The 144,179-nt window shown below is 38.6% G+C and overlaps 2 protein-coding genes across 2 annotated transcripts; both read left to right on the forward strand.

Annotated features, from left to right (window-relative positions):
- Positions 1 to 13,937: 13,937 nt before the first annotated feature.
- LOC140226705 (CD209 antigen-like protein A) lies at positions 13,938 to 55,953 on the forward strand. Its single transcript, XM_072307145.1, has 2 exons — positions 13,938 to 14,070; positions 55,520 to 55,953. The coding sequence occupies exons 1-2, from the start codon at positions 13,938 to 13,940 to the stop codon at positions 55,951 to 55,953; spliced, it is 567 nt and encodes a 188-aa protein (XP_072163246.1).
- A 2,956-nt stretch (positions 55,954 to 58,909) lies between these two features.
- LOC140226706 (CD209 antigen-like protein D) lies at positions 58,910 to 59,401 on the forward strand. Its single transcript, XM_072307146.1, has one exon. The coding sequence runs from the start codon at positions 58,910 to 58,912 to the stop codon at positions 59,399 to 59,401; it is 492 nt and encodes a 163-aa protein (XP_072163247.1).
- Positions 59,402 to 144,179: the final 84,778 nt, after the last annotated feature.

Raw genomic sequence — 144,179 nt, forward strand, 5'->3', positions numbered from 1 at the left:
GTACATTTTCAAAAACCATTTCCAGGTTCTCTTTAAAAAACCCATGTAATGACAGATTTTCAACAAACTAGGCAAGTAGCATCCCAAGGATGATGTTTTTCTCTTCCAGGGCACAAAAGTAAAAATTGCAAACCTGAAGAAGTTGTCATTCATGCGTATGTGCTCTTCCACAGAACAATAAGAAGAAACAACAAATTTCACACACACACAAAAAAAGGATGAATTAAGTTGCAAATATATACCTTTGATCTCAATCATATCTTCAAAGCCCAAAAGACCAATGAAGGCTTAAAATAATGGAGGAAAATAAAACATGTTATGTCATATTTAGATTCAAATGAAATAAGAGAAGAAGTAATAACTTACAAAAATGGTAGAAATCTGAGATTCTCTTTTTAAAATCAGGAATCTGTAAATAATTTTTGGTCCTTGAAATATCACAGGGATTATTATATTGAAAAAAATAAACAGAAATTCTGCTCATTTAATCATCTTTATGCTTATTATTCCCTATGCCAATTCATGTTTGAAGTACCAAATAAAACATCACTTGGAAAAAAAAATATGTATATATATATATATATATATATATATATATACCCTGTTCCATACTGAATTCTTAAATCTCCATTAACTTAATACACAGCTAACCAGGTTCCCGTAGAGAACGGGTTATATATATATATATATATATATATATATATATATATATATATATATAGTACAATATAGTACAATCTACTTACGTATATATATATATGTGTATATATATAATATATATATATATATTTATATATATATTCATGATTATATATGTGTGTGTGTATGTGTGTGTTTTCAGCAGTTTTTCCTTAACTTTTTTGTACGGTATAAGTGTGATCAGGAATATCTTACAGATTCCTTTTAATTTCTTGAAAGCTCTTTGCACACCCTTCACTTTCAACTCTACCAACACAATTTACACTTTTCCAGAATGTGTGCTTTCTTTGCAATACTTAGATAGGTTAGGATATTACATTTGAATTATGTTATGCATCATTATAATGATCTTTCTGAATCTGCTCTTAACAGGAAACCCATGTCTGGCGACTTTTTGTTGGTTTTGTAGCGCAAGGTCACATTTATTGTCCTTATATGTGTGTTCAACATTTTTGCGTTTAAAACATGAACGTATCTTTGTTTGAGAGATACACAAGTGGAACGAAATGACATAACAACAAATCGGCAGAAAAAGAAAGATGGAAGGGGCAATGGTCTCTTCAGCGGGAAGAATATTCAGGGAAAATGGGTACCAATGTACATATGTGCACAACAGTGACGCGTTCTGTCGAAATGAGTCAAAAGGTGCAGGAAATGAATTGAAGACCTGAATATAAGAACGACCCAAGTCCAATTTTTTGCCAAATTCAGTTTGACATGGGAAATTGTAGCTTAAATATGCATGACTTTTCTTGTGTATAAATGATAAATCTTAATTACCTCCGGAAGTGCCTGAAATGACTGAGTTAAATCTTATATTAATGTAAGGATGAATGACTTGGGTCATTCTTACATTTATATTATAGCGCCCTCTCTCATCCGTCTCTCATCTCTATAGCAAAATATCATGTATATGAATCAAAGAACGACCCAAGTCCATATGATTCAAAGAACGACCCAAGTCTATCACACAAAATGGCCTCTACACAATTAATGTAAATGTTAATTGTCATAATAATATATGTTTTAATTTGTATGTACAATGTTGCCTTTCCATCACAGTTAAATAGAATATCATTGGACAAATTTAAAAAAAAATGAAGTTTTTTAAAGTTTACTCGAAATGGTCTTCCATGGACTTGGGTCGTTCTTATATTCAGGTGCTCAAATGTTAGTTATGCCTACATGTGAATTTCACAGATTATTAGCTTTGCAATGATAATGCAGCCTAATTCCACGCCCCTATCTGCCTATACACATTAAAAACGAATACATTGTATTAATGATGTCAGTCTACTTTCTCAAAAACTGAGAAAATCGCTCTCAAAGTCCCAATGTTCAATCTCACAATCTGTTTCTTTCCCTGGACGAAACACTAGAGCAGTGCTGATTAGCGGCGCTATACCATAAGTTAACGCCATAGGTGTGGGAGACAATTATTCAATCAAAAGGCTGGTCTATCATCAATGATTCCATTAATACAGCAGCCGGAATGTAAACTTCGGGGAGTTTGTGTCCGTGCCGCTGTATGAATGAGTCGGTACGCGTTGAGTGTCGGCTGCGTTGTAATTTGCCGCAAGTATTTAACGCACCAAGAATATAGGAAATACATTGTAGGGGAAAAAAGGCATGCCTGCGCAATACGAAAAGCCTGTTTTACCGACGGCGTTGATCATTTGCATTTTATACCCATTTTCTTTTTCATTTCTTTTTGTTTTACTGTCGGAAAAAAAAAAAGAATTGTAACCAAATGATTTCCCCTCCAATGTAAAAAGCCGTTTTGCTGAACGTGAGACAGGAAGAAGCTTCAGCTTTGAGATGGACATGATTATGCTGTCGGAAAGATCTCACCAACTACACCAAGTGGTTCCCGCATGCGTCATTGCATGGCCTCGTGATGGTTGTCTTGTTCTTCATTAAAAACAAACAAACAAACAAACAAACATTGGCTTCATCCTATAAGAGACGTCGATTCATTGGCTGCTAGAACGTGACTCTTTTTTCTTCACCACTCATAAGATCGGGGCCTGGGAACTGGGAGGGGGGGGGGGGATCAGAGTGAGCGGAGAGGATTGAGGAGACGGAATTCGAAAGACGGAAATCGTCTGGTCAGCAAGTTGTCTCTCTTTCACCAGCAAATTGTTAGCACCATCGAATGTCGAATCATTTGATCCCTTTCCTGCATCTCGCGTGGCTGAGAAGAGAATTCTCCACTCTTGAGCAGTTTAGATGCAAATGGTAAGACAGTACTGGAAAAAAATATCAAATTATTGAAATGGTTTGTATTCAAATCTGATTTCGTGAGATTCGTATACAGATCATTGAAACGTTTTAAGTAAAATTATTAAATTTCGTGATGTTCGTTGTCACCTTGACCTTCATTTATTTAAAAAAAAAAAACTAATGAATTTCGTCGAAATTCATTAGTTATATAAAATCAAACGCGTTTGTATTTGTAAGGTTCGTTGGTATCATTTTCTGATTCCGTTAAATTCGTTCAGTGCATTTACGATTCCGCAAAGATCGTAAGAACCGTTGGATGTTCTGGGTAGAATTCGTTAGATTCGTTACGTTCGTGGAAAGAGTTGGGAGTTTCGTTGCAAGCGTTGTCGGGCTCGTTTCTGGAACATTATTAACGGAATTCTAACGGAATTCCGTCGGATGTTTTCACTCGGGCGTGTACCGTATTGTAAAGGTGACAGTTACTGCTGTATCAGTGACCATCTTTTAATTTTTAAACCAGTGTGTCTTTAATCTTACGTTTCCCAGTTTATATTGGATTGTGTGTGGCCAATTACTGATAATAGGCAATTGAAATTGACTGTGAGCTGGCTGGAGAAGGACAAGTTGTTGACCTTTATACTACTACCCCATTTGACGAGATTTATTGTGTTCAATACACAACACGCTTACCACGGTAGGAATTTGGCAGCATGGATAGATGATATAGAAAGAAAGAAAAAAAGGGAGAAGACACTTCACAGAAAGAGAACAGGGAAGCAGATCGAGACAGGAGAGATGTAACAGAGTGGTAGTGAAAATTTAAAGAAAGGGTTTAGAAAGTTTGTCACGTCTACCTTAGCGATGTCTAATAAATAATAATTTTCGTCATGTCGAGCGTTAAGCCCAGCACAAGATACTACTATGCATGGCACATACTACAGTTGATATTATAGTGATGTACATGTATGTACAAATGGTATGAGTAAAGCAACGTGGAATCGAAATAACAAGTACAGTTGCACAAAAAAGAGAGAATACAGTACTTATATTTTCACGCTGTCTATACGTTTATCAACGATAGGCATTTCTCTTTATTCAAGCGTATGGCACGAATGTACCTGATGGTTGATACAGTTTGCTGACTATTTTAGTCACTTTGGGCGAACTACAAGGGGCCGGCATCATTCGCCCGTTTTCTTGTGTAGGTGGGTAGGGGGATCACTTAACCGGGTTAGCACCATGCTCTTTGCGATGAATGGGATCGAGTGGGATCCTTAATGCGCGCGAGTTGTGGTAAACTCACCCCACGGGATCTCCATTTAAAAGAGAATGATACCCCAAAATACATTTTGATTGAATGAATGGAGCAATTTTAGAAGGATACATTAGTGAAAGTTTTAGGAAAATCATGGAAACCGTTCAAAAGTTATGAATTTTTGATGTTTTGGTGATGAGGCCGCTGGATTAGAAGACTACTATACGGATCATGGCATCACATAATGTACTACGATATAAAGAAAATATTTTAAAAGATTCAACATTTTTCCACCTTTCTAATGAAAGCAGGGGGTATGTTACTACACTTGACCTATGTCAGTAACAAGTCCCGGGAATGTGTACTTTTCACATGAGATGATATTTTGCGGAATTTTCTTTATATTTTCTTTATATCGTAGTCCATATGTGATGTCACGATCTGCAGTAGTCTTCTGATCCAGCGGTCCCGTCATCAAATTTCAGGAAATCATAACTTTTGGACGGATTGTCCGATTTTCTTCTAACTTTCTCCTGATTTTGTGTTCTATCGTACTAATATTGCTGAATTCACTCAATCTACATGTCTATTTGGGGCCAATTTCCCTTTAATGTCCTATCCAAGGGACAGAGTGTTTTGCCTCTTTACTAGAGGGGATGAAATGGTTACACACAGCATTGCTCAGTGAGACTCGGGAATCAAACCCGGTACCCTTGGATTGGACGGTAGACTCTCTGCGACTGAGCCATATCACCGCCATTAGCACTTGCCTAGTCTAAACTGCATGAATTCGCACTACAGAACTCTTAGTCTTAGAACATTTTGCTAACATAAGAGCATGGGAACTGCAAATTAAACTCCGTTCGCACGGCATAAAGGCAGTCATTTCAGTCACTCAATTAAAATACTAAAATAGAAATTTAGATGAGAGATGAAGTACAACAGAGACAGCATGGTCTGTGTGGAAATTGGATCTTATGTAAAACGAATACCACCATTAATTCAACCATATAGCATTATATGACAGTGCAAGACCTGGGTAACAAGTGGTGACGAGATTTCAATGTCCTTAGTACACATCAACATGCGACACAACTTCATGTAGGATATTCTATGCAGCACTATATCCGGTTATGGCAACTTTGTACAGATACAGGGCAGACGGCGTCCCTTCTCTTCATCAAAAGGTTATACACTCTTCAAACCTTGGAGCCTAACCTTTTAGTAACACCGGCATGTACAAATTGTATACAACTTATCAACTCGTCTAAAGGGACACTGTGATTGCATTCACTTGACAAATCCAACTACAAATACATCTGTGATCCGTGTGTTTCGTTCGTTTGTCTGTGCGACTATTTAATATTCTCTTGGGATAAAGCTACAAATGAAGAGCTCAATTCCAAAAGGCGCTAATCCATTTTCTCAAAAGTGAGAACTCTTGACAATAAGGTTCTTTGTTAACTCTGGTATATGATTAGCCGTAGAGCTAGTTGTCATTCGTTTAGGACAACTGCAAAAAAAAAAAAAAAAAAAAAAAAAATGGATGGCAATTTTATGTTTTATTAACTACTATGCACACCCGGTTGAATTTGAGCGGTTGCGTTTTTTTTTTTTTTTTTTTTTTTTTTTTTTCCAAATTGAATACTATTGATAGTATGGATCTTCTTGAGGTAAGTTCAATGCGGAGTGCAAGTAACAGGGAGAAATTGTTATCTGGAGAATCTTATAAGGTTTTACACCAATGATTTGATGACGAGCTATAGCAGCTAAACCTGCTTATAACTTAGGCATATTAGGCCAAAAGTATTAGTTTTAACGTGGATATTTCCGGTAACAAGCTGACTTTTTTTTTTTTTTCAGGATAGTGCCATGATTGTGTCAAAAATAACAATACCTATAGTCCTCACAAATCCTCTTTGAGCGTTTTCTGCAATCCGAGATGACGTCCAAAATGGCCTCCATTTTCTGAAATTCTTAAAGTAAGAGAATTTCAACCAGGTATCTTAAATACAAAATCTAAATGTGTGAATATATGTTTTGAAGCATGAAGAATTCAAAGAAAATTCACTAATACAAATTAAGATTGTTGAAGCACGCAAGTACCGCAATCCAAGATGGTGTCCAAAATGGCCGCCATTTCCTTTTACTTTTCTCACAACTTTAAAAGTAGATTTCACCTTCAATGTTGAAATATGCGTTTTGAGTCACGAGGAACCAAATAAAATACTTTTTCAGAGATTTTGGTAGACACATAGAGCGTTTAAGCACTTTCAGGAATACAAAATTGTGTCCAAAATGACCGCCATTTCCTGTTTTTCTCGTAACCGTGCAACTAAGTAAGCCTGATACACGCTTAAATGTCTGGATATATTATATTTTGAAACATAAGTAACCTAATGAAATACGTATCAAAAGCTCATGAGGTACCTAAGTACCAATAAAACCACGCGAATTCTTACCGAAAAATAAAAAAAGTGCCCCAAATGGCCGCCATTTTGTTTTATCAACACATTGCTGTTGTTTTTTTATTGTTTCAAAAGGCAAATAAAATATTTAACAATGCCAGAAATTCAAAAACTCAGGTCGAGCGGAATCTTTACCTTAAAGGAGATGGCTAGTAACTGATCAGTGGGAATCAGTGGGAATGCTGGGGGATATAAGAGTACATTATACGTCTAAGGTTGGGTGAAAATTATTTGCTTCAGAGTGGTCTCATATTCAAGCAATGTGCAGTTTAATGCCCCGTCAATGTACAGGCATGCTAACCTGGACACATTAAACTGTACATTACTTGAATATGAGACCATTCTGAAGCAAATAATTTTCTCCCAACAATAGATATATGTGACCGTGCATCACAAAACGAACAAAAAGTCGTACACACTGATTTTGCGTGAGGACTGAAAATAAGTGAAATGGGTCAACCTAGCCGATCTTGACTTTTTCATATTTTCTGACATAGCAAGTCTTCTTTTACATTATGCTAAAATTTGGTATCATAAAACGGGCGGAAAAGTGTGTTTTTTAGCAGTTTATCTCGAACATTTTTTGGTAAAATACACACTCTTCACTTTCAACTCTAATAACTTTTGAAAGAATCTTGCTACTGGCTTGAAAGTTGGCATGAATTATGGACAGAATGTGGTGATGAGGCATGGTCAATTTCAGTTTGATCTGATAATCTCTTCATTATTGTTACTCGGGTTGTTTACTTCCTGTTTTTGTCTCATTCATCGCACAGCCAGCACAGTTTGGTAAAAATTAAGCACTTGAATAGACACTGTACTTCAGAGTATCTTTTCTCAGTTCACACTTTTCCTGAGTTTGTACTTTATTTCCAATATTTAGATAGGTTAGGAGAGTCCATATGATTTGAGTTATACACCATCTTAAAGCTTAAAGTGTGTCTTTTAGAATATGGTTTAACTCAAAAGTCATGTCCGGCGACTTTTTGTTTGTTTCGTGGTGCAGGGTCACATATAATGAACTCTTAAATGAATCCCACAAGAATTGGAACAATCATCTCCCAGAATTCCCACTGATTCCCACTGATCAGTTACCAGCCATCCCCTTTAAATGTGCACAACATGGGTATGGGTTGAGTTGCATTTATTCCCCATCCCAACCCCCAACCCCTCCCCCCCCCCCCCCCCCGCTCTTGGGGGAAGGGAGAAGGTGGCCTATACAATAATTATTGTCCAAATATTCAATCTGAAGTATTTTGCAGTTTATCGCTGAATTGCAATCATAAAAATGTAAAACGTCCATCGCTCGGCCCATTTCCATAAACTTTGCACACTTTTGAGATTTGAAAAATTTCCGAATATGCCATTAAAAAGTGTGCACCAGATCTTTCACTTCCAAAATTCTAAAGTTCTCTCACATTGGAGGGTGATATGCCCTTCCTAACCCTTCCTCTGGTCGGTTCCCCGATATGAATCAAGTACCCCTTTGATGAGCAATTCCCAGTAGTCCATGATGAATGTAAATTATGTAAATATTTTTATTTCAAATCAAGTGTAAAAGCTCCTTCGTGTTAAAGGGATTGGGAATACTGTGAATATGAATTATCTACTCTTTGGGGATGGACAATTTTCTCAATATAACACCGAGTGTGCACTAGGCCGTTTAATGACGATCATAAGAATGCAAGAACTCACTCCAGTGGAAAGGCGTTTTCCTCTCCCACATTTTCCACCAGCTCATTGCCTTGAATGTACTAGTCTTTATTCTAAAAGTAAGTAATAGTAATAATTCTACTTTAATAAAAACAAAAGTTTAGTATTTTGTCAACAATGTGCACCATAAAACCCGAGATTTACAGGTCTGAAAAAAAAAAAAAAACTCCCTCTTGTGGGAGGGGCAATCGCCTCCTACACCCCCTCATATTTCCATAAATATATATTTTCTTACTCTTTGATGAAAACAAGTAACAAATATCAATTTATCAAGAGTGCGCTAAATCTATGAGTTTCAAAGTGGACAATGACAAAATCTCCATCGTATCGAGAGGAATATTTTCCGTCCACACTCCCCCCTCCCCGACACTATCCTGAACATATATTTTCCCTTTTTTCCTCTTTTTTTACAGAAAACAAATTCTGAATATTTCACCAAAAGGGTGCTCGAGATCTCTGTATTTCAAGTCTGAAAATACAAAAATCTCTGTGTAGGAGGGGGCAACCCAACCACCGCACACTTCCATGAATATATAGTATTATATATATATATATATATTTTTTTTTATTTTTTTTTTGCACTAAATTTTCATCTCATGTGCTTGAGGTGACGAAAATAGACAATGTGGTAAAAAAATATCGCCTTCAAGTAGGTTGTTTGTTGGGCAACAAAACTAATGATAAAATGTTTCTCTCGTATTAACAAGGACACACTCCTTGATTTAACATTCCAATCTTTTAATTTGTATACTTTACTCATAAGAACTATTCTTAATTAAGAGGTTCTTGAATATTTTTCAGATGAAAAATCACATATTAAACATATATTATACTGATATGAGAGAGAGAGGGGAATGGCATCTGAGGGAGGCCAGACCGTACCCAGCGACAGGGACATACAGTTTAATCTAGGACTGGTGGTCTGTGTGAAGAGCTAAGTGAAGGTGGGGCAGCAGGCAGCCGGATCACTCGGCTCATAGCCAAGGCAGTGGATACTGCGCTTAAAGCTGCACTACCCCAAATAGTGTGGGTGGTCAAGGAGGCCTGTCTCAACACCATCAAGGAGGCCATCAATCCACACATGCTGCGCATACAATTCCAGCAAGTCGAGATTCAACAGGAGCTGAGAAGGGGCAACCTTCAGCTGACTGGGATCCCTGAGGCTGAGGAGGAGACGGAGGAACAGCAAGCTGAAAATGTTGCTAAAGTGGCCAGGGAAGCTGGTGTGGAGATACGTTCTGAGGACATTATCTTCTTGTCACCGCCTTGGAAAGAAGAGCGAAGGTCCCGAGGGAAAAGCAAGCAAACTTTTGCCCGCTTCACAGCAAGGAGGAAAAGAGACAATAATTTGTATGCTGTCCGTTTCGGACTCGAAGGGAAGGACAACATGAAGGGGGTATACATCAATGAAGACTTGACGGTAATGCTTTACTCCATCATCATAAAGGTAAAGACGGCCCCAAATATTAAGTCAACGACAAGCAAGTACAGATAAGTATCTTGCAGACTCCATAGTGCAGAGACGAAGATCATCAAGAACCCGGATGATCTGTTTGGTCTGGGCTTTGACGATGTCTCATTTAGCGACTTTAAACTTCACTTTCTGGTATATCCTGTGGCTTTGTTAACCCTAACTTAAACTAAACACCAACTCTCATCAGTAATGATAGGAAATGTGGTCAATACTTGGGAAGTTCTTGACTGCAAATGATGTCCTTGTGATTTTGATAATGAAATACATAGATTAAATAATAACTCTCTTAGTATGACTCATGTCAATGTTAGGTCTTTGAATAGAAATATTAGTGGACTGCAATTATAGTATGGTCACAGCTTAAATTCAAACTTTATAATTATTATTGCACTTTCTGAAGTTTGGAACGTTAGTGCATGTGATATTAACACGTTATCATACAGGATATATTACAGGATTATGTTTTCGAGGGCAATTGCCCCCAGGGAAATGAGAGGGGTGGAAGAGTCGGAGCTAATATTCATGAGATGTTGAACTACGTTACACTCAATTATAATGTTAAACACACGGAAAGTCTTTGGTTGAGGATAAATCAGAATTGTTTCGATAAAATTGTTATAGGAATAATTAATGTATATAGATGAATTATATTGTGTTCTGCATGATTCAAAACATATGTATTTAGACACTTTAAATTTGTACTGCTTTGCCTGGTTGAGAGATAATAAATATATTCAGGAAATGACTGCAATTTTGGACGCCGTCTTGGATTACGGAACTTGTGTGAGTCAACATCTCTTAACTCTTTATGTGCCAGGGTGAAAACCCCCTGAGTGCCACGTTATTCTGAGACACGAAGGTATTGTCATGCTTTTTCCAATTTGTATAACTTTTATAAATTTCTATTAAGCTGGACATTTTAGTGAGCAAAGTTAAAGAGGAATGCCCAACTTTGCTTCTATATACAATGTATAACCATTCTATTTTCAATATTTCTTTTGCATTACCAGTTGCTACATTACTATAAAGGCATGACTTTTGCACATAAAGTAGTGACAGAAACTTAGAAGGTACACGCAAATCTAGTTGGGAACAGCACTTGATAGTCAATCACCGATAGAATGCAAGCCGTATGTGAGAGGAACCAAAGCGCGAGAAACGCTTTGATTGTACCGCGGGATTAGCGATTTATCGATCGGTTTTGTCGGCTCTGTTTGTTGAGCAGAATATGCGAAGTTGGCACGGCGTCGACTGAGCCGGACGTGCGAACGTGGCACATAAAGAGTTAATATGTATCTTATTATGTTCTGCATGCTTCAAAACATAATATCTTTAGACACTTAAATTTTGTACTCCGTTGCCTGGTTGAAAGGTAATACATACGTTCTGGAAATGGCTGCCATTTTGGACGCCGTCTTGAATTACAGAACTTGTGGGAGTCAACATCTCTTGATATGTGTTTTATTGAGTTCTTCATGCTTCAAAACAAAATATTTAGACTTTTCAACGTTACATTTGGGTTCCCTAGTTGAAAAGTTATGATGGCGGCCATTTTGGACGTCATATTGGATTGCGCAAAACGCTCAAGGAGTATTTATGATTCTTTTCAGTATGATAATAAAATCCAGCGACAATAAAGGTTGAAACGTGAAGTTTTCGTTCGCTTGTGTCTCTTTCGCTTCTCTCTAGTGAAATACATTTGTATAGACAAAGCAGAAAGTGGACCAAGTGATTTATTAGCCAAAATGTCCATAGACGGAATGAAAGATAGACTAAATGGAATTTAGACGAACAATAGACCAAATATGACCCTGCACCACAAAACCTACAAAAAGTCGCCAGACTTGGCTTTTCAGTTAAGAGCAGATTCTGAAAAAGCAGACTTTAAGCTTTTAAATGATGCATAACTCTATTCAAATGGACTCTCCTCCTTAAACCTACCTTAATGTTGGAAAGAAAGCACTCATGCTTGAAAGTGTGAACTGAGAAAAGAGGTTTTGAAGTATAGAGTCTATCAAAACGCTTAATCTTCACCAAGCAGTGCTAACTGTGGAACAAAAAAACAAAACAAAACAAAACAAACAGGACGTAAACCAACCTATCAACAACAATGAAGGGATTAACAGATTAAACTGAAATTGAGCATGATTCATTAATATTTTGTATTTTACATTTATTTTTATTTGTATTAAAAACAACAACAACAACGTAAACATCAGTAAGTTAAGTTTTTACTCTGGTATCAGATGCAGACTTACACTGTCTATGTATCATTATTGTGCTACGGGAAAGCAGCCAGCCATGGCATGTCATCATTTGCGTCGCAGATTCTACAAAGGATTTCTACCCAGTGAGGGATCCATCAAAAGAAATATGATTCTTGACTATGCCCATTACCACCTACAGAGGATAATGCATGGGAGACCACGGGAGACCTGGTCTGAATGTGCCAGGGCCAACATAAAGATACACAGTCTGACCAGCAGTGACCAGCCAGAAATGGTTGCACAGAGGGCAGGTGGTAGACATTTTAGCTGCGTGCTGCCTACACCAGAACTTGGAATACCCACAGCAAGATACTCAACTCAAATACTAAATTCAGAATGAAGTCAATTCAAGTCAAGTCAAGTGTGTCATAGTACAAAATTTGCATTTTTAAAGAACATTATACTTTTTTATTTTTGTTTATGTTTATATCATCTTTGAAACTATGACTCCGAATGGGAAAGATGTTGAATTCTGCTCAACTACTCTCTACGTGTAGTAGAAAATCTTAACTGTAACCCTTTCATTTTTTGTGGGTTTTTTTTTTCTTCAAAATATGTCGAGACTATCAAGGTATAAAGCTTGCTTGGAAGTTGTCATTCATGCACAATGAAATAATGGAAAACAATCATTACATGTTCACATTATCTCTTCCATTTAGGTATTTACTCATTTCTGCTGAGTGGCAGGAGGTAAAAATCAATGGCATGTGGATGAAGTGATTTTGGTCTGGTCCTCGCTGAGCAGTTAAAGGAATATCATTCTGTGCTGTGAAATGGGAATTCAACACAATGTATACATGATTATTACACATGCATGTGTGTGTATGATACTGATAAATTGATTGCATGGATGTGGTTGATAGACATTTATGTCTCATTTAGTACAATAAGTGAGAAAGGGCATGCATACCCTGGATGATCTGTCATCATGCTAATTCCAAAAGGCGCTATATCCGTACAATTTATTATTTTCAAATAATATTTTCAAAAAAAAAGAATGGAATAACAGGAGTTCTTTGAATGGCATTTTAATGGTGTGTGATGATGTATCTTCCATTATGTGAAAAGGTCTTGAGGTGAAAAAGAACCGAACATGATGGAATAAAACAAAAACAACTTGATTTACGCGAACTTTAGACCAAAAGTAGATTTAACGCCTTTCGGAATTAAGCTCTTCAAATGCACTTGAAATGTGATACACCATCCTTGTTGTTTTTGATCGCCAAAGGGAAATAAAAATCCAAGTGTATCTAGGACTTCAGTGAAACCGAAATTATAAATAGTCATCAATAAGGCTTACTACCACTGGAAGGCACTGATTTTAGACATGCAGAGGAGTCGTAGCACGACGGTACTTTCAGAATTTCAGAATGAATTCCCCATGCAGGTTTACAATAATGGCATCTGATCACTCAGTGGTGGAATTTTGAAATCAGTGACATCATTAAGACGTGTTGAATGATTGCTATTGAAATGTTCGATGAGACCCTTATTACATATCTTCTATATACTCCTTTCGTAGCAACGCCAATGTAGACAAGAAAACATTTGTGTGAAATAAATCGCCTATCGTGGAGGACCTACTCAATGCTTTCCATAACATATTGCATACAGTATACTGCGCAATGGGATGGCAAATAAGATTCGAGGTAAAGGAAGGATAGAAATGTGGATATCGGTAATCGGGTATTGATCATAACGGCGCTGAGTTTGATCAGGGCAACACTTGGGTTTAACGATTTGCCAACCAGGTGCAATGAACAGGAACTGAAGGTCTGATCCACTCTGTAGTAATTGTCACTATTGTGTACGTGCTTAATGTTTATCGCAGATAAAAGATGGCTCGTCCTTCCTGCTGCCTTTTTGTAGTTGCCCTGCTGGTGTGTGTCAATAGCACCATCTCCCAAACCGAGGTGTCCAACGAGGACAGAGATCATGCATTATACACCCTTGCTGAGACCTGCCCTTACGGTAAGTGAAGTCAGTCATTACCAAACACATCTGAACCCCATAGGACGTTGTTGAGACTCGTTTGTTCTTATTTGTTTGTTTGTTTGTTGTGCTTTGCTTTGGTTTGGTTTAACATTTACAGTAAGCTACACACATAAAGTCCTAGGCATTTTTTTTTGGGGGGGGGGGGAAGAGAAATAGTAGTTTTGTTCTTTTCTCTTTATTTCCGACTTTTTCTACGGTTTGTTAGCATAGTAACAATTACAGATTTTCTTTTTGTCTACAAGAAAACTATTGTCACCTAAAAGTGTTACCTTACTCTCTAAAAAAAAAAAAATCGAGTGAAAATTTTCACTCTAAAAAGAGTGAATACAAAAAAGAGTGAATTTCGAGTGAAATTGGAGTGAATTTTGAGTGAAAATGCTCATTTTCACTCATTTTGGAGTGACGTCATGGATCACTCGAAGATTTTGGAGTGATCCCTGACGTCACTCCAAAATTCACTCCAATTTCACTCGAAATTCACTCTTTTTTGTATTCACTCTTTTAAGAGTGAATATTTTCACTCGATTTTTTTAGAGAGTATATCCCCCTCCCGCTGTTTCTACTTTCTATCTGTTTCTATGTGGATCAGAAACATGAAGTGTTTTTACTCAAAATCATTTTTCATAGTCTTGCTGTCATTGCCGCTGTTTTTGTAGATGACTACTATTTATGCTGACTAAATGGGAGAGGACGATAGTTAAACACCGTATACAAGTAGGAACAACTTTGACCTTGATGAACAAGAAAAAGAACGTCGTGATACCCCGTTACCAAAAACAGTCAGTCAACATCACACATGTATAGACCTACACTGCACAACGTTTCATTTATAATTGTACTTGTTTACCTTGATCTATCTGGGACCGAAAGTGTATGCCGCAATATCCGCCAAGATCATACTGGAGACAATAGTTACTCAATGCTAAAAATAAACAAACAAACAAACAACTGTTCAACTGTGAATCTTTTTTTTATAACTCATTCTTGAAAAGACAGTGTTACAGCTCTTCCTTTTCTTTCCATTTCTCCCTCTCTCTCTCTCTCTCTCTTCTGCCGCTTCCTCTCTCATATCTCACCTTCTCCCTCTCAAGGAAGGATTCCGGGATGCACATACTGTATCAGTTACTTTCACGTACATATATTTTCGCAAATGAGGAAAGTCACAGACATTTTCACGAGACGTTGTTTTCGCGAACTGACACTGAGGCTATCGCAAGTGCACCATTACCCGAGCGCATGGCGATATTTTCGCTTGTTCTGAAATTCGCGGTCCAACGGTTTCGGCGAAATTGGAGAAAATTAAACGCTCGCGAAAATAACAACTTACACAGTACGTGTTATGCTCAAACGCAAGACAAAATATGAAAAGCTGAAAAGTACCCTTACCTTTTTGAATGTACGAAGGAAATTGTTTTGTTTTGTAGCATTGTTATTTTGTGAGACGCACAAATAATGTGAGCCAGACTGTTCTCTTCCGCAATGCGATGCGTCGCGAACTTGAATCCGATGTCGTAAGACCCTCACTTCTACGATACGGTGTACGGTGTATGATCGCTGCTAGCGAGCGGAGCTGCTCGGACCCATAGCTCCCCTTGTTTGTTGTCCGCATTTTGTCAGTGAACATTTCTTATGACTATCGAAAATGTTAAGATGGACCACATCTGACGGTTTAATGAAATTTCAAAACCAATTACGGAAGAAAAGTGTATTTGTTTCAAAAGTACGCCAATAGCATGCTGTGTCGATGTAGCATGATTTACCACCGATTATATAGATAGATAAGCTCTAACAATCATAATCAATCGTTGTAGTCTGTGAAACAGCAGCTTGTTCGGTTTTTAACCACAAGTTAGTGTAGTTAGGGGAGGGATTAAATGAGAAGATGTTTTGGAATATTTTGGATTTTAAAAGGTGGGCATGGTTCCGGGCAACTTCGTCCTTTGGTACGGGTTTGTTTTTCAGATATATTTCGGATATTCTTAACAATGAGTAATACAGACGTATCTGGAAAAGAGTTTATTGATTGTAAGATATGAAGAGTTTGTTCGCAAAAACCGATAAGTCCATATTTGCCCAGTGGAGATATTTGCGATTACAGGTAAAGTAAAAAATAAAGAGAATAACAAGAAAAGATTTGCTTCTTTTCACCGTAACTTTAAAAATGTACCTTTACGTGTAGTGCCCAATATATCATTTAAACGGTAATATTTTGTACTTTATGACAGAGACCGTGATTCAACTCTTCAAATGTGGACTTATCGGTTATTGTGAGCAAACTCTTCATATGTTCACTTAATGTTAAGGAAATTAGAGACAGGGCGAAAAGGGTAGACATTTTTTTTTTTTTTTTTTTTTTTTTTGGTGGTGTAAAGAAAGGTGCAGATATTGTGCTTTCACAGAAAGTATTTAGTACCAGATGCTGGTCAGTGTGGGAAGGCCCCCGTTATTTTAGTCATGGTTCTAATCACAGTAGAGGGGTGCTTGTGTTAAAACTTCCCAATGGGGAACTTTGATGTGTTTCAGGTTTTTTCAGGACAGTGAAGGTAGATATATGTTCATAGATTGTAAGATACAAGGCATTCGACTGGTATTAGGTAATGTTTATTACCCTACAAAAGATCATAAAAGTGATCAATTGATATTTTGGCAAAAGGTTTGTAAAACGCTTTCTAAAATTGACAAGAAAGGGCATCCGGTTATAGTAGGCGGAGATTTTAATAATTACGGATATTCTGTTGATAGGACTTCAAATAGAATTAATCAAGTAATTGAGGAATTTATGTCAGAAAAGCATTTATTTTTTGATATTTCGAGAATTAGGCATCCTTTGAAAAGTCAATTTACTTATACTGAAAAAAAATCCCTTTATGCAAAGTAAATTGGATTAGTGAATAATACCCGAAAGTTTGGATGAAGTAAGTATAACATGTGAAATAAAAAATTCCAGCGATTCTTCCGGATCATTATGCAATATTTTTGCATTTATATGATAAAACAGGAAGTAAATTGGAAAAAAAAAAGAGAGGATCATATTGGAAATGTAATAGTAGTCTTTGTGAAAGTCAAGTATATGTAGCAGAGATTAAAAATTGAATTATTAAACTAAACAATGAATTCAGTCTTGAAATACAAGATAAGAGGTTGTTATGGAATTTTATTAATATGAAGTTACATAGTTTTACACAAAAATTTTGTAAAAGATTGGCAACAGAAAAGGGAATGTTAAGAAAGAAATTGGAAAAAGAAGTAAGGGATTTAGAACAGATGCTTGTGAATGGTATGAGTGAGGAGATTTTGGAAAAATTGGAAAACAAACCAAAAAAAAAAAAAAGGAATTAAGGGAATATTATAATTGAGTGTCTGAATATAAGAACGACCCAAGCCATGGAAGATCATTTCGAGTAAACTTAAAAAAAAAAAGTCATATCTTTTTTATTTGTCCCATAAGATTCTATTTAGCTGTGATGGGAAGGCAACATTGTATATACAAATTAGAGCATTTATTATTATGACAATTACATTAATTGTGGAGAGGCCATTCTGTGTGATGGACTTGGGTCGTTCTTTGAATCATATGGACTTGGGTCGTTCTTTGAATCATTATACATGATATTCTGCTATAGAGCCTATAGAGATGAGAAAAGGATGAGAGAGGGCGCTATGATATGAATGTAAGAATTACCCAAGTCCTTCATTCTTACACTCATATAAGATTTAACTCATTCATTTCAGGCACTTTCGGGGGTAATTAGGATATATCATTTATACACAAGATGAGTCCATGCATAAGCTACAAACTGAATTTGGCCAAAAATTTGACTTTGGTCGTTCTTATATTCAGGTCTTCAATTATGCAAATGAAGGAATAAAGATTCGATCGCGAATTAAAGTGGAGAAAAGGATTCACGATATTTTAATCAGTTTGTTTGTTTGTTTGTTTTTATTTCAGCATTCAATCAGAAACAATTTGAATACAAATTTCAAAAAGTACAAAGACAAATAATATCAAGTGCAGTGAAATAAGTGGATAACAGTACACAACAGATAAACATAGGTGATTGCATTGAGCAATGTAGATACACAGAAACATAAAATGAAATGAAGAGTTTGTTTGCAAAAACCGATAAGTCCATTTTTGAAGATTTTGAAGTACGGTCTCTGTCATAAAGTACAAAATAATACCTTTTAAATGATATATTGGTCACCACATATAAAGGTATATTTTTGAAGTTATGATCAAAATAAGCAAAAATTTTCTTATTATTCTCTTTATTTTTCTTGACCTTTAATCGCAAATATCTCCATTTGACAAATATGGACTTATCGGTTTTTGCAAACAAAGTCTTCAAATATACAGTATTTTTCAGTAAACAACAGAGATTACAGTTAATGCAAAGGAATGAAAATAGAAGTATTATTAAGAAATTGAAGATATTGGATGGTGTTATTTGAAGTGATGAAGAATTTAAAGCAGAAGAAATTAGGAATTTTTATGTAGATTGTATAGTAAATTAGATAGAAAGGATATAGAAGATTGGGATTCATTTTTTTTTTTTAAGATTTAAAGAAATTAAAGGAGGAGGGTTTGTGAAGGTTTGATAAGTAATGAAGAGTGTATACAGATATTGAAAGACTTGAAATCAAATAAATCGCCGGAAAATGATGGTCTGACAACTGAATTTTATAACACATTTTGGCCGGAGATTGGAGGAGTAATAAGAGCAGCCTTAAATGAGGCATACAAATTAGGGGAAATGTCATCGTTACAGAATCAAACAGTAATCAAGTTAATTGTTAAGGATGGCAAATATTCTTTTTTTATTGTTATTATAGACCAATATCTCTCCTTAATGTAGATAATAAGATTTTAACAAAGATTTTATCAAAAAGTTTTAAATGAAGTTACTTTGGGAGATTAAGTAGGTTATATTGAGGGAAGAAATATTGGGGAAGCTATTCGAATTATAGAAGATAATGATATCGCATACATCTTATTGCAATTTACCAGGGTTTTTATTGGATATAAATTTTGAAAAAGCTTTTCATTCTATTTCCCATCATTTTTTTTTCAAAAGGTTTTGCTTTCTTTTGGATTTGGACCGTCATCTCAAAAGTGGGTAAAAGTATTGTATACAAATGCTTTGAGTTGTGTTTTGAATAAGGGGGTTTCTACCGGTTACTTTAAAGTGGAGAGAGGCGCTCGACAGGGTGACTCGTTGTCTCCTTATTTATTCATTGTATGTATGGAAGTAATGACACACAGATTACGAATACATAATTTTGTAGAAGGAATAAAGTTTGGAGACGAGGAAATTAAATCAATTTTATATGCAGACGTAATGACTATTTCTATACATAATGAGAAATCAATTTATAGGTTAAAGGTGTTGTTTGAAGAGTTTGAAAAAAAAAATCAGGATTAAAAGTAAATATGGACAAGACCAAAGTATTGCGATTTGGATTAAGCATTTGTAATTGGATATTAATTTTGGAGAAACAGTTGATTTTGTGAAGATACTTGGGGTTTTCTTTTCTTTAGATGAGGGAACGAAGGAAACTATGAATTATAAAGAAATTTTGAGTAAGATAGAATCTCTTGTTAAATTTATGGAAGCGAAGAGATTTAACTTTGATGGGAAAGATTCAATTACTGAAAGTACTTCTCTCACTCCAGTTCCCAGATGGGTTTTTGATTCATTAGATAAATTAGTTTTTGATTTTATATGGAGAGGAAAAAGAGATGAAATTAGAAAAAAAAATACAATTTTTCAACATTACAAACAAGGCGGGTAAAAATGATGAATTTTGTTGATTTAGATAAATCACATTGAGTTATGTGGTTTCAGAAACTTCTTAATAAAGATTGAAATATGACATGGAAGCAATATTTTAATTTTGTTACCAGAGACGTGGGCAGAGAATTTATATTTTTGTGTAATTATTTACCAGACATTGAGTGTTTTTGAAAGTGAAAGCTCCACAATTTCATAGGGATTTATTAGAAGTGTAAGTAAATACGAGAAATACGAGAAATATGAGAGAAAAAGAAAAAAAGATATTTTGGAAAATGATTTTATTATAGGAGTTAAAATAATTGACATTAGTAGTTTAAGATTAAAACAAATGTATTTGCAATTTCTTGAGGAAAAAAGAAAGTGCAGTGCAGAAATTATGGGTTTTCTGTCAAGGAGATAGAAAATATATTTTTAAGGCTAGGACAATGTACTTTAAATAGCAGATTACGAGAATTTCAATTTAAACTCGTGCATGGTATTGTCTATACAAATCCTCATATTTTCTGATTCGATTTTGGTGAAAGTAACTTACAATATGCTCTTTTTGTGAAAAAGAAGATGAAATATACAAAACATTTATTTTACACTTGTTAGCATGTGAAATTAATCTGGAAATTTTGTGAGAGAATGATAGATGAAGTTGACTTTAAAGATTGTGCTTGGGAAGAAATTCTTTTCAGGAGGAAGGAGGGAAATATGGGAAAACACCAATTATTGTTATATCATAATATTATTTTAAGTTTGGTTAAATCTTTGATTTAAAAAAAAAACAAAACTAAAGAATATGGAAAACCGCCGTCATGAAATGAAATGAATATATATATATATATATATATATATATATATATATATATATAGGTTCTAGGAACAGTACCCCCTGGAAAACCACCCTCCGGATAACTACCACCCGGATAATCACCCCCCAGGAAAATTCCCCCCTAGGGCAACTACCCCCCGGACAGCTACCCTCCAAGGGCAATTACCCTCCAGGGTAATTACCCCCTAGGACAACTACCCCCCGGACAACTACCCTCCTAGGGCAATCACCCCCCAGGGCTATTCCCCCTTAGGAAAAGTACCCCCTGGATAACTACCCCTCGGATAACTACCCCTGGATAACTACCCCCTCGGATAACTACCCCCTGTATAACTACCCCCCGGAGAACTACCCCCTGGGTAACTACCCCTCGGAGAACTACCCTCTGGATAACTACCCCCCGGAGTACTACCCCCTGGGTAACTACCCCCCGGAGAACTACCCCACTGGGTAACTACCCCCCGGATAACTACCCCCCGGATAACTACCCCCCGGATAACTACCCCCGGATAATACATTACCCCCCGGATAATTAAACAATGGCCGCAAGCGAGTAACACGTCACTTTATCATCTCTCCCGAATTTCTTTTGGATATTAATCTTTGGATACTGTTTTCGACATCTCCTGCTGTACTAAAACATCATAATGAGTACCCAGACAAGGAAGGTGCCGCCAAGGAAGGTAAAACAAGACAGGAAATGTGATTCTAGGGTGGAAAACCGTGGCGCCACTCTCCCTTCTCCGAAGAATTCTACGCCGCCACCAAGAAGACGGCCTTCCGCAGCTCAACCCGCCAGCCCACCCCGGGTAAAGCACCACCTCGAGACCACTTCAACAGCAGCGGCCGCAGCACCCATGCCATCCGATACCCACGACATGCCCGACATGTCAAGAGATCTCCATGACAAAAGGGATGACGTAACTTCACCTGAAGGAATTGCCCGCTACTTCCATGAAGCAACAGAAAAGTTCGAACGGATGATAAAGAAAGCGGTGGATTCCTTGATTGAAAACATCAAACAGGTGGAGACTCATCTGGGACAGGCTATCGAGTTTGAAAGCAGGAGAGTAACGGCGGTCGAGAACAGGAATCTGCAGCTGGAGAAAAGAATGGGCGAGCTGGAAAGAGAGGTCAGTGCGCTGCGATCAGAAGTGGAGAGGCACAACTCAGCCATCAACAAGAGTGAAAGGTTCTCGCGGAGGAACAACATTCGCATCGTGGGTATACCCGAATCCACCAATGCCGACGAGGATTGCACAGCTCTCGTCGAGAAAATCACGAAGGAGAAGTTTGGCCTTGACATCAAGGTAGAGAGAGCGCACCGCGATGGAAAAGCCTCAAAGGATCGACCCAGACACATCCTCTTCAAAACCCTGTCATACCGCGAGAAAGTCGACATCATGAAGAATCAGCGCCTGAAGCTCGCGAAGGAAGCGTACTTCATGACAGACGATCTCACAGCTGACGATCTGGCTGAGAAGAGGAAATGGTCCACAGCCGTTCAGGAGCTGTACAAGAACGGTGTGAAGCTTCGCTTCTTTGCCGGGAAATGGAGGAACCGAACTGGAGTCCCGCACAACTTCCTTTCCTCCAGTTAGGTCACTACAGTCTCCTGCGTGTATGTACTATAATAATGATTCTCTATATCTCTTGTTTAATTCAATACGTCACAACCATGTTTCTTTATGTCTATTTCTCTTTTTCTCCGATCATCCTCCTCTCTGCCTTTCTTTCTCTAACGACCTCTAAGTCTGCACCACGGCAAATATGAATATCCATGTGTACTTATGTAATCAAATATCATGCTGTGTACAGGCTTACCAATGTAAATAGAATATTTCCAAAGATATTTTGACTTTATATGTATGTACAGGGAGAGTTGATGTAGCAATGTGACATCTCACCTGTGCGATGCGGCCACTACTCTTGGCAGTACTTCGTAAACAATTTACACTCTGTATGACTTGCTATTTTCCTTCCTTCTCTTCTTGTCTGCTTTCGGCAACTTTTAAACAAATGCTGATGGTAACGTTATGGTCTATATATTGTCCTCCTTTGAAGTATGGATGACTTTAATCCATGTTTACATAAAAATGTCCAGTGTCGATATTATTTGCCTGATGAGTTCAATTCAGAATTTATTAATAATGAGCATTCTTTCAGTTTATTACATGTCAATGCCCGCAGTCTGTTAAGAAATTATGAAAATATGAAATTATTATTGTCTACGATAAATATGAAATTCTCCGCTATTGGCATCACAGAAACATGGCTTAACGACAAATCTCCCCCTTTATATAACATTGATGGGTATTCTGTTGTCCGTTCTGATAGAAAATGCGGAAGGGGAGGTGGAGTCGCCCTGTTCCTATCACACATATTATCGTATAAAGAAAGGCCTGATTTGACATACAATGGAAATGAATTTGATTGCACATGTGTTGAAATCAATATGTATAATAGAAAAAAACATAATACTTTGTGTAATATACAGGCCCCCTCATACAGATAGCAATTCATTTTTAGATAATTTTGATGTTTTATTAGAGCTGATCAATCAAGAAAACAAAGATGTATATATTATGGGTGACTTTAACATTGATCTTTTGAAAGAGGAGCACATTCTTAGAAATAGATTTTGCAATATCTTGCAAGCAAATTTTTGTAATATCACAATTGATAAGCCTTCGAGAATTACTGTCAATTCATCAACGTTGATCGATAATATTTTTACGAATATTGACACAGATTATTCGAAATCTGGTCTTTTGTATAGTGATATCTCTGACCATTTACCTATATTTTTCATTTGTGGTGACACACAGAATTCTTATGTTAAGCAGAAAGAACGTAAAAAGAAGCGGAAATTCACACTAGAAAATATATCATTACTCAACGATGATTTAATCACGGAAACGTGGGATGATGTATTAATTTCTGCAGACCCAAACATTGCTTATGACACCTTTTGGAATATATTCCTTTCTTATTTTAACAAACATATCCCCACAATTGCAAAGAAAAACAATAAAAAAATCAAAAATCCATGGATAACAAAGGGAATTTTTCGTTCCATTAAGAAAAGAAATGTTTTATATAAAAACAGTTTACGGCATCCTGATAATGATAATGTTAATAGATATGAATTATACAGAAATAAACTTACACAGATTATCAGGCTTTCCCGCAGAATGTATTATACGGAAGCTTTTGAAAATGCTACTGGAAATATGTCAGCCACTTGGAAGGTTATTAACGACGTCATCGGTAAGCAAAAGAAGGTGTCAACATCTCAAATTACGAATAATGGACAAACGTTTTGTGATCCTAAAGATGTAGCATGTTGTTTTAATGAGTACTTTGTTAATGTAGGTCCTAGTCAAGCTTCTAAGATTGATCATACACAGACAGATTTCTCGCAGTACTTGGGCACGTCAAACGATAATTCATTATTTTTCAAACCAACAGATTTTAATGAGATCCTTGATATTGTGCATTCTATAAAATCTAGTCATACATGTGGTCGTGATGAAATGAGCACGTCTTTTTTAAGACAGATTGTTGGGAGTATATTGACACCTTTAGTACATATCTGTAATTTGTCGTTGTCAACTGGTGTATTTCCGAACGCATGTAAAATTGCAAAAGTTATTCCAATATACAAAAAAGATGACTCTTCTTTTGTCTCGAATTACCGACCTATCTCGTAATTCTTCCTAGTCTTTCTAAAGTCATAGAAAGACTTGTTTATAACAGACTGTATGATTTTTTATTACAAAATGATATACTGAACCAAGACCAATATGGTTTCAGGAAATTTTACTCTACTGATATGGCACTAGCCCAGTTGTATGACAGAGTGTCGACTGCCTTAGCTGAACAAAAACATGTCATTGGTGTGTTCATGGACCTAAGCAAGGCATTCGACACTCTTGACCACACTATCCTTTTACGCAAACTACATTGTTATGGAATTCGTGGCATTCCACTGGAATGGTTTGAAGATTATTTATCAAACAGACAGCAATACGTATACTATGAATCGGTAAACTCTGAAGTTTTACCCATACATTGTGGCGTCCCACAAGGATCCATATTGGGACCATTACTATTTCTAGTGTATATAAATGATATTACAAATTCCTCTAAGTTACTGCAATATATCCTGTTCGCCGATGACACCAATGTATTTTGTTCCAATTCTGATTTTCAGTCGCTTTTAAGAACTCTTAATACTGAATTGCCGAAATTATCTACATGGTTCAAGAGCAATAGATTGTCACTCAACTTAAAAAAGACAAATCTTATTTATTTTCATAATAAGAAGCATAAAAATGAAATGCGCCAATTGAATATAATGGTGGATGGTATATTATTGGAGCAAAAAGAAAGTGTCAAATTCCTTGGAATATATATCAGTGAAAATATGAAATGGAATGCTCATGTGCAATACATCTCAGATAAAGTGTCTCGTAACGTTGGTATACTCTGTAAGCTTAAGTATTATGTCCCAAAGAATATTCTATTCATGCTTTATAATTCGTTGATATTGTCGAATATCTCATATTGTAACATTGTTTGGGCAACTGCGAAAAGTCACATTGACAGTATATTGCTCCTACAAAAGAAAGCTATACGTATATGTACCAATTCAGGTCATTGGGACCATTCAGATCCTTTGTTCGTAGAATTAAATACACTGAAGGTAAATGATATTAATTTTTTGCAAAATTCACTTTTTATGTTTCGTCTGTATAACGGTCAGTTGCCATCTTCTTTCTTCTCATTATTTCAGCTAAACAAGGATATACATTCTTATCCCACAAGGCAATCTGATAAATTTCATCTACAAAATCCTAAAACCGTGATGGCTCTGAAATCTATCAGACACACTGGACCTGATATTTGGAACTCTCTTCCTTCAGAAATTCGAATTTTAAAGTCTATGTATTCTTTCAAGAAAGCTGTAAAGACAATGCTGCTCTCTGTATATCAGTGATCTTATAATGTCATTGCAATTGTATTGTATGTGAAATTCCCTCGTTATTGCGTAATGTTATGTAACCGACCATGACCTGTAACTGTTCACCTGTACTCGGTGAGAAAATACTTTGCCATGCTTTACTATTCAGCGATCCAGGTGATCTCACTTTGTGTATTAGCGAAAGCAGACAGACCTCTCCTCTCTCCTTTCTCCTATCCTATCTCTATGCAAGTCATCCCTCCCCTTATTTTCCCATATGTTATGTATTATGTACGAGGGCTGCATGCAAATCAAGCAGTGCTTAAGCTGTAGCCCTTCTGCGTTATTCATTGCATCACTGATAATTATGTTCTGTTGTACATTGTAAAGGCAATGAAGAAACTGTATTGCTGTACATTCTAAAGGTAATGAAAAAACTTACCTTGTTAGCAATTAATGTTTATGTATATCCATTTGTATGTATGGTAGCATCAATGTATATGATATATGTGTATCTGCATGAGCAATGATATAATGCAGGAACCAATAAAATCAAATCAAATCAAATCAAATCAAATAATTACCCTCCGGATAACTACCCCCCAGATGATTACCACCAGTGTAATTATCCCCAGGTTAACTACCCCTTCCTCCGATAACTAGACCCCATATAACTTCCACCCGATAACTACCCCCTCCGATAACATCCCGTGAATGATTACCCCGGATAAATAGGCCTATAACTCCCCCTCCCCTATATAACTATCAAAAGGAAAATTAACCCCAGGACAGTGCACCAATCAATTACCCCCTGGATAACTACCTGGCGGGTCATTGCCCCCCCCCAACTTTTACTTTTGATAAAAAGAATATTATTACTACAGGAAACGAAGTTCTTTGTATCATTTGCCAGGAATCACGGAGATGCCATACTGATACTTCATCTTATGAAAACAACATCTTAAGGATTTACGATATGTATCGTTTGCATTTAGGACAATTTATGTACAAGCTTAATTCCTCCCTTCTGTATTTTGACTCTATGTTCATCAAAAACGAAACTGTCCCTGCATATCCTACCCGGTAATCCAGTAAATGTCAATGCCTTTAACCAAAACTATTTTCGCTAAATCTGTATTTTCTTTTACTGTTCCGAAATTTCGGATTTCTCTTGATAGTAGTATAAAAGAAGTTTTAAGTTTGAATGCCTTTGCCATTGAACTAAAGACATTTTGAAGAAATGTTACACTTCACTTTTAGCATTTGTTTTTTAACCACAATCGTCTATCGTTTACCACAACTCCATGTAACACTTCTTTACTTTGAGGAGCTTATATCTCATGCCTCACGTGCCCTGGTTTTGACCCATCATCTTCCTCTTCCCTCTCGCTTTTCTCTGTCCATGTACCGTGAGGGTAGTCTATTCCTGTCATTCATTACTCACCTTTTCTCTTTCTCTCATTACAAGGGATTTATCTCGTGTGTGTTCATGTGCAGTGCACTCCCGTTAGGACGAAATGCCCAGGACCGACCGTCTGTTGTTTGTTTGTTTTGTTTGTTTGGTTTTTTTTTTTCGTTTTAGCGAAATATCGTTGTAATAATATGCAATGTATAACGAAAAGAAGGAAACCACGCATAAAAATAAATTTCTGTTTGTTGAATCCTCATCATACGCTGGAAAGCTATGTGAAATGGGAGAGTACTTTTTTAATTCCGTTTAAATGTTACATTTCAAAAAGAGCATAAAGTTGTTTGTGTTGTCACACATGTGTAGAAAATGACGATGTAGGATTTGGTTACAGTTCGATATTCCAAACGTTATTTTTTTTTTTTTAATTAACTACGTTACTCCGAAGGCTCCTTATTCCGAAGTTTTGCCATTCCCGGGATTCCGATGGTTTGTTTATCTGAAGGTTCGCATTTCCGAAGAATCATTATTCCGAAAGTTCATAATTTAAGTTAAAATAATATATTGTTCATTTTCCGAAGGTTCGTTGATCTGAAAATGAAATGAGGTTCGTCATTCTGAAGGTTAACTGTAAATCAAAAAAAAAAAAAAAAAATGAGAAAGGTTCACTATTCAGAAAGTTCGTTGTTCCGAAGGCTTTTTCATCCGAAATGAAATAAGGTTCGTTATTCCGAAGAAAGTTTGTTAATGAAAAAAAAAATAGACAGGTTAGTTATTTCGAAGATTTATCTATCTTAAGACGATTATAAGGATTGCAATTCTTAAGTTTTGTTAGTGTACTCACCTTTTTCCACCATGGATTAACGATTCTTTTTGTAATGTTCCGATTAACGAACGTTTTGAATTCCTATCATTTTCGGACTAACGAACCGTATAAGAATAAGAACCATATTTTATCATGGGATTGACGAAAATTGGAATAACGCCAAAATGTGCTTAATATTTCATTTCCGAACTATTACGGACATTTAGTTGTATCAAAATCTGTGTGTTTTGTATCAAAGGACTTCGGAACAATGAAACACACCTTATCTGAATTCAGATTATTGTATTACAATAACGCAAGTTCCCCTCGGAAACTGTGCGTGATACACGGAGTGAACATACAATGATGTGAAGCGTTCGCTCATGCATGCAGAGACGCTATAAAAATGCTTGTTCCACTACGCATTTTCGAATGCGATCCGCATTTCGTTGTAAAGGAGCACATTTCTTTTGTTTTTCTTTGTCAGTGGCGCTCAGAAAAGACTGCGTGGTAACGAAAATTTTGTTATAACCGTCTTCGTTATAAGCGAATTTTGTACCATAGACTTTAATGGCGATAATTTTGGGACCAGAAGTTTTGCTTCGTTATAACGAAATTTCGTTATAACCGTGTTCGTTGTAACGGGAGTTCACTGTATCTTTATTTGTGTACTTCGTCTCTGTCTTAATTTGCTTTCTTTGCATTGTTTCATCAATTTTGTAACTATTTTACTGTTATACCGTTAACACTCATTTCAGAATTGCCCTACTGCATCATTGGGCATTAACTAGTACTTATCAAGGATGTGGGAAGAGATTGTCACCTCCTTGGTATGATCACCGCGGAGCATAATACCTCCCTTGACAATTACTCCTTATTAAAATTAGGCTCCAACCAATCACCCCTCTTACAGTAACTCTCCCCCAGAAAATTACGTCTCTTATTTTTATTTTCGAACAACGTTTGCTATTTGAATTGGAAAAAAAAAAAAAAAAAAAAACATTTTTTCATATCGTCTGGTTTTAGTCGAGACCTAACTTCAGGTTTTAAACATCTTTTGGGTGAGATGATTAGAAACCCCTTACGAAATATTAAAGAGCATGTTATTCCAAGAAGGTTTCAAATTTTTGTGAAAAAAAAAATACTCTTGAAATGGCCGGGATAAAACAGAGCAGCCCTATAATGCAAAAAGGATTCTGTCAACTACAACTCTCTATAGTGGGGGGCGCAAGGGATTTTTGGTTCAAAATTTTCCAAAAGCACCAAAATTTGGCACACATGTAGCCAAAACCATACTATTTCGATTTTTGATGGGCGCCAAGAAGGGCGCCCTCTGGGGCGGCCATATTGGCAAAATCCAATATGGTCGCCATATAGGTTTAAAGGTCACTTGGATTTGAAAACATAACAGGGTTACAATCATTTAAAAAGTCAGGATAAGAGGTTTTCTGGGTCAAGGAAATCGAATCTGAAGTTGTTTTTATGGTCTGAAGTTAAATTTTCCTTATAAGGTCACCTTAAGGTCATTTAGGGGTCAAGCCATTGTATTCATTACAGTTTATTGAAAAAAATGGCTTGCCCATGGTCAATATTCCAGGAATGCCAGTCTTAGTAGTAGAATTGCAGTTGTCGACGGCTGAAAAAGGCGTATTTCTTGTGAAGGGCGCCCTCTGGGGCGGCATATTTGCAAAATCCAATATGGCTGCCACCTACGTTTAAAGGCCAGTATAACAATTAAAAACCTTTAAAGTGTTACAATAATTTGAAAAGTCGGCTTTAGAGGTTTTATGGGTCAAGGAATTCGATTCTGAAGTTGCTTTTATGGTCTGATGTCAACTTTTCCTTATAAGGTCTCCCTAAATAGGGGCGGATCCAGGAATTCTGTAAAGGGGAGCGGGCGTGACTAATATTTCTGGCGCCACTTCCGGGTTTTATTTCAATTTTTTCTTTTTATTTCTTTTGTTTTTAACGAAAAATAAAGGGGACGCGCGCCGGTTTCGCCCCCCTCTGGATCCGCCACTGCTAAAGCTCATTTGGGGTCAAACCATTATATTCACAATAGGTAATTTAGAAAATGGCTTGCCTATAGTCAATATAGGAGGAATGCCAGCCCTGCTAATATAATTGCAGTTGTTGAGGGCTGTAGGAGAGGAGAGGTGGGCTTTCTCACGAGTAACATCAATATATCTGCTTTCGTGTTAAGATTTCAAACACTAGGTATACACTCATGAATTATAATAAGAACCCCTTTCTGAGAGTAATTAGGTTTAAGGGATCTTACTCAGATCCTTATTTCACAATTAAATTTGAAGACTTGGTAACCCTTCAATTTCATTTTTAATGGTTACTTACGGTAATTTTTTTCTGCATCATTTCAATTTTAACATGGCTACACAAGCTTTTAAGTGAGGTTCTGTCCAAAGATATGGAATATCATAGTTCATGTCACAATCATTCCATTAATCATTTTTACATTACAAGCGCTAAGAGGAAATGTTCCCCCCGACTGGTCATATTTGTGGAATTCAATATATTTGCGTTTGCTTTAATGACAGCCAAAAGAGCTAGTTAGAATTATGGGTAATGCCCTTTCAAAGAGTTTTCAAGATTTAATTATTGGATTATCATTTTCATCTTTATCTGCAAGGAATGCAATAAAAACATACAAATATGAGAACTAGAATCCTATTGCTACCTAATAGATTAATACTTTAGCATGGGGGGGGGGGGGGGGGGCTACTCTCTATATTACCAGCGTCCTTGATGTTGCCACTAAAAAGAGAAGTGTTTTTCTTTCTTTGTTGCAGTTCAGGATCCTCAATCACAATAGACATTCATAATTCAGATTTAAATTCAATGGAATAATGATTATGAAGATCACTCCTAATCTGTGTGAACAACGAAAAAAATCTGTCGTGTTTAAGAGAGTTTTTAGTACATCAGGTTGGCATCAATTTGCTGTTTTCGAACTTGTGTAAGAAAGTTCGATTCTGAAGTCCTTATAGGAAATTGTATGTGCCTCCACAGCTAAATATGCCGTTCAAGGAACATGACGGTCCTGGTGACGCCATGTAGGGAACAAGCATATTTCACAGGTGCCACAGTGACACCATTAACAGGGTACAGATTAGATATGCTATAATACAACTTTCATGACACCTTCTAGGGTCTATTAAGATTCTATCCAAAGTGCTAGGACGCAAATTGGTATGATATCACAAGACTTTATAAGTTGGTATCTCGTTGGTATGAAGACTATAGGTTGCAACTCTACTCTCCGCAACATCTCTACGACGCACGTCTCCTGGAGGCGATTTTTTTTTCCGTAACCCTAACGCGTCGAAATTGCCAATTGTGGCACTTGAGCAAAGACTATCAGAGTACTAGTTGGTTGCGATACTTGTGTTGCTTTCTTGTATACAGTACCATGGTCCTCTGCCAACCACAGAATCAGATTAGAATGTGAGAATGGCACGCCGCCTTGTGAACTGTCATAACAACGGCTTTGTGTGTGTGTGTGTGTGTGTGTGTGTGTGTGTGTGTGTGTGTGTGTGTTCTGTATATGTGCGTGTTTCCATTTCGCCATCGGCATCGCGTTCTGCTTTGCCGTCTGCTGGTATTCCTGTGGTTTTGTTCGCCGTCTGCTGACACTTTCCCTTTTGTCTCGCAAGACTTGCGTTGTTAATGATAATAATAAATATCATTTATAAAGCGCTTATTACAATGTTTCTAAGCTCTGAGCGTCTCGATGAAACATTAGAAAAGAGAAATTTAGTCATGGAGTACAAGATGCAAACTCGAAGTTTTCATCAATATCTTGCAAAAGTAAATTGGAAATCTAAGCTTGGAATGAATTATGATATAAGTATTATATAGGCCTATGTAGGCGTACAACTGCAGCAATTGCTATTGTTAACTTTGATCATGTTTATTAAGCCACGCAGAATCAGATTCGAAGTGGGCATTATGTCTAATTGGGTAACATGAATACACTACTTGGTTAATTTGGGTTTATACTTCTCCAACCTCACGATGATTGTGCTTTAAAAAGAAATGATTCAGAAAGGCGTAGTATAGGCTCCTTTTTAGTTCAGGTTCATGTAGATCAAGATATGATTAAATTCTCATGCACTAACATCCAAGATGAAGATGGGGGGGGGAAGAGAAGCTGGGGGAGAGTAATCATTGATTTCGATCGATAAAATCTCTATATTGATATATTAATTAAATCAGCTTTATAAAGGCATTTTGAAACAGCATTTATAAAGCAAACAGCAACTCATTTTCGTTTAAAATTCTAGTATCACGTACGGTTTGAATTGATCTATCAATATAAATATATAGGTCTATATTTTTGGATGTTCACTTTATCATTGCCAACCCTATAGTTCTCCTCATCAAGTGCCTCGTTACCTCTACCACAACGACCATCAGTGAAGGAAACCCAAACCCAAAGAGAAATGTGGATTGAGTGAATGCACATCAGTGACAGTTAAAGGAAAATCGCACAATATTGTAAAAGATGCAAAAGTTATGCATTTTTAACGTTTTGATGTTGGTACAACTGGATAAGGGGATACTTGAGTTCATGATATTATGTGTGGACAACAACATAAAGAAAATATAAAGAAAATCATAAAACATGTTTTCACTTTTCTTGCGTAATGAAAGAACATTTGACTATAAAAACCGCTTTCAGAAAGTAGGGGGAATGATTACTGCCTTTAACATAACTTATGTCAGTATCAGTTAAGTTGCTGGAATGTGTAATTTTCATGAAAAATGATTTCTTTGTAGAATTCTCTTCATGTTTTCTTTACATTGCTGTCCACACATGACGTCATGGACTCTAGTAGTCTCCTTATCCAGTGATTACAACACCAAAACTAGAAAAATGAATAATTTTTGCATCGGTTGTCGGATTTTCCTCAAACTTTTACTAATGTTGCTGCGTTCACTCAATCCATATTTCTCTTTTGGGTTTTGGTTTCCTTTAATATCAAGCAATCATCACGACCATCATTGCTTCAATTAGATTATAAAACTGAGGGATCGATCACAGAAAAGAGTTCTGTGGGATCGACCATAAACATCATTACTATCATTTCACAACTGGATATCATCTTATCATCATCATCATCACCATGATTGCTACTCGTATTACCATCGCATACATATTTCCACAAGCAATTATATCCTCCACCATATTGCACTATCAATATTTTTTTTTTTCATGTCACCAATCCATCAACAACTTCACGAAATCTCTTGCATATTTTCAGCTTCATCATTATCATCAGTCTAAAAAGCATTGCGACTATCAATATATCCTACTCGATCCCTCCCTTTAGTGCCCACATGGCCTACCACCCTTATTGTAAGTCGATTCAATGAAATGATGAAGATAATTCATGATTGAATATTAAAACACTGATTTGTTTGTTTGTTTGTTTGTAAGAACACTAACCGCATTCACACGTGTTAGCTGGTTACCGAGCGCGCTCCAAAACTCGAGTTCTTGTTATACTCGTAACTTTTTATGAAACTTCATGATCTTATTATAGAAACAATCAACTGGCATTAACTGGTATCAGATTCCCATGTGCAGGTGGGTTCATGAGTTTATGAGTAATAATACACATTTGTGGAAGCGACTTGAAATGATCGTTTTATAATGTGTTGTTATTTGGCACAAAATTAATTAATTTCATTTATTCTAATGGTGAAGGATAACCAAAAGAAAATTAATCTACACGATATTAGCCAAATTTAAGGTCTTTTCATTAAGCTGGAACATCAAGCATCTGTTCATAGAGTCACAGACGCTACTTACGCGTTTTTATGATATGCATTTATAGGAAACTGATATACGTTAAACGATGATAGCCATCATATTATGGTCACCTATATAGCTCCATACCAAGCCTGGACAAAAGTACGGAATCTATCAGCAATGTTGCAATGTGTGTGTGTGTGTGTGTGTGTGTGTGTGTGTTTTCTTTGCACCGAACACTCGAGGGCGGGCGCCTGAAAGTGCAATGATTGCACCTTCCATGCACTTTGTGTGTGTGAGTCTTTGTGTGTATGTGCGAGTGCGTGCAATGTGTGTTTGTGTGTTTATGTGTCAGAGCTACCAAGTCTCACGCATTCTGCGTGAGACTCAAGCATTTAGGGCCTGTCTCACGATCTCACGCAGGGCACCCATTTTTCTCACGCATCGGGTGAAGTCTGCAATTTGTGCCAAAAATAAGGAGTATAGCTCAAAGGATTCAAGTGATAGTTGCAATTGAAGGTATATTTCCCTTTTGTCTTTCAAAATTAGTAAAAAATAGTCACTTAAGTATGCACCAGATCGCATCATTAAGAGCTAAAAATTCAAAAAAGCTCCCTACCATGGGAGGGGTGACACCCTCCTCGTTTGCGCGCGCATGCGCGCGAGCGCCAAAACGCCGAGTCATGAAAATCTCACTCATAAAAGTTTTTTGAACTTGGCATCTCTGATGTGTTTGTGTGGGTGTGGTGTGCAGTATATCGTTTATCGTTACTGACTTGCAAAGTTTTGTGTATGCTAACGTAAAAAACGTATGATAATCAAGAGTTATTCTGAAAGAAATTGAAATCGAGGTCACAGCTGGTCGTTGTTCACGTCTGAAAAAGTAAACATTCTGGTCATAATCATTAAAGTGTCAGAAATTGTGCACTCTATTGTTAAAAAATGTTTGTTATTCAAACTTCAGCGTGTTTTATGAACACATATTTATATATTTCAAGATTGAGCCTGCTGTGACCTAGTTTAGTAACCATGTCATAAAGCATTACAAATTTTTCCCCTTAAACGTGATACAACAGTGCTAGCAACTATATATGAATAGGTGGTAGACGTAGATGTAAGGCTTAGGACATTTGCAGGAGTAGGGTAGGTTAGATTTTTATCATGATTGTACCTTGAGGTGCTCACAAGCGCTTTATTAGATCTTAAACTGAAATACTGATAAACCAACTGGCCACGACTTCAAAATGACGTCAAAATCACGTCCATTTCCCTTGTTCTTGAAGAAAAGGCGTCTTTCAGATGTATTCCTTGTTTTCTTTTCCAATATACGTTAAAAAGTCATGAATTGACGTGTAAACGACGTGCTCATGACGTTCTGACGTACATCTTGTTTTTAGAATTGTGATTTACACGTCATTAAGACGACTCTTATATGACCACCAATGACGTCTTTTGGACAACTTCCATTTGAGCAAAAATACGACATATTGACGTCAGTTTGAAACGTTTATATGACATCCAGTATCTTTGTTTATTTTCGTCTAAAAGATTTTTTTTTGACGTCAGTCTCGTCTTTAAATTAGTAATTTACACGTCTTTATGACGTATTTGTATAACAACCCAGACGTCAGAAAGACGTCACAAATATGTCGTCTTTTACACGTCATCCATTAGAGCAGAAATACGACTTTCTGGCATCAGTTTAAGACGTCTAAATGATGTCTGCTTTCTTTGCTTATTTACGTTAAACAAACGACAATTATTGCGCCTTTCTGAAGTCTAAATAATGACGTCATTTTTATATCTTCCATTTGAACAAAAAATCGTCTTATTGTTGACAGCTTCGACGTCTTTCTGACGACAGTAATGACGTGAAAATGTCGTCATTCTGACGACAGTATGTCGCATAGCAAACTGATATAACTCTATAAAACTCTATAATTAGTAGGCCTAACTATATGACGTTATAAAGATGTCGAAAAACTTACGTAAACATAACGTTAATATGTTGCTTATATATAATAACGTCATAAATACGTCGCAAAACAACGTAAATTTAACGTCATAATACGTCATTAATATGACGTGATAAATACGTTGCAAAACAAACTGATATAACTACAAAACTATAATTCGTAGGCCTAATTATATGACGTCATGAAGACGTCGCAAAACTGACGTGAACATAACGCTCACATGTCGTTAATATAACGTCATCAATACGTCGCAAAACAACATAAATTTAACGTTATAATACGTCATTATTATGACGTGATAAATACGTTGCAAAACAAACTGATATAACTACAAAACTATAATTCGTAGGCCTAATTATATGACGTCATGAAGACGTCGCAAAATTGACGTGAACATAACGTTAATATGTTGCTAATGCAAAGTTATAGATACGTCGCAAAACAACGTAAATTTAAAGTTATGATATGTCATTAATATGACGTGATAAACACGTTGCAAAGCAAACTGATATAACTATAAAACTCTATAATTCGTAGGACTAATTATATGACGTCACGAAGACGTCGCAAACTGACGGTAACATAACGTTCACATGTCGCTAAAATAACGTCATATATACGTCCCAAAACAGTGTAGCCTAAATTTCACGTTATAATACGTCATTAATATGATGTGATAAATACGTTGCAAAGCAACGTAAATTTTACTTCACTTATGCGTCATAAATACGACGTGAATAATACGTCACAAAATTAGCTTGAATTTTACGTCTTCAGTTCGTCGCTAATATGACGTCATAAATACGTCTCAAAACTGAAGAAAATTTCACGTTAATACGTCGCTCATATGACGTCATAAATGCGTTCTAAATCAAAGTATATATTACGGTATTAAGACGTCATTTAGATAACGCTATGAATGCGTTGCAAACGAACGTAGATTGCGTCATTAATACGTGTTTATGACGTAAAAATTACGTCGCAAAATTGACGTAAATTTTACGTCATCAATATGTCACCAATATTAGGTAATAAATATGTCGGAAAACTGACGTAACACATCAGGAGGTCCATAACATGACGTGATAAATTCGTTTCAAAGAGACGTTGAAATTACGTCATTTTCTGGTCATTTTAAGACTTGCGACAACTTTGAGCATGTAGTTGCAACCAAATTGAGACGTCTTTTTCACCTCCGTCTGCTAGCTGGGATGTTCATAAAGTTTGTTCCATCCCTTTCTGCCAATTCAACCGCTCATATGACTATTAGTGCTATATGTTTTTCCTAACCAATTTCTGTGCATTTTCTGCACGCATCCTAATGCATCCAGGCTGTAGAAATCGACAACCTTTGCTGATCTAAGATACAACGTCAAACGTTGAAATAGATGAATTTACATGTCTGTGTTTGAAACCTAAAGTAAGGGGAAGTCCAAACTAAAGATAACTTCTTAAAAAAAAAAAAAAAAAAAAAAAAACCTTGGCAAGTAAGAAAATATTATTGGTTAAAGATTGAGGAAAACTTTCTTAAGAAAGGCATCATTCTAATTTTCAACAAATTATAATCGATCAAGAAAATCAGGCAAATTATGACGTTTCCAGCGACTTCCTATACAAAAGAATAGAAAAAAAGTACATGTATGCAAAATTTCATATTCTAACGTAAAGGCATCATTTCCTTTCGCATATGAAACAAAAACCCAGCATTGGTGCTTCTAAATAGTTCTTAAATGTGCGTTAGGGATAGAAACAACTAATGTAAATATTTGAACCATTATCATCGATGTTATGTATTTTTAGATATACAAAATGTGTACAATAGTTATAATAAAAACGTTTCCAGATTAAACCGTCTACAGTCATGGTTTAGTGAGAAAAATAGTGATATCTCCTTATATTTCATGCTTTATTGAAAACGTTTTATATGGTGGGATGTTTTGTGATACAACGAAATGACCTACACATAATATGCATCAAAAGTGATATCTTGAACATTTTTTAAATCACTGTTCTCAACGGTAAACAGGACCTTTAAAATACATGTTTGTATTCCATTTTAAATTCATCCTCTATAGTAATCACTCCAAATATTTTACAAATAACCTCTGTGACATCAGTTCTATTACTTCATCAAAACATCATGGAAAATATATTTCAAATAAATTTCTCAATGATTTCTTTACAAATTATCAAAATACTCTTCATAGATTAAATGACGAGCACATCAAAACACCACTTTTCTGCGGGGGAGGGGGGCAGAATGAATTTTTGAACACTGTGTAGGTGATTAATTCTTAGTGGAGTCAACATCTTGGTTTCGAACCAATGTTGGCTCAACCTTATACATGCACATAGTTGTGTCGTGCCACGCTGGACTTACCATTCATGTAAACGTCACATGGATCGATGTTGGCACAATGTTTCACTGAATACTGTCATTGCTTTTAACATCTTTAAACCGTAGATTTTTGATGTTATACAACATAATGCGATCCTATACACTAACCCTTCACAGACAGCTGTTAACGCCATCCTAACAGTTGACTAGCAAATTACTATATCATACAGCATCTATAGCTGTTGTAAAACAAAAGCAAAAGAACAATCGTATGGATGTAATTTATACGGTTTTGTCAAAAAACATAGACTTACATTTTTGTACGTTCACACACGTATCACGTGATGCCAGAGTAGCGGCAACGCATTTCAGGAAGCTCTCGAATATACTCAAGATTTTGGTGGAATTACGCTAAATTTCTTCAGAAATACCGGCAATATGGATGTGAGGAAAAAAGACTACAATTTTCGACCTCACACAGCCACCAAAAAGGCGTCAAATACGTCCATTTCGAGGAAGGAAGCAACTCAAGGTGTGGCTAAGCAAGCTTCTACAAATGGCGCCACATTGACACAGGCACCTACAGGCGCCTGTAATCTCGCCGACGTCTCCACTACGTCCAGTGCCAGCGATGTTTCGCTGATAGAGGCCAGTGGCCACCCGGTCGCTGCCCTCTCAGTCCCACCTGAGCTGTCTTCGTTCATGAAAGAAATGAGAAGCATGTTCATGAACTTAACCACGCAAGTAAACTCGAAACTTGATTCTGTTGTCAACGAAATTACAGTGATGAAGGCTGAACTTGCAAGAACGAAACAAACCGTCTTTGAATTGGAGACTGGATTGACGGATACATCTAATCGACTGCATGATGTTGAAAACGACGCCATTCCAAGCATGCGAAACTACATCGACAGCAAAATTGCTGAGCTTGACGAAAAACTCACCCTAAGTGAGATACACGACAGAAAGCAGAATCTACTCATCTACGGAGTGTCGTGCAAACCAAACGAAGATATCCATGAAACAGTGAGTGACGTCTTCTGCCATTTTCTGAACATCTCCCAGCAGGATGCTAAACGGATTCCGCTCGTGGCCGTCCATCGACTGCAACAACCGAAGCGAGGCACTGCCGGGAGCACCTCGGACCTCCAGCCGCCTGCCATCATTGTAAGTTTCGCTCGGATGATCGACAGAGACCGGCTCCTCAACGCGTTCGAGCACCGACCCCGTCAACCGCGCCAGCAACCGGCCCCTCCAGGAAGCGACCAAGCCATCGCCCCGACCGCTTATAGCAGAGTGTCGATCCGCACAGATTTGCCACCTAAGATGAAACGCGAAAGGGGCAGACTAGCATCGATAGCCTACAATCTTCGACGAAACAACAACCTTTCTACGAGAATCAAGATATCCGGCACACAAATCCAGCTCCAAACTCGGAAAAAAGTCAGAAATGGAGGAATACCTGAAAGCTGGGCAAGATACACGGAGTAATCTACCTGTCATGTAACGTATAAATCCCAGTTTTCAGCATAGTCAGTCAAGGTCATATTGTTTTTCCTCTTTATCCATTGTTAGCATTCGAATTCTCAACAAAATGTATATTCTTCACATTTCCTCCGATATTTGTCTTAAAGAAATATTATATTGACAAAAGATGCAGAATTATATTTCCCTTTTTTTTTGGGGGGGGGGGAATGGGATGTTGATACTAAAAGTGTATTTGCAAGATGAAATAAGTTTTTTTTTTAATTGTATTGTTGTTGATTTTTGGTCTGAGCAACAGAAAACATCTCAGATAAGCCGTCACATGAAGTCTGTATTAACTACCGAAAACGTAAGAGTTTTAATTCACTGAGCTAGCACGAAAGCGACCATACAATATTGAATCAAAATTGTAGTCTACAGACCATCGTGGTGAATTGATCGTGAAAGCCACCTATTTTTGGTCTGAGCAACAGAAAACATCTCAGATAAGCCGTCACATGAAGTCTGTATCTACTACCGAAAACGTAAGAGTTTTAATTCACTGAGCTAGCACGAAAGTGACAATACAATATCGAATCAAAATTGTAGTCTACAGACCATCATGGTGAATTGAACGTGAAAGCCACCTATATAATGGCGGCTGTATGCGTATTACAGCTATGATTGTCCTCTCTCCTTTTTTCTTTCCTTTTTTTTTTGGGGGGGGGGGGTAGGTGAATGATCTGTTTACAAAACAGTCCCGAAATGAGATTATATAAACTTCAGTAACAATTTACGAGTATTCACTTACTTCCCTCATAATCTGTGTGTATGAAACTTAGAATGCATTTGTAATGTGTGAAATTTGAAGACTGCTCACATCTAACGTGAATTGTAAAGGACAGAAGTTATTTTTCTGTCACATCTGTATATTCCAGTTTATCACATTTAATACAGGTACTTGCCCGATACTATCCTCATGGGGCAACCATGAAACCTAATTGATAGCTTTTTTATATTGGGTTTTACTTATTTTTGTACTCTTAGTACCGATAAATTTGTCAAAGTATTTGTGTACACCAATCTTTACTACACCTCGAAGTCCCGCAATCACTTTTTACCCTCACACGGCCACCTTCCCTAGCACCCCAGATGAGAGCTGATTCATATACATTGAGAAACGCATTTCTGACCTTTCTATTCGATACATAAGATTGCTTATTTTCAAAAGTAAATATTCTCAAACTTCGCACACCAGCTGTGAGGATGAGGAAGGGAGAGTACAGCTTGTCAGGTGTGTTGTATGCAAGAGAGGGCAATAGTTCTGGGGAGTGTGACCAGCAAGTACGCCTTATCTCTACTTTCTTCATTGTACTTTTTTTTTTTTTTTTTTTTTTTAAGGGGGGGGGGGGGGTTGAACTCCACTCACCTTCCTGCACAGTTGCTTGAGCTAGAGGTTGGCATTCTGTACACACATGTAGCATGTCAGCCGTAATTACGCCGGAATTACTCATGTAACAGTCCTCACTCAAATGCGCTCATACACTCACATCGTATACAATGTTATTCTCCCGTTCACACTGTCATTCTCCCGTACACAATGTTATCGCAAAATTGTATTTTATTCTTATCCTGGGATGCTGATGATACTGAAATGTATTTTTCAGATAAGATAAGTTTTGACGTTGGCATTTGCTTTCGTTCTGAACAACAGAACACCTCTCAGAAAAGCTCACACGAAGTCTGCATTATTTACTGAAACCGCGAGGGTTTTAGTCCACAGCATCTCTTTCATGTGCCTTCATATATTTTTGTACTCTGGATACCCATAAATCTGTGAAAGTATTTGTGTACACTAAATTTCAATTCACTTTGAAGTTCTATAATCCCTTTGCAGACGTGTGGTACTGTACGGAAGGACAATAGTTTCGGTTGAGTGTGAGCATCGAGTACGCCTTTATCTCTTTCTTCCACATACATCGTACTCTTTTTCTTGATTTGAACTCCACTCACCTTCCTACGCAGTTGCTAGAATTAGAGGTTGGCATTTTGTACACACAATAATATGTGGCATGTCAGCTGTATTACGCCACTTATGTAGCAGTCCTCATTCAAATGCGCCCGTACACTTATCAGTGTACACAATGTTATTCTCCAGTTCACAATGTCATTCTCCGGTACACAATGTTATTGCAGAATTGTATTTTATTCTTAAGCTGGGCACCATGGTGAAAGGAATAGAAAGCCACCAATGTAATGGCGGCTTTATGTGTATACAGCTATGAGTGCTCTTTTTTGGGGGTGTGGGGGTGGGGGAGGTGATCTGTTCACACTTTTTTACCAGTAACATCAACTTGAAAATCAGTTCCGAAATGCGTGTAATAGACAAAATATTTCATTATATATAAAATTATGTGATTATGTAAACCTCAGCAACAATTAATGAGTATTCACCTACTTCCCTTATAATTTATTTGTAACATGTAAAATTTGAATCCAGGCAGCTGTCCACATTATTGAATTGTAAGGAGCAGAAGTTATTTTTCTTAATATCTGCATACTCCCGTTTATTATACTTAATTCTGGTATTTGCCTGGTACTGTACCCTCACGGGGCTTTGGAACCTAACTTTGGTCCTTTTTATAGTGTGCCTTCAATTACTTTTGTATTCTTAATACCCATGAAATTGCTAAAGTATTTGTGTAAACTATTCTTTGAGTCACCTTGAATTTTTGCAATCCTTTTCACCCTCACACGGCCACCTTCACTGGCACTCAAGAAAAGAGCCGATTCTTACACATTGAGAAACGAAATTCTGACGTTTTTTATTCAATACAGGTTTGCTTATTTTCAAAACTATATATACTTTCAATTTTCACACACCAGCATTAATCGCGGTAAGGTTTGTTGAGTGTCATTGAAGGGTGGAATGCTGTGGGGATGAGGAAGGGAGAGTATAGCTTTGCAGGTGTGTGGTATGCTCGAGAGGACAATACTTCTGGTGAAGTGTGAGCATCAAATACGCCCCTTTAATATCTACTTATACATTGTAGGCCTACACTGTTTCGCTTTGAACTCCACTTACCTTCCTACACAGATGTTAGAATCATAGGGTTGCATTCCGTTCACACATGTAGCATGTCAGCCGTAATTACGCCACTTATGTAACAGTCCTCATTCAGATGCACTCGTACTCTCTCTAATCAGCGTACACAACGATATTCTCCCCAGTCATCGTCCTCCAACATGAATGTTAACAACTGGTAGTTTTAGAAATGTTATTTTAACCTTATGTCCATACATGGGCATTCGGAATGCAGAATGCCGAAGTTTTGTAACCACAGTGACTAATTTGTTCTCTTTCCAAGATGCTTACCATTATCTAAATCACACAAGAGAGTGTTACCAACGAATTTAAACCACTGTGTGAGGTTGCCAAGCAACTTTTTTTTTCCGGAACTTATGTCAATTCCTCACTTCTATTCTTTTTATAATTATTATCATTGTGTAATTTCCTTGGTACCCACAGGCCATCTGGAGCCACCTTTATGTCCTGACATACTTGCATAGTTCGTTTTGTATACGTTGACTCTGGTTCCCAGTAGACACAGCATTTTTTTTTCTCTCTCTCTTTAGTTTCGCACATCACAGACATTCAAGATGTCAAACTCATCAGTACTGCCCTCTACAGGTGCCTTCGTGGACACAAGCAACGGGCATCACGTTCACCCTTTGATCCACAATACAATAGACACAGCATTCAATTCAATTAATGATGATGACTTTTTTGATACGGCCGGGCCTTCTTTGGCAGAATGTAAAGCAAATGTCACTCAAAATGATACTTTTTTTGATAATCATGTTTCAGATAGTTTTAATTCACTGTCGCAAGAATTTGAATATGATTTTGACGTAGAAAACCAATTACAAAGTCCATCTTCTGAATATCTCACTCTCAACCAGTTTAATAATGTTGTTAAGGAGTATGATGATACCACCTTTTCTCTTATACATTTCAACATTAGAAGTATTAATAAACATTTTGAAGAATTGCAGTTGTTTTTGAATAAACCCATCAGGCAAAAATTCTCAGTGATAGGTTTGACCGAAACCTGGCTTTCCCAGGATTCAAGTCTTCCATAACGCTCTCGACGGATATGATTTTGTCGTTAACAACAGGCAACATAGGGTGGGTGGGGGCGTTGCGTTATACGTTTCACAAATGTATGATTATGTAGTTCGTGATGAGCTTAACAGCATGACTGATTCGATTGTATCTCTTTTTATTGAAATATCTGTTCCTGGCAGTAAGAATATTATCATAGGTGTAGTTTATAGACCTCCTAATACAAACACTAAATCATTTTTAGATTATTTTTCGGATTTGGTGAAGAACCCAATTTTTATTCACAAAAAATGCTTCATAATGGGAGATTTTAATATAGACTTATTAAAACAAAATAATATGTCACAAGATTTTTTGGAAATATTTTTATCTGCTTCTTTTTTGCCTTTGATATCTAAGCCCACACGAATAGTTAATGAATCTGCCACCCTTATTGATAATATTTTTTGTAATATTCTTCCTCCTCCCGATTCCCTTATACTACTTTCAGACATAACGGACCATTTCCCCATCTCTACTAGTTTCTCTTTAAATGATAGTATTGATAATAAATATGGTTGTTTATTGAGACGAAGAATCACTCATGAAAACATAGCCAGTCTAGGTGCTAGTTTAGACATGACAGACTGGTCTTGTATCTTTGATACAAATGATGTAAATTTGTCTTTTGAATATTTTATGCAGAAGTTTCTTCGACTCTTGGATATCCATATTCCAAAACGTAGACAAAAACAATCTGATTATAAAAAAATACCTAGGCTCCCATGGATCTCTAAATCACTTTTACGTTCAATAAACAGAAAGAATAATTTGTATTATAAATTTAAAATGAAACTTACTGAGCAATTGAAACTTAAATATACTAGTTATAAAAATACGTTGACGAAAATTATACGCATAGAAAAGAGAAAATATTATACCAAGCAGTTATATTTGTATAGGCATGATATGCAAAACACATGGAAGGTTTTAAAGCAAGCAATGAATATATCAAATGATAAATGTAATATTACTAAAATTAGGTTTGAAGATGAAATCATTGAAGATTCTCGTCAGATTTGTAATATTTTGAATAATCATTTTTCTTTAATCGGGGAAAACCTTGCAAGCAATATACCCCATTCAACGAAACATTTTTCAGAATTTTTAGGTCCACCAAATTCTAGTTCAATGTTTCTTAGTCCAACATATAAGCAGGAGATAATCAATATTGTTTCAGATTTTAGTTCTAAAAAAAGTGCTGGACATGATGACATCAGTAATTTTCTTTTGAAGGGGGTAATATCTTCAATTGCGGATCCTTTAGCTCACATATTCAATTTATCTCTTTCCAATGGCATTGTCCCTGAGAGCATGAAAATAGCAAAAGTTATTCCTTTGTTTAAAAAAGGCGACAAATTAGATGTTAATAATTACCGACCGATTTCTTTGTTATGTACATTGTCCAAAATTCTTGAAAAAATCGTTCATAAAAGAACTATTACTTTTTTAAAATTCAATCATATACTTTCGAATTCTCAGTTCGGGTTTAGAGAAAAACACAGCACAACACATGCATTATTAAGTTTTGTAGAAAAAGTGGCACACGCTATTGACAGATCTTCGCATCTAATAGGTTTGTTCCTGGACTTCTCCAAGGCCTTCGACACCATTAATCATGATATTTTACTTGATAAATTATATCATTATGGAGTGCGTGGGAAGGCCTTGGAGTGGTTCAGGAGCTACCTCCTGAACAGGAAGCAATATGTCTCTTTGAATGGGTATAATTCACAGATGTTGAATATCAAATGTGGGGTCCCACAGGGAAGTTTATTAGGTCCGCTTTTGTTTCTTGTTTATATAAATGATTTTTTTAGGTCATCAGATGTTCTTTCCTTTATTCTCTTTGCGGATGACTCAAATTTATTTTTTTCGCACAATAATCCTCTTACTCTTGTAAATACAATAAACTCTGAATTAGAAAAAGTCGCCGAATGGATAAAGGCAAATAAATTATCTCTCAATCTTCAAAAAACAAAATATATGTTTTTTAGCAACTGTATAGAGAAACCACCTGTTGACATTGTTTTTGATGGGACTCCACTGGAAATTGTTTCCCATATTAAATTTCTGGGAATAACAGTTGATAATAAGCTTTCATGGAAATTCCATATTGATAGTATATGTAAAATTATTTCACGAAATATTGGTATAATCAACAAGGTTAAATTTTGTCTTCCTTTGTCGTCCCTTATTACATTATATTCATCTCTCATATTGCCATACTTAAATTATGGTATTCTTGCTTGGGGAAACACATATCAAACATTCTTAGATAAATTACTTTTATTACAAAAGAAGTCACTCCGTGTCATATGTCATACTGCATTTCTGTCTCATACTGACCCGTTATTTTTTGAAAACAAAATATTGAAAATCAAGGATTTGTATCTGTATAACCTAGGACAATTTATGTTTAATTATGATAAAAAAAATCTTCCAACTATATTTGAAACAATGTTTCCAAGAAATCAGTCCGTCCACAATTACCCAACAAGGCGTTCGAATGAGTTTCATTTGCCCTTTTTCAGAACTCTTCTGGCTCAGAACACCTTTATTTATGATGGGCCAAAGTTTTGGAACTCACTTCCTAATGATATTGTAACAGTACGAACTTTGAATTCTTTCAAGAATAAATTGAAATTATTTTTATTGAAATCTTATAATATATTACCGAACTAGGTTTGTTTCATTAACTCAATTAAGTTATCACTTATTTTTATGCATTAATCATTACACATCAATTATTTTCTATCATGAGAGTAAAATAATCTGTCGAATATAAGTTCTCCTCAAATATGACAGTCATCGAACAATGCATCATTGTGTCTATTCTTTGCTTTTAATATGTCCGCGCTTTTGTAGTTTTTCTGGTATATGTACCCAATCCTTATATTCACAATATCATTCAAGGGTGCGTATTACTACTCCTATACATCCTGGAAATCTGTTTGCTTGTGTCCACGATGGCGTGTGTTGCAGTTTCATTTTTTTCCCATTTTGTTTTTTTTTTTTCGTTCTTTCCTGTTATTTCATTTCTTGTCAGTTGACATTGGTTTCTTTGATTTTGTTTCATATATTTGTTTGTAGTTTCATGAAGCCATTATTTGCTTTTTATGTATTTCTGAGGGTCCCATATCGTACAAGCTTGGCTTTTTAGTGGGACCCTCCATTTCCGTTACCATTCGTGTAATATTCATATGTATATACCTTATAAATGCAATTGTATGTCGTTACTCATCATCACATGTATCTTGTTGATGTACGTTTATCGAAATTACTACAAATTTGTTTTGTTTATGCATTGAATATAATTTCTCCTGTTTATTCAATGGAAATGAATAAAGTTGAACTTGTCCTTACATATACACGCACACACACGCACATAAATAGCCTTCGAGATTTTTAATACCATCACTTATTTAGACGTAAAGATGTATTGATTTTATTGTTCAAAAGTTTTATAGTTATTATAAATCTGATACATGTTTACAAACTTGTGTATGTTAATGCACACCACACCCAACACAACGTTGATTTATGCAGATTAATATTTCTTTAATGTTATATATTTCTGACAATGACATTGACATTGTATTGCTGTATTAGTGTATATCTCTTGCGTGTTTATCATGTGTATCCATGTTAAACGTGTGCTCTGTATATTGTATGTATCGATGTAACTTGTATGCATGCTAACAAAACAAATTTCCAGAAACGGACAATAAAATCGAATTGAATTGAATTGAAATGAAATTTCTTTTACCTCACGGCCTATGTACACATCATTATATCAAGCAGCACTATTATCCTACTCCTCCCCCCCCCCACAAAAAAAAAAATAAAAAAAAAAATCATTCGTGGCTTGTCAACGGAAATCACCTGACGCTCACTCCACTTTTGAGGCTGCCGCGTAAGGCAGCCCATAAATAATCTGAACACAAGTGATCGCCGTCAGTGAAAGTGACCAGTGATTTGTAACTTTGATTGAAAAAGGCACCCTCCCGTGTACCAGGGAGGTGAGAGTATTTTAGTCTCACCTCCCTGCTAATATACCAGCAAGGTGAGTCACCTCCCTGCTTATGTTGTACACGATATACCGAGTGCTGAGTTTTGTAAAATGATATACTTGCTAAACGGCTTGCTCATGTGAAACGTCTTCGAATAAAGCTCCAATTTACCATGTACGACTTGTGTCCTCACTTCTCATTTTCCCCTGGAACTTCGATTAATGGGAACGTGTTACTGTTGAGTGTATACTTGCAGTGCCAACAGAATAATACACCAAAAAACTTTAAAAAAAATTATATTCTTTATTAGAATTTCATCGATATCAGGCCCATGTTTACAATGAAATTAATTTGAACAAAAATAAGCAGCTGAATTCTTATCTCTTGTGCTTCTAAATCATATTTTTCTCACACACAGTATACAATATAGGCCTATAATCCTAATATATACAAATCATACCATGCATAGCGTGTTACTTGACATAGAATATTCTGCATGAATATCTCAGAAAAAGCTTTCTGATTACTTTGTAACTTCAAGAAAATCCATATCTGCCTCACGCACACACTTGTGCTACTGAATCACCTTCTTTTTTAAACACACACACACACACATACGCACACACACTACACACACACACACACACGCACACACACACACACACACACACACACCTAGACACAAACCCGTTATGTTTGAAGGGCGTGCCACTCACATTCGAATCTGATTCTGTGTTAGCAGACGACCATGCCACTGTACATACTGTATAGCAGTACAGTATGCATAACGAAGTCCAAGCGCATGCGTACAAAACCAGCCAGTACACTGATAGTCTTTGCTCAAGTGACACAACAGGCAATTTCGACGCGTTAGGGTTACGGAAAAAAAAATCGCCTCCTGGAGACGACCCCAATCTCCAGGATTCGCAGGAGAATCGAACATTTTCGATTTTTGCTGAGACTATTTCCGTCTTCAAGCTTGTCTCCGAGACGTCTCTGCGAAGTCTCCATCACTGTGGCCATGTCGTGGGGACTAAATTTGTCTGCAACATCTTCGAGATATCCCCGCATCTTGTGGAGACCGTAATAACAAAATGGCGACGAAAGGGAGAAGTCGCTGAGAAACGACGTCTCTGATAAGTCCCTGCGACTGCAAAAGCCGTGCCAACATCCCCGTGACTTCCAAGCAAATAAGTGGTCCCTTTGTTTGAAGACGTCTTGGACATCGCCCTGGAAATCGCGTTAGTTGTGAGAGCGAAAATAATTTCTTCGAGACGCTGGCATTGCGACAATGTCTCCTCCCGTCAGATAGGCCCTCAATCCCCTCCCCCCCCCCCCCACTTTAAATTTGCAGCAATATCAACCTATTGACCATGGCTCGTCTGACACCTGCTCTACATTGTGCATTGTCACATTCATTCATTCATTCATTCATTTCATTTCATTATTTTTTCCCATTTCCATGTTTTCCACCTCCCAATGCATGCCTTGAAACAGCTGTGTGTATAGAAGAATGAAATTTGGTACTGAAGCATTGCGAAGAGTGGCTGATAGTACTAGTAATTGCCATGTAGTATACCTGTGCCATCTTTCCTCCAACTCCACTCCACTCCCTGAAGTCAGGGATCACATCATGACCCATGCTGTCATGATTCCAGTAGAAACTTACTTGCAGCAGCACCCATCTTCGAAATGTTGATACAGCAATAGGGTGGTTTCTGATGATCTGCTCCCACGTTATGACGAGATGACGCCTACCCTCGTTGACGCTGGCTGCCCCATAAACCTTGTTGCTCATCAGTCCTTGCTGGACATGAGCACGATTATTGAAGTAGTTAATGTGTCAGTGAGCTCTGGTTTGCTGACCCATACTGCTTAGGCATTTTGCATGCCACATCAAAGCAAGTCTGAAGTAATGTCGCACCCTGTCAGTGCCTGATGTTGGGCTCTGGAAGAGAGGTATGCTGTACAGGAAAGAGCTGAAAAGGCCTTTTCAATCTTTTCAATACCACGACCCACCGTAACTCCCTCAGATCAAAGGGATTTTAAAAAAGCACATTACCGAAAATGTGATGTTATGCTCATCCGTGCGATTGTACACTGTTTTCAGAAAATGCTTTCAGAAAACATGTCATCCTTTGTAAGGATATCTTTGCGTAGATCGCATCTAAGTTGTCGGAAAGCTGAAGAATTGTGAGATCACAATTCCTGTTGGATATTTCCGTCTCGAATCAGGTGCTCAGGATGAGTTGTCCGTCCCATTTATTCTTGGATATCTGTCCGCTGAATGAGGGCAGTTCTTTATTTTCAATCTTAATTTTCCGGAAGCCGCTACGCTCTTCCAATCATAATTTGAGATTTGAGTGGTGCCATCACCATCTCTTGTCAGAGGACTGCACAGTGTTGCTGGGCAAAAATGTTAAGATTATTTTCTTCAGGATCAGTATCCCATACAGCATCAATAGGTGTTCAATTTCCCTATAGTCATTCCCGCTTCAGTAAAGAAACGGTTTCGTTTGATAGAAAGAGAATAAAAAAAGATAAGAAAAAGCCTTCAGCTGAATTATCTTCACCTACTCTGATAGGATACTGCCATTAAAGGACTTTAATGATCGAATTTTGTTAACTGCCCCTAGAATACTGGTCTGACCTGGATTGAGGAGCTCGATTCCCTGGAAGCTTCGGCCATTGCTTCCTTCACTGAAGAAGCAGAAGCTGTCTTGTCAAGGGAGATCAGGTATACACCAACTTCAGCAGGAGGAGAATCATATCGCTTGCCAGCTGGAAAGTTATATAATTGACCATGAAATGTGACGAGGTGGCTCAGTCGGTAGGGTGTGGCTTGCGGTCTAAAGACTTGTGTTCCGGCGCGCTGGGGTTCGAATCCCACTTATCTCAAGTCTAGCTGAGCAATGGTGTGTGTTGACATACCGCCCCCTCTAGTAGAGGCACACCACTTTGCACCTCATTACTTGGATATAAAAAGTGGAAGTCCCTTGTGTGAAAGAATCACAAACCCAGACACATGAAAACATCCCGAATCGGCATTCCGTTATCGGAAAACTGAAGGTGCATAAACCGGTAAAGTGGTGCACCCCAAGTACATACGACTGACCATGCAGCTAGTGGCATACGGGCTATCCAGCTATCTCGTCAGAAGGAAAAACGGAGACAAAATAAGATTAGGCGTGTTTATTACCCTCTTTGCCATTGTACCCTGATTCGGCACCTTGGAATAGGTTGGCGGCCGTATTTAAGCATGTAATATATATATATTGAAACATAGAAAAGAAAAACTGACCATAAACAATTATTGATAAATAGTGAAAACTTTGAGCAAAGAAAATGAGAAAAGAAAACGAAACCGTTGGAAGCCAGTTTTCTGTGCTCAAAGATTTATATATATATATATATATATATATATATATATGTATATATATATCCCTAGTTGGCACCTTAGGGAGACATATTGGTGGGAAGTGTCTTCATTAGGGAGACAACTGGTCATTAAGGAGACAATTTTCGTGTCTCCATTGCGTAAACTGCCATTGAACATGTACATAACAAATTTGCATATAAAACAAATGGAAATGTCTTCCAAATGACCCATCTAGGAGTATATATATATATATATATATATGTATATATAATATATTTTTTTTAATTTATTTGTCATAATCATTATTGATATATAGGGGGATGGAACCGCTCTTGGCCCTAATTGACCACTGAAGGAGTATGGAAGAGATGACAAATGGGGCAAAACAGGGGTACCAGTGAATTGCAGTTGAATGCTCACAGACGCCATTTCGAAAAATGCACAAAATGCCTGATTTGACCCTTATTTGACCTTGAAAGTGACCTTGAGAGGTGATAGTGACCTTGAATTGCAGAAATGATATGTAGAATCACATTCTCTAACCCCGTAAAATCTTCCACATGGGATTCATAACATTAATCAACCTTTTCAATTTGTAACTGCAGTTGACCTTTAACCCGGATGGCGGCCATATTGGATTTCACCAATATGGCGGCCCCAAGGGTTTTTTGTCTTGGCGCCCATCAAAAATCGAAAGAGTATGGTACAAGGGACCTATGCGCCAAATTTGGTGCTTTTGGAAGAATCTGAACCAAACAACCCATTTTGAGCCCTTAGGCCCCCTACTACTATGATCTATTCAAAAAGAGGGTGCAGGACAAAAGACTTCGTTAACAACTAGGGGTGTTTTGTAAAAAAAAGTTCTACTTGTATGTAAAACAAGCTGTAATTTTACTCTTATGACAGATTAGGGCACCGTTTGATAAAAGTTGCCAGTTATGACATCTTGTTAGTCTCTAATAATTTCAATAAAACCATGGGTTCTGCTTGATTGATAAGCTCGAGTCACTGACTTGTTACCATGGACCTGCTTTGATCGACCTACAACGATTGGTAATTGTGTGGAACTGACAGCTTATCAGGACTGATAACTTTTATAAAACCGTGCCCGGATCCTATCAGAAATTATGGCTTTAATCGAAGGGTCCCTCGCTAATGTTAAGGGAATATGAATTGTAGTGCAATCAACTCTCCTTTTCTTATGTTTATCGTCTAATGTGTTATAACGGTAGAAAATGGCAAGCCAAAAGAGTAAATGATGACAGTGTAAGAGAAAGGTGCATCTTCTGATATGGTGTTATGAACTTATGGAAAAATTACAACGGGTGGTAACTTTCGGGGGCGGGGGGGGGGGGGGTTCGGGGTATGGTTAAGGGGGGGGGGTAGTAATCCGGGTGGTAGTTATCCTGGGGGTAGTTATCCTGAGAGTTATTATCCGGGTGGTAGTTATCCGGGGGGTAGTTATCCGGGGAGTTGTTATCCGGGTGGTAGTTATCCAGGGGGTAGTTATCCGGGGGGTAGTTACCCAGGGGGTAGTTATCCGGGGGGTAGTTATCCAGGGGGTAGTTATCCGGGGGGTAGTTATCCAGGGGGTAGCTATCCGGGTGGTAGTTATCTGGGGGGTAGTTATCCGGGGGGTAGTCATCCAGGGGGTAGTTAGCAAGGGGGTAATTATCTGGGGGGTAGATGTCCTAGGGGTAATTGCCATTGGGGGTAGTTGCCCTAGGAGGGTAGATGACCGGGTGGTAGTTGTCCTAGGGGGTAATGGCCCTGGAGGGTGATTGCCCTAGGAGGGTAGTTGTCCGGGGGGTAGTTGCCCTAAGGGGGAATAGACCTGGTGGGTAATTATCCGGGTGGTAGTTATCCGGAGGGTGGTTGCCCAGGGGGTAAGTGCCCGGATACGATATATATATATTAGAGGATATGATTGAGGAAAAGAAATTAGCATCAATGAGGGGAACTTTAACCATTCATTTCAGTAAATGGGAAAATTTGATAGTATAGAGACAAGTATGGAATGACCCAGAGCCAGATGTCCACGGGGAAGGGGGAAGGGATGGGAAGGGCAGTTGGGAGGGGAGGAGGTATGTATAGGAAGAATGGTTTGATGGGTATTTTGGTTTACATGGGGGAGGGGTGTGTATTGATCGATGACGAGTCAAGTATTTTTTTTTTTTATGTACTGTCCTTCTGAAAGTACAACTCGATTTGATCTTAATAAGGAAAGTAAGTGAGCATTTTTTTTTCGGTGCATTGTATATTCTTTACGAATGTACTTATTTGCTGAAAGTAGAGCTTGACTTGATTTCACAATGGTTGTGTTATGCTGAATCGTTGATTTTGTAATATGTGATTTCAGTTGTCATGAATTTGTTCTGAGTATGGAATCAATGAAATTTTATGGAAAAACAAAAATAATTACGTTGGGTTGATATGTTTTTATTGTAAATTTTCTTCTGCATGATTGTATGTCTGTCGTTATCAAATTGTTCCTGGCTATTGCGGATCGAAGTTTAACAATGTCAAATGTTCAGGCTAAGTAGACAATGATAATGAAGCGTATGCACTAACAGCAGGATCCACAGTATCTGTCAGTATATTCATAGTGGTAGTATCTATGGACATAATCATATTAAACAATAATAATCATAATACTGACAATGAATACAAGCTTGAAAAAAATAAGAATTAAAATTTAGACACGTTGGCAATTGCAACGGATATTACATGTATTACAAAAGTAGTACTCGGTGTTGTCGGTAAGCGGCTAATTAGAGATTATTACAATCAATTGCAATTGCTAATATCGTTCTGCGAGAAAACGATGCACTCCGTACTACGCCGAGAAAACTCGCGCCCGACGTACTTTTTCACTCAAATTTACTTTTTTTTTCCGTTCCTTTTCGACTTTCAAATTCCATGAAAACTCTCTAAAACGATTCATTTACACATCTCCAACAGACGTACAAAATCTAATTGACGAACGGCGAAACAGCCATACGGTAGGTGTAACGTGATTATCGGAAATGGTAAGTGTGCATGGTGTGTATTTCTACATGATTACTATTAAATGCAACCAGCGGTCCCTTCGCGAACGGGCTGTACAACTGAGGAATGGAGCACCCTCGGGTTGCATGATTACCTAAATCGTCATGGACATTGCATTCACATCAGATTTATCTATGCCGATGCCATTCAGCCATTTTGCACAACGTTTGCTTTCTATTTCAGGGTTGGGTACTTGGAAAGCATTTTTTTGTTGTCTTGTCGAAACTTATTCGAGCACCTGTACGCCTGACCATGGGTCTACTACGCGTGGACTAGGAACGGAAGTCTTTTTTTGATTCCATCATCACCAACGCCACCTGATTATGTGCATCTTAATGAGTACATTCAGGTGTCTGGACAATAACGATTGTGTGATCATGTATCGTCACTTACAAAAGAATCGTTTCCCTCATTTCAACCTTGTGTTGCTGATGTGCCTTTTCAGACGGATATGTCTGAATACAGATGACGAGGAGCAGCAAAACCTTAGAACATGACAAATGTTGTGTCAAAAGATGGGTAATTGCTGATTCACACATTTTCGCATACGCATAACACCTTGTGTAATGGCAAGATGAACTTGTTTACTGCGTATGATGAAATCTTTGAAAGCTTCCGTGGTGGTAGAACGTTGAGTGGTGGAAAGCTTCACGGTGCACCACGTATTCTTTCTGGAGTATGTGAGTGGCCCTGAAAAGGGCCTTCCCAATCCCGACGTTTCGGCAAGCATGTTCTCGCCTTTCTCAAGGGAATGAGAACGGCCATTCCCTTGAGAACGACGAGAACATGCTTGCCGAAATGACGAGATTGGGTAGGCCCTTTTCAGGGCCACTCACATACTCCAGGAAGAATACGTGGTGCACCGTGAAGCGTTCCACCATCCATTGTTTACTACAATTATCATCCTCTTTTGCTCTGGAATAGACTGCAAAAAAGTGAAATATTGAGATCACAGATGGCAATCATGGCAATTTAGATTTCTCGAATCTCCGTTTTGTTCTTCGTCTCCGTCTCGACCATGGGATCAAAGCAGTGAAGCATGTTAAAAATGTCTTTGTGACGCTTTTGGGATGCACAGGACCATGAATTGATTAACAATACGGTGAATGTCCTTGTGTAGTAGGTCCATGGCACATCTTCATCTTTGTTCGATATGTTGATATCCGAAGCGACGCATTCACAACAGTTGGGGGAGTGTATGCATGCATGCAGTGTGTACCACACGCAGTTGCGCGCAAGATCTCGAGAGGCATGAGCACTGCTGCAACTTCGCTCGAGTGGGGGAGGAAGTAAGGATCGCGCATCACAGAGTCACGTGATTGATTTGGATTCCGTACAACAGTTCGAACTGCTTAGCTTAAAATATTCCAAAATAGAAGTTAGGCATGATCTGAAGCGTATGAAATCCTCGATGTTTTAACTAATGGATAATTATGAATCTGATTCGGATTTCTTCTTTCACTGTGATCTACTGACAGACGCCTGTCCAGCAAACTGGCCACCCCGAGCTGCTGGGCTTGATGCTTGCTACATCTACCGCGGGGACCAGAAAGAGTGGGATAATGCGAGAGATGCCTGCAGGGGCATCGGCGGGAAGCTGGTAAAGTTTGAATCCGAGGCGGAGGTCGCCACCGTGAGAAATTTCGTCATGTCTACCTACAAACTGGATCAATTTGGTAGTGTGTGGACCGGTCTCAATGATCGCTCCAACGAGGGGACCTACGTTTGGGACGGTTTTGGAGGATCGCTGAGCACATCCAGCTCCTTGTGGGGCGCTGGCCACCCTGACAACGTTTATAATTTGTGGTATAGGTCTGACGAAGACTGTGTTGAACTCCGTGGGAGAAAACTCAACGACTTGTATTGTACAGATGAGCTTCCATTCGTCTGCGAGTACCACCCATTGGACTAGTATTTAGAAGTGGAATTGACGGCCGGTGACAAATGAATGGGGAGAAAGACAAAAAGAGATCCAACGCATGAGTAGACACAATATATATTTTAATAATTATGTCAATGAGTACTTACATAATTCACATATTTTATGTAACTACATTATGTTAATGCGTTCACATCATGTTAATTGTTATTCTGGTTGCTACGGGTGGATACGTCTCAGATTACACATTTGTACATTTCAATGATGTGAGCCTCTCGCATTAAAAAGAAAGCCAGATATCACGCACACTAGTCCATTAACCTCTGTTTGATTGTTTTTGTTGTATGGATTTGTGTATGTGGGGTGTACCTCTTTACATACTATCTTACAAGCTCGTTGGCATGTGTTCAGAAGTAGATCTTATTTCGATAACAGTAGCTGTCCTCTGTATTTCAATTATCAATTTTGTCCCTAAAATTCCTATTTCAAATGAATTGATAAATCAGAAATAAATGAATAATTGACTTGAGAACAGATTCAAATGGACGATAACAACGTAACACGAAACGTGCTTCCATCAGCGCATCTAGAGAAAATGCGATTAAATGTATAATATGATAATCACTGGTATAATAAAGAAAACTAGCGCACATTGTGAACGCGTTTCGAGTAATTTATTTGTCGTTATGTCAACTTGCTTGAAAGTTCTAATGGTGGTTAGGCTGGCAAAGGCTGAGACGGAGAGAGAGAGAGAGAGAGAGAAGGATTTTGCAACGTTCATGCATTCAAGATATAACTTCCCACAACTTACACGTGGATATTAAATCACCGATATTTGTTGTTGCTGTGATTTTTGAAGAGTATCTTTTATTTTGAGTTTGGTGATCTGTACTTCATAAAATGTAACTTTTTATTACTTCGGCCGACACTTTTTTTTTTTTTTTTTTTTTTACTCCGCTGACAATTGCTCCGCCGACATTTTCTTCGAAGATACGCCATTTTCTCCCCTAGCAAGTGCTTCGTTGACTCTGCCGAAGATTAAATAATCAGTTGAATTCCAAGTGTTTATGATACAATGAATTTTGTGATTTCTTTATTTTTATTTCTTTGGGTCTGGCGACATGAAAATGTTATTCAGAAATTATTTGCACAATGATTGTTTCTTTCTTAATCAATGCTTCAAAAGAGATGGAATTAGAATACGGAAATGTCTGAATACAGACGACGAGGAGCAGCAAAATCTGAGAACATGACACATTTTGTGTCAAACGTTGGGTAATTGCTGATTTACACATTTTGGCACACACATAAGACCTTGTCTAATGGCAAGATAAACTTGTTTACTACGTATGATGAAATCTTTGAAGGCTTCCCGTGGTGGTAGAATGTTGAGTGGTGGAAGGCTTCACGGTGCGCCACGTATTCTTTCTGGAATATGTGAGTGGCCCTGAAAAGGGCCTACCCAATCCTGACGTTTCGGCAAGCATGTTCTAGCCGTTCTAAAGGGAAGCATGTTCTCGCCGTTCTCAAAGGAATGAGAACGCCCATTGTTTACTACAATTGTGACCCTGCACCTCAAAACAAACAAAAAGTCGCCAAACATGAATTTTTAGTTAAGACCATATTCTAAAATAGCAGACCGTAAGCTTTAAAATTATGTATAACTCAAATCAAATGGACTCTCCTCAAAAGGGCCTACCCAATCCCGACGTTTCGGCAAGCATGTTCTAGCCGTTCTAAAGGGAAGCATGTTCTCGCCGTTCTCAAAGGAATGAGAACGCCCATTGTTTACTACAATTGTGACCCTGCACCTCAAAACAAACAAAAAGTCGCCAAACATGAATTTTTAGTTAAGACCATATTCTAAAATAGCAGACCTTAAGCTTTAAAATTATGTATAACTCAAATCAAATGGACTCTCCTAACCTGTCTTAATATTGGAAAGAAAGTACAGACTCAGGAAAAGTGTGAACTGAGAAAAGAGGCTCTGAAGTACAGTGTCTATTCAAGCGCTTAATCTTTACCAAACCGTGCTGGCTGTGTGATGAATGGGACAAAAAACAGGAAGTAAACCACCAGAATAACAACAATGAAGGGATTATCATATTAAACTGAAATTAAGCATGCCTCATCAACACATTCTGTCCATAATTAATGCCAATTTTCAAAGGAGTAGCATCATCTGTTCAAAAGTTATTAGAGTTGAAAGTGAAGAGTGTGGACAAGGTTTTTCAGAAATAAAAAAGGGATTCTAAAGACACACCTAATCAAACTATTCTACCAAATATGTTCGAGATAAACTGCTAAAAAAACACACTTTCCTGGCCGTTTTATGATACCAAATTTTAGCATAATGTAAAAGAAGACCCGCTCCTTCAGAAAATATGAAAAAGTCAAATTGGGCTAGGTTGACCCATTTCACTTATTTTCAGTCCTCACGCAAAATCAGTGTGTGCGACTTTATGTTCGTTTTTTTGCTCTGGAATAGACTGCAAAAAAAAGTGAAATATTGAGAACTCAGATGGCAATCATGGCAATTTAGATTTCTCGAATCTCCGTTTTGTTCTTCGTCTCCGCCTCGACCATGGGATCAAAGCAGTGAAGCATGTTAAAAATGTCTTTGTGGCGATTTTGGGATGCACAGGAGCATGAATTGATTAACAATACGGTGAATGTCCTTGTGTAGTAGGTCCATGGCACATCTTCATCTTTGTTCGATATGTTGATATCCGAAGCGACGCACTCACAACAGTTGGGGGAGTGTATGCATGCATGCAGTGTGTACCACACGCAGTTGCGCGCGAGATCTCGAGAGGCATGAGCACTGCTGCAACTTCGCTCGAGTGGGGGAGGAAGTAAGGATCGCGCATCACAGAGTCACGTGATTGATTTGGATTCCGTAGAACAGTTCGAACTGCTTAGCTTAAAATATTCCAAAATAGAAGTTAGGCATGATCTGAAGCGTATGAAATCCTCGATGTTTTAACTGATGGATAATTATGAATCTGATTCGGATTTCTTCTTTCACTGTGATCTACTGACAGACGCCTGTCCAGCAAACTGGCCACCCCGAGCTGATGGGCTTGATGCTTGCTACATCTACCGCGGGGACCAGAAAGAGTGGACTGCTGCCAGAGATGCCTGCAGGGGCATCGGCGGGAACCTGGTAAAATTTGAATCCGAGGCGGAGGTCGCCACCGTGAGAAATTTCGTCATGTCTACCTACAGCCTGGATCAATTTGGTAGTGTGTGGACCGGTCTCAATGATCGCTCTAACGAGGGGACCTACGTTTGGGACGGTTTTGGAGGATCGCTGAGCACATCCAGCTCCTTGTGGGGCGCTGGCCACCCTGACAACGTTTTCAATGTTTTGAATTTCTTCTCTGACGAAGACTGTGTTGTACTCGGTGGGAGAACGCTCAACGACTTGTACTGTAACTATGAGCTTCCATTCGTCTGCGAGTACCACCCATTGGACTAGTATTTAAAAGTGAAATTGACGGCGATTACACAATAAATGGGGAGAAAGAGAAGAGGAGAATATGAGCGCATTAGTAGACACGTAGGCCTAATGTACATTAATGTGTCAATAGGAAGAAACATAATTCACTTACACCATGTTTTATGTAACTACACATTTGCATCCGTTCATATTATGTTATGAATTCTCATTCTAGTTGTTACGGCATGGTAAGTCTCACATTACACATTTGTTGTTGTTTTTTTTTTGTTTTTGTGATGTGAGCCTCTCGCATTAAAAAGAAAGCTAAATATCGCGCACACTATTCCACTTCTGTTTGATTGTGTTTTGTTGTGTGAATTTGTGTATGTGGGATGCGTGTTTTTACATACCAACTTACACGCTCGTTGGGGTCTAGGACTTGTCCCCCGGAGGACAACTCCCCCGGGGGACCACTCCCCCGGGGGACCACTCCCCCGGGGGACCACTCCCCCGGGGGACCACTCCCCCGGGGGACCACTCCCCCGGGGGACCACTCCCCCGGGGGACCACTCCCCCGGGGGACCACTCCCCCGGGGGACCACTCCCCCGGGGGACCACTCCCCCGGGGGACCACTCCCCCGGGGGACCACTCCCCCGGGGGACCACTCCCCCGGAGGACCACTCCCACCTGACAACTGCCCCGGGGACGTCTCCTGGGGGGACAATCCCATACTGAACAGAGATGGGTTTTTTTTGTGTGTGTGTGTCCTAGAAATTAGAATTAAATTCATATGTGTTAAAACAGCATTTTTTTAATATAAAATTTAAATTGAAGTTGGCGTTACCTAAGACACGTCCATCTTTATAACAAAGTTTTTGAAATCTCAGCACAAAGTTTTTACCATTGTACACGCTACATGTATTGTCGAAAAAAGTAGAAACGCAGGTCCATTATTTGTATCACTGAAAATTGGTCAAGAGATAAACACATAGACGGAAACAAGCTTTTGAGGGGAGAGTTCATTCCTTAGCATGTACCTGTTATTCTTCATTATTTTACAATATTTTAAGAAGTCCATTCTTTGATGATTTTCTTTTTCTTTTTGCAATTCATGATTATGATAAGGAATATGTTAAATGAAAGAAAGATATCATTCAGAGGGGTGAAGGCTCAAGTTTTTGAGTTTCTTCAGTTTGTCTCCCTCTACAAAGGAATATGTTGTTAGAAATACCCTGTTAATGGGGTTATGATTTTTATCTTAGATTCTTATGATAGTTACTATCCTGTATGTCACTGTCAGTAATTAGGTGATCCGAGTATCCTCTCGGATCACCTTCTGTTTTTGTACGGATTCTTTCTTCTTCTTCTTCTTTTTCTTCTTTCTCCCCAAAAGTTGTGCATCGATTAGCTCAGAAAGTCCTCTTCCTATCAATTTCAAACTTATACCATATATGTATCGTCTCCCAAAGACGGCAATCGAACTAAAATCAAAGTGATCAGTCGACCGTGACGTCACTATGACGTCATTATATGAAAACACATTCTCAATCATATCTCATTAATGGAATGGAATTTTTGAATGAAATTTACGTCACATATATTTCAAGTCAAGCGCATTCTATTCATATTCTCAAAATTCATCTATACCTAAAAACGTGCGCGTACGCGCGCGTTGAAATATTTGTATGCTCAAATCGAGCTCAAATTTTTTTTGCACACGTTTCAGACCATTTGGAGCATTTTTTGAAAAATTGAAAAAAATTTACGGACGCGTACGCGCGCGCGCATATACGGACGCACAGCTCATATACAAAAGAAATTTCCCGTTTTTTCACACTTATCGCCTGTCTGAAATGTCAGGGAATATGTCTACCAAGTTTCAAGTCAATCCGACTCAATATGACGTCATAAGGGCCCGTCAAAGTTGAAATTCCGCGCGCGCGTCAATGGCGATATACAGAGCAACAATGCCAAAAAACCGCCAATTTTAAATCCGATTTTACTCGTCAGGATGGACGGTGACCCCTCATTTTCTTTACACATTCTGAAAGCTGATGAGTTGTACATGTCATTTCATGGGTTGGCGATGCTGGAAAAATGATTAAAAGATATCAAATTTCTTAATAAAATAAAAAGAGCAAATTTTCAAAATGACGTCATCAAATTACAAGTTCACTCGAGCGTATCTCACTTATCCTTGGCCAATTTTTACCCAGATTTCAGTATGTTGCAGCTTACTGAATGCTCTTTCATTAATATATTAACAACATTTTGATTAGATGACGGCATCACCTCGTAATATTGGATTGAAAGTAATCTTGTCAAATTTGACCAGTTTACGTGTTATCTTAATGGGAGTGCAGTTTTTCTGGAAATGAAAATTGACATGACTATCTTTTTCGAGCACTAGCTCACCTATGCTTCGGTGAATTTCTCTAAGATTTTAATATGTTGTAGCTGAGACTTTGGGCTATCTTAAATGTGCCCTTCATTTTTTCATACGGTATCGGGATCACGTCCAAAAACTTGGTTGAAATCAAAGCCTATCTTCGATGTATTTTCATATTTCTTTCTTTTTCCAACTTTCTTTGCAATAACTCAAGAAAAACATACTCTTATCACCACCATATTTTGCACATGTTTAGTTCATGTCACGTACATTATTTCATAAAATAACAACCACTTGATCAGACGCCATCTTGGGTATGTAAATTAGGGTCAAAGGTCATAAATGTTTCATCCTGTATCTTGGTGAATACATGTTCTATCTTCCCCATATTTTGCACACGTAAAGACCGTGTTACAAGGATCATTTCACAAAATAACCACTTTTTGCTCAGATGCCATCTTGTCTGTGCAGATTGGGGTCAAAGGTCATATGTACTTCTTTCTTTATCTTCGTTATGACGTGTTATCTCTATGGGAGGGAATTTTTCTAGATGTGAAAACTGACATGATTGTCTTTATCGAGCACTAGCTCACTTACCCTTCGGTGAATTTCTCCCAGATTTTAATATGTTGTAGCTGAGACTTTCCGCTATCGTACGTGTTCCCTTTGTTTTTCATATGGTGTCGGGATCACGTCCAAAAAAGTGGTTGAAATTAAAGATTATCTTCGATGTATTTTCATATTTCTTTCTTTTTCCAACTTTCTTTGCAATAACTCAAGAAAAACAGCCCCTATCATCCCCATATTTTGCACATGTTTAGTTAATGTCACGTAAATTATTTCATAAAATAACAACTATTTGATCAGACACCATCTTGGGTATGTAAATTAGGGTCAAAGGTCATAAATGTTTCATCCTGTATCTTGGTGAATACATGTCTTATCTTTCCCATATGTTGCACACGCAAAGACCATGTTACAAGAATAATTTCACAAAATAACCACTTTTTGCTCAGATGCCATATTGGGGGGTGCAAAGTGGGGTCAAAGGTCAAATATAGTTCATTCTGCTTCTTTGATAGTGTATACGGAATTCGGTACCCAAGATGGCAGGTCTGACTCCCTTTTCAAAATGAGAATCCAAACATCACACGACCAATGTCCCTAATCTCAGGTGAAAGCTCGAATCATTGATTAAAAAAAAAAAAATCGGATCACCTAATTTGTCAGTCTTGACAAATTCTGAGTCTAGTTTCATTGTGCAATTTTCGTTTGTTACGTTGACTGTGAATTTATCTGAACATCATTACAATTCTTAATGTCGGAGAAATAATTGACAGAAAAAAAAATATGAATATTCTGTTCCTGAAAATACTTGAACGTGTAAAAAGGTAATATCTTCCAACAGGCATTGGGCACTATAATGCAGAAACAGTATTAGCACTGGTTGCACAGTTACCATGCGTCCTGAATGCACAAGCCACATACCGGTATCTGCATCACACAACCCTTGCTGTACTATTGTTGGTAGAAAACACCAAATTGATAGCTAAAACTTGTTATTAAGAGTATGGTAGTCAATACTACTTGAAAAAATACAGAAAAAAAGTGCAAAGAATGGCAGTTGGGGTATAGGGTAAAGGGCAAGGAAAATGTATGCCTAAATATGGGCAAAAGGTTAGTATCATGTGGAAGATTAGGTTTTACACTAAAATTATCATTATAATCCATTTCCTTGACCCCAAAACATGGGGTTAGACACCAAAACCATCACAATTGACCAAAAAAGTAGCCAAGTTATAACCAGAAATGTCTTTCTAAAGCCGAAACGGCGACCAGCTTGGATTTTTTACGATTTCGGCCGGGGCACCCTGGATTTCGCATTTTTCGTTCTTTTTTTCAAAAATGGTGTCAGTAGGCACAAAGTCATCAAACTAAGGTGTGATGAGCATGTTCTGAAAATGTCACCCTCTTTAGCCCATCTCTAAGAGATATCAAAGGATGACGACTGTAATATTTAGGCTGTTATTTAGAGAATTCCTTAGTTGTTTCTTTAATCAGTCAGAATAAGCACACGATCTTGGCAGTAATTTGTTGTATTACAATCATGACGAGTTTGAACAATGCAAATGCTTTAGCGATATCGATTGCATCGGATGCCCAAGGGGAGAAACGGACACTGGTCAAAAAGTATGTGCACACTTTGTTAACACGCAGGTGGTAGGTTGATATGTTTTTATTCTTCTAGGTCTTGGGTGCAAGTAAGCAAGTTTGCTGAGGTAGTACATCTACCTCCGGGGTTTCTCGAGAGGGGTAACTATAGACAGATAGAGCATAGCAACAGCATCATCTCTATGGGGATTGGTTGGTGCTGCATAGCTAGGCACTAGTCTGTGCGTTGAAACTGTTTTAATTTCAAACATTTGGCATCTCCCTTTCTTTAGAAAAGTAAAGTTTCTCTTATTCACACAGATTTTTTTTCATTTATCAACTACCACTGAAACTTAATTAATAAGGCATTGTCTTTTTAGGATTATCATGGCAATTATTCGATACGATTTTCACACAATATACTTGTCCTATTTGAGTAATAATGGAAATTCTTTACTTGTATGGGCGTGTTTGACTTGCCATATCTTATATCTTACATTCAACTTTACTACATGTGTAATCATAGCAACACGTCTTATAAACACAAACATTACTACTTGTAAAGTGAGTAACACTTCACTTCAATGTTGAGATATCACGGCTTTGTATATGACACATTACAACGCACTCTTGTAACGACGTAAGTTCAATCTCGTTCTTCACACTTGGAGGAATACTTGTGATTGTTTTGTAAACTGTACTTTTGTTCACTTTTAGAATGTGTTATTTTTGTCTTTGAAGAAACGTTAATCATTGTTTCTCTTATAATAATCAACAGAGCTGTTACTTTGGATAAGTTAGATGAAACACTTTTATTGCACTCAAAATGTAACCAACTCTACTCTCCATATGGGCAATTCCATGGGAATGTGGACATGGCACCAGAATTTCAAGTTTATCATATTGCAAAAGAATTACTCATTATGTATTACCCATGTATTGAAGTTAAAGAAACTAAAAGAACTATATCAATCGGTCAAATATTTCTCAAGAAACAGCTACAAATGTTGAACACAATTTTTCAGTCACCCATATTGCTAAAATGCATGCTTAACTTAATATATTTTCTTTCATAGAAAAATTCTGCTAGCACTTCAATTAATTTATTTTAAAGAAGCAAATTGGTTCTACTTCAGTGTCCAATGAGGAAATTTTTATGGCACCTTCAACAAATTTTAATCGCCACATGAAAGTTCAGCCCTTGAGCCATGTAACGCGAGTTACCGAAACAAGAAATATTTTTCATTCTGAAGGAAGCAGTGGAGGTAATTTGTTGGGAATCAAAATTTTCTAAATTCATCACACCCTGATACTGTACACAGGATGTTGACTTGAATAAACACTGTCATCACATTAAAAAATGTCAATGAAAAGTGTAACGCGAGTTACCGACTATAAACACTAGTTTCCCCCAACATAAGCGAATTTTAACACTCAATTGAGCTAGATTGTGATGAAAACAATCAAATGCAGTGTTAAACAGTATGCTGAACTGAAACAAAGGAGGGAAGCCTAATAAACTGTGATTGTATAATACTAGAATCAAGACCACTGATCACATGCCACATTGAAGAGTCTGGCCAGGCTTTCACTGCATGTGTACATGTACATTGTTTCCACCAGTGAATGAGAACATAAAATTTATCTTCGGAGTTTCCTGCATCAGTAGGCCTAATACAGAATTTTTATTACAGAATGCTATAAAGCAGCAAGTGTTGGTTCTAACCCTTATTCTGTGGTCTACTGAAGACGATGCCTGTCCGGAGATCAGGAGGTCATAGGTTCGAATCCTGCTCGAGTATGTATATGCCCATGATTTTTTTTATCATGGGTGCTACTAAAACACTGATCAATTCAGTGCTTATACGTTGATGCAGGGCAATTTGTCAACAGTTGCAATGAAAACATCTTAACGGAAGAATTTCATGAATTTGAATAATTACGCAGTACCCGTTACAATGCATGCTATAAGGATTAGAACCAACACTTGCTGTCAAAGCAAGATCGCAGTAGATGGTCTAGTCGATCGGTGTGTTCCGATAGTCAAGAAATGCCAAATCTGGGCCCTTCATTAGACATTGCGATTTGTACTGTCTTTTCAGCTTTTCCATTGCTATGTAGAAAGCGATGAAGACGTGACATGCTTGAATTGGTACTGACAAGCAAACTCATTGAACTGGTCACTTGTAAACTGTGTACCGTTATCTGATACCACAATCTCCGGTATACCATTACGTGCAAAAGTGTTGTTTGCATACTTCAATTACTCTTACGCTAGACAGTTTGTTTTTGTTTTTGTTTTCCATGTTCAAACGTTATCAAATAAAATTGTGTGAAACAAAACTCAATTTTCAATTAATTGAAACTCGAATCATCCCATCTTTGTGGTTGAGAGATTTGTGTTGGTCTTGCGGATGTGCTTTCCCAGGGCTGTTGGAAGATTATGATATATGATATATATAATATATATATATATATATATATATATATATATATAGAGAGAGAGAGAGAGAGAGAGAGAGAGAGAGAGAGAGGGCCAGAGAAAGTGAGGGAGAACTGTTGTGATGATTTTTTTTTCAAAGGGTGACTTACTAATGATATGAGATTGACCTACGGCAATTTTTTAATATTGCCAGAGACAAAAATGGATGACTTTATAGGGATGACATATCAACACATCTCCATCACAAGGAACGGCATTAGAACAATAAATAATACGTATGTATAAAAGAGAAACATCAAACAGGCAAAACGATAAAGACATATACTATGAATATATCAAACTTCATTTCTCGAAGCATGCGCGCTATAACGTGTTGGATGATTGGCCAGCGCATCATGTCACGTGACGCACGACAAAAGATTGGATGTTCATGCGCACCAACCAAGCGCAGAACGGTGCGGCCGACATCAAGTTGCAATCTAACTTTACTCAGGCGTGGACATGGGCGTAAATCCCGGGGGGGATGGGGGGGATATATCCCCCCCTGAAATGGAGGGGGGGGGGGATGGCCTGTACAATCATCCCCCCCTGAATTTTGAAAAAAAAAATGGAGGAAGCAGAAATGTGATTGTATCAATTTTGGCATATTGCATGACGTTTGTACGCCGGCCTTCAGACAGGTAACAGAGCTGAACAGTATTCTATCTTGTAGGAAAATGTATACATAATTTTCTCAAGCGCTCGCTCGCTTCGCTCGCTCGCGAAGAAAGTAACATCGGCATACACTGTAAGGTATGGCTCAGACGTTGACAACGTCAAATAGTATAGGCCTATTATGTAAACATGCTATGACGCGAGTAACTGGGGACCATCTGCAAGATATGTACGAAAACAAACAAACAAACAAACAAACAAACAAACAAACAAACAATAACAAAAACTATATTGCCATAATTGAACCCCCTTTTCCTGAATCATTCCTGAGAAACGACAGTGACTGGTGACTCAATCAGGATACATCTATGAGCATACCCAGGGAAGATCAGGGGCGTCGAATCTATCTCGGGGGGGGGGGGGGGGGAGGGGAGGGGGGAGGGGGGGGGGGGGCAAAGGGGGGCAAAGGGGCATTTGCCCCGCCCCTACGGAAGTGTTTAGGCAGACAAATCATTTATCCCCCAAGCAATTCCCGAGATGAGGACAAATCTCGAACTTTCTTAATGGAAAATTGTCCAAATATCGCCAGAACTACGCACCAGATCGTTGTATTGCAATCATAAACATGCAAAAGCTCCGCTATACAGGATCCCTTTCGATAGACTTTGTACACTTTTGAGATTGACGTTATATTTCCCTAATTTATCAAAGAGTGTGCAGCAGATCTTTCACTTAACAAAAGCACCCTCATATGCAGAGGCGTCGATGGGGGGGGGGGATGGTTCCCCCATAAAAGTGGGACAAACAAAAGCGAAAAATATAGCTACAAACGGCAGTTTTTGGACTGTAAAATGTCAAAATTTTGAAGCTCGCTCGCTTCGCTCGCTCGCATTTAATCATTATGCCATTCTCCTGATGTTGCAGCTAGTAATTGCCAGCAGTTTTCGCCCGATGCGCCCCCTTAATTTCCAAAGCGAAAAATATAGCTACAAACGGCAGTTTTGGGACTGTAAAATGTCAAAATTTTCAAGCTCACTCGCTTTGCTCGCTCGCATTTAATTATTATGCCATTCTCCTGATGTTGCTGCCAATAATTGCCAGTAGTTTTCGCCCGGTGCCCCTCCTTAATTTCCAAAGCGAAAAAATACAGCCACAAACGACAGTTTGGGGGACTGTAAAATGTCAAAATTTTCAAGCTCACTCGCTTTGCTCGCTCGCATTTAATCATTATGCCATTCTCCTGATGTTGCTGCCAGTAACTGCCGGCAATTTTCGCCCGGTGCGCCCCCATTAATTTCCAAAGCGAAAAAATACAGCCACAAAGGACAGTTTTTGGGATTGTAAAATATCACAATTTTCAAGCTCACTCGCTTCGCTCGCTCGCATTTAATCGTTATGCCATTCTCCTGATGTTACTGCCAGTAATTGCCGACAGTTGCGCCCGGTGTGTCCCCCCCCCCCCCCCCCTTGATTTCCAAAGCGAAAAAATACAGCCACAAACGACAGTATGGGAACTGTAAAATGTCAAAATTTTCAATCTCGCTCGCTTTCATTAATCGTTATGCCATTCTCCTGATGTTGCATGCTGCCAGTAATTGCCAGCAGTTGTGCCCGGTGCGCCCCCCCCCCCCCTTAATTTCCAAAGCGAAAAATATAGCTACAAACGACAGTTTTGGGACTGTAAAAAGTCAAAATTTTCAAGCTCACTCGCTTCGCTCGCTCGTATTCAATCGTTATGCCATTCCCCTGATGTTGCTGTCAGTAACTGCCAGTAGTTGCGCCCGGTGCGCCCCCCTTAATTTCCAAAGCGAAGAAATACAGCCAAAAGCGGCAGTTTTGGGACTGTAAAATGTCAAAATTTTCAAGCTCGCTCGCTTCACTCGCTCGCATTATGCCATTCTCCTGATGTTGCTGCCAGTAATTGCCAGCAGTTGCACCCGGTGCGCCCCCCTTAATTTCCAAAGCAAAAAAATACAGCAGCAAACGGCAGTTTTTGGACTGTAAAATGTCAAAATTTTCAAGCTCACTCGCTTCGCTCGCTCGCATTTAATCGCTATACCATTCTCCTGATGTTGTTGCCAGTGATTGACAACAGTTGCGCCCGGTGCGGCCCCCCTTGATTTCCAATTAAGCGAAGAAGTATAGCTACAAACGGCAGTTTTTAGCATGTAAAAGCATTAGGGCCTATGTCAAAATTTTCAAGCTCGCTCGCTCCACTCGCTCGCATTTAATCGCTATGCCATTCTCCTGATGTTGCTGCCAGTGATTGACAGCAGTTGCGCACGGTGTGCCTCCCCCCCCCCCCTTAATTTCCGAAGCGAAGAATATAGCTACAAACGGCAGTTTTTGGACTGTAAAATGTCAAAATTTTCAACGTAAAAAGATTTCACCGTGGGAGGGAGAAACCCCCCTACCATACCCTCCCCCCCCCCCTCGCTTGCTTCGCTCCCTCACGATCTCATAACCGCTCCCCCAATCCTGTCTACGCCGGTGATAGGCCCCACTATTTAGTAGGCCTTCGCAGTGATGTCGCACAGGCGGAGCAAGAGCTGAAATACCACGATTTAGTCATTCAATAATATATTGTGAATATTTCATTTTCTATTGTTTTTTTTTTAAGAAAAAAACAAACAAAAATTTCACCAAAAGTGTGCACCAGATCGCTGAATTTCAGGTCTGAAAATGCAAAATCTTCCTCGTGTGGGAGAGGGACACCCCCCATACACACCCTCCCCCCGTTAACCCGGTCGCTCCGCTCTCTCTCACAGATATTTCAAAAACAAAAAATGTCTTCATACTTTTAAGGTCTGATTTTCCGCCGCAAGTCATTTGACAAGCAAAAAAAAAAAAAGCAACAAGAACAAAAAGTCTTCATATTTTTGCTACCACTTTCCTCTCACTTTATATTTCATGCAAAAGAGTGGGACATCCGATCCCTGTAAAGTGTGTGTGTGTGTGGGGGGGGGGGGGGGGCACCAAGCTTCCCCCCCCCCCCCCAAGGCTGCGCCGGTCCGGTTATGGGCTTGTAATCGTGGTGATGGTGACCATCCCCCCCACTCCTCAGTACGGATTTACGCCGTTGGGCGTGGAGCTTTTATCTGGTGAAGTTTGATTTTGATGGTGGGATTATTTTGCGCGTTTCTGTCTCGAGGGTTAATAGCAACAATCTTACTAATCTTGACGTGCGGTGTTGATCCTACTCAGTGTGCGCTTAACAAAGAAGGAAAATGAAGAATGAAGCTATAGCCTTCTATTTGGACACGTTGATGTTTGTAATTGTCATGTTCTCCTTAGTCTGGCAAAGTTCATCGATTATGCATCGTAAGTATCCCTATTACTATTTTCTGACAAATCAAAATGGCATGAAATTTTCTTACACTTAATTTAAAGCAGAGCAAGGTTATCTCCGTCTATCATTTTCAACTTCAGTAGGCTCTTTGATGTTTCTATATGTGACCGTGCACCTCAAAACGAACATAAAGTCGCACACACTGATTTTGCGTGACGACTGAAAATAAGTGACATGGGTCAACCTAGCCAAACTTGACTTTTGCATATTTTCTGAAAGAGCGGGTCTTCTTTTACATTATCCTAAAATTTGGTATCGCAAAACGGGCAGGAAAGTGTATTTTTTACCAGTTTATCTCGAACATTTTTGGTAGAATAGTGTGATTAGGTGTGTCTTTAGCATCCCTTTTTCATTTCTGAAAAAAACTTGTCCACACTCTTCATTTTCAACTCTAATAACTTTTGAAAGGATAGTGCTACTGCTTTGAAAGTTGGCATTAATTGTGGACAGAATGTGTTAATGAGGCGTGCTTAATTTCACTTTAATCTGATAATCTCTTCATTGTTGTTATTCTGGTGGTTTACTTCCTGGTTTTTTTTTTTTTTTGTCCCATTCATCGCACAGCAAGCACGGTTTTGTAAAGATTAAGCTCTCGATGACTTCAGAGCCTCTTTTCTCAGTTCACCCTTTTCCTGAGCTTGTGCTTTCTTTCCAATATAGATAGGTTAGGAGAGTCCATTTGATTTGAGCTATACATCATTCAGAATATGGTCTTAACTAAAAATTCATGTTTGGCGACTTTTTGTTTGTTTTGAGGTGCAGGGTCACATATGAAAGCTTAATTCTACAAGGCGTTAAATTCACTTTTGGTCGTTTCGAGTAAATCATTTTTTTTCACCCTTTTCAGTTTTCCTACACCTCAAAACCTTTTCACAAATTTAAGAGATATCATAAGACATCATTAAAATGGCATTCCAAGAAATGTTTGTATTGCAGTTATTTTCTAGAAATACTGTAGTTCATGTTATAGATTTTACGGATTTAGCGCTAGTTTGGAATTAAAATGTTAACATGACGTCATCCAGGGTATACATGCTCTTTCTTTAACTCAGTGCACCAAATGAGGCATAACTGTCAATCACATTCATGCAATCGATTTTCGGGATCATTCACACATGTGTAATACTGTACTTGGTTTATAGTAACCTCGTCTACAGCCACTCTGTCTATTTTCCAATTGGTCTACTGGCAAATCGTCTATTACCGATTGGTCTAATACCCATTTGGTTTACAACTTGTTCTGTCTAGTACACATATTGTCTAGTAGTCACTTTGCCCACTACCCGTACTGTCTAATACCCAACTCGTCTAAGGAGCATTTCGTCTACTGAGCAATTGATCTAATAGCCAAGACGTCTATACTCACAATGTCTACTTGTCATGTCGTCTAATATTCATTTCGCGTACTGCCACTTTGTCTACGCCCACCTCGTCTACAAGTCATCTCGTCTACATTCACTTTGTCCAGTTATCATATCGTCCAACTCTTAGTTCGTCTATACCCAATATGGTCTATACCCATCTGGTCTACACCCAACTAGTCTACACCCAACTGGTCTACTCCCAACTGGTCTATACCCAATTGGTATACTCCCAACTGGTCTACTCCCAACTGGTCTACACCCAACTGGTCTATACCCAATCGGTCTACCCCCAACTCGTTTACTCCCAACTCGTCTACTCCCATCTGGTCTACTCCCAACTCGTCTACTCCCATCTGGTCTACTCCCAACTCGTCTACTCCCAACTCGTCTATACCCAATATTGGTCTACTCCCAACTGGTGTACTCTCAACAATCTACCCAAACTGATCATTCCCATCTGGTCATGCTAATAATGAATATACCACTTTGTCTAGTGTCCAGTCCGTCTCACTATCATGAACTATTCATAACCCTGCTAACATGGGCGTAAATCCCGGGGGGGATGGGGGGGATATATCCCCCCCACTTTTGAAGGAGGGGGGGATGGCCTGTACAAATATCCCCCCCTGAAATTCTCCCAAGAAAAAGATGTAGGAACAAAAAAAAAAAAAAGAAATGTGGTGATGTTGATTTCAGCATGATGGATTATTGCATAGCCTATAATCTAGGCGGAGAATGCAGTTATTGTCTTTGTAATTTGCTGAAACGTATGATGCAGCGAGATAATTGTCTTTGCCAAGCGATACACCTGATGGGGCGAGACTACGAACAGTGGACGCATCTACCGCGTCCGCTAGGCGCCACGATCGCAGTTTTTTTTTTTTCCGTGTAAGAAGACTGCCACCGATTAAAAAAAAAAAAGAAGAAAACAACGACAAACAACTAGGCGGCGTATTCGCGCGCATCCACTGTTCGTAGTCTCGTCGCATCAGACCAGCTGCTTCCCCACCTAGCTAGCTTATAGGCTATATACTGTAATGCATGAGCCATGACGTTCGCACGCCCGCCTCGTGACGAGAGCATACTGCTGAACAGTGCTAGCAGCGCTCGCGTACTTCTCTCGCACGCCAATGCATGTAGAGCAATATCGACCGTAATGCATGCTTCGGATGTTGAACTACTGGTAGCCACACAACCAGATGGCAAGCAGCTGCATGCAACCAGGGAGGTGCTCTTCCCACCTTCTTGATGCAACACAGTCTGTAGGGCCATCGACGTAGGCGTGAACGAGTGCACCATGCCGAGCGCGATACGACTCACGTCGAGCTCCGCATGAATTACCCAAAGATCTAAAATTTTAGATAACAAACGAGTTCGTGAACAGCCTTGTACGAGTTTCAGTCGTAGGAATTGCAACACATTTACCCTCTCCATATTGGCAGTGATTTTGCTCAGTTAGTATAATTCTTTTGCCTCCAGAAAAAAACAAAAGGAACGCGTGTCGATTCCCATATTTTGCCATATGCAAGTACCTCCTTTAGTCTAATGAAAATTGCTTTAGATTAATGATTCAGACCTATTAACCAGATTTCTTTTTGTTTTCATGGGAGATGTGCAAAAAACACTAGAAAGTTCACCTGTTAACAAACATAAATCAATAGATTAATAAGACAAGTTTATTCGCAGCCAATTTTACTGATATACAACAGAAAAATGGATTCTTTAATCCTAATTAAACAATCCCACAGAAAAGGCAAGACATATCATCAACAGTTTGCCAGAATAGTACGAAAAGTGTTATACACTTCTGGGATTGAAATTTCCCCAGATTACATCATAAATGTGTTTACAAGATATTTGTTGCTGCCAGTAATTACCAGCAGTTGCGCCCGGTGCGCCCCCATCCCTTAATTCCCAAAGCGAAAAAAGTACAGCTACAAACGGCAGTTTTTGGACTGTAAAATGTCAAAATTTCACGCTCGCTCGCTTCGCTCGCTCGCATTGAATCGTCATGCCATTCTCCTGATGTTGCTGCCGGGTAATTGCCAGCAGTTGCGCCGGTGCGCCCCCCCCCTTATTTTTCAAAGCGAAAAAAATATAGCTACAAACGGCAAGTTTGGGGACTGTAAGACGTCAAAATTTTCAAGCTCGCTCGAATCAGGGAGGTGGGAAGAGAAACACCTCCCTGCTCGCATTTAATCGATATGATTGTCATTCTCCTGATGTTGCTGCCAGTAATTGCCAGCAGTTGCGCCCGGTGCGCCCCCACCCCCTTCATTTCCTAAGCGAAAAAATATAGCTACAAACTGCCGTTTTGGGACTGTACAATGTCAAAATTTTCAAGCTCGCTTGCTTCGCTCGCTCGCATTTAATCGTCATGCCATTCTCCCGATGTTGCTGCCGAGTAATTACCAGCAGTTGCGCCCGGTGCGTCCCCCCCCCCCTTATTTTTCAAAGCGAAAAATATATAGCTACAAACGGCAGTTTTGGGACTGTGAAATGTCAAAATTTTCAAGCTCGCTCGCATTTAATCCTTATGTCACTCTTCTGATGTTGCTTCCGGTAATTGTCAGCAGTTGTGCCCGGTGCACCCCACCCCCCTTAATTTCCTAAGCGAAAAAATATAGCTACAAACTGCCGTTTTGGGACTGTACAATGTCAAAATTTCAAGCTCGCTTGCTTCGCTCGCTCGCATTTAATCGCTATGCTATTCTCCTGGTGTTGCTGCCGAGTAATTGCCAGCAGTTGCTCCCGGTGCCCCCCCCCCCTTAATTTTCAAAGCGAAAGAATGTAGCTACAAAAAGCAGTTTTGGGACTGTAAAATGTCAAAATTTTCAAGCTCGCTCGTTTCACTCGCTCGCATTTATCGTCATGCCATGCTATGCTATTCTCCTGATGTTGCTGCCAGCAGTTGCGCCCGGTGCGCCCCCACCCCTTCATTTCCTAAGCGAAAAAAGTACAGCTACAAACGGTAGTTTTTTGACTGTAAAATGTCAAAATTTTCAAGCTCGCTCGCTTCGCTCGCTCGCATTTAATCGTCATGCCTTTCTCCCGATGTTGCTGCCGAGTAATTACCAGCAGTTGCGCCCGGTGCCACCCCCCTTATTTTTCAAAGCGAAAAAGATATAGCTACAAACGGCAGTTTTGGGACTGTGAAATGTCAAAATTTTCAAGCTCGCTCGCATTTAATCCTTATGTCACTCTTCTGATGTTGCTGCCAGTAATTGTCAGCAGTTGCGCCCGGTGCACCCCCACCCCCCTTAATTTCCTAAGCGAAAAAATATAGCTACAAACTGCCGTTTTGGGACTGTACAATGTCAAAATTTCAAGCTCGCTTGCTTCGCTCGCTCGCGTTAATCGCTATGCTATTCTCCTGATGTTGCTGCCGAGTAAATGCCAACAGTTGCTCCCGGTGCCCCCCCCCCCCCTTTATTTTCAAAGCGAAAAAAGTACAGCTACAAAAAGCAGTTTTGGGACTGTACAATGTCAAAATTTTCAAGCTCGCTCGCTTCGCTCGCTCGCATTTAATCGTCATGCCATTCTCCCGATGTTGCTGCCGAGTAATTACCAGCAGTTGCGCCCGGTGCCCCCCCCCCCCCTTATTTTTCAAAGCGAAAAAGATATAGCTACAAACGGCAGTTTTGGGACTGTGAAATGTCAAAATTTTCAAGCTCGCTCGCATATAATCTTTATGTCATTCTCCTGATGTTGCTGCCAGTAATTGCCAGCAGTTGCGCCCGGTGCGCCCCACCCCCCTTAATTTCTTAAGCGAAAAAATATAGCTACAAACTGCCATTTTGGGACTGTACAATGTCAAAATTTTCAAGCTCGCTTGCTTCGCTCGCTCGCGTTAATCGCTATGCTATTCTCCTGATGTTGCTGCCGAGTAATTGCAAGCGAAAAATGTAGCTACAAAAAGCAGTTTGGGGACTGTAAAATGTCAAAATTTTCAAGCTCGCTCGCTTCGCTCGCTCGCATTTAATCGTTATGTCATTCTCCTGATGATATTGAATTGCCAGCAAATGCGCCTGGTGCGCCCCCTCTTAATTTCCAAAGCGAAAAAAATATATAGCTACAAACGGCCGCTTTTGGACTGTACAATGTCAAAATTCATGATCGCGTTCATGATCTTCAGTGTAAGAATTAAGACAAGAAGTTTCTCTAAATGATACCATTTTATAGGCAAAATTGTTCAATAATAATCTACATAAAATGTACTGCTGCCTTAAACATGTTGGACTGTTTCAAGTCGATAGAACACGCAAAAAAAAAAAAATGAATCAAATTGCACCATTTACAACATCAATATGCAAAAAGTTCTCACACACCCTCCCCCCTCGCTCGCATCTCTCCCTCGCATCTAACCGCTCTCCCTAAGATCAAATCCTGGCTACGCCGGTGATAGGCCCCACTATTTAGTAGGTCTTCACAGTGATGTCGCACAGGCTGAGCAAGAGCTGAAATACCACGATGTAGTCATTCAATTATGTATGAATATTTCTTTTTTCTTACTTGTTGTTTTTTATAGGAAAAAGATCCCAAATTTACCAAAAGTGTGCACCAGATCACTGAATTTTAGGTCTGAAAATGCCAAATTTTCCTCGTGTGCATGGCAGGGGGAAACCCCCCTCCCACACCCTCCCCCAGGCCGCTCCGCTCCCTCGCACAGATATTCAAACTCAAAGTCCCTCCCCTACCCCCCATCATTAAACGGAACGATGCCCCTGTGATGATTGCTTCACTGACTTAAATCTAGAAAATTAAAGAATACAATTAATAGCTACAGGAAAATATCTACTGCGTTATTCAAGAAATGGATACTAGTATCCTTATTATCATTTTATTGAATTTAGTTGGGCATTATTCAGGGCTGCGCTACGTTTTGAAAGGGGGGGGGGGCAAAATCGCCTGTCAGTCAAGAAGAAAGAACATCAAAAGACAAGAGAAACAACAACAAAAAATTCTTCATACTTTTAAGGTCTGATTCTCCGCCGAAAGTCGGCTGACAAGAAAAAACAAACAAACAAAAACAAGAACAAAAAGTCGTCATATTTTTGCTGCCACTTCCCTCCCACTTTGCATGGAAAAGAGTGGGACATTTGGTCCCTGTAAAGTGTGTGGGGGGGGGGGGCAAAGCTTCCCCCCCCCCCCCCGGGCTGCGCCGGTCCGGTTATGGGCTTGTAATCGTGGTGATGGTGACTATCGCCAATCATCCCCCCCCCCCCCCCCCACTCCTCAGTACGGATTTACGCCGTTGCCTGCTAAGGTACAAAAATCAATAATAATCTATTCTTTGAAGTTGTTAATTATTCCGCACATTCTGAATATAAAGACATATTAGAGACACGGCTATCCAGTCAACATCCTGGCCGTATTTTTACCATACTTATGATTGTGTATCAAAGGTGAATGGATGGAGTGTTGAAGTTTGGACATATGTTAAAATGCTGCGTGATTGCTTCTGATATAAATTACACATCCAGCAGAAATGTAACACAGCAAGTTTTTCACACTGTGACATTTTTTTTTAATAATAAGTAATAAAATTGCCATAATCAGAACAAAAATTTCAAACCAAATGGGGCACCAAGAGTGCTCAACCTATTTCAATATAAAAGGAAACTGGATGAAGTAGACTTAAGTAAGGAGTAACTAGTAGACCAGTTGGGAGTAGACGAATTGGGAGTAGACCAGTTGGGTGTAGACGAGTTGGGAGTGGACCAGTTGGGAGAAGACCAGTTGGGAGTAGACCAGTTGGGAGTAGACCAGTTGGGTGTAGACCAGTTGGGTGTAGACCAGTTGGGAGTAGACCAGTTGGGAGTAGACCAGTTGGGAGTAGACCAGTTGGGTGTAGACGAGTTGGGAGTAGACCAGTTGGGAGTAGACCAGTTGGGAGTAGACGAGTTGGGTGTAGACCAGTTGGGAGTAGACTAGCTGGTTATTAGACTAATTAAGTATTAGACAAGGTGGATGTAGACCAATTGGCTATTAGACAAACTGAGCTGTAGACTATTTTATTCATAGACCTAATGATTAATAGACGAAATGGTCAATAGACATAATGTGTATTAGACGAAATGTGACTTAGACAAATTAGAGATTAGATTAAATGGTTAGTAGACGAAATGGCAATTAGACTAATTGGCATATAGACAAAATGGTTGGTAGACGAGTTGGTAGTAGATGAAGCGAGTTTAACGAGATGGCATTAGACTAGGTGAACAGTGGACAGTGTGGTTGTAGAAGAGGTGCCAGTTTACCCTGTACTTGTGTGAATTGTGTTTAATTTCCATGCCAGAGTTGCGCAGAATGGTATTCATTCTACTGCTCAGCAACCACCAGTCCAATCGTTCTCATCTTACTAACAGTGAGGAAGCAGCAAATGAATGATATGTTATTCTAATTTTGGGCAGACATGGGTAATGTGCAGTGGAGCCCCACCTTGGAAGAGTTGTTTTACTGTTTTTGGAGTGACTGAGGGGGCATTTGCCCTTGTTATTATGCTAGAGAGATTGGTAGGGAGTTTACCTTATAGTCAACAAATCTGTATTTGATACTTTTTTCTTTCAAAAGTGGTACCCAGCCGTTATTTTAAATTACTGTGAATGATTTTCCCTGTTTTTGTGTGATTTCAACACATGTAATTATTATCTTATAGAACGCAATTTATCTCCATCTCTGCAATCTTTATAATTATGTAGCATGAATGCATGAATGCCTGTTTGGCAATTTTGGCTTCATGTTAAGGCACATATTTGACACATTAGAGCAAGTCCTCTTTTTCATCAAAACATGTATACTTTGTTGAGAATGCATCTCTCTTATAAAATCCGGAGGCATATGGACAAATATTGATTTTCCTTAGAATTAGAATGATTATTCCAACCCAACCCCATCTTCGAAGCTGTGCTTTACGTGTATTACTATAGGCACTTCCGGGTTCAGGCTTCTGGTAGTCGACCTCTTTCGTGCGCGCGCGCCACTGTTCAATTGGCCCCGTTTTCATTTTGTACGCACTGAATGGTGAGCGCTTACTCTATTATAACCTCTTTGGACCACGCTCATATCCCGGCGCATCCCGGCCGCGTCGTGCTTGCGAAAACTCCCTAATACCGATTCCTAGAGAGTGAATGATAGGGCCTACTGAAAGGAGCTTAAGTTGGACAGATTGTGTATTTATAACTTCTGTATGAATAAGATAGAAGTACGAATGAACAAATCAACATTATATCAAAATGTTTAGTGTAGAGTACCTACCAATTATCAACAAAGCGTGTTCTTTCACGAGCAGTCATCATGTACTCAGCGTAGTTACTATAGTTACTAGTTACTATCTAGTTACTAGCTAGGTATACATGTAGTACCCGTGGGCGCGAATCTTGTGGGGGTGGGGGTGGGGGTCGGGGTGGGGAATGCATCCTTCCCGCTGTTGTAGTTCAAGAGCATTAGGTCAAATAGGCTTACACCTGGACATTAATCTGGTAACAACCTGATTTTTTTCAGGATAGGTACACAAATATATCGAAAATAACATACTAAAAGTCCTTTCCGAAATCCAAGATGACGTCCAAAATAGCCGCCATTTCCTGAAATTCTTATGATATTCAACCAGGAAACTCGAATACAAAATCTAAATTTCTAAATATATGTTTTAAAGCATGTAGAAGTCAATAAAATACATATCAAGAGATGTTGACTGTTTTGTGTGCAAAAGTCTTCCCCCTACATTATAATAATATAGTTACTGGTCATTTGAAAGAAAAACAATTTTAGATTTGTCACTGCAGAATTTACATCAAAGCAAAGCTTCATATTTTCAATGCAACTTTACGCATTGAATTTCAAGGAATAAACGAGTCTATAAAAATTTCAAATATTTGAAAAAAAAAAACCCAGAATGTTGTCCCACAGCATGACTATAATTATGTGGATGTCTCAGAATAATGTGGCACACAGGGGGTTTACACCATGGCACATAAAGACTTAAGAGATGTTGACGCACAAAAGTACCGTAAACCAAGATGGCATCCAAAATGGCCGCCATTTCCTGAATATCTTAAGTACTTTTCAACCAGGTAACCCAATACAAAATTTTAGTGTCTACCTATATCATGTTCTGAAACATGAAGAACTCAATGAAATACATATTACGAAATGTTGACTCACGAAGTTCCGTAATCCAAGACGGCGTTCAAAATGGTAGCCATTTCCTGAATATCTTTGTTACCTTTCAACCAGGCAACCCAAAACAAAATTTAAGTGTCTAAATATATCATGTCTTGAATTATGAAGAACTCAATAAAATACAAAAACGCTCGAACTTTTCCGAGCATGGAAAATGGCATGTAAAATGGCTAGCAATAATTATTTCATCTCACAATTTTGTAAATACACATCAGTATGATAATATGTGACCCTACATCACAAAACCAACAAAACGTCGCAAGACAGGGATTTTCAGTTGAAGGTAGATTCGGAAGAGCAGACTTTAAGCTTTAAGATCATGTAAAACTCAATTCAAATGTACTCCCCTAACCTACATAAATATTGGAAAGAAAGCACACACTCTGGAAAAGTGTGAACTGAGAAAAGAGGTTCTGAGGTATACGGTCTATTCAAGCACCAAGCCGTACCAAGCCGTGCCAGCTTTGCATAAAAAGGCCAAAACACAGGATGTAAACCACATGGGGCAACAACAAATGAAGGGATTATCACATTAAGCTGAAATTAAAATGTTCTATTAACACATTCTGCCAATTGGTAGTGCTAACTTTCAAAACAGTAGCATTATCCTTTCAAAAGTTATTAGACTTCGAACTGAAGGGTGGCAAAGGATTTCAAGAAATGAAAAGCGGCCTCCGAAACATACCTGATCATTCTACTCCCCCCAAAAAGGATTGTAGAAAAACTGCTAAAGGCACATTTTCGTATTAATTGTAAGATCCCAAATTAAGGATAATGTAAAAGAAAGATAGCTCTTTCAGAAAAAAAAAGTGATATACTCAAGATTATCTTTGTTGAACATTTCATTTTTTTTTTTTTTTGGTTAGTCCTTACGTAAAAGCAATTGGTGCGACTTTGTGGTTGATTTGTGGGGCACGGTCACATAATGATTAACATGATTGTGATTGTTCATCCGAAAAATATTCAAAAACCTTTTTATTAGAAATAGTTCTTATGTGTAAAGTATACAAATTAACATCTTTGAATGTTAAATTCATGGAGTGTGTCCTTGTTACGAGAGAAACATTTCATTATTAGTTTTGTTTCTAAAGAGACAGCATACTAGTAGGCGATGTTTTTTACCACATGGTCTATTTTCGTCACCTCAAGCACACGAGATGAAAATTTATAAAGCAAGCCTCTTTCTTTCCTTTTTTTCAACCAACACATTTGATGTCTACAATGAGGCGAGTTTCATTTGAAACTGTCAATTACCACTTAGGAAGTGAAAAAAAAATGGTGTTTTATTGCATACATGTTCAAAATAAGTGTCTACATGTGCTACAAAATAACGTGCAATTTGTCATATGACAGTGAATTTCTGTGTTGCAGTCTATTGCTCCACCTAAAAGCATAGTGGTTAAAGTATTTCGTTCATTTCATGTAGATTACATAAATTGTTTGTTTCATTTCCATCTGAAGAGATGGCTGGATAGCCTATATTCAGCTGCAATAGCTGGTCTTCCATTGGTCCAGTTGGATGTGAAGTGGGACCACTTCACCGGGTTAAACACCCTGCTCTTTGCGATGAATGAATGAAGCGGGCTTTTTTACGTGCATGAGTTGTTACTAAAGGGTGTGTACAGTTCTGGTCGAGGTGTAGATTGAGCTTTTAACGTTTTGCGAGATATTCAGAAACCACTCTATGAGATGTAAAGGAGGATGCAGTTCTAAGGGGTATCAAAAGTTTATTCGATGAAATTCGGTTTTGAAATGGCTGAGATATCCAAAAACAAGGTGAAACAAAGAGATCCTAATAAAGTTGTGTCATGTCGCCTTTTATTATTAGCACGTTTTAGGATATCTCAGCCATTTGAAAACCAATTTTCATCAAATAAACATTGAATCCTTCTTAAGATTACATGCTCTTTCATATTTCATAAGAGGCTTTTCATTATCTCACTTGGGAATGTTCAAAACATGAATCCCTACCTCAACCAGTACTGTACAGTCCCTTTAACCGTACGTTTTTGTTGTGTTTTGTTTTGCTTTTAGCTTCCCTTTCATAGGGCCTACGTTTATTAGAGAAACTCGTGTGAAATTGACGAGACTATAGTCATAACCGTTGGAATGATGATCTCGGTGATCATTCAAATTCACTGAACTTGGATGATCGCATCGGCCATCGGTAGAAATCGAATGCAAGCTTGCAGACATTTTGGCGGGAAAATAATATTACGCTTTGTCTGCTGTTTGGAGGCGACTGGATGTGTTTGAGCGGAAGCAGTCATTTCGTACCATACCTATGCCACTTCAGAGGTGGATCCAGGAATTCCGTACGAGGGGGGCTTCATACACAACCATTGTCTTGCTATTGCTGGCATCTAGATCACCATGCGCCAGCTTCCTTGCCCAACGCTTGGCGGCGCCTTTCTCCTTCAGGTAATTCAGCATGTATTTTGTTTGAACATGATATGCACAGTTTGTGTCCTGTAGGGTGACGCCTTTTTTTTTTCTTTTCTTTTCTTTTTTGCACATAAAATTGCAATAATTGGCTCAGCTCAACTCAATGCTTCATCCAAGAGTATCGCCAATTTTATCTTGTGAGTTTTGCTGATTGTAGTGCTCTATTCACTTATACTCCACTCTATTACGCCGTTGTATTTAAAGTGATGGTACAGTATTGGTGGAGATAAGAATTGGGCTTTTAACTTTTTGCGATACACCAAGAAAACACTTTTGATATAGTACAGAACATACCATTTTAAGAGGAATTCAAAGCTAATTTGACGAAAATCGGATTTGGAATGACTAAAACATCCAAAAACAAAGTAAAACAAAACGATATCGTTGTAATAAAGTGTGAGTCCCACACTTTATTAGAATTACTCTTTTTGGGATATCTCAGCCATTTCAAAATCAATTTTCATCAAATAAATGTTGGAATTCCTCATAGAATTACATCATACGGCTCTTTCATATGATGTTTCTCATTATCTCACCAAAAAATGTTAGAAACATGAAATTAGGTCTCAACCGAAACTGTTGGCCTACAATCCCTTTAACCCTATAGCCCAAGGGGAGCACACTGTGCCCCCTACCATATTTTCGTTTGCCACTCCCACACCCTTTACTCGATTTCAACCAAATTTTGTGACTTTTCCTAGAATCTTATTGCAAACATTTTGATATATAATTTAGCTTTGTCCGATATTGCTGGTTGCCATGGCAACCGTAAACTGACAACCATGTTCGTCAGATTTTGCGTGATTTTCTATTTCAATTTCTGATAACAGTATAATAATGGATGAAATGGGGGTTTCCTTGGCTGTAATTTGCTGAACGACCAAAATGTGAAGTAATAATGGTTGTGAATTACCCTGAAATGCTCTTATTATTATTTCCTTTATTTTTATACGACATAGGCATCAAACAATAGATATAATAGAAATAATTGAAAATACAGCATTTTTCAAAGACTACCCTTTTATTTTATGTTATTTTCTTACAAGCTTTGCCTGTAATAATCATTTGTTTATCATATTATAAATCTACAAACTCAAAATTTCAATATATGAAATGTGATACCAATATAATGTACTCATTCCAAGCAACACATCAAATAGGTTTCATATATTTCTTTATTTTGTAATGAATAGCGCCCCCACATGTTGACCTTGAGAAATTTCAACCATTACAAATAGTGAAGGTTGACTTGCTTTTCCTTTATGGTAAATATGAAAATGATTGATATATAATAGAAATATCTATACTGGGGATAAAGAAATATAAAGAAAAAATATGATTTGAGCATATTTCCTATGTATTTCTTTATATTTTGTTAAATAGCGCCCTCAGTGGATAACATTGAGAAATTTTAAATGTCGGGTCATGTAGAATATGAGTTGCTCTATCCATGTGCCAAATATGACGGTCATACATCAAGATAATAAAGAAGTTATATAAGGGGCACAATGTGCCCCCCCCCCCCCCCTTGGGCCTGGAAGGGGGTCAAAATAGCTTGGGCTAATTACGTGTCTAGAATTTGCCTGGCACGGTCAAATTCGTATCAGCACATAATAGATGCACATATTGCACGTAATTGAGTATCTGAATATAAGAACAACCCAAGTCCATGGAAGACCATTTCGAGTAAACTTTAAAAAACTTCATATCTTTTTTATTTGTCCAATAATATTCTATTTAACTGTGATGAGAAGGCAACATTGAATATACAAATTAGAACATATGACAATGATCATTTACATTAATTGTGGAGAGGCCATTTTGTGTGGTGGACTTGGGTCGTTCTTTGAATCATAACTTGTGATAATGGGTCGTTCTTTGAATCATAATTATACATGATATTCTGCTATAGAGCTGAGAGAAGGACGAGAGAGGGCGCTATAATATGAATGTAAGAATGACCCAAGTCCTTCATTCTTACATTCATACAAGATTTAACTCATTCATTTCAGGCACTTCCGGGGGTAATTAGGATTTATCATTTATACATAAGATGAGTCCATGCATAAGCTACAATTTCCCATGTCAAACTGAATTTGGCCAATATTTGGACTTGGGTCGTTCTAATATTCAGATCTTCAATTGGTATCCCTGGTTTTGTTCCTGCGACATATTGCTCGAATGAGATGTCTGCACGTTAAATCAAATTCCTACCACGTACACAAACAATAGAACCTTAATCCTCATCCTAGTCCTCGCATCAAGCTAAACCTATCTATCACAACCTCTTTTTAATTCCCTATAGTCCCGAGATGGTATTCTGAGACGGTTGGTATAGGCGAAAGCTGTATTCAGTCTGTTGTAGCAATTCGGTGTTCGAACTGAACGTAGGCTGTTTATATCTCTGTTAGGTCCTGAGGTGCCAAGCATTAACCATGATATTGTAGTCTATAAGGTTAAATGCCGAATCTTAGCCATAACCGCAACCCTGAGTCCTTGGAGAAAATAAGACCGGATCAGATATCGTCCCGGAAAAAAAAAAATGGGTCAATTCAATAATATTTTTAATTTATATAGGCCCATAGGCAAATACCGTTAGTATGTTTTCAAATTGGAGACACTCAAGAATCGCATGCCGATGAAATTAAACCGAAAGGACTCTAGGGCTTTGTTGAATCTTTATCTCGGTGATCATTCAAATTTGAACTGAACGAATCATCGCATTGTTAACAATAACAGGCACGTAAATAGGACATTATCATTTTATGGGGTGAAAGAATAAAATTGGACGGTATAACCATTTTGGTTTGGATTTAACTTCATAATTATTTCTAACATTTTGAGTCGATAAATGAGAAAGCTCTCATGATGTACGGAAGAGGGCGTAATTCCAAGAGGAATTAAATGTTTATTGATGAAGATTGGTTTTGAAATGGCTGAGGTAACCAAAACAGAGCAATAATATAAAAGGTGGGACCCATTTTTTTTTTTTTTTTATTTATTTAAGATCGCTTTGTTTTACTTTGTTGTGCATGCTGGATGTCTCGGCCATTCCAAAACCGACTTTCCTCAAATACGGTCCTAAACTTTGAATTCTTTTCAGAATGGTAGCTATATTAAGGGCCTACTATTTCACAAGTGGTTCATATATCGCAAACATTGAAAAGCCCAATCCTCATCTCCACCGCTTACCATTATAATATCCCTGCAGTTCAAGTTTATGTACAGTTTCGTTATTTTACACATAGTAGGCCCTGTATTGTACCGATCCGTACCAAGGGCAGGGCAAGGGGCAAACGGGGGAGGGGGGTCCACAGAATCTGCAAAATGATGCATTTTCAGCAAATATTTTGGCGGGGAAAATAATAACAGTATACTGTGATACAGCTCCTATCAGTGGCGTTGTTTGTCAGACAAATCCGGAAGTACTGAGTAGCCAGTTTGTTGTGTCACGTGACTGTGAGAGCCACGTGGGTTTGCCGCGGCCGACTGTGAGAGTACGAGTACAAAATGTACTCTATGTCTACGTGGCCGGCTGGCGATTTTTTTTTCCGTAACCCTAACGCGTCGAAATTGCCTGTTGTGTCACTTGAGCAAAGACTATCAGTGTACTGGCTGGTTTTGTACGCATGCGCTTGGACTTCGTTATGCATACTGTACTGCTATACAGTATGTACAGTGGCATGGTCGTCTGCTAACACAGAATCAGATTCGAATGTGAGTGGCACGCCCTTCAAACATAACGGGTTTGTGTCTAGGTGTGTGTGTGTGTGTGTGTGTGTGTGCGTGTGTGTGTGTGTGTGTAGTGTGTGTGCGTATGTGTGTGTGTGTGTGTTTAAAAAAGAAGGTGATTCAGTAGCACAAGTGTGTGCGTGAGGCAGATATGGATTTTCTTGAAGTTACAAAGTAATCAGAAAGCTTTTTCTGAGATATTCATGCAGAATATTCTATGTCAAGTAACACGCTATGCATGGTATGATTTGTATATATTAGGATTATAGGCCTATATTGTATACTGTGTGTGAGAAAAATATGATTTAGAAGCACAAGAGATAAGAATTCAGCTGCTTATTTTTGTTCAAATTAATTTCATTGTAAACATGGGCCTGATATCGATGAAATTCTAATAAAGAATATAATTTTTTTTAAAGTTTTTTGGTGTATTATTCTGTTGGCACTGCAAGTATACACTCAACAGTAACACGTTCCCATTAATCGAAGTTCCAGGGGAAAATGAGAAGTGAGGACACAAGTCGTACATGGTAAATTGGAGCTTTATTCGAAGACGTTTCACATGAGCAAGCCGTTTAGCAAGTATATCATTTTACAAAACTCAGCACTCGGTATATCGTGTACAACATAAGCAGGGAGGTGACTCACCTTGCTGGTATATTAGCAGGGAGGTGAGACTAAAATACTCTCACCTCCCTGGTACACGGGAGGGTGCCTTTTTCAATCAAAGTTACAAATCACTGGTCACTTTCACTGACGGCGATCACTTGTGTTCAGATTATTTATGGGCTGCCTTACGCGGCAGCCTCAAAAGTGGAGTGAGCGTCAGGTGATTTCCGTTGACAAGCCACGAATGATTTTTTTTTTTATTTTTTTTTTTGTGGGGGGGGGGGGAGGAGTAGGATAATAGTGCTGCTTGATATAATGATGTGTACATAGGCCGTGAGGTAAAAGAAATTTCATTTCAATTCAATTCAATTCGATTTTATTGTCCGTTTCTGGAAATTTGTTTTGTTAGCATGCATACAAGTTACATCGATACATACAATATACAGAGCACACGTTTAACATGGATACACATGATAAACACGCAAGAGATATACACTAATACAGCAATACAATGTCAATGTCATTGTCAGAAATATATAACATTAAAGAAATATTAATCTGCATAAATCAACGTTGTGTTGGGTGTGGTGTGCATTAACATACACAAGTTTGTAAACATGTATCAGATTTATAATAACTATAAAACTTTTGAACAATAAAATCAATACATCTTTACGTCTAAATAAGTGATGGTATTAAAAATCTCGAAGGCTATTTATGTGCGTGTGTGTGCGTGTATATGTAAGGACAAGTTCAACTTTATTCATTTCCATTGAATAAACAGGAGAAATTATATTCAATGCATAAACAAAACAAATTTGTAGTAATTTCGATAAACGTACATCAACAAGATACATGTGATGATGAGTAACGACATACAATTGCATTTATAAGGTATATACATATGAATATTACACGAATGGTAACGGAAATGGAGGGTCCCACTAAAAAGCCAAGCTTGTACGATATGGGACCCTCAGAAATACATAAAAAGCAAATAATGGCTTCATGAAACTACAAACAAATATATGAAACAAAATCAAAGAAACCAATGTCAACTGACAAGAAATGAAATAACAGGAAAGAACGAAAAAAAAAAAACAAAATGGGAAAAAAATGAAACTGCAACACACGCCATCGTGGACACAAGCAAACAGATTTCCAGGATGTATAGGAGTAGTAATACGCACCCTTGAATGATATTGTGAATATAAGGATTGGGTACATATACCAGAAAAACTACAAAAGCGCGGACATATTAAAAGCAAAGAATAGACACAATGATGCATTGTTCGATGACTGTCATATTTGAGGAGAACTTATATTCGACAGATTATTTTACTCTCATGATAGAAAATAATTGATGTGTAATGATTAATGCATAAAAATAAGTGATAACTTAATTGAGTTAATGAAACAAACCTAGTTCGGTAATATATTATAAGATTTCAATAAAAATAATTTCAATTTATTCTTGAAAGAATTCAAAGTTCGTACTGTTACAATATCATTAGGAAGTGAGTTCCAAAACTTTGGCCCATCATAAATAAAGGTGTTCTGAGCCAGAAGAGTTCTGAAAAAGGGCAAATGAAACTCATTCGAACGCCTTGTTGGGTAATTGTGGACGGACTGATTTCTTGGAAACATTGTTTCAAATATAGTTGGAAGATTTTTTTTATCATAATTAAACATAAATTGTCCTAGGTTATACAGATACAAATCCTTGATTTTCAATATTTTGTTTTCAAAAAATAACGGGTCAGTATGAGACAGAAATGCAGTATGACATATGACACGGAGTGACTTCTTTTGTAATAAAAGTAATTTATCTAAGAATGTTTGATATGTGTTTCCCCAAGCAAGAATACCATAATTTAAGTATGGCAATATGAGAGATGAATATAATGTAATAAGGGACGACAAAGGAAGACAAAATTTAACCTTGTTGATTATACCAATATTTCGTGAAATAATTTTACATATACTATCAATATGGAATTTCCATGAAAGCTTATTATCAACTGTTATTCCCAGAAATTTAATATGGGAAACAATTTCCAGTGGAGTCCCATCAAAAACAATGTCAACAGGTGGTTTCTCTATACAGTTGCTAAAAAACATATATTTTGTTTTTTGAAGATTGAGAGATAATTTATTTGCCTTTATCCATTCGGCGACTTTTTCTAATTCAGAGTTTATTGTATTTACAAGAGTAAGAGGATTATTGTGCGAAAAAAATAAATTTGAGTCATCCGCAAAGAGAATAAAGGAAAGAACATCTGATGACCTAAAAAAATCATTTATATAAACAAGAAACAAAAGCGGACCTAATAAACTTCCCTGTGGGACCCCACATTTGATATTCAACATCTGTGAATTATACCCATTCAAAGAGACATATTGCTTCCTGTTCAGGAGGTAGCTCCTGAACCACTCCAAGGCCTTCCCACGCACTCCATAATGATATAATTTATCAAGTAAAATATCATGATTAATGGTGTCGAAGGCCTTGGAGAAGTCCAGGAACAAACCTATTAGATGCGAAGATCTGTCAATAGCGTGTGCCACTTTTTCTACAAAACTTAATAATGCATGTGTTGTGCTGTGTTTTTCTCTAAACCCGAACTGAGAATTCGAAAGTATATGATTGAATTTTAAAAAAGTAATAGTTCTTTTATGAACGATTTTTTCAAGAATTTTGGACAATGTACATAACAAAGAAATCGGTCGGTAATTATTAACATCTAATTTGTCGCCTTTTTTAAACAAAGGAATAACTTTTGCTATTTTCATGCTCTCAGGGACAATGCCATTGGAAAGAGATAAATTGAATATGTGAGCTAAAGGATCCGCAATTGAAGATATTACCCCCTTCAAAAGAAAATTACTGATGTCATCATGTCCAGCACTTTTTTTAGAACTAAAATCTGAAACAATATTGATTATCTCCTGCTTATATGTTGGACTAAGAAACATTGAACTAGAATTTGGTGGACCTAAAAATTCTGAAAAATGTTTCGTTGAATGGGGTATATTGCTTGCAAGGTTTTCCCCGATTAAAGAAAAATGATTATTCAAAATATTACAAATCTGACGAGAATCTTCAATGATTTCATCTTCAAACCTAATTTTAGTAATATTACATTTATCATTTGATATATTCATTGCTTGCTTTAAAACCTTCCATGTGTTTTGCATATCATGCCTATACAAATATAACTGCTTGGTATAATATTTTCTCTTTTCTATGCGTATAATTTTCGTCAACGTATTTTTATAACTAGTATATTTAAGTTTCAATTGCTCAGTAAGTTTCATTTTAAATTTATAATACAAATTATTCTTTCTGTTTATTGAACGTAAAAGTGATTTAGAGATCCATGGGAGCCTAGGTATTTTTTTATAATCAGATTGTTTTTGTCTACGTTTTGGAATATGGATATCCAAGAGTCGAAGAAACTTCTGCATAAAATATTCAAAAGACAAATTTACATCATTTGTATCAAAGATACAAGACCAGTCTGTCATGTCTAAACTAGCACCTAGACTGGCTATGTTTTCATGAGTGATTCTTCGTCTCAATAAACAACCATATTTATTATCAATACTATCATTTAAAGAGAAACTAGTAGAGATGGGGAAATGGTCCGTTATGTCTGAAAGTAGTATAAGGGAATCGGGAGGAGGAAGAATATTACAAAAAATATTATCAATAAGGGTGGCAGATTCATTAACTATTCGTGTGGGCTTAGATATCAAAGGCAAAAAAGAAGCAGATAAAAATATTTCCAAAAAATCTTGTGACATATTATTTTGTTTTAATAAGTCTATATTAAAATCTCCCATTATGAAGCATTTTTTGTGAATAAAAATTGGGTTCTTCACCAAATCCGAAAAATAATCTAAAAATGATTTAGTGTTTGTATTAGGAGGTCTATAAACTACACCTATGATAATATTCTTACTGCCAGGAACAGATATTTCAATAAAAAGAGATACAATCGAATCAGTCATGCTGTTAAGCTCATCACGAACTACATAATCATACATTTGTGAAACGTATAACGCAACGCCCCCACCCACCCTATGTTGCCTGTTGTTAACGACAAAATCATATCCGTCGAGAGCGTTATGGAAGACTTGAATCCTGGGAAAGCCAGGTTTCGGTCAAACCTATCACTGAGAATTTTTGCCTGATGGGTTTATTCAAAAACAACTGCAATTCTTCAAAATGTTTATTAATACTTCTAATGTTGAAATGTATAAGAGAAAAGGTGGTATCATCATACTCCTTAACAACATTATTAAACTGGTTGAGAGTGAGATATTCAGAAGATGGACTTTGTAATTGGTTTTCTACGTCAAAATCATATTCAAATTCTTGCGACAGTGAATTAAAACTATCTGAAACATGATTATCAAAAAAAGTATCATTTTGAGTGACATTTGCTTTACATTCTGCCAAAGAAGGCCCGGCCGTATCAAAAAAGTCATCATCATTAATTGAATTGAATGCTGTGTCTATTGTATTGTGGATCAAAGGGTGAACGTGATGCCCGTTGCTTGTGTCCACGAAGGCACCTGTAGAGGGCAGTACTGATGAGTTTGACATCTTGAATGTCTGTGATGTGCGAAACTAAAGAGAGAGAGAAAAAAAAATGCTGTGTCTACTGGGAACCAGAGTCAACGTATACAAAACGAACTATGCAAGTATGTCAGGACATAAAGGTGGCTCCAGATGGCCTGTGGGTACCAAGGAAATTACACAATGATAATAATTATAAAAAGAATAGAAGTGAGGAATTGACATAAGTTCCGGAAAAAAAAAGTTGCTTGGCAACCTCACACAGTGGTTTAAATTCGTTGGTAACACTCTCTTGTGTGATTTAGATAATGGTAAGCATCTTGGAAAGAGAACAAATTAGTCACTGTGGTTACAAAACTTCGGCATTCTGCATTCCGAATGCCCATGTATGGACATAAGGTTAAAATAACATTTCTAAAACTACCAGTTGTTAACATTCATGTTGGAGGACGATGACTGGGGAGAATATCGTTGTGTACGCTGATTAGAGAGAGTACGAGTGCATCTGAATGAGGACTGTTACATAAGTGGCGTAATTACGGCTGACATGCTACATGTGTGAACGGAATGCAACCCTATGATTCTAACATCTGTGTAGGAAGGTAAGTGGAGTTCAAAGCGAAACAGTGTAGGCCTACAATGTATAAGTAGATATTAAAGGGGCGTATTTGATGCTCACACTTCACCAGAAGTATTGTCCTCTCGAGCATACCACACACCTGCAAAGCTATACTCTCCCTTCCTCATCCCCACAGCATTCCACCCTTCAATGACACTCAACAAACCTTACCGCGATTAATGCTGGTGTGTGAAAATTGAAAGTATATATAGTTTTGAAAATAAGCAAACCTGTATTGAATAAAAAACGTCAGAATTTCGTTTCTCAATGTGTAAGAATCGGCTCTTTTCTTGAGTGCCAGTGAAGGTGGCCGTGTGAGGGTGAAAAGGATTGCAAAAATTCAAGGTGACTCAAAGAATAGTTTACACAAATACTTTAGCAATTTCATGGGTATTAAGAATACAAAAGTAATTGAAGGCACACTATAAAAAGGACCAAAGTTAGGTTCCAAAGCCCCGTGAGGGTACAGTACCAGGCAAATACCAGAATTAAGTATAATAAACGGGAGTATGCAGATATTAAGAAAAATAACTTCTGCTCCTTACAATTCAATAATGTGGACAGCTGCCTGGATTCAAATTTTACATGTTACAAATAAATTATAAGGGAAGTAGGTGAATACTCATTAATTGTTGCTGAGGTTTACATAATCACATAATTTTATATATAATGAAATATTTTGTCTATTACACGCATTTCGGAACTGATTTTCAAGTTGATGTTACTGGTAAAAAAGTGTGAACAGATCACCTCCCCCACCCCCACACCCCCAAAAAAGAGCACTCATAGCTGTATACACATAAAGCCGCCATTACATTGGTGGCTTTCTATTCCTTTCACCATGGTGCCCAGCTTAAGAATAAAATACAATTCTGCAATAACATTGTGTACCGGAGAATGACATTGTGAACTGGAGAATAACATTGTGTACACTGATAAGTGTACGGGCGCATTTGAATGAGGACTGCTACATAAGTGGCGTAATACAGCTGACATGCCACATATTATTGTGTGTACAAAATGCCAACCTCTAATTCTAGCAACTGCGTAGGAAGGTGAGTGGAGTTCAAATCAAGAAAAAGAGTACGATGTATGTGGAAGAAAGAGATAAAGGCGTACTCGATGCTCACACTCAACCGAAACTATTGTCCTTCCGTACAGTACCACACGTCTGCAAAGGGATTATAGAACTTCAAAGTGAATTGAAATTTAGTGTACACAAATACTTTCACAGATTTATGGGTATCCAGAGTACAAAAATATATGAAGGCACATGAAAGAGATGCTGTGGACTAAAACCCTCGCGGTTTCAGTAAATAATGCAGACTTCGTGTGAGCTTTTCTGAGAGGTGTTCTGTTGTTCAGAACGAAAGCAAATGCCAACGTCAAAACTTATCTTATCTGAAAAATACATTTCAGTATCATCAGCATCCCAGGATAAGAATAAAATACAATTTTGCGATAACATTGTGTACGGGAGAATGACAGTGTGAACGGGAGAATAACATTGTATACGATGTGAGTGTATGAGCGCATTTGAGTGAGGACTGTTACATGAGTAATTCCGGCGTAATTACGGCTGACATGCTACATGTGTGTACAGAATGCCAACCTCTAGCTCAAGCAACTGTGCAGGAAGGTGAGTGGAGTTCAACCCCCCCCCCCCCTTAAAAAAAAAAAAAAAAAAAAAAGTACAATGAAGAAAGTAGAGATAAGGCGTACTTGCTGGTCACACTCCCCAGAACTATTGCCCTCTCTTGCATACAACACACCTGACAAGCTGTACTCTCCCTTCCTCATCCTCACAGCTGGTGTGCGAAGTTTGAGAATATTTACTTTTGAAAATAAGCAATCTTATGTATCGAATAGAAAGGTCAGAAATGCGTTTCTCAATGTATATGAATCAGCTCTCATCTGGGGTGCTAGGGAAGGTGGCCGTGTGAGGGTAAAAAGTGATTGCGGGACTTCGAGGTGTAGTAAAGATTGGTGTACACAAATACTTTGACAAATTTATCGGTACTAAGAGTACAAAAATAAGTAAAACCCAATATAAAAAAGCTATCAATTAGGTTTCATGGTTGCCCCATGAGGATAGTATCGGGCAAGTACCTGTATTAAATGTGATAAACTGGAATATACAGATGTGACAGAAAAATAACTTCTGTCCTTTACAATTCACGTTAGATGTGAGCAGTCTTCAAATTTCACACATTACAAATGCATTCTAAGTTTCATACACACAGATTATGAGGGAAGTAAGTGAATACTCGTAAATTGTTACTGAAGTTTATATAATCTCATTTCGGGACTGTTTTGTAAACAGATCATTCACCTACCCCCCCCCCCCAAAAAAAAAGGAAAGAAAAAAGGAGAGAGGACAATCATAGCTGTAATACGCATACAGCCGCCATTATATAGGTGGCTTTCACGTTCAATTCACCATGATGGTCTGTAGACTACAATTTTGATTCGATATTGTATTGTCACTTTCGTGCTAGCTCAGTGAATTAAAACTCTTACGTTTTCGGTAGTAGATACAGACTTCATGTGACGGCTTATCTGAGATGTTTTCTGTTGCTCAGACCAAAAATAGGTGGCTTTCACGATCAATTCACCACGATGGTCTGTAGACTACAATTTTGATTCAATATTGTATGGTCGCTTTCGTGCTAGCTCAGTGAATTAAAACTCTTACGTTTTCGGTAGTTAATACAGACTTCATGTGACGGCTTATCTGAGATGTTTTCTGTTGCTCAGACCAAAAATCAACAACAATACAATTAAAAAAAAAACTTATTTCATCTTGCAAATACACTTTTAGTATCAACATCCCATTCCCCCCCCCCCCCCAAAAAAAAAGGGAAATATAATTCTGCATCTTTTGTCAATATAATATTTCTTTAAGACAAATATCGGAGGAAATGTGAAGAATATACATTTTGTTGAGAATTCGAATGCTAACAATGGATAAAGAGGAAAAACAATATGACCTTGACTGACTATGCTGAAAACTGGGATTTATACGTTACATGACAGGTAGATTACTCCGTGTATCTTGCCCAGCTTTCAGGTATTCCTCCATTTCTGACTTTTTTCCGAGTTTGGAGCTGGATTTGTGTGCCGGATATCTTGATTCTCGTAGAAAGGTTGTTGTTTCGTCGAAGATTGTAGGCTATCGATGCTAGTCTGCCCCTTTCGCGTTTCATCTTAGGTGGCAAATCTGTGCGGATCGACACTCTGCTATAAGCGGTCGGGGCGATGGCTTGGTCGCTTCCTGGAGGGGCCGGTTGCTGGCGCGGTTGACGGGGTCGGTGCTCGAACGCGTTGAGGAGCCGGTCTCTGTCGATCATCCGAGCGAAACTTACAATGATGGCAGGCGGCTGGAGGTCCGAGGTGCTCCCGGCAGTGCCTCGCTTCGGTTGTTGCAGTCGATGGACGGCCACGAGCGGAATCCGTTTAGCATCCTGCTGGGAGATGTTCAGAAAATGGCAGAAGACGTCACTCACTGTTTCATGGATATCTTCGTTTGGTTTGCACGACACTCCGTAGATGAGTAGATTCTGCTTTCTGTCGTGTATCTCACTTAGGGTGAGTTTTTCGTCAAGCTCAGCAATTTTGCTGTCGATGTAGTTTCGCATGCTTGGAATGGCGTCGTTTTCAACATCATGCAGTCGATTAGATGTATCCGTCAATCCAGTCTCCAATTCAAAGACGGTTTGTTTCGTTCTTGCAAGTTCAGCCTTCATCACTGTAATTTCGTTGACAACAGAATCAAGTTTCGAGTTTACTTGCGTGGTTAAGTTCATGAACATGCTTCTCATTTCTTTCATGAACGAAGACAGCTCAGGTGGGACTGAGAGGGCAGCGACCGGGTGGCCACTGGCCTCTATCAGCGAAACATCGCTGGCACTGGACGTAGTGGAGACGTCGGCGAGATTACAGGCGCCTGTAGGTGCCTGTGTCAATGTGGCGCCATTTGTAGAAGCTTGCTTAGCCACACCTTGAGTTGCTTCCTTCCTCGAAATGGACGTATTTGACGCCTTTTTGGTGGCTGTGTGAGGTCGAAAATTGTAGTCTTTTTTCCTCACATCCATATTGCCGGTATTTCTGAAGAAATTTAGCGTAATTCCACCAAAATCTTGAGTATATTCGAGAGCTTCCTGAAATGCGTTGCCGCTACTCTGGCATCACGTGATACGTGTGTGAACGTACAAAAATGTAAGTCTATGTTTTTTGACAAAACCGTATAAATTACATCCATACGATTGTTCTTTTGCTTTTGTTTTACAACAGCTATAGATGCTGTATGATATAGTAATTTGCTAGTCAACTGTTAGGATGGCGTTAACAGCTGTCTGTGAAGGGTTAGTGTATAGGATCGCATTATGTTGTATAACATCAAAAATCTACGGTTTAAAGATGTTAAAAGCAATGACAGTATTCAGTGAAACATTGTGCCAACATCGATCCATGTGACGTTTACATGAATGGTAAGTCCAGCGTGGCACGACACAACTATGTGCATGTATAAGGTTGAGCCAACATTGGTTCGAAACCAAGATGTTGACTCCACTAAGAATTAATCACCTACACAGTGTTCAAAAATTCATTCTGCCCCCCTCCCCCGCAGAAAAGTGGTGTTTTGATGTGCTCGTCATTTAATCTATGAAGAGTATTTTGATAATTTGTAAAGAAATCATTGAGAAATTTATTTGAAATATATTTTCCATGATGTTTTGATGAAGTAATAGAACTGATGTCACAGAGGTTATTTGTAAAATATTTGGAGTGATTACTATAGAGGATGAATTTAAAATGGAATACAAACATGTATTTTAAAGGTCCTGTTTACCGTTGAGAACAGTGATTTAAAAAATGTTCAAGATATCACTTTTGATGCATATTATGTGTAGGTCATTTCGTTGTATCACAAAACATCCCACCATATAAAACGTTTTCAATAAAGCATGAAATATAAGGAGATATCACTATTTTTCTCACTAAACCATGACTGTAGACGGTTTAATCTGGAAACGTTTTTATTATAACTATTGTACACATTTTGTATATCTAAAAATACATAACATCGATGATAATGGTTCAAATATTTACATTAGTTGTTTCTATCCCTAACGCACATTTAAGAACTATTTAGAAGCACCAATGCTGGGTTTTTGTTTCATATGCGAAAGGAAATGATGCCTTTACGTTAGAATATGAAATTTTGCATACATGTACTTTTTTTCTATTCTTTTGTATAGGAAGTCGCTGGAAACGTCATAATTTGCCTGATTTTCTTGATCGATTATAATTTGTTGAAAATTAGAATGATGCCTTTCTTAAGAAAGTTTTCCTCAATCTTTAACCAATAATATTTTCTTACTTGCCAAGGTTTTTTTTTTTTTTTTTTTTTTTTTTAAGAAGTTATCTTTAGTTTGGACTTCCCCTTACTTTAGGTTTCAAACACAGACATGTAAATTCATCTATTTCAACGTTTGACGTTGTATCTTAGATCAGCAAAGGTTGTCGATTTCTACAGCCTGGATGCATTAGGATGCGTGCAGAAAATGCACAGAAATTGGTTAGGAAAAACATATAGCACTAATAGTCATATGAGCGGTTGAATTGGCAGAAAGGGATGGAACAAACTTTATGAACATCCCAGCTAGCAGACGGAGGTGAAAAAGACGTCTCAATTTGGTTGCAACTACATGCTCAAAGTTGTCGCAAGTCTTAAAATGACCAGAAAATGACGTAATTTCAACGTCTCTTTGAAACGAATTTATCACGTCATGTTATGGACCTCCTGATGTGTTACGTCAGTTTTCCGACATATTTATTACCTAATATTGGTGACATATTGATGACGTAAAATTTACGTCAATTTTGCGACGTAATTTTTACGTCATAAACACGTATTAATGACGCAATCTACGTTCGTTTGCAACGCATTCATAGCGTTATCTAAATGACGTCTTAATACCGTAATATATACTTTGATTTAGAACGCATTTATGACGTCATATGAGCGACGTATTAACGTGAAATTTTCTTCAGTTTTGAGACGTATTTATGACGTCATATTAGCGACGAACTGAAGACGTAAAATTCAAGCTAATTTTGTGACGTATTATTCACGTCGTATTTATGACGCATAAGTGAAGTAAAATTTACGTTGCTTTGCAACGTATTTATCACATCATATTAATGACGTATTATAACGTGAAATTTAGGCTACACTGTTTTGGGACGTATATATGACGTTATTTTAGCGACATGTGAACGTTATGTTACCGTCAGTTTGCGACGTCTTCGTGACGTCATATAATTAGTCCTACGAATTATAGAGTTTTATAGTTATATCAGTTTGCTTTGCAACGTGTTTATCACGTCATATTAATGACATATCATAACTTTAAATTTACGTTGTTTTGCGACGTATCTATAACTTTGCATTAGCAACATATTAACGTTATGTTCACGTCAATTTTGCGACGTCTTCATGACGTCATATAATTAGGCCTACGAATTATAGTTTTGTAGTTATATCAGTTTGTTTTGCAACGTATTTATCACGTCATAATAATGACGTATTATAACGTTAAATTTATGTTGTTTTGCGACGTATTGATGACGTTATATTAACGACATGTGAGCGTTATGTTCACGTCAGTTTTGCGACGTCTTCATGACGTCATATAATTAGGCCTACGAATTATAGTTTTGTAGTTATATCAGTTTGTTTTGCAACGTATTTATCACGTCATATTAATGACGTATTATGACGTTAAATTTACGTTGTTTTGCGACGTATTTATGACGTTATTATATATAAGCAACATATTAACGTTATGTTTACGTAAGTTTTTCGACATCTTTATAACGTCATATAGTTAGGCCTACTAATTATAGAGTTTTATAGAGTTATATCAGTTTGCTATGCGACATACTGTCGTCAGAATGACGACATTTTCACGTCATTACTGTCGTCAGAAAGACGTCGAAGCTGTCAACAATAAGACGATTTTTTGTTCAAATGGAAGATATAAAAATGACGTCATTATTTAGACTTCAGAAAGGCGCAATAATTGTCGTTTGTTTAACGTAAATAAGCAAAGAAAGCAGACATCATTTAGACGTCTTAAACTGATGCCAGAAAGTCGTATTTCTGCTCTAATGGATGACGTGTAAAAGACGACATATTTGTGACGTCTTTCTGACGTCTGGGTTGTTATACAAATACGTCATAAAGACGTGTAAATTACTAATTTAAAGACGAGACTGACGTCAAAAAAAAATCTTTTAGACGAAAATAAACAAAGATACTGGATGTCATATAAACGTTTCAAACTGACGTCAATATGTCGTATTTTTGCTCAAATGGAAGTTGTCCAAAAGACGTCATTGGTGGTCATATAAGAGTCGTCTTAATGACGTGTAAATCACAATTCTAAAAACAAGATGTACGTCAGAACGTCATGAGCACGTCGTTTACACGTCAATTCATGACTTTTTAACGTATATTGGAAAAGAAAACAAGGAATACATCTGAAAGACGCCTTTTCTTCAAGAACAAGGGAAATGGACGTGATTTTGACGTCATTTTGAAGTCGTGGCCAGTTGGTTTATCAGTATTTCAGTTTAAGATCTAATAAAGCGCTTGTGAGCACCTCAAGGTACAATCATGATAAAAATCTAACCTACCCTACTCCTGCAAATGTCCTAAGCCTTACATCTACGTCTACCACCTATTCATATATAGTTGCTAGCACTGTTGTATCACGTTTAAGGGGAAAAATTTGTAATGCTTTATGACATGGTTACTAAACTAGGTCACAGCAGGCTCAATCTTGAAATATATAAATATGTGTTCATAAAACACGCTGAAGTTTGAATAACAAACATTTTTTAACAATAGAGTGCACAATTTCTGACACTTTAATGATTATGACCAGAATGTTTACTTTTTCAGACGTGAACAACGACCAGCTGTGACCTCGATTTCAATTTCTTTCAGAATAACTCTTGATTATCATACGTTTTTTACGTTAGCATACACAAAACTTTGCAAGTCAGTAACGATAAACGATATACTGCACACCACACCCACACAAACACATCAGAGATGCCAAGTTCAAAAAACTTTTATGAGTGAGATTTTCATGACTCGGCGTTTTGGCGCTCGCGCGCATGCGCGCGCAAACGAGGAGGGTGTCACCCCTCCCATGGTAGGGAGCTTTTTTGAATTTTTAGCTCTTAATGATGCGATCTGGTGCATACTTAAGTGACTATTTTTTACTAATTTTGAAAGACAAAAGGGAAATATACCTTCAATTGCAACTATCACTTGAATCCTTTGAGCTATACTCCTTATTTTTGGCACAAATTGCAGACTTCACCCGATGCGTGAGAAAAATGGGTGCCCTGCGTGAGATCGTGAGACAGGCCCTAAATGCTTGAGTCTCACGCAGAATGCGTGAGACTTGGTAGCTCTGACACATAAACACACAAACACACATTGCACGCACTCGCACATACACACAAAGACTCACACACACAAAGTGCATGGAAGGTGCAATCATTGCACTTTCAGGCGCCCGCCCTCGAGTGTTCGGTGCAAAGAAAACACACACACACACACACACACACACACACACATTGCAACATTGCTGATAGATTCCGTACTTTTGTCCAGGCTTGGTATGGAGCTATATAGGTGACCATAATATGATGGCTATCATCGTTTAACGTATATCAGTTTCCTATAAATGCATATCATAAAAACGCGTAAGTAGCGTCTGTGACTCTATGAACAGATGCTTGATGTTCCAGCTTAATGAAAAGACCTTAAATTTGGCTAATATCGTGTAGATTAATTTTCTTTTGGTTATCCTTCACCATTAGAATAAATGAAATTAATTAATTTTGTGCCAAATAACAACACATTATAAAACGATCATTTCAAGTCGCTTCCACAAATGTGTATTATTACTCATAAACTCATGAACCCACCTGCACATGGGAATCTGATACCAGTTAATGCCAGTTGATTGTTTCTATAATAAGATCATGAAGTTTCATAAAAAGTTACGAGTATAACAAGAACTCGAGTTTTGGAGCGCGCTCGGTAACCAGCTAACACGTGTGAATGCGGTTAGTGTTCTTACAAACAAACAAACAAACAAATCAGTGTTTTAATATTCAATCATGAATTATCTTCATCATTTCATTGAATCGACTTACAATAAGGGTGGTAGGCCATGTGGGCACTAAAGGGAGGGATCGAGTAGGATATATTGATAGTCGCAATGCTTTTTAGACTGATGATAATGATGAAGCTGAAAATATGCAAGAGATTTCGTGAAGTTGTTGATGGATTGGTGACATGAAAAAAAAAAATATTGATAGTGCAATATGGTGGAGGATATAATTGCTTGTGGAAATATGTATGCGATGGTAATACGAGTAGCAATCATGGTGATGATGATGATGATAAGATGATATCCAGTTGTGAAATGATAGTAATGATGTTTATGGTCGATCCCACAGAACTCTTTTCTGTGATCGATCCCTCAGTTTTATAATCTAATTGAAGCAATGATGGTCGTGATGATTGCTTGATATTAAAGGAAACCAAAACCCAAAAGAGAAATATGGATTGAGTGAACGCAGCAACATTAGTAAAAGTTTGAGGAAAATCCGACAACCGATGCAAAAATTATTCATTTTTCTAGTTTTGGTGTTGTAATCACTGGATAAGGAGACTACTAGAGTCCATGACGTCATGTGTGGACAGCAATGTAAAGAAAACATGAAGAGAATTCTACAAAGAAATCATTTTTCATGAAAATTACACATTCCAGCAACTTAACTGATACTGACATAAGTTATGTTAAAGGCAGTAATCATTCCCCCTACTTTCTGAAAGCGGTTTTTATAGTCAAATGTTCTTTCATTACGCAAGAAAAGTGAAAACATGTTTTATGATTTTCTTTATATTTTCTTTATGTTGTTGTCCACACATAATATCATGAACTCAAGTATCCCCTTATCCAGTTGTACCAACATCAAAACGTTAAAAATGCATAACTTTTGCATCTTTTACAATATTGTGCGATTTTCCTTTAACTGTCACTGATGTGCATTCACTCAATCCACATTTCTCTTTGGGTTTGGGTTTCCTTCACTGATGGTCGTTTTGGTAGAGGTAACGAGGCACTTGATGAGGAGAACTATAGGGTTGGCAATGATAAAGTGAACATCCAAAAATATAGACCTATATATTTATATTGATAGATCAATTCAAACCGTACGTGATACTAGAATTTTAAACGAAAATGAGTTGCTGTTTGCTTTATAAATGCTGTTTCAAAATGCCTTTATAAAGCTGATTTAATTAATATATCAATATAGAGATTTTATCGATCGAAATCAATGATTACTCTCCCCCAGCTTCTCTTCCCCCCCCCATCTTCATCTTGGATGTTAGTGCATGAGAATTTAATCATATCTTGATCTACATGAACCTGAACTAAAAAGGAGCCTATACTACGCCTTTCTGAATCATTTCTTTTTAAAGCACAATCATCGTGAGGTTGGAGAAGTATAAACCCAAATTAACCAAGTAGTGTATTCATGTTACCCAATTAGACATAATGCCCACTTCGAATCTGATTCTGCGTGGCTTAATAAACATGATCAAAGTTAACAATAGCAATTGCTGCAGTTGTACGCCTACATAGGCCTATATAATACTTATATCATAATTCATTCCAAGCTTAGATTTCCAATTTACTTTTGCAAGATATTGATGAAAACTTCGAGTTTGCATCTTGTACTCCATGACTAAATTTCTCTTTTCTAATGTTTCATCGAGACGCTCAGAGCTTAGAAACATTGTAATAAGCGCTTTATAAATGATATTTATTATTATCATTAACAACGCAAGTCTTGCGAGACAAAAGGGAAAGTGTCAGCAGACGGCGAACAAAACCACAGGAATACCAGCAGACGGCAAAGCAGAACGCGATGCCGATGGCGAAATGGAAACACGCACATATACAGAACACACACACACACACACACACACACACACACACACACACACACACACACACACACACAAAGCCGTTGTTATGACAGTTCACAAGGCGGCGTGCCATTCTCACATTCTAATCTGATTCTGTGGTTGGCAGAGGACCATGGTACTGTATACAAGAAAGCAACACAAGTATCGCAACCAACTAGTACTCTGATAGTCTTTGCTCAAGTGCCACAATTGGCAATTTCGACGCGTTAGGGTTACGGAAAAAAAAATCGCGGCCGGCTGTACTCGAATATATAACTTGTATCCACAGTCCTTCTTGCAGCTATCGTCGCACGCACGCCCCTTTTGGCTGGGCGTGTACGGTGGAGGAGGACCCTGCTAGTGAGCCGAGGTCACGACCTGGAGTTGGCGCAGCTGGCGAGGCTCGCTCGTTCGCGCCGGTGGCTCTCCTCGCTAGCATCCGTTCACGGGTAATGTACGGGTGGGGTGGACGGTAAAGGTACGACCCGCTGGAGGTGCTGAATAGTAGGCGCTATTCAGTGTTCGGGTTTGAATCTGCAAGGGGAGGACGCCCGTATGTATGTCAGATTTCGAAAAGATGGCTTCACCACCCACTGCCAACACAGACGACAACACAACCGAGATGCTAGCTCTTGTTGTCGATGTAAAGCAAGCTCAGAAAATTAGGTAAGGTTGAGCTCCATGGCATGTTTTGTTGACTGAATGTTGTTTTCTCAGCAGCCGACTTTGTCCATCTCCTCCCTCAGCTTAGAGAATGGCGTTCGTATCCGTGTCTTCTTTGACGGGGGCAGACAGATGCTCACCAGTTTGCACTCACACTCAAATAACTCTCCTCTCCATAGTTCCTTGTAGTCTCTCTTTGATCCAGAGTGGTGATACTCCTTTCTTGCACTACTGCTACAACATGTGACTGTTTGTGACGATTTGCTGCAAATGGATTGGCTGCCACTCTCGCTTTGGCCAGAGCTTTCTGAATCATGATTATAACCATATTTACAGCACACGCACCAGTGCCTCCCAGGCGCAGGCCCCCTAAACTAACACATGGCATGAAAAGCAGAGTAGCACACCTGGGGGCCCGTTTCATAAAACTTGTCATCAGTGACAAGTTGTCAGAGACGTGAATTGATCATGTTGATAGATAATTATGACCTGATGTAGTGATGGCAAGCTACTGAAATCCTTGCATCTGATTGGCTGAGAATGTCATAGAAATGTGGCAGTTGTCACTGATGACAATCAAGTTTTATGAAAGGCAACGGGCCCCAGGACCACGTACGCGTAGCTAGGAGAGTCTACAGTGCATTTTGTTGCTGGACACTTTAATTTTATTTCAGTTTTTCTTTCGGCTGCGTCGGTATGCATGCTGGTATTGTTGGTATGCACAGAAATTCAATTGTTTAGCAAACACAGAATCTACAGTTCTTTATGGCACCACCAACATTGACAAGTTGTGATAATCGTATAGTTTACATTAGAACCAGTTTATTTTTTGTTGTTGTTTTTCATTGCTTGTCGTGTGGAAGATGGATTATTTTAGTTGTGTAGACCACTCTACATCTTTCATAGTGTCCAAGTTCAAACATGATTGTCGCAGTCAGTGTGGTCCATACTCTTTCACGTCATATTCATGCACCAGAATAAGAATCGGTGTTCATCATACCCGCAAATTCTTACCCATACTTGATACTTGATACTGTAGTGTAGTGTAATTCCTCTCGCAGCTCCAAGAAGCTATAGTAGGACCCACTGGGATGAACTACAGTACACAGTTGTACAGATGTTGTCTATGTGTGCCATTGGTTAACATGCTTTTTGTTTGAAATAGTAATAAAAGTGATGTTAGCGTTTTGGACATAGAGAGAGCTGGTGGTGCTTTGCCTTTGGCATTTGCAGTGGTGGCATAGCGACAAACTTTAATACAACAAGGCCCAAAAGGCAAAACAAGGCCAGTGCCAAGGGCAAGGCAGCTGCAGACTCACAGTGAACTGTGGGAGCTTGTACAGAGTTATACTCCTTGCTTGTACATGATAATGACAATGATGTAGCGTAGGCTGAACATTACACTGTTATATACCGGTACCGGGTACTGTGGGAACGCTTTACGATTGGCATTCGGGCTGTGTTTCGCAGTTTAATACTTTAGTAGGTACCTACCATTGGGAGATGCCTTGGTGATGATCTCTATTTTACAATACTTGGTAATATAAATTCAATCCGGTAAATACCATTCGTACCGAGAGGAAACGAAAAATAGAAAAAGAGGAATACGAGGCTCAAATTGTCGCATTGTGCGGTATAAAAGGTGTAACATAAACAATCTACGTGGTAAAATATCGTAATAAATCAACATTTTCTTCTAAATATGAGGTGAAATGTTAATTCTTTAAGATGAATTGTTTGTCATTTTAGCGATATCTGGCCCATACAGTGCTTAGTGAATAAAGACAAGTCTGGGAAGTCCCATAATTAGAATGTCAACGCAGAGATTTATGTGTCCAGAATTACATTGTAGTCCTACATGCCAGCAAATGGTGTCTGGTAGATAGAGAAATCTAGAAATTATGTCTACACTACATAATTTGTATTCCGAACAACTGACAATGTCCATTGAAATGCTGGACTGCATAGTACATGTATCTGCATAAAACTTCTCTCTGGCAGGCGGGACGGGGTGTTGGCCAAAAATTAATGAAAATAAATGAGAGAATTTTCATATTTGATGAAACTGGGCCGTAGAACCAAAGTGGACCCTCGGGGGCTGATATTAAGTAATGGTTGAGAAGTGAGGCTGTAAAATATTATAATGTGTTTAAGGTGCAAGATACTGTCCAAATTGGAACATGTTGCTTTTTCAAAAAATGTAAAATTCCATGAGATATTTTGTGTTGCTTCATTCATTGCAGGATGCTGTTGGAGAAAGCGGCTCTCTGGGATGACGGCAGGAGGTTGGTGAAGCTGAAGAATTTGGAAGTGGCCATCCCTGTGAGGCCGACTTTGACTCAATTCCTGTGGAATGAATTCAGACAAGAGGACATTCAAGATGCTCCAGAAATAGATAGTCCTTCTTTCCAATCGAGAAAAGCAGATAGTGAAAAGGATCACATGGATAGGAAGGTTGTAGACAGAGGTAGCAAGTGTTTGAAACAGGAAAGTGATGTCTTACTTAAACAATCGTTTCATTACTCACTGACTGGTGCACGTCCATTATCATCTGAAAATACTGGTGAAGATCCCGTAGGGGCAGACCCGAAGAATGGTTCACTCACCATTCGGACAGGTCAAGCAGTGAGTGGTTATAATCATGATTCAGAAAGCTCTGGCCAAAGCGAGAGTGGCAGCCAATCCATTTGCAGCAAATCGTCACAAACAGTCACATGTAGCAGTAGTGCAAGAAAGGAGTATCCCCACTCTGGATCGAAGAGAGACTACAAGGAACTATGGAGAGGAGAGTTATTTGAGTGTGAGTGCAAACTGGTGAGCATCTGTCTGCCCCCGTCAAAGAAGACACGGATACGAATGCCATTCTCTAAGCTGAGGGAGGAGATGGAGAAATCGCTGAAGGAAGCGGGGATCGATTGGAGCGATTCTGTAGACAGGGATCTGCCTCGTAGCTGGGAGAGGCACGGTGATCTAGTGCTATTACCACAAGCATGCTTTCAGGACATCATCTGGAGTTCCGTGTGAGTATTGCACAATGTTAAGAAGGTGAACTGTTGAATGAAACATTGTATAACCCATCTCCAGGATAGCTTGGAAACATCAAACATCAATATGTTCATGAATTCTCAAGATTCTAATTATCCCAGTAGCTCATGAATTGTCATGTCCAAAGACCTACCATAAAATCTTTTGGATTCAACTACCACCCAAAGGTGCAGCAGGCATTAACCCATTGGAAACGAGTCCCGAGAATACTTGGGCAGGTGTCTATGGAAGATGTGTGTTGTAGGAAAAATCAGTCCATCCTCAGTGGGTTAACTAGTTGAGGACAGTTTGATTTTGCTACGACACGCATTTCCCATAAACACTTGCCCAAATACACTCAGGACTCATCCTCAACAGGTTAATACAAAAACACCCCCCCCCCCAAAAAAAAACAAAGAGATAGATAAACAAATAAAAGAAAATGAGAGTTATCGGACTTCAAAGCATTCTTTGACTTTGAATTACAAATACAGTGTAGAGGTACTGTAGTCAGCATGGTACGGTAACTTTATTTTTTCCATAGCAGTCTCATAAATAAAGAACATTAATTTCGATCAAATCAAAATTAGAAACCTACACAAAAAAAGTAGGCCTACATTCTCTCTTTTAATCTTCCCTCCCATACCATACCAAAAAGAAAGAAAGAAAACAAAACAAAAAAGTGAAGAAAAACAAATGAATCAAGTTACCAAACAAAGTCCAATATCCAATAACAGTGCAAAGGAATCAGACATACATGTGTAGTACTTTAAGGCAACTTTATTTTCTGTTATTTGTTATAGTCAAGGAATATGGTTTCACGTTGCCAAAGCTTTGGACTGTCAGAGGTTGGCCAAGAGAGGGCGCATTAGACCGGATGACTTCAGATCTCCAAGGACGGATTTGCTGCTTGGTTCTGATCCTTATGTGGAGCACAGGGACAATGACATCGTGTGAGTATGTGTTTAATCTAGTAATGCTGGAAAGAGACATTATAAAGTTATTCACTAATATTGTTTAATGTAGAGTTTAAATAAAAGAATAGGGATGCAATTGGTTGACATCGGCAAAGACAAAGGCACAGTGCAGATTTAGATATATTATAGGGTGAATTGTATAAGATTTTGTGTGGTAAAATATGTAATACTCAAGTACCACATTGAGTAGAATTTGATGGGTTCTGGTATTAAATTGCTGAAAACTTCAGTTTTTATTTATCCTTTAGAGACTATTTTTATACTGGGGCAGGTACATGTGTCTATGGAAACCTGAACAAAAATCAGCTGATTAACAAGCTTCATGAAAACTTGTCACAGATGAGCAGATTTTGCTATGCCCTAAAGGTCTTATTGCCACTTGGTCTATATCAGATGGTCGAATTCCAACCCGGTTTAACACCACTACGGCTAAACTAATATGATCTATAAATTTTGTCTAATGCCCTAGTTTGGTGAACTGTTGTTACATCTGATGACCAGATGGTCTAATTGTATGTTTTTGTTTGTTTTTTTGTTTTTTTGCCTTGGATCTTTTCCTGTTTTGCCTATTTAAACTTTGGGTATCAGACGAAATGGGCATAGCCCCTGTGGAAGTAGACCAATTTGTAATGAGGTTAGGTGGCAGTTTGACTATTTATTCAATATAAAAACTGGGCCTAGTGCCTACGTACTTACTTGGAAAAAGTTGCTTCGGAGACAGGATAAGTTCGAGATCACGGTTCGTTCCCGATTGTGTTTGCGACATTTCGATAGAGAACAAATAAAGAAAAGATCTGTGGTCGGCACAGCGCTATAGGTACAAATGTAAGGTACACGTACGGTGTTGTATGCGCGTACGCGCGCGCTAGCGCTGTGCAAATTATGCCCCGCGCCAGAAGTGCCCTTGCTATGAAGTGCACTATTAAATCTTGACGAAAAAGCCACATCCGGGTACTTTTTACGTCATTGGCGATAGCGAGAATGGAAAGTTTGTCTTCCAGGGAGTTCACACCCTCCTCTAGAGATTAAGGATGGGAACGACGTCATGCCAATAGCCAATAGCCTTGGCATGCCGAAAGCCAGCCTGCATAATGGGATATGGGCCATGACGTCATATTAATACATTATGAACGGCTTGCACTGAAAATCAAAATTGGTGATTACACCGTGTATGTAACAAGTGGACTACAGTCATTTGGAACTGCAGTAGGAAATTATGGTGTTCTTGTTCACATACTAGAAAAGTCCCTACTGTCGCATTTTTCTCTTGGAAGATTAAGATGAGATATTAAACAGGGTTATTCTCTGTGATAATACAGTATCCACAGTGTAATGGGCAGACTGTAGAGATTTGACATGTGTATTCTGGTTACCATTATTTCACTGCCTTTTAATGCAGTGAGGTGAGGTTTACCATTGGAAAAAAAAAATCTCCATTGTTTAAGGTAATAAAATATTGAACTTACCATTACAGGTACACTTTTGACATCAGGTACAGCATGTTCTCCGCTGGAAACATCACAGAGAAACTACGGGTTGCCAGCTTGGATTGTGCCGGAGAAACTGTTGTTGATCTCTACGCAGGTAAAATGGCAAACACTTTTGAAGGAAAACCTTGTTTTATATTTCTTGAAGGTTGGCATGGTGAAGTGAAGCTCCATGTGTATCTAATCCTTGTAGGGATCATGGCTTGACAAAATAAGAGCTTAGAAAGAGGAGAGTTGAGGAGGGAAGCGATATAGTAGGAAGAAAGGAAGGCAAATACTGTAGTGATAGGTGAATGGCAGCAAATAGCTGGAAGTTGAAGTTACTCTAATTAGTGGAGATGGGAGGAAAGGGGACAGAGAGAGTCATAAGCGAGAATATAGTGAAAATCAAGTAAAATGTTGGGACATTGCAGGGAGGAGAAAGACGTCTAGAAGGAAGGGGGAGAGGAAGAAATGGAAATTTGGAAAATCATGGAGGTACATGTACATGTAGGAGAGAGAAGTGAAGATTCATGATCAACCAATTCTCCATATCGCATGTAGCCGATATCCAGCGATATCAGCTGTCGATAGCAAAAATTCCCTTCAAAGTACCCGGATGTGCTGGGAAGGGTACTTCCGGTGCTGGCGCGCTAGTTGGCGATCGATGCATTCTTACTTTTATACGACGGCTTCGTTGGCTTTCCTGGTGAGTGTCTCGACTTCTTGTCGTCGTTTCACAGCATTTGGAACACAGCGACTGTTCAAAAATTCTCTCAGTTGTCAGTGGCACTGTCATTCCCTGAAATTCATCCATGATGAATGTGTGAACAATTCAGAAAAAGAACGATGAAACTTTGCGCTTTCATTGAGGGTATAACGTTTCAAAGCTGTTACCGGAAGTGAGCTTCCCAGCAAAAATACCCGGATGTTGATATCGTTAGCTGATATCGCTGTATATCGGCTACATGCGATGTGGAGAATTGAGAGAAAAAAAGTATGTGAACGATATGGACTATGGAACGTGAAATCAAAACAATGAATGAAGAAAGCTAATTATTACAGTATATTTCCATCAGTTTCTTAGAGAGGTTGTGATTTAGCAAGATTTCCTTGAAACCTCAACAATTTTTCTTTGGCAATTTGTTGAACCAGTGTACTAAGGAGTATTTGCCGCTCTGACGTTCTTGACCAATTCACTGTACAACCAGAAATGTTTGCGGGCATTGTAATTTTGCAAATTTTGCGAGAGCTGAGATTAAAGAAATTGAAAATGCATACAAAAGTTCTAGTCTACACTCCCGTTTATGCATGGAATGCCAGTGGCAATTTGTGAAAATCTTATGCTGCGTACAAGGTAGTCACTCCAATTCACAAAAATTTCATGCTGCAAAAATATCTTGCCTTCAGCTTAAGTGTTTCTATGAGAAGGCACTTGCAAGTGTACATTATTTTTCTTCAGGATTTGGTTTGGTTTCTTCTGAAATTAAACCTAAATGAATTAATCAAGCTCGCTCATCTATCACGTGTAACAGTATGCCAGAGAAGATTTAGGAGTGGATCATTTAATACATGTTTAAATGATAGCTACTTCTGTGACTTACACCCCGTTTACGGTCAGTGCAGGCTGGGGTCCAGACCTGAGCCTAGGCCATACATAGCCTCAATTGTGGTACTTGGCTAGCTGCAATTCTGTGCATTTACAATAGAGAGCTTGACCCCGACTTGTAATTCAAACCGTTCAATATTTTGCCGTAGTGGCACTCTGCGTGTAAACAAACGACTATTATTGGTAGCGGGCTGGTTACAGTTTGGTACCGCATTTGGTCCAGTTTGCGTTTACAGTGAAAAAAGGCCAGGCCAGGCCAATCCCAGGTTGAGCCCTGGCCGAGACTAAAAGTGAACGGCCGTTTTTGGTACCACATTTTAATACCTTTTGAGCGTTTACAGTGAAAGGAAGGCCGGGCTGAGCCCGGCTTTTTCACTCACTGGGGTCTATTAAAAGTGTGTCACATTTTATCCCAAGTAAGTGTATAAAAGGGCAAGACAAAAGGTATGCTGCTCTTGTTTGATTTTGTCATATTTTCCTGATCCTTCCGAAATCTTTCTCCACTTTCAGGCATAGGTTACTTCACACTGCCGTACCTGGTCCATGCCAAGGCAGACTTTGTCTATGTGATGCGTGTGAATGGAACCCCCACGCAGTGAGGGCTCTATCAAGAAACCTGGAGCTAAACAGGGTTGCTGCAAGGTGTCAACTTCTGGAGGGTGACAACAGAAAGGTAATACAGTTGAACCTCTCTTATCCGGCCTCCCTTTATCCGGATCTCTCTATTATACGGACGTAATCTCGCCGTGATTTTTTTTTTTTTTAATTACGGGAGGAAAGGGGGATTCCCAACTCCTCGAGAACTCCTACACAAACACACATGAATTACATATTACTTCCAACATTAGCATACACCTCTATTTTGGGGTCTGTTACAGAGTGTAACAATGAAAAGGTTGCAGTATACACATTACTACATGTGGTACTACAATGGGCTACATCAGTACATGTGTATGTAGTCAGTGCATGTGTATCTATATGTACATGTATAAAGCATTGAGTCTCCCGTATCCGGCCAAATCCCTTATCCGGATGAGCCCCGGTCCCGACTTGTCCGGATACGAGAGGTTCAACTGTACAAGCATCTTGTGCTACACAAAGTCTTCAGGACTTCTAGTTTTTGTTACATCCTATTGGAAATTGTGTTATACATGTAGCTACAGAAATGAAGTGTTAAAGGTATTATTTTAGATCATAATCGTGTGACCGAAGTGTCTTTATCAACAGTGTTTGTGTGGGTCATCTTATGTGACATTCTTGATCTTAAATCAAAGTCTCAGTATAACCAAGCCAATACATTGCCTTCAGAAAGAAAATGTTACCACACCAAGCATCATGGATTCTGCGATATGAGACCAGAGAATTTATTCACAATTGCCAATGTTCTGTAAATGTGAAGTCCATGTAACAGAGGTAAGAATTTAATTTATTTGTAGTACAGCAAATCCATGAAAGTTTTGTCATAGTTTTACGTAATATGCAACGCTAGAGCAGGTAGCTTACAATGTAGTTCATGTTGACACTTGATAACTTAACCAGATTTGAAATGATCTTCATTATGAAATGAAAAAGTTGATACCTTTGTTACTATACATGGACATCATGTAATATGTTGTCCCAACCCCATGGACTAATTACCCTCACTATAATGGCAGCACAGAGCACTAGTAGTGGTAGAGCCACTATTGCACCCATTCTTAACCTGTTGTAGATGGACTGATTTTGCTACAACACACATTTCCCATGGACACTCGCGCGAGTATAATCGGGACTCGTCCTCAATGGTTTAATGATTTTCTAATCAGACAAAAGTACATGACAAGGTGCATGAGATGTTGTTATATGTGACTCGCTACAACAAAGGGATCCTAGAGTCGCTGACGGCTGTCCAGAGAAAATAAAGTTTAAAATTGCGTCATCAAAATTGGTCAAAATAATCAGATGTCTGTTTTGGGCATTATTTTGTAGTCTAATGCTTTGTCTATCATCTGTCGAAATTTCAAAGCTAAATGATCAAAGGAAAGGCAAGAAATCAGCATTTTTCTGGGCCACAATTTTTCGACTTTCATGATTTTTCGACTTTCAACGTAACAGAAACGTGTCTGAAGATTTGGATTTAGCGCTGCAGCTAGACTCCACCCCTAGCAACGAGGGAGTGATCTTTATCGATTGGTCAGTGTGTGGCATCCTGATTACTGATTGGTCGTGTGTAGACCGCTGGCACTAAGCTTGAATGAACATCGCAGAGGTCGCTAGGAGCTAGCATACCGTCTATTGTCAAGCCTTGAAAACTGTCTTGTCTCCCCTTGATCATGATAGTGTCGGAAGGAAAACTTTGAAGACGTTTTTTCTCAAAACTCTGATTTCCTCAACTACTTGACATGTCCTAATAAAATCATTGATATCTCTTCAACCGACTACTTTTATGAGTTGTGCTGTATATCAATAAAATTAAAGAAGAGGAAGGAAATGATATCATGCCATTTTCAGAAAATTGTCCTTCCCCGATTATTGGATTATGTTGTTGTAGTGGGTCACATAATGTTGTCTAACTTTGTAATTGAAGTGAGTCAGAAAGTCTTGGAGTCAATTTTTTTCTTCATCTTTCTGTTTTAGTATTTTGTCATCTGTCTTTCTTCTTACGATTTCGTCCTTCATTGTTTGTGTTTCTTCCTTCTGCAGTTTATTTCTCATGTTTTTAAATTGATTTCAGTTTCTCTTTAATATCTGCAGCACTGCTGATTTTGTCAAAATAAAAATCATGTTCATCCGTACGTAAGCCAGCCTATATCTAAAGATATGGAAAAGATGAAAATTCACACTGATGTAAGGTAAGTTAAAGATTACTAAGAATTCATTGCAAACATTACATCCAAATCTTGAAATCTTTTATATTCTGCAGGTCTGTCCAAGAGGTGTTGCAGACCGTGTTAACCTTGGATTGATTCCATCTTCGGAGGAGGGTTGGCCAGTGGCGTGTGCTGCGCTGAAGCCCACATCAGGAGGCGTGCTGCACATCCATGGAAATGTCACCTCCCACCCCCAGAACAAATGGTCCAATCCACGTGGGATTATGGAGCCAGACAGTAAGTATAGACTTCAGTCCAGTGTGGCTGGTGCTTGCACAGGCAAGGATCCCACAGACATTGATTGTGATGCGGAGGAAAAGCCTGGTGAGAGAGACTATGCATCAGATTCTGTGACATCACACGATGAACACAGAGGAGGGAAGGATTGTTCTCCCACGCACACAACACCCAAGGAGGAGCAGTGGCTGAAATGGGCGGAGGACACGGCAGCCAAGATCAAGCTCCACCTCCAGGATGCCCACCAAGGGGTGTGGTGCGTGGAGAAGGTGCACATTGAAAACGTCAAGTCCTACGCACCCCACGTTCATCACCTCGTGTTAGATTTGCATTGCTATCCAGAGAGGTGACCCAACTTTTACAATTTGTTCTCTGTCATAGTTATGTCATTCCATGATAAAGGGCTCTGTTCAGTGTAGCTCTCTTTAGTGATACAGGTACTGTATGAAGCTGTTTCGCAAGGGTTTAATTTTCGTGAATTTCCTGAATTTAACAACACGTGAAAATGTCCCGATGCGCTGTGGTAATGGCGCATTTCCAATAATGTCTGTGTCAAGTCGTGAAAACAACATCTCGCGTAAATGTCTATGATCTCATTCGCGAAAATATCTGCACATGTGAAAATAATAGCTTGTACAGTATACTATGTGGGACGTGTTTAACTGCTAGAGAGTGAAGTCCCTGTACAGAGTTGTGATCTTTCAAACATAACTTGTTGCAATGATTTGCAGGCATGTTTACAAGCAAGACACTCTCAGGTACCATGGTGTAAACCCGCTGTGTGCCAAATTATTCTGAGACAGCAACACATGAGCCCATTTGAAAAACACTCTCTTTTTCAAAGCCATAAAAACATTTTGCAAAAGCTCTTATACCTAACCGTCAATGAGCAAATTACCAAAATTGGAGAGAAAATTCCAAGCTTTGTTGTGGTATAAATTTTATGACAAAGCTATGATCATTTCATTTCTCTTGAAAATGTATAGTAGCGAAGTAATTGTCCACGTGTGGGAGGCATGCGTTTTATGGACACAACCACGATAGAAAAGGAAAAAACAACAACAACAACAACAACAACAACAAACTTTATAGAACGCAGACTACACCCATGAAGAAAGGATTCGAAAGTAAGACTGTCACTGTTCCCTGCCATTGTTCGATTAGGGCAGGTTTGTGCATATGAGCAAAATATTTGAACATTGCACGCTGTCAACTGTGTTGGTTGTGCTACAGTGTCATTCAAAAAAAAAGTTTAGTACTCATAGTGATATACATTGTACCATGGGCTCCTTTCAACTGCTGTAAAAGTCCTTTTGTGGAGCTATAGCCTTTCTATCATACATCCAATGTAACTGTTGCGATGAGTTGGAAACATAAATTTGAAATAGGTGAAAAGGGTCAATTTGGTAAATCTTGACTTTTTTATAATTTATGAAAGAGCAACTCTTCTTCTACATTATGTAAAAATTTGGTATCATAAAACGAAAAGGAAAGCATGTTTTTTAGCAGTTTATCTTGAACACTTATTTTTTTTAGAATAGTGTGATTAGGTGTGTCTTTAGAGTCCCCCTTTCATTGCTTACAAAAACCCTGTACACACTCTTCACTTTGAACTCTAATAACTGTAGAAAGGATAGGGCTACTGCTATGGAAGTTGGCATTTATCATGGACAGAATGTGTTAATAGAATATGCTCAATTTCAGCTTAATCTGATAATCCCTTCATTGTGGTTAAACCGATTGTTTTCATCCTGTTTTTTGTCCCAATCATCGCTCAGCTAGCATGGTTTGGTAAAGATTAAAGATGATAAAAAGTTTTGGTACCTCAAAAGTTTCCCTGAATTTCCTTGTCTTGGTTTGTGTTTCACGTTAAAGTACGTTGTCTGTGAGAATTACTCGCCCCAAAGTGCTCTCATGTCTTAGTAATCATGCAATAATGGTTTCGTACCAGAGCCGTCGCCGTACAGCGTCGATAAATATTGTACGAAACCACTGACTGCGACCAGCAGCGTGCAGCCCATTGTACGCATAGCTAACTGCGACCAGCAGCCCCATACGCATAGCGTAATGGGGCTTCGCATTGTAACATTCAGGATCATGACAGAATTAGTATCGCGGGTAAATGTCAATTCAAAATCCCAAAATTTCTTCGATTTGAAGACTTACCAATTAAGTTGAAGTATTGAAAACAGGCTTCGAACAACGTTTGGTTCTGCCAGTAGTCCCTTTCTTTTTGAATTGATGACTGAATGTGACTCGGTCGAGAGGACCTTGGGAGAGGGGTCTAGGGCAATTACCCCCTGGGCAATTACCCCGCACCCTTCCCCTGGCCCTAATCCTAATCCTAATCCTGAACCTAACCCTTACCCTAACCCAAACTCCTAACCCTAAACCTAACCCTAACCCTAATCTTTACTCTTACCTTACCACTAACCAGTATTTGGCCTGGGGGTAATTGCCCTCCGGGGGTAATTGCCCGGATACGTTGGGAGAGCTACATACACCATGGACCGATGCATACACTGACTACTACGGCCAGCGCATGCGCACACAAACATCTTATCCGTTGATATGGGATTTGAAATTTGTGCGCATGTGATGTGTTCACATGCACTGGCTGTAGTATTCAGTGTACATGGTGTATGTAGCTCTCCCAAGGTCCTCTCGGCCGAGTCACATTCAGTCATCAATTCGAACAGAAAGGGACTATAGGCAGAACCAAACGTTGCCCGAAGCCTGTTTTCAATACTTCACCTTAATTGGTAAGTCTTCAAATTGAAGAATTTTTGGGATTTTAAGTTAACATTTATCCCGCGATACTAAATCTGTCATGATCTTGAATGCTACAATGCGAAGCCCGATTACGCTATGCGTATGGGACTGCTGGTCGCTATGCGTACGGGGCTGCTGGTCGCAGTTGATTGCATGATTACTAAGACATGAGAGCACTTTGGGGCGAGTAAGTCTCACAGTGTTAGTTATATGAAAGGTACTTTAACCTGAAACATAAACTAAGACAAGGAAATTTTTGAGGTACCAAAACTTTTTATTATCTTTAAATGCTTGAATAGACAGATAGACCCTGTGCTTCAGAGCCTCTTTTCTCGGTTCGCACTTTTCCAGAGTGAGCGCTTCTTTCCAATATTTAGGTAGGTTAGGAGTGTCCATTTGAATTGAGTTATACATCATTTTAAAGCTTAGAGTCTGCCCTTCTAGAATCTGCCCTGAACTGAAAATCCACGACTGGTGACTTTTTGTTTGTTTTGTCGTGCAGGGTCACATATTGTTCATTCATTGGCAGGACCCGAAGGCCCTGCGGTATTCGTTTTGTCTTTCATAGATGGGACTTTCTCCTTGAAGAGAACAAAAATTGCTGTGTAAAATCTTTGAATATACCAGTGGAAGAAAATAGTGTCTGAGGCTGGCTACCAGCGATCACGAATGAACTGACATGTGCGAACTGAATGTGTTTCTTGCTTTGTTTCGTAAGGACACGCAGTGAAATCAAATATCTACTTTACATTGTGGATGTGATCGTAGGTGATGAGGCATAGACTTAACAGTGTGTACCTGATCCATTGAGGGAGGCTATTCCAAAGCATGGGTCCAGAGATGTAGAAAGCTGTAATTCCCCAAGCTGTGTGGCCGAGAAATATCCACAGTTGAACTTGATTTGCTAATCACAGACTACAAGCTTGATTATTCATCCAGAGGAGCTCCGAGGTGTAGGATTGAGATATAGTGCAGATGTACATATCAAGTGCTTTTCAAGACGTCCGAGTGTAAAGGCAACCCTTTTGTTCTTATTCAGCTCTTTAACTTTTTCTTCTTTATTTCTAAACCAGAAAAAGTTAAAGGACATGTCCTTTCCTTTTATTGAACTAATGTCATGAACCATTCTTTTCTGAAAGGTGTTCAGTCCACTAGTTCTTATGCCTTTGTGTAGAATGGGTTGTCAAAAATGAGAGGAAGAAACATTATTGGATGAACTTTGAATCCAAGTAAAGAATACATAAAGAGGAAAACTTTTTACAGTGAGCAAAAATCAGGTTGGCAAACAAGGCATTCCAGGCTAAAGGCATTATATCTGATGTACAAATGTAAAACGGAATGAGATGAAAAGATTTGCGCATTTCATTGTGCATCTTATTACGGGCATTGATTATGTTATTGTGTGTTGCATGTCTGTTTTTTGTTTGTTTGTTTTTTTTTTTTGCGGAGTCTCCAACCTCTCTTCCCTTCTCTCCAACCACTCGTCATTATTGGGGGCTTGGTTACTGTAGTCATGAGGCATATATATATATGAGGCTTATATAGGGGATGTGTCTTACTCTGATCATTGAGTGCTACGTGTAGTTCCTCTATAGGCACGTGTACGTACAATATGTGACCCGCTGCAACAAAAGGATCCTAAAGTCGCTGATGGGTGAGCCGACAAAATCGAGTTTGAAGTCAGATCACCAAAATCTGTCAAAACGTTCGAATTTCTGTTTTTACATAATTTTGTAGTCTAATGTATCTTCTATCATCTGCCGAAATTTCGAAGCTAAATGATCAAAGGAAAGTCCTGAAAATAACATTTTTCTGGGCCATGCTTGGCTCGCCCGTCAGCAACTTTAGGACCCTTCTGTTCTAGCGGGTCACATACATGTATATTAAGAGTAATGTTGGCATCTTCACCCTCTATCTCATGGTTACTTGGGGCTTGGTAGTCAGGATGCACCGCTTTCACCATTTTTCTTTAGGGGATAATTCAACATCTTCAGGACGTGTCTCAGTCTAACCATCGGTTCCTGATGCATAATACAGCAGCTGATGTGCTCTAGTATGAGGACTGTCGTATCGTCGCTGGGGTGACAAGACCTCATATGTACAAAATGTCACATGTTCAGGAGAGCCAAAAAAACATTACGGCTAAAGCACTGTGGCGAATGGGATAGCCTTTCTTTTGACATGCCGTGGTGGCTTCATTTTTGGTGTAAGAAAGTTGGGATTTGGACAGGACATCACTTAACCCATTATTTGACCATTAATCCAAAAAAGTCATTTTCACCAAAACTGCAGATACAAGGTCTTGTCACCCCAGCGACGGTATGTGCTTTTAATAATTTGGTCCATCAATTTATGTATTGATTTTGGTCAATATTTTGTGTTCACAGTATACACGAGACAATTTTGGTGCCATACGAAGATCCTCTGCATAAAAGTATTCCATCAGTACGTATGTAGCCTGCTGATTTCATATTAAAAGATATGACAAGTGCCCTGTTTTATGAAGAGTTATAATTGATTATATAGTTGATTTCTATTATAAGTCTATGGCAGCCTGCGTAGTTATAGGGAATTTACAATCAATTGCATCTTTTTATAAAACGGGGCCAAGGTGTATTAACATATGAATCTTTAACTTGTCAAGTTTGGTCTACTGTACCATGAGGTATGCACCTGTTGCCTAGTTTTTCACAACGTAATCAGGTCATACCATATCTGAAACCACAGGTAGGTTTTCTGTTGCATGTTTTGTCTTCACATACATTTATGTTGGTAATGCTGGAATGCTGTACTTAAGCTTGCTTTTCTAAGTCCCAAGAAATAGTTTTTCTTAATCCCTGTGCTTGTTCAGACGAGTGAAGTAGGAATTTATGATCTCCGACACTGAACGACCAGTTTATTCTTTATGCCACACACGCAGTGCATGGGATGGAGCATCTTTTCCTGGTGAAGCAAATGTTATGAAGATATGACGAAGTTTTCTTGAGGAAGGAAGAGGGTTTTCTGCATGTCGACAAAAGACACATGAAAGGTTTTGCCATTGGACATGGTATATTCTGCTTTCTGTTCCTCTTTCTGGTTAATCATGGCTCGACACTAACTTTTTTGTTTGGTGGCCCGATGGGGCCACCAAAATTTCACATTTTTGGTGACCCGAGAGAGCAAAATTTGGTGTCCCCCCAAAAAACAAAAAAAACAAAACAAAACATTAAAAGTCATTTTTTTTTAATGAGTCAAATATTTAAGTTTTATGATAGTAAAAATTAGAAGTTAGACATATCTACTCATAAATAAACTTCAACAAACTTGCAACACTCACTCTCAGGCACTCATTCAGTCCTTTTCATCCATCCTTTAAACAAATTTAACTGCTAATTTCCGGCGCAAAAAGTTATGAATTTATTGACATACTTTTCAAAAAATTTTGGTGGCCCGATGCGGGCCACCAAATTTGCCTTTTTTTGAAATTTGGTGGCCCGACTTTCATTTTTGGTGGCCCCGGGCCACCGGGCCACCATTAGTGTCGAGCCCTGGGTTAATGCATGTATCACACTTGCTGGGTGTACAATTGTGGTCCATTCTAGATGCATTATTTTGTGTACTGATCATGTTGATTAAGAGTAATGTTTTTATCTTCACTCGCTAAGTCATTCCTATCATGAGGCACTAGGTCAGAGAAGTTAGTACAGGCACCACTTGGGCATCTTCATCACGGGGTGAAACTAAATCTTCATGATGTGTCCTACTCCGATCACTGGGAGCTAGTTCCTCTTCCTCCACATGTGTATTAACAGACTACTGTTGTCTTCTTTTCTCCCTCACTCATGATTGGCATTACTGAACTCGGTATGATTCTACTCCTGCAATCATGAAGTTAAATGCCATCTCCTCTTGATGTCCTTGGTTGCAGCTCTACGTAAGATACCAAAGAATGAACTTGTTTTTGTTCTGCCCGGTGCAGTTGTCACAGTGAAGGCTGACCATTCCTGACTCAGTGCACATTGATGCTGTAGAACTCTTTTCATTCTAAAGTGACTCCTACCTTCATCAACTAGAAAGTTTACATGAAAATGAATAAAAAGGCATAAATTCCAATGACAATGAAAATACTAATGAGAATAATGATATGAATAATGACAATAATAATAATAATGACAATGATGATGATAATAATGATAGAGATGGTAATGATAATAATGAGGATAATAATAATGATAATGATGGCAATAATAGTGATAGTAATAATCGTCATAAAAATGATAATGATAATAACTGTAATATAAGTAAATAACAGGTTTCATTTGGCCCATATTTGTGGTCATCATCAACGAGAGCAATGTTCTCATCTTCATCCTGTATCTCATTCTTTCCATGGGATGCTGAATGTTACTGTATTCATTTCAAAATTTAAAAGCAAACATCTGACAGTTGTTTTTATAGCAGACTGCATTTATACAATGCCTACCTAAGAATTACTTACAGCATTATGAAAACATTGAAGAAATTACCATCGACCCTTACACGTAATAGTATGCCAAGAGAGTATATCTTTGTCGATTCTATCTTGAATGTGTGATGGCTCCTAAAAGAGCCTTTTTTACATGTTCAACTCTACGAATTGAACGTGATGGAGATGGGGATGCTCATGGTGAGCGTCCCCCCGGTGTTGCAGAAGGTTAGGTCCGCCACTCCACGGCGGAGCCTGACGAGGAACGTCCGTTCCTCCTGCGGTGGTGGTGGCGATGGTGGTGGTTTCATATCTTCCCGCAGCGGCGGCGGCAATTGGGGCTGCGATCCTCGTGTATAGTGTTCATCTTTTACAGCAACGTTCATTTTCGTAGGGAAAGGAATTATGTTTGAACCTGCCAGTGCCGCCTCTATTTATAGCCCTTCTCGATCTAACTGGAAATAAGTCTGGACGAGAGGAACGCGGTAAAGGCAGGAAACGAAAAGGCGCCAAAAAAAAAAAAAAACCTTCCCCTCCTTCATCCTGTAGGGGCTGACATCCACTAGAGTGCATAATGAAAACATTAAAGAAACGACCATCGACCCTTACACGTAATAGTCTACTAAAGAGAGTACTGTATATCTTTGTCTATTCTTTCTTGAAAGTGTGGTGGCTCTTAAAAGAGCTTTTTTTTTTTGGCACGTTCAACTCTACGAATTTAACGTGATTGACACGGGGGTGCTCATGGTGAGCGTCACCCCTCCAGATATGGTTACTTCAGCCACCCCCCGGTGGACCGTCACGAAGAATGACCGTCGTTCTTGCTCGGGTGGCGGTGGCGTGGTGGTGTCGGCATCTCCCGCGCTGGCGGAGGCGGCGATCCTTGTTTAGGGTGTTCCTCCTTTATGGCCACGTTCATTTTGTAGGGAAAAGGATGATGTATAAACCTGCCAGTGCCGCCTCTATTTATAGCCCTCTTGAAATAACTGGAAATAAGTCTCGACGAGAGGATCGCGGTGAAGGCGGGAAAGGAAAAGGCGCCAAACAAAAAAAAAAAACCTTCCCCTCCTTCATCCTGTAGGAGCTGACGTCCACTAGAGCGCATAATGAAAACATTAAAGAAACTATCATCGACCCTTACACGTAATAGTCTGCTAAGAGATTATATCTTTGTCGATTCTTTCTTGAAAGTGTGGTAGCTCTTAAAAGAGCCTTGTTTTTGGCACGTTCAACTCTACGAATTGAACGTGATTGACACGGGGGTGCTCATGGTGAGCGTCACCCCTCCAGATATGGTTACTTCAGCCACCCCCCAGTGGACTGTCACGAAGAATGACCGCCGTTCTTCCTCGGGTGGCGGTGGCGGTGGTGGTGTCCGCATCTCCCCTGCCGGCGGAGGCGGCGATCCTCGTTTAGGGTGTTCCTCCTTTATGGCCACGTTCATTTTGTAGGGAAAGGAATGATGTTTAAACCTGCCAGTGCCGCCTCTATTTATAGCCCTCTTGAAATAACTGGAAATAAGTCTCGACGAGAGGATCGCGGTAAAGGCAGGAAAGGAAAAGGCGCCAAACATAAAAAAAAAAAAACCTTCCCCTCCTTCATCCTGTAGGGGCTGACGTTCACTAGAGCGCATAATGAAAACATTAAAGAAACTACCATCGACCCTTACACGTAATAGTCTGCTAAGAGATTATATTTTTGTCGATTCTTTCTTGAAAGTGTGGTAGCTCTTAACCCTAAAAAGACTGGGGGGGGGGCCTAAAAGCCCCCCCCCCCTCGACATTTTGCGCGATTACTCTGCAACACGCAATGCTCTCGCCGCGATGCTCTATGACTTTTTTCTTTCGAGTTTCCCGCACATTTTGGCGCCAAATTTTTGACGCCCGGGGGTACGGTTCTGAAGTTACATAACTTTTTGTACATGCATGTGAGACCGAAAATAGCTCAAAAATGTGATTTTGTGTACAAAGTCAATGCAAATTGAGTTTTTTCACATGGTTCATATAAATATGCTCATTTTTACTCTCAATGGCTAAAATTAATTTGTTTTAGTAGTATTATGCTTCAAAAAGTGACTGCCACAAATTTTGTTTAAAAAAACAGCAAAAACAAAAGGTCGAAAAAACAAAGAAATACATAAGAAATTCATAAAACAATAAAATAAATAAGAAATCAATTTTGATACCGAGTTTTTTTCAAGTACATTTGCGAAGAATGCCACAAAGAATAATTAGACCAAAAATGAGCACTTCTGGAGCTTTATTTACTGATTTAGATCAAAGAGTCTGATTTCTCGCATAAATTAGCATAATTAATCAAAATAAAAAAAAATAAGACTATTTTCGAAAATTTGAATATACGATCTTGTAGATTACATCGCACACTACCATGGTGCAAATTTCTGCGGCGATCGCGCAATCCACGGCCGAGATCTTAAGGGGGGGGGGGGGGCCTTTTAGGCCCCCCCCCCCCCCCCCAGTCTTTCGAGCTACCAAAATAGCCCAGTCTTTTTAGGGTTAAAAGAGCCTTTTTTGGGCACGTTCAACTCTGCGAATTGAACGTGATTGACACGGGGGTGCTCATGGTGAGCGTCACCCCTCCAGATATGGTTACTTCAGCCACCCCCCGGTGGACCGTCACGAAGAATGACCGCCGTTCTTCCTCGGGTGGCGGTGGCGGTGGTGGTGTCCGCATCTCCAGCGCCGCGGAGGCGGTGATCCTCGTTTAGGGTGTTCCTCCTTTATGGCCACGTTCATTTTGTAGGGAAAGGAATGATGTTTAAACCTGCCAGTGCCGCCTCTATTTATAGCCCTCTTGAAATAACTGGAAATAAGTCTCGACGAGAGGATCGCGGTAGAGGCAGGAAAGGAAAAGGCGCCAAACAAAAAAAAAAACCTTCCCCTCCTTCATCCTGTAGGGGCTGAGGTCCACTAGAGCGCATAATGAAAACATTAAAGAAACTACCATCGACCCTTACACGTAATAGTCTGCTAAAGAGAGTACTGTATATCTTTGTCGATTCTTTCTTGAAAGTGTGGTGGCTCTTAAAAGAGCTTTCTTTTGGCACGTTCAACTCTACGAATTTAACGTGATTGACACGGGGGTGCTCATGGTGAGCGTCACCCCTCCAGATATGGTTACTTCAGCCACCCCCCGGTGGACCGTCACGAAGAATGACCGCCGTTCTTCCTCGGGTGGCGGTGGCGTGGTGGTGTCGGCATCTCCCGCGCCGGCGGAGGCGGCGATCCTCGTTTAGGGTGTTCCTCCTTTATGGCCACGTTCATTTTGTAGGGAAAGGAATGATGTTTAAACCTGCCAGTGCCGCCTCTATTTATAGCCCTCTTGAAATAACTGGAAATAAGTCTCGACGAGAGGATCGCGGTAAAGGCAGGAAAGGAAAAGGCGCCAAACAAAAAAAAAAAAAAACCTTCCCCTCCTTCATCCTGTAGGAGCTGACGTCCACTAGAACGCATAATGAAAACATTAAAGAAACTACCATCGACCCTTACACGTAATAGTCTGCTAAGAGATTATATCTTTGTCGATTCTTTCTTGAAAGTGTGGTAGCTCTTAAAAGAGCCCTTTTTGTTCACGTTCAACTCTGCGAATTGAACGTGATTGACACGGGGGTGCTCATGGTGAGCGTCACCCCTCCAGATATGGTTACTTCAGCCACCCCCCGGTGGACCGTCATGAAGAATGACCGCCGTTCTTCCTCGGGTGGCAGTGGCGGTGGCGGTGGTGGTGTCCGCATCTCCCGAGCCGGCGGAGGCGGCGATCCTCGTTTAGGGTGTTCCTCCTTTATGGCCACGTTCATTTTGTAGGGAAAGGAATGATGTTTAAACCTGCCAGTGCCGCCTCTATTTATAGCCCTCTTGAAATAACTGGAAATAAGTCTCGACGAGAGGATCGCGGTAGAGGCAGGAAAGGAAAAGGCACCAAACAAAAAAAAACCTTCCCCTCCTTCATCCTGTAGGGGCTGAGGTCCACTAGAGCGCATAATGAAAACATTAAAGAAACTACCATCGACCCTTACACGTAATAGTCTGCTAAGAGATTATATCTTTGTCGATTCTTTCTTGAAAGTGTGGTAGCTCTTAAAAGAGCCTTTTTTTGGGCACGTTCAACTCTGCGAATTGAACCTGATTGACACGGGGGTGCTCATGGTGAGCGTCACCCCTCCAGATATGGTTACTTCAGCCACCCCCCGGTGGACCATCACGAAGAATGACCGTCGTTCTTGCTCGGGTGGCGGTGGCGGTGGTGGTGTCGGCATCTCCCGCGCCGGCGGAGGCGGCGATCCTCGTTTAGGGTGTTCCTCCTTTATGGCCACGTTCATTTTCTAGGGAAAGGAATGATGTTTAAACCTGCCAGTGCCGCCTCTATTTAAAGCCCTCTTGAAATAACTGGAAATAAGTCTCGACGAGAGGATCGCGGTAAAGGCAGGAAAGGAAAAGGCGCCGAACAAAAAAAAAACAACAAAAAACGTTCCCCTCCTTCATCCTTTAGGGGCTGACGTCCACTAGAGTGCATAATGAAAACATTAAAGAAACTACCATCAACCCTTACACGTAATAGGCTGCTAAAGAGAGTACTGTATATCTTTATCGATTCTTTCTTGAAAGTGTGGTGGCTCTTAAAAGAGTTTTTTTTTTTGGGCACGTTCAACTCTACGAATTGAACGTGATTGACACAGGAGTGCTCATGGTGAGCGTCACCCCTCCAGATATGGTTACTTCAGCCACCCCCCGGTGGACCGTCACGAAGAATGACCGCCGTTCTTCCTCGGGTGGCGGTGGCGTGGTGGTGTCGGCATCTCCCGCGCCGCGGAGGCGGTGATCCTCGTTTAGGGTGTTCCTCCTTTATGGCCACGTTCATTTTGTAGGGAAAGGAATGATGTTTAAACCTGCCAGTGCCGCCTCTATTTTTAGCCCTCTTGAAATAACTGGAAATAAGTCTCGACGAGAGGATCGCGGTAGAGGCAGGAAATTAAAAGGCGCCAAACAAAAAAAAAAAAAAAAAAAAACTTCCCCTCCTTCATCCTGTAAGGGCTGAGGTCCACTAGAGCGCATAATGAAAACATTAAAGAAACTACCATCGACCCTTACACGTAATAGTCTGCTAAGAGATTATATCTTTGTCGATTCTTTCTTGAAAGTGTGGTAGCTCTTAAAAGAGCCTTTTTTGGGCACGTTCAACTCTACGAATTGAACGTGATTGACACGGGGGTGCTCATGGTGAGCGTCACCCCTCCAGATATGGTTACTTCAGCCACCCCCCCCCCCCCCCCCCCCGGTGGACCGTCACGAAGAATGACCGCCGTTCTTGCTCGGGTGGCGGTGGCGGTGGTGGTGTCGGCATCTCCCGCGCCAGCGGAGGCGGCGATCCTCGTTTAGGGTGTTCCTCCTTTATGGCCACGTTCATTTTGTAGGGAAAGGAATGATGTTTAAACCTGCTAGTGCCGCCTCTATTTATAGCCCTCTTGAAATAACTGGAAACGAAAAGGCGCAAAACAAAAACAAAATCCCTTCCCCTCCATCATGTAGGGGCTGACGTCCACCAGAGCGCATAATGAAAACATTAAAGAAACTGCCATCGACCCTCAGACGTAATAGTCTGCTAGAAGTATATCTTTGTCGATTCTTTCTTGAATATGTGGTGACTGTTAATAAAAGAGCCTTTTTTTTTGCACGTTTAACTCTACGAATTGAGCGTGATTGAGATGGGGGTGCTCACCGTGAGCGTCACCCCGGTATTGCATATGGTTAGGTCCGCCACTCCACGGCGGACCCTGACGAGGAACGTCCGTTCCTCCTGCGGTGGTGTTGGCAGTGGTGGTGATGGCATATCCTCCCTCGGCGGCGGCGGGGTCGGCGATCCTCGTGTAGACTGTTCTTCTTTTACAGCGACGTTCATTTTCGTAGGGAAAGGAATGATGTTTAAACCTGCCAGTGCCGCCTCTAATTATATCCCTTCTCGAACATGGAAATAAGTCTTGACGAGAGGAACGCGGTAAAGGCTGTAAATGAAAAGACACACACACACAAAAAAAAAGAAAGAAAAAACTTCCCCTCCTACATCCTGTAAGGGCTTACGTCCACTAGGGCGAAGACAAGCTTCGGAAGGGTGACGGATGCGAATTCTGTCATGTAGGAAACTCAGCGTGTCGATCAATATCACATTGTTGTATTCCAGTTGGAGAGTTTTTGCCCCATTGTCTGTTGCGTTCGGCGCTATGCCGTATTCCAGCAGATACTCTTCAATCAACAGTCCATTGTATCCTTGTGGATTTCGAGCGATTGCACGCCTCCCGATGTGGATATCGTGGGAAAAGAGCAACTGGCAAAATGTGTTTCGTCAAAAGTCGCCTTTGAAGAACCATTATCTCTTCTTGCGGATTATACACTGTCTGCTTTCATCTTCGTAACACAGTGTGTAAACTCGGTACGCAGTGTGCAAATTTGGCACATACTTGTATATTATGCCTAATTTGTTTTCGACGATAGCTTCGTTTTGCCAATGTTGAAATTCGTAAAACACGTACGCGGGGATGGATTCTCTGCACTTTTTCATGAATGATTTACAAGTTTTAGCTCGTGATACTATGGAGTTTGTAGGATTTGAGACTGATTCCAAGCGCGTCAACATTTCTCTGTGCATTTCATGTCTTCCTTTTTTTTTTCCCGGAAGGTATGTTCTTTTGTAGCTCCTCCTATTGCGTGCTTCTTCGCTGTTCCGTTCGGATACTCTCTTTCATACACTTGTCCTCTCTGAGGAATGAGTTCGTTTCATCGGACGTTTATGATTCTCGAAACAGGTTGTATTCTTAAAATATCTGCAGTAGGGAGACGATTATGGTCCTGTTCTGAAGGACAATCTTCAAGTTGCGATATGAAGTGGCCGCATAAGTTTGCCAGCGGGGCATTTGTGGTGGCGGTGGGTGGCAGCAGCGTTGCTGTGGCTAGAAAGACATTTTCCTGGTTATGCGTGGTAGTAAAACAAAACCTATCACAGCCCCTCACACGTCATGGGCTGCAAAGAGAATATACCTTTGTTCTTTCTTTCTTGTATGTTTGGTGGTTCTTAAAAGAGCCTTTGCCTGACCGAGGAGCGTGAAGTGCCTCGATTAACAGTCAACCTTAAGGATTGATCAAAGGGGAACCTGAAGGGTGAGAACCACCCCAGAATCTGGTAGGGAGACGATTGTCATCCTGTTCCCAAGTGTGATCTTCAAGTTGCGACTTGGAGCGACTGCAGGTGTTGGCCGGGATAGTGGTAGTTGCGGTCTGGCTCCTATCTGCAGGAACTCTACTCTTCTTATGCTGTTCTAAACGGCGAACTATACATTGTATCCTGGGATGTTCTTTTGTACACTCTTGATCGATAGATAGGAATAGTGCTTTTATCTCGTTGAAGGGGCAAAACCTTAAAGGTAGGGAATCCCATTTGCATGCCTTAAATGAAGAGTTGTATAAATACAGTGGTATGTTGAAGAGAGTATCATTTTAGAAACTCCCATAAAGTATTGAAAGTTGAAGGTAACATTTAGTACATTTTTATTGACCGTTAGATTTTGAATTGAATTTTTTTCGGGGCTCACCGTAAATTCCGGTACATTACTAGGCTACCTTTGCAGACCCATGCACTGCATGTGTGTCCATCATGTATATTTTGTGAAGAAAGTTCATCCAAACTTACAAACATTTCTATATACATTCTTGCCACACACTCTATATGTTATTACATCAGCTCTTATACTTTTAGATTTGTGTTTATAGATAAAAGATACAGAAGACTGCAACAAAAAGGCTTAAGTGTGGCTGACACACAGAACTAATGAGTAGTTGAGTTTGTGCATTATTCAAATTGTAGATAAATGTTGACTTCCAAATTTCTCAGCAGTGGCCTAAACAAGTCCCCTGAGGTTCATATTTAATGTTTTGCTGCATTTTGGGAGGTCTGTAAAAGGTATCCCCTACCTTTAATGCCGCGTGTTCAAACTGATACAAGACCGTCAATACACAAACTTCACATTTGACGTGGCTAACCCGTTTTACCCACCTGGAGTTCTCACACAAAGTTATTACATGTACGTGCAAATTCTTGCTTTAAGTACATTCATAAATGTATGATGTCATTTTATACATGTATGTCATATATGTAATTTATTATATATATATATATATATATATATATATATATATATATATATATATTATGTGACCTAGTCTTCTCCTCCACGCCCCACCCCCGATTTAATTTCAAAATCTTGTACAACTCCCAAGGTTTGGGGTTCATATAAGAATTTTTTTTAAACATTTTTTTTTAAGTTGATTATTTGTCTCACATTTTGCATGAAGTACAAGAATGCTACAATAATAATAATGCTAGGTATCCTTTTATAGGAGGGTACCTGCCTGTAAAAATAACATCTGTAAAATAAAACGTGATGAAATTGTGTGAGAACTTGAAACAAAGTGTAACGCAGATCCTTAGGTATTTTAAATTCCATGCAACACTTAAAGCAGTGAAAAATATTATAACACAATGAGAATGAAATCAATATTTCAATTTCGGTTCACTAAAGTAACCATCACTTTATAGTTCACTTTCCGAAGAGTAATGACCTACATGCAATATGACTGGTAGTTAAGATCTAGCACAAAGTTCAACTTGAAGACAAGATCAGCTGCAGCTAAAATGCTTGGACAAAACGATGCCTTCTAAATCCTGATTATGTATTGCATGTATTTCTGAACAGGGCCTCATTCGAGTCCTTGATTAAATGGGATAAAGGCTGTGACTGTGGATGTTTTTTTGTTAACCGCATTTGAACTGTAAAGCCTCCGTATGTCTCATTTCCACGTAAAGAAAGAAGCACAGAATACAAGTATGAAAATGGGGAAGAAAGCTGTAGCGACATTACATATTTGTGAATTTGATGTAATCATAAAATTATCTCAATAACTCTATGGTGTTGAGAGAGGATGTAACGATGAAGGTCAAAGTTTAAAGATGACCTCTTCTTGAACAGAATGTCATAATGGTAATAGATACAAGTTGTGAAGGGCATGGGGAAAGAAACAATTCTTATCACATTACAACCACTACTGAAATATCTCAGACATGTTTCCCCAATTTTTGTTGTTTTTTTCTTTCTTTCCTTTTTCAAAGATTGAGGCAACTCCCCAAATACAAAGCAAAGTATCCTTGGACCACAACAGCTATATAGTACTTTATGAAGATAAGGAATTGTGCACCATAAGTGACGTCAAATTATGTTAATTTACTTGAGTTATTAAGGGAGACAAACACCAATACATGTACTATACCATCATCTCTTTCAGCTGTAGTTGCCTTGCAATGCCGCACGTGGCAGTGTTAGTGAGGTGCTGTTTATGAAAGGGCAAATCATGTTCTAACTGACTTGATGTTGAGTTCGATTTCTGTCGTGAAACAAGGAGATGACCCTCAAATGTAAAGCCTTTGATTCAGAACATAACATTTATTGTAACGTCATTGTTTATTGTGAAGTGTCAAATGTTTCACATTGGTGATAACATTGTAAGATCATATGTACAGAATAAATCCTGGATATTGCTCTAAGAATCTGTTCTTGTGCGTTGTTTTGTATATTCGTGTTTGTTGTTTGTGTGCTGTATGTGTACATATCAGCGTTCAACGCTATACATGTAGCAAACTCGCACACACACGCACATACATTGTACACACAATCACACACAAGCTTACTTACATTATACAGGCAGACAGACAGACAGACATTTCCTTTATTGAGTGTAATCACACAAATAATGTGTTAATAATGTACATGATTGTAAGTACAGTGGACTCCCGTTATAGCAAAGTCCTCGGAACCGGCTGTTTTCTCTCGTTATATTGAAATTTCGTTATAACTCGTTATAACCAAACAAATAAACAGTAAAAACACATAGAGCTGATAATGTTGCAGGCTGAATTTTTACTTTGATGTAAAAAAAAAAAAAATAGAAATGTCGCTATGGCGACTGATGCCTCCGCCATAATGCATGATTCTCCCAATAGGCATATAGTACAATGTCTTCACAATGTGTGTTCCATGACAGTTTCACATAACTGGCTAAATATTGAAATGACAGGTTTGTCAGAAATGTCTTGAACTGGGTTTGCTATAATTTTCTAAGAGTGCAGGTACACATATTTGGGGAATTTTGGGGAAGTTTATGCATTGAGTAATTTCCAAGGTACGAAGAAAGAGTGTGATTACGGTACAAAAATATGTATTTATTTATTTATTTATTTTTTTTTTTTGGGGGGGGGGGAGCATTGAAACCTGGCCTTTGACCCTTAACCTTTGACCTTTGACCTTCTGGCTGGAAATTTCCTGGAGAATCTCCATTAGGTAATGCATGTATTAAGTTTTGAAGCTAATAATGCAAGCATTGCATATGCTAGTATATGAGGGAAATAGTATAATTTTGAGGAGTTGACCTTGACCTTTGACCCCTGACTATTGACCCATGACCCCTAAATTCCCTAGATAATCCCTGCCAGACAGTACATGCATATGTGCCAAGTTCCACGAAGATACATTGCACCATTTGCGAGAAAAGTAATATTGCAACATTTTCACCAACCCTTGACCTTTTGACCTTTGACCTTATGACATGAAACTCTCTGGAGAATCTTTACGCAGTAGTACATGTCCACACCAAGTTTCAAGAAAATACCTTCGGGCATTGCATAGATATAGGGGAAATTGCAACATTTGTAGCATTTGACCTTGACCTTTTGTCCTTTGACCTCTTGCCAATGTCACTAAAATCTACATAACTAATTGTCCCATCATACATCATCCTTGGACCAAGTTTGGTGAAAGCTGCTTCATCCAGTTTTGAGTTATCACGTAAACAGATAAATTTTAGGATTTGACCTTGATCTTTGACCTTTGACCTCTGTCCGATTTTACTGAAAAACTAATCAAGTAATTGTCCCATCATACATCATCCTCCAACAAAGTTTGGTGAAATTTGCTCCATCGAGTCTTGAGTTATCGCGTAAACGAATACAATTTCATGATTTGACCTTGACCTTTGACCTTTAGCCGATTTCACCCAAAATCTAATCAAATAATTGCCCCATCATACTTCATACTTGGACCAAGTTTGGTAAAATTCCAGTAAATATTACTCAAGTTATCGCGTAAACGAAAGCGGACGGATGGACGTACGGACGGACAACCCGAAAACATAATGCCTCCGGCACCACTTCGTGGCGGAGGCATTAAAAAAAAAAAAAAAAAAAAAAAAAAAAAAAACAATCGTTATAACCTTCTTCGTTATAACGGGAATGCGCTGTAACTATATGTGTCTGTCAAATTGGTACCACGTACATAGTGATGTGTCATTCATTACTTTTCATTTGTCATGGATTTAACTTGAATCTTGATTCTTGCATGGAGAATTCCATGTAAAAATGTATGACATAAACCAATGTTATGAATACACTTTATGTACTAAGATAAGTTGACCAACTCTTTCATGCACTATAGTCTAGCTGATTATTATGCAATTCAAGTGCATAAGTACATAACGATTGAATAATATGCATATATACCATGCAAATAATCTGGTACTATATGATGGATGGATGTTTGTAAACCAGAAATGGCGCTACACAATTGCTATGGATCACTATTAGCATATCATGATCACTGAAGATTCCTAACCATTTACCTCAGCCTATGCTAACACACATGCACAATTCTGTATGCAGTATGTATATGTATATAATCATATTTATTTATATGTATATAAAAATGTGATTTTGAATTGTGAAACTAGTTGTATAATACTTCGGCCATTATAGACTTACACAGCTCTGGCTGAGACTTTGCAATACATTAAAGGGATCGTACAGTTTTGGTTGAGACCTAATTTCAGGTTTCCAACATTTTTTGGCGAGATGATGAGAAACCTCTTATGAAATATGAAAGAGCATGTAATTCCATGAGGAATTCAATGTTTATTTCTTGAAAATTGGTTTTGAAATGGCTGAGACATCCAAAAAAGAGCGATTCTAATAAAGTGTGGGACCCACACTTTATTACGGTCGCTTTGTTTTACTTTGTTTTTGGATGTTTCATTCATTCCAAACCCGATTTTCATCAAATAAACTTTGAATTCCTCTTAAAATGGTATGCTCTGTACTATATCATAAGTGTTTTCTTGGTATTTCACAAAAAATTAAAAGCCCAATTCTCATATCCACCAATACTGTACCATCCCTTTAAATTAGATATATTCAGAATATGATTCATATTGGGCTGGTCAATGTCTTGGTGATTTGGTCCCATCACGTGGTATCAATCAAAAGTGTGACGTTGCTGTACAGAGAAGGAAGAGAAAAATTTCTTCTCTTGAAATAAGGGGAGTTAGAATGAAACAATGGATATGTGCATAGGAGGACATTTCACACTTCAGGAAAATAATTATGTGCACCAAAAGCGACGTCATGATACATGTAATGTTGATGTACGAGGTTTATGGGAGAAAAACGTAGCACTGCCATCACCTCTTTCAACATCATCCCCACATTGTGTTAATCCCGCCAATACAGCACGCAACAGTGTCAATGTGGAGCTGTTGATTAAAGGTTCAATCATACACGTGATTTGATGTTTCTTTCTGATGTTATTTTCTATTGTAAGAATATGGGGTGGCTGTCGGACATAAAGTCTTCGAATCTAATTGGAGTGTCAACTGTTTCAGGATTGTGATAACATTGTGATACGACACGTCAAATTAAAGGCCTGGGATGGTGCAGTATTGGTGGAGATGAAAATTGGGCTTTAACCTTTCGCGAGATACCAAGAAAACAGTTATAAAATAGTATAGATTATACCAATAAGAGGAATTCAAAGTTTAGTTGATAAAAATCTGCTTTGGAATAGCAGAAACATAAAAAAAAAAAATAAGTGAAACAAAAGTGATTGGGATCACTCTGTTTTGGATACCTCGGCCATGTCAAAATCATTTTTCATCAAATAAACGTTGAAATCCTCATAGAATTATGTGCTCTTTCATATTCCATTAGAGTTTTCTCAGTACCTCACCAAAATTGATACAAACCTGAAGTTAATTCTCAACCAAAACTATACAATACATTTAAAGTTCTGGATACTGCTCATGACTTCCTTTCCTTGTGCGTTTTTTTTTTTTTTTTTAATGCTTGTGCTTGTTACTTGTGTGCCGAGTGCTATGTGTTCATAGTATTCAACGCTAGACGTAACACACACACACACACACACACACACACACCCACCATTACACACATGCTTGCATATACATGCATGCACACATGCAGACATGAATACACTTTGTAGCCTCCGTTATTAAACATGTACACAGTAAATAGTGTATTTATAACATTATTTGTGATTGGTCGAATGCGACATTCATTTTTAATTGGTACAATGCGACATTCATTGAATTCTTTATCATGTTTATAGTTCACAGTCATGAGCTTTACAATACTAACCGTACTTTTAATTCTTGGTTCTTGGACTGGGAATCCTGTGTCAAATAGTTAGTTATTAACCAATGTTATATTTAATACACCTCATGTAAAATAATAGGTGGAACAGCTCTTTCATGCACCATTATAGCTAATATACAATCCAAAAGCATGATTAGCGTTCGAGCAAGTCTATTTCACCTTGGCCTTCGGCGTCGATGGAATGCAACTGCACAGAGGCTAATTAGGCATATGAAGAGTTTGATTACAAGACGAGTTACTTGCATCCTTGAGCTGCCAGCTAAATAACACAGAACATGATAAGAAATCACGGCTTATTTTGAATCAAAACTTCAAGAATATTACTTTTTTTGTGTGTGAGAAGGTAGGTATCACTTCTATCTTATGGTAGAGGTGGGCTACAGAGGGTGACATTTTCAGAACATGTTCATCACACCTTAGTTTGATGACTCTTTGCCTACTGACACCACTTTTGAAAAAAATAACGAAAAAAAAAGAAGCGAAATCCAGGGTGCCCCCGGCCGCGTTTTTTTTTAAAGACGGCACAGATTGGGGCATGGCGCGTGTTAAACCTATGGGAAAAACGTTGGGTTAGGGTTTATGGTTATGGTTAGGGTTAGGGTTGGGGTCAGGGTTAGGGTTAGGGTTAGGGTTTGATGGTTAGGATTAGGATTAGGGTGAGGTTTAGGGATAGGGTCCCCAATCTGTGCCGTCTAAAAAAAAAAAAAAAAACACGCGCCCCGGCCATAATCGAAAAAAATCCAAGATGGCCGCCATTTCGGCTTTAAAAAGACATTTTTGGCTTTAAATCGGTTATTTTTTGGTCTATTGTGATGGTTTTGGTGTCTAACCCCATGTTTTAGGGGTCAAGGAAGTGGATTTAGTGTAAAACCCAATCTTCCACATGATACTAACCTTTTTCCCATATTCAGGGTTAACGTTTTCTTGTCTTTCACCCCTAACCCAACTGCCTTGTTTTGCACTTTTTTTCTGTACTTTTTCAAGTCATATTGACTACCATACTCTTAACAACAAGTTCTAGCTTTCAATCTTGTGTTTTCTACCAACAATACAGCAAGAAATATACAAATAACTTACGTTATACATACGTATGTGTCATGCAGATACCGGTATGTGACTGGTGCATTCAGGATGCATGGTAACTGTGCAACCAGTGCTAATACTGATCTGCTTTATAGTGCCCATTAACATTTGGTCATTAGACCTTTAACAATAGCCAAAGTGTACAGTCCTATTGTAGGTGTACAAATTTGTAAAATGACTTGAATTATAAGCCTTCTATTGTATGCCAGTTGTCCAGCACAAAGGTACATGTAATGTTTTGACTGCATGATGTACCTTGTATCAGCCATCTTTTCTAGAAAACACATTTTTACCATACCTCGGTCATTTTTTTTTTTATAATCTTTTAGCGTATTTTTGGTGCTTCACCATCATCACTAAATGTCTTGGTCCTATATTTCTCATGCTTGTTTTTCGCTACCATGTATATTGTTGTAATTTTATAAGGCAATAGTCCTCATGTTTGATGGGAAATTTGATATCATTTGGGTGATTATCCAACCAGTTCTATGACAAAAAAAAAAGTTCAGGTTTGAGTTTCTTCAGTTTGTCTCCCTCTATTTACAGATCAGCAGTTGCGATCTTAACACATTTTCATTTGTAGAGGGAGATAAACTGAAGAAGCTCAAACCTGAGCCTTCACCCCTCTGAATAATATCTTTCTTTCAAAAAAAAAAAAAGAAAAAAAGTTATACTGCAATGTATGTTCCTCAAATAGCAACATATGATGTAAAAGTAAGTCATCATCACACTCTTTGTGACTGAAAGTGCCTAAAGCTGAGGTAATAAATATCTTTTGACTTTATTAGTTATTTCCAGTTCTCTTTTCCAATTCCAAAATGTGGCTCAAGCACAACAAGCAGTTAGAGTATGTGCATTGGCTGTCTGTTACAGGAATGTAAAACACGGGGAGGCCATTTACAATGTTGAAGAACTCAAGGAATGCCTGGATACCCAAGATCCCACAAAAAAAAAAAAAAAAAAATCATTGAAGCTATTTTACGTAGAGAGCTGTCATAATACTGCAGACTTATCCCATTTAGAGTATTGTGTGCCCACACATGTAAAGGTCTTGATACCAAATCTCTGAGGTGGAAATGAAGGTGAACCTAACTCTTCTAGTGACTGGAGTAGAGTCTGATAATCTCCCTGCCCCTGATCTGCCTACTCTTCAACGGTGAATGCATTCAATCTAAAGGCAACCAATGGTATCATACAACCAACTGCCCATTCCATCCTTGAAGAAACTGTTGATAGTGAACTGGGCATCAATGATTCTGCATTGTGATATTGGATTACATACAAAGGTGCATGAAACTGGTACCTTGGTATGTGTTGGGACCAAGAGCATGAGGCATATATAGTCGAGCACATGGAAAAAATAAATAGGACAGATCAGCATTAGCACTAGTGATGCCCACAGCAAGCTGATATACAGTCAGTACTGCTGATGCAGATTCTTCCATTATATACAATATATTGGCTCATGGGATGCATCATCCAGCCGAAACATAACCTTTGTGCTGGACAATATTGGCATATCATAGAAGGCTTATGAATTCAGAGGTCTTTTTAAATTCAATTTGCGCATATATATAATATAGAACTGTACTTGTGACTACCTAATGACCAAATGTTAATTAGCACTTCAAAGCAGGTACAGCATAAGCACAGGCTTCACAGTTACCATGCATCCTGAATGTACCAGCCACATACCGGTATCTGCATGACACATACGTATGTATAACGTAAGTTATTTGTATATTTCTTGCAGTACTGTTGGTAGAATACACCAGATTGATAGCTAGAACTTGTTATTAAGAGTATCTTAGTCAACATGACTGAAAAAAAAAATACAGAAAAATGTGCAAAAACTGTCAGTTGGTGTAGGGGTAAATGACAAGGAAAATTTAACCCTAAATATGGGGAAAAGGTTAGTATCATGTGGAAGATTAGGTTTTGCACTTAAATTATCATTATAATCCACTTCCTTTCCTCTCCTTTTGATGTTGTACGAATTAGGAGATCCAAGTATCCTCTCGGATCCCATATGTACTGCTTCTCTTTTTTTTTCGTTTTTCTTTTTTCTCCTCAGACCTTGTGCAGAGGTTAACTCGAAAAGTCATGCGACTATCAACTTCAAACTTATATATGTATCATAACACAAACACGACATATCTAATGTATCAACGTGGTCAGTCATCCGTGAGGTCAGTATGACGTCAATAGCGATGTACAGTGCAAATGTGCCAAAGCACAGCCGATTTTAAATCCGTTTTAGCTCATTAGGATGGAAGATGACCCTCCATTTTCTTTATTCTGAAAGATGATGAGTAGTAGATACACTTCAGGTATGGCAAATAATGGCAAAATGAGTAAAAGGTATGAGAATCCTGTAATAAGATACAAAAGAGTCAATTGTCAAAATGACATCATCACATTTCAAGTTCATTCGAACGTATCTCACTTATATCTTTGGCCGATTTTCACCCAGATTTCAGTACGCTGGAGCTTGTAAATTGTTCTTCCAGATACATAACCTCAGATATCATATTGGATGACGTATTCACCTCGAATTCCCATTCATTTTCAAACTTTTTTTATTCAATTTCACAAATTTTTACTTCAATTTCGTCACGGGTTGTCGGGAGTAGGTCAATCTTACTTTCAAATTCGTCTTTCGTCGTTCATTTTCAAGTAAAGTCCACTCAATTTAGTTATTTGGCATACATTTTCGTCATTTACAGTTCAAATTCGTCAGTCTCACTTACAGCACTCAAAACAGCAGGATCGATTTCGTCTTTTGTCAATCATTTTCGTTAAATTTGCATTCATATTCGTCTCATATCTCTACCCGGTGTGATTTTCCAGTCATTCATGAGTATTTTTTTTTTTCTGTAACCGTTCACATATTACATTCAGGAGTTAACATACACACAAGTGCCCCCCCCCCCACACACACACTCAGAAGCACAGATACAGACACACACACAAGCAATCCCAGGACACACTGATGCAAACAGACGTACCGTCTCGCAAACGAAAACACTGACAAACGATTTCTAGACAAACATGATTAAAGACAAAATTTAAGTGAAGAATTGTCGCCTGTTTAATGTCAAAGAATGGATAACATAATTATGTTTGCTGCTTTCCAGGGTACAAAATTTAAAGTTTGCTTCATGCATCATGATGCAAAAACCTGAACATTACGAGTTAAAGTTCAAAATGTGACCATGGTGACACTGACATACTGTCCTGTGTTATTACTTTTGACTATCATTTATCCTTCAATCAATTTTCGTTGGCAGTCTTGTTTTTCGTGTGTATTGTTAAAGCAAATGGTTAGGGAATAATGTGTAACGATACCATTTACGAGAGAAAGTAAAAATATGTCGGCTTAAAGTTGGTTCACCATCAAAATAAAGAATCGACAACATCTGACTAATTTGAATGAAAAATTCATGAAATTGTGTGAACAAAGACGAATTTGATCTTCACATTCTGCCATCCGTCAGCGGGAGGGACGAATTTGAATGACAGTTGATTCTGAATGCTATGTCTTCGAAAATGTTTGACGAAAAACGAATTACAGTGACAATTGATGAAATTGAAGTTAGGATTTGCGTTCCACCTGCTTCTCGGGACGAAATTGAATAATAAATCTTTGAAATTGAATGACAAAAGTGCGAAAATGGATGGGAAAACCTATAGATAAACGGTAACCTTGTCAAATGTGACCATTTCACGTGTGTTCTTTAAGGGAGCGCATTTTTTTTTTTATTAGAATTGACACGATTGTCTTCATCGAGCACTAGCTCACTTATCCTTCGGTGAATTTCTTTCAGATTTGATTATGTTGTAGCTGAGACTTTGGGCTATAGGAAATTTGCCTTTTTGTTTCTGACTGAATGTCGGGATCATGTAGAAAAACTGAGTTGAAATAAAGGCTAAGCTACGATGTCAGGAGATATTTTGCACATGTTTAGTCAATGTCACGTACATTATTTCATAAAGTAAAAACTACTTCATCAGACACCGTCTTGGCTGCGTAAATTAGGGTCAAAAGTGATAGACGTTTAACACTGTATCTTGGGGAATTCATGTCCCATCTTTCCCTTATTTTTCACTTGTAAAGACCATGTTGCAAGAATCATTTCACAAAATAACAACCTGTTACTAAGATGGGATCTTGGCTGTACCTAGTGGGGTCAAAGGTCAGATATGTTTCATTATGTATCTTTGTTAGTGTATGCGGTATCAACCCCCAATCATACAGACCATGTCAGAAGAAATATTTTTATATAACTATTACTTTTAGCCCAGACGCCATCTTGGCTGTGCAGATGTGGTTCAAAGTCAAAAAATTCTTTAGTTTTTTTTTTTTTCTATCTTGGTTAGCATAGTCGTACTAAGGCCATATTTTGTACATACATAGACCGTGTTACTTGATCATTTCATAAAATAAAGACTTCTTGCTCAGACACCATCCTGGCTGTGCAAGGCAGGGCCAATGATCACCAGACACCATCTGTCGGTAATTACGTGCCCTATCACTCCCGTGTTTTGCACACATTCAACCATGTCATATGGATCGTTTCATGAAATAACAACTTTCTAATCAGACGTCATCTTGGCTGTCTAAAGTAGGGTCAAGGGTCAAAAGATCTCGTCCTGTATCTTGGTAAACACTATTGCCCCCATATTTTGTCATTTCAAGACCATGTCAAGATGATCATACCATGTTAAACATAACGATTTTTTCCTCAGACGCCATCTTGGATGGGCAAATGAGATTTAAAGGTATACAATTTTCATTTTGCATCTTTGTTAGTATACACTCCATCAAAGTTTGAATTCTGTACGCAAGATGGCAGGTTCGGTTCCATTTTCTTTGTTAAGAATCTAAAAAATCGCATGGCCATTCGTCCCCAGTCACAGATGTAAGGGTCATGTGAATTTAATCAGAGCGCAAACCGTTTATTTCCGGATATACAGGAACTTGTATGGGATCACCTAATCTGTCAGTTTTGACAAATTCTCAAGTCTAGTTATGCTTTATTTTGTTTTTCTATCTTTACAAATCTTGTGCATTCTACATCTCTAAAAGCTCTAGCTCTTAGCTCTTGAATCGTGCAGCACGGATTTCTTAAAAGTTCAGAATGCGACAAACTTGTGTTTTTTTTTTCCTTGGTGACCGTGAGTCATTATAACGTCATTTTCTAAAATCACTATAGTCTCTATCTCCATTTTCAAATATTATTTTGCAATGTAATCGGGCAACTATATACATGTATTTCACGTAACCTTTTATATATACACAAGGCAGAACATTGCCAAGAGGTGCACGTCAATTTTTTTTTAATTTTCAATATGCTCGAAATCATTTTACATACGTTTCCGACATTTTTTAGCATTTTCAAATTTTTCGCGAGCGCATGTCCACGCGCGCGTCATTCCCGCGTATTTGCGCATTCGTAAGGCAAAAATGAAAAACAAACAAACAAACAAACACATATGGAATCGGTTTCTAACTACATACATAATATTTCCACCAAATGTTAAGTCTACTCGAGTTGGTATCATGTCGTCAAATTGGCCCGTCAAAGTTGAAATTTTTTGCAAGTGTCAATGGCGATACACAGTGCAAATGTGCGAAAAAGTGCATATTTTAAATCCATCATTGCTCGTTAAGGATGTACAATGACCCACATAGTTATTTAATATTCTGAAAGCTGGCGAGTTGAAGATGTCATCATGTGGATCCTCAATGCTGCCAAATTTATTGAAAGTAATCAAACTCCTGCATGAAATAAATATTTGATTTCATAATGACGTCACCAGATTTGAAATCCTTTTGAGCATATCTCACTCATCCTTAAAAACTTTGTTCGCAGATTTTAGTACGTTGTAACTTGTCGTATTGTCCGTCGAATTTATATTTACAGTTTTGCGATACGGTCACATCATCATTGTGAAAATATTGATTGAGGTTACCCTTGTAAAATATGACCGATTTATGTGTTATTTCTATGCCAGTCAATTTCTCGCGGAATGCCAGTGGACATGACTGTGTTATTTGAATAACTCACTTATCCTACGGTGAATTCCTTTCCAGATTTCAATATCTTGTAGCTGATACGTTAGGTTATCGGACCATCTCCTTTCTTTGGATTGGATGTTCCTGTCTAAAAATTAAGTTGATTGATGTGAAAAGTGATACTCAGAAGTGATTTCATCTAATTTCAAAATTTGTTAAGCATTTGAATGTGTCACCTGTTTTTGACCAATTTTTAACCAGATTTTAGTATGTTGTAGCTAAGGAATTTCCCTATCAAATTTGTGAAAACTTTTTAATTTGATGACGTCATCATTGTGAAAACATCGATTAAATTTCACCTCGTAATTTTTGACCATTTTACTTGTTGACGTCACATCAAATATCAAACTTGTTGGAGCATATGTCACTAATCATTAAGTTAATTTCAGTCAGATTTCCGTATGGTGTTGATAAGCTTGTAAAATTCTCCATTATGATAAAAGCTATTTTATTAGATGTCAGCAGTGCACAATCATCGACTGAAATTAACCTTGTCAAATTTGACCATTTCAAGTGATGACGTCATAAAATGTCACTTCCTGTTCGTAACGCATACCTCATACATTCTGGACTAATTTTCGGCTAGATTCCAGTATGCTGTAGTTTATTCATTTATCTACCTAAGTCATAACGACAGCGCTTTATTTCGACGACGTCATCACTAGAAAAATCGATTTAAGTTTACCTTGTAAAATTTAATCCTATTTTGTATATCTACGGCAGTCTATGCTTCTTTTTTTTTATAATTAATCTGTTCAATTTTATAATTGAACAGTCTAGCTCACTAATCCTTCACTTAATCCTCCAGATTTCCAAGTAAGGGGGAGGGGTGTCTACCTAAAGTGGTGTTTCAATATTCCTAGATTCAACACAGTCGTGTGCAGCTCTTGAAAGCTAACATCCGTCTTCATCTGAATCCTTTTCGTCTCCATCAATAGCTGTTGACTGAGTAAATCTGACCACGGGCTCTTCTCTTTGTTTACTTGTGTAGATGGACGTAGAATAAAACGGACTGAGCACACTCATTTCAAGAGGTTTTTGTCTTTTAGTCTTATCGATATTCATTAATTTGGTGTCATAATATGGTTCTTGGAAGGTCGCGGACTGATGAGAAGTAGTGGGAATTTCTTCGTAATCTGGTATCTGAAGGATACTAGATTCATCACAGTCTTCTGCATCTAGGGGACGCAAGTACCCGGCGTCTTCTTCGTTATCTTTTTCGGCTTCCTCGTTATGTGTGGACCGAGCAAATGTGACGTCCTCTCCTTGTTCCTTCTGGACAGTACCTGGCATGTTAATTTGTTCCACTGTATTGGCATTGGTAATATCTTCGAATTCTTGCCTATTGACGTCATGGACGAGAAGCGAGTTATTGTCCTCTGACCGACTCATTCTCGATCTAGGAGTGTGATCCTGCACGGATGAATAAATAGGACATTCTCGTACACTCTAAAAAAATCCTGGTTAGAACTGACCCGGAAACCCTCCGTTGGGTCACTCCCCGTTCCGGGTAAAAAAAAAAATGACTTGGAATTTGGTCATGAAGACGCAGAATGGGGTCACCCTGACCCAAATCATGACTCTGAATGCGGTCATATCTGACCCCATTCCTTGTCATTTCTGACCCGGAACGGGGTGTGACCACAACGGACCCTTTCCGTGTCAGTTCTGACCCGGATGTTTTAAGAGCGTAAACTCAGTCTTAGTTGCTAACCTATGAACACCTGACTATTAACTTTACATTTAAACGTAGACACGGACTACCCATGTTGACATTGCCAGAAATGTTTCAGTTTTAGAAATATTCGTCACACCATTGCAAAACAATTTCAGGAACCATGTGCTCTTCCCATTGCATGCGGAAGTGATTGTTTTACTGGAAGTCTCATGTCCGATTTTTAGCACATGTCGTTTGCTTAAGTTTAAACCATGCAGTTGATTCCCATACATGACAATGAGAAATTGACACATATATATTTGGAGAGGTATATTTTCAGCTCATGGATGAGGACAGTGTGATTGAAGATAAACATCTCTCAGCAAGAGTTACTGAAGATGGTTCTTACCCTAGTACCCACGCAACGTCTGTTGGTAAACTTTCGATGAATGCCATAGAGCCCAGTAATCGCCAAAAGTATTCCCACAACTATCGGAAATATAATAACTGCTCTTCGGAGGGATCCGTCAAATGCTGCAACATGATGATGACAAATTGAATATCGTAAGTGCTTCACCAACCAACTAATCAAAATGAAGACAACACTTTCACACAGCAATACACAAGCTTACATAAGAAACTGAGATTGTTAGGTTCCCTTCCTGTTGTTCCACAGGTTAAAGTTTGTTCAGTAAAGGGCTTTTCTTTGCAAGAAACAGACACAAACGTTTCTTCTTATAATTGCAAATGAGAAAATGTGAAAATTGTCTCAATCAAATGTTTCTCCTTTTGTTATAAATCTCCAGA

The sequence above is a fragment of the Diadema setosum genome, chromosome 3 (genome assembly GCF_964275005.1).
Source record: "Diadema setosum chromosome 3, eeDiaSeto1, whole genome shotgun sequence".
Classification (NCBI taxonomy): domain Eukaryota; kingdom Metazoa; phylum Echinodermata; class Echinoidea; order Diadematoida; family Diadematidae; genus Diadema; species Diadema setosum.

Bases quoted from the DNA above. Each gene is read 5' to 3' on its own strand.
- LOC140226705 (XM_072307145.1), top strand. From the start codon at position 13,938: ATGGCTCGTCCTTCCTGCTGCCTTTTTGTAGTTGCCCTGCTGGTGTGT. The intron at 14,071-55,519 runs GTAAGTGAAGTC...ATCTACTGACAG, and splicing joins TGCTGAGACCTGCCCTTACG to ACGCCTGTCCAGCAAACTGG.
- LOC140226706 (XM_072307146.1), top strand. From the start codon at position 58,910: ATGGATAATTATGAATCTGATTCGGATTTCTTCTTTCACTGTGATCTA.